Source organism: Canis aureus, chromosome 22 (assembly GCF_053574225.1).
Source record: "Canis aureus isolate CA01 chromosome 22, VMU_Caureus_v.1.0, whole genome shotgun sequence".
Classification (NCBI taxonomy): domain Eukaryota; kingdom Metazoa; phylum Chordata; class Mammalia; order Carnivora; family Canidae; genus Canis; species Canis aureus.
The window spans coordinates 45,939,344-46,067,763 of record NC_135632.1 but is presented as its reverse complement, the minus strand read 5'-3'; the positions used below and the strand labels follow the sequence as shown (position 1 = coordinate 46,067,763).

General features: G+C 44.2%; 1 protein-coding gene and 1 pseudogene across 1 annotated transcript; both read right to left on the bottom strand.

Moving 5' to 3' along the window:
- Positions 1-6,835: 6,835 nt before the first annotated feature.
- LOC144294262 (heterogeneous nuclear ribonucleoprotein A1-like) lies at positions 6,836-22,647 on the bottom strand (annotated as a pseudogene).
- Positions 22,648-23,024: 377 nt separating this feature from the next.
- On the bottom strand, positions 23,025-79,646 carry DCLK3 (doublecortin like kinase 3). The gene is made up of 5 exons (XM_077865872.1): positions 79,607-79,646; positions 54,139-55,973; positions 28,720-28,852; positions 25,857-26,024; positions 23,025-23,630 (listed from the first exon to the last, which is right to left on the bottom strand). The coding sequence occupies exons 2-5, from the start codon at positions 55,546-55,548 to the stop codon at positions 23,437-23,439; spliced, it is 1,905 nt and encodes a 634-aa protein (XP_077721998.1). The 5' UTR covers positions 55,549-55,973; positions 79,607-79,646; the 3' UTR covers positions 23,025-23,436.
- Positions 79,647-128,420: the final 48,774 nt, after the last annotated feature.

The window sequence follows — 128,420 nt, the reverse complement described above, 5'->3', positions numbered from 1 at the left end:
TGATTTAACATATAAAGGCATCCCTGGAGAGGGAGTCACAAGAACAGTCCTCCTCAGATAAGACCTAGAGGGTGGGATCCAGGCTATGAGAAGATGGTTTCACAACTCATAAGCGCTTATTTTATTACCCAGCTGATACGAGCAGATTGTGCTATCGCCTAATCAATCCTGAGTGAACGAATAGAGGAAAATCAATGAGAATCAGGTGTTGAAGACGAAGCCTGAGCGATCTGAGGGTGTTCTGGGACTGATCCAGTTATTTATTCTGTCTCAGCTGTATTCTAACTCCAGCCTGAGAGTGAAGGAGTAGAGAGAGCCCTGACAGCTGAATGAGGCAGAAGCTCTGGCTTCTCCCAGCTTTTCTTTCTCCTTCCTTTTCCACTCCCAGCTCCTAGTCAAAAAGAAAACTTACTGAACATACCTGCTGCATGCTGGGCAGCGTGCAGGTGGGATGTTGGGAATTTAGAGGTGCAGTAGATCTGTGCATCCCTCCAGGGGCTACAAGCCCAGAGCAGCAGCCACAAAGGGCGGTGATAATATAAGTTCTGAAGGGGAGGTCTGTCTTTGGGGGGAGCTGCTTAGAGGAAGCAGAACCTGCATTCCACACAAAACAAGGGTAGAGCTTGGGGAAACAAACATGAGAGACTGGCTACCTAGGCAAATGTGGACACATTTAAGATGTAATTGAGGACTGAGCAGAGGAGGGCTGTAAAAAGTTACAGAGGAAGGTAAAGAAAAGAATCCCTTTAAAATTGAGGCTATGCTTAGGGTGACGCGGGACCAGTGATGCTTTCTATGCAATACTGAGAAGCGCCTCATACACAATATAGTAGATTACATTTTGGGGGCCAATTTTTTACACCTTGCTATATCCACACCCTTTCCCAGTTTTCCCATGTATGCGTGAGTGAGTGCATTTCTCCATCCCTTAACTTTGAGATGAGCTATAAAACTTGCTTTCACCAATGGGATCTTAGGAGATGAGACACAAAGCTAGCTTTTTTTTGGGGGGGGGGGGCCTCCCTCTGGAACTTCTGCCTTTGCATGACAAAGACATGGGTGGGCTGTTGGTCTAGAGAGGATGAGACACACTGCCTGAGACCCACAAACTTGAGTGAGAACTGGAGCTTCCCCAGTCCTCACAGGCAAAGCCAAATGGCTCAGCCATGCCCCACTTTGATCAGACAACCTCCAGCCAACTCGTGATGCATAAACAAGTCAGCCTGAGATCAACAAAGGCATATAACTGACCCACAGATGCATGAGCCTAATAAATGCTTTTTTTTTTCTATGCCACTGAGATTTGTTTGTGGTTGCTTGTTACACGTGATAGCTGACTGATGCACTCACCATGCTTCTCTCCCCCCAAAATTCAGTCAATGTTGTCAAGACTAGTCAATTCATAGACAACCATGGGCACCCATGAAGCTAAAGTTAAGGATCATGTCTCTCTTCTTCTTGTGAAAGGGAAGGCAGGATGGTGCTGGCAACAGCTGTAAAAAAGGCATGGCTCTAGGTAGGATAATATGCACACATTCCTCCTATGAATTTGACCTGGCCTAACTCTCCCTAACCTAGAAGAAGCTATGCCTTTTCCTATAGATTAGAAGCATTCTAGAAGATTCTGAGAAACTTTCAACCAATCCTGGGAGCTGGCCCCCCCAAACAAAAACTGCTCTAGAAAAGTAAACATTCTAAGACCCAAAACTTTAGACTCCTTTAGACACACACACAGACATGTGTACCCCAGCAACACCTTTCAAATCTAAATGTTTCTAAGGTTTTGTAGTATGCAGGGATAAAAACACATTATCATCATATAAACAGAATTCCTTTTATAACAAATCTATATTCTTCAATGTATAAAAACTCATATTTCTGAACCCATAACCAGTAGTGTGTCTTGGGCACATTTAACACTATGATTTTAAAATGTTGGCTGACCCTTAGCTATTTTAGGAGGTTAAAATAGTATAAACCTCATAACTGTCAACAACTCTGTTATTAGGGAAAAAAATTGTACAATTTGAACATTTCAGCCTGAGATCTTATCTCCTTTTCATGACAGTTAGTTCCAGGCAAGTTTGGACAAAGTAGCCATAAGCATATATTGCTTCCCTAAGCCAGGAATCGGGGCTGTTAGCTGTTGAGAGAGAGAAAGAGGTAGTTATCTCCAGAACAGACATTCAAACCCTAACAAACTTTTTCTTTCTCACCAATGGAGATTTGGGCAGAAATGAACCCAGATTGCTTCGTCCTTCAAGTGTGGCCACAGCCCCCAGCTGGCTCCATGTGCCTAGCCCACCAGCATCAGGACATCCCAGCAGATGCCACTCAGCAGGTGTCCTGGTTAATCTAGAAAGAGATTTCCCTGAGCCTCCCATAGAATGAATCAGGACGTTTCAAAGTAGCAATTTGACAAGGTTCTTCTAACATTTATGATGTTTTTATTTAGTCTTTTAAGGCATATATAAAAATATATAAAAATATGGACCCTGTCAAAGTATATATAAAATATAAAAATATAAAATATGGGCCCTGTCAAAGTATATATAAAATATAAAAATATAAAATATGGGCCCTGTCAAAGTATAAAAGTGTTCTTTCACATGTTTGCAGAGTATGTGCATGAGCCCCTCCCACAGCTGCACCCCAGCCTTTGGTTACTGGAATCTGAACCTTTTCCCATTTAACTGCCCTGTCCTCTGACCCCCCACAGGCTCAGCTCATCCTTCCCTGGCCCCTTGCCCAAGCTCCAGCCCATATCTGGGTCTATCCATCCACATCCCCTCACCTTGACCGTCAGAGTCTAGTTAAGGATTGGGGCAGGACTACACACCTCAGAGCTTATCCATGAAGCTTTTCATTGCCAGGAGCAAGAACATCTTGTTACAGTAACACAATCCTTATCTTGTCTGACAGAAATATCCTATTTTGAGAGACCAAACCTCGCAGGGCAGAAAATGAGAAAGATACCAAACCCAGATTGTCAAGGAAAGCATTTTTCAGAAGCCAATTCAACACAGATCCCTCAGGTACAGGGTCAGGAAGCAGGAATCAGACCTATGCATGGTTGTGCTTTGTTACACTGAGGTCATTCCCTGATTAGAGCCAAGCTGGCTCCTCAGGACCAACCAACACAGTGCCCTGGCGACAAGGACAGGTTCCAGGAGCACCTGCCTCACCTGGGAGTGGCCCTAGGTGATACTGCTCACATGCCATCTGGTGGCTCCTTGATGATGTGCCAGCCTGCAAAGCCCAAAGCCCACAGCAAAATCTCAACCTGAAGGGTTCAGAAAAGTCAAAACTTCACTCCACTTTTAGTTCTTCCTCCCACCTGCTCACTCTTGTTTAATTGTCAAGATTTTCCTGGTCCTCGTAAGGAACATGATGAGAAAAAACTCCACCAAACCTCAGTTCCATTTGAAATAAGCAATTTACCCATCTTCTTTGCTTTTAGACATCCAATCAGCCAGACCAGTACTGGAATGTGCCAGCCCATATGGAGTGCAGCGCTATGTGCAGCGTTTTCCCACTCGTCCTCCCCTCCAATGACTGCAAAGGCAGGAGGTGACGACAGGGAGGGCCTTTCCCCGCCTGCCCCCTCAGGCTGCAGTGTCCTCTTACTCTTCGAATATGATCTCCAAGGGCTATGCTCAACCTAGAATGAAAATCTAAAGCTGCCAAATTATTCAGTGGCCAGTGGCGCTTTTTACCTTTTCCAGTCTGCTTTCAAATACATCAGAGCAAACCTCTCCTTATGATTAACACCCATCCCAGTGTTAAAACGCCATCAGGAGACAATACCCAGCTCTCCTCAAAAATCTTACTGCAAACACGGGAAGACGAGTGGAGTCACTGAGCAGTAATACCACTGGGGACAGAAGCCGCCGTTGGGATTATAGTGCCATGAGGTTGTGTTCTTTCAGCTGAACTGGGCACAGGAAGTGACTATTTCCAGGTAAAAATAATCACTAAGCCCCTGCCATGATAATCCTGATCACACCAGTGAAGTCACACAAAGAAAGGAGTACAGAACATTCTGGACAGTGAGGAAGAGAGAAAATCATAGAGTATCATAAGCAAAACAGGCCATCAGGAAAATGTAAACATTGGCAGAATACTTTTTTTGAGCTATTAATCTGTTTTTCTTGGGCTGTTTTTATCTCCTTGGGTTTCATGCAAGTAGCCTTTGTAATTCTTCCTCTCAGGGTATTTTTTACCGAGCAGGATACAGATAGGACTTGAAGTCAGCAGCTTGTCCTTCTCCTGTCCTCTGTAATGGCTCCCTGATAAACACTAGGTGTCCCAGATGCAGAGTGGAGAGAGAGAAGCCTGTGCCGGATGGGGCTGGGAATACCCATGAGTCCCACATCTATGATGGCGGAAATGTCTGAGCCATGGGGACAGCACTCTGAGGCAGGGTGGGGGTGAAGGGGTCACTAGACCTCAAGGGGAGGCTAGAGCCAAGGACCCAACCAGAAAGCCTCACTGAAGACTCTGGTATTCCAAGCTGAACTTGAACAGACCCAACAGGCTGGGACAATGAGTGTGTCTCAGCTTAATCAGTGCAGACCCATGACTCATGACTGGAGAAGCCCCCCTTTTGCTTTATCCCTATAAGTAACCCCAAGACCCTGGCACAACCCCCAGGATAGAGAGATGCCCACAGTAATACCTGAGGTGAAATTTCCACTCAACCTAGCAGAATGGGGCTCAGATTAGGATGTAAGAGAGGTGATCCTCCTTGCATGCCCTAGTTAAAGACTCAGATTCACACCGCTTCAACCGTATTGTCAGGAATAGACTCTGCAGGACCGGCCACTAGAATCACAGAGACCCAGGAGAAACATGAAACGGAGACTGAAGCTTTAAAAACACAGCAGTATGGAATTAAAATCCAAGCACTTGAAGCCCAGAGCCACACACAGGGCCCTACACAAGCCTCGTGTCTCACCACGTTGGTGAGGGTGACTCCCAGATTGTTAGTGAGGAAGCACAAATGAGAGCCTGTGTGGTTGGCAGGAATAGCATTTTGTGTGGCCCCCGCAGCTTCTGAGACCTCAGTAACGCTGGCCTGAGCATCCTCGCCCACAAGCTGTAGGGAGCAAGCGTGGTGGATTTCTGGGCGCGGCACAGCCAGGGGCCGCCCCTCTTAAGAAACTCAGAACAATGGACAGGGTCATAGAGATGTCAGGCTTCCTCCCTCTCCAGACAAGCCTTGAGAAAACTATTTGCCTTCCCTCGGATACAAATTGTGTTACTCCATCCTCCTTAAGACTTAGATCTATAGTCAGCTTTGTCCTCAAAAAGCAATTACATGGTTGTCAAAACCCATCAAGCTGAATACTTAACATTGGTACATTTTACTGTATGTTAAATAGCCCTCACCTTAAAACACACGCACACGTGCGCGCACACACACACACACACACACACACTTGCTCTGCGCATCCCTAAAATCTGGAAACAGACAAATATATATGTCATCAAAGACACCTTCAATAAAAAATATACAAAAAGGTGATACTTTTACACTTTAGGATACTCGAGATTTGAATTAGGTTAATGAAAATGAATAAATATAATATTCTCATTGTAGGGTGTGGGTTCAGTCCTTCGCAATACTAGGAATTACTTGGGTAGCACAGAGCAGGTGAGCAGCCCATGACACTGTACAGGCATGGTGGTATGCAGAGAGTTAGGGCTATGGTGGAGGAAAATATTATGTTGTTTTTTTTTTTTTTTAACTGGATTGGGAGAGGAGAGATCTAAGCTTATTATATAGCACCCATTGTGCTCCCATGAGCAAGTATATTTCTCCTCCCTGGGCATTAGATATTCAACTGTAAGGAGTGTGATGGGTAAGGTGATCTCTACATCTTAAATTTTATGATCAACCCTGTATTTTATCTATCTTGAAGCACTCAGGTGACTTGCATTATAAATCATGTAAGTGAGGCTTGGTATCAATGACAATCCCTTAAGGCTAAGCTGCTATTCCAAGTTTCTGAAGGGAAAACCAAGGCCACACAGCAACTTGAAAATGAAGTGCCTTCTGACCTCCACACTGAAGACCATGCATGCTAGATTTCCATGTTGCTAAGGGTAAAATCACCACAACTGCATGTTTACAGACTCCTTAGACTGGTCAAGGACTAGAGCAGACCCACCCCCTTTCCTTAGCACTAGAATCAACCTGCCAGCTTACAGGTGTGGGGCTCTAAAGTAGACCAGGGCCCAGAAGCTAACTGCCTGCCTAGAGAGGGTCTGAAAGTCCCAGCAAACCGTCAGCTGCTAGCCTGCGGCCAGGGCTGCTTTCACGGCCTAGAAAAAAAATAGAATGTATCCCAAGGACCAAACCACAGCCCGGTCGGTCGCCAGCCTGCGCTGCATTAGGGCTAAACTTGGCCCAGATAAGATCATTGCAGCGAGAATGTTTTTAAAAGATGAATAAACAGCAAACCTACTGCAATGCATCACCAGCAAATTATATCCAAGGCTGACCCGAGAACCCAGCACGGCCCACCCCCGTGTGATTCCAAATGTCAAGAGCGCCACCTACTGCCCAGACTGGAAACATCAAATGGAACGTGCTTTCATCTCCAGCTGGAGGAGCCTGCTCAGGATCCGAAGTTCTCTCCAAGATCTGTGAGCTGTGTGTATGTTTTTGTGTTTATGATGGTCTAAACGCTGTCACACAAACTCCAGGCTGATAAAGGAAAGGAAAGTCATCAAGACATTCCAGGCTTCTATTTTGCATTTGTTAGGATTAGGAAGTTGTTTCTGGAGTTCCTATTTAAAAAAAAAAAAAAGACACATCTATTCAGCGTCATGATCAGACTATTACATTTAGCAATCAACAGCATGGGCGCAAAAAAAAAGAAATCTACATTAAAACCCTTTGTTGGAATGCTTTACACTTTCCACAGAACATAAACTAAAATAACCTGTCATACAATTAGTCACAAATACAGTCCTCGAGTTTTTTGCCCATACACATGAGTATTGTCTAAAACAGGTCTTCTTTGTAGCAGCTAGGCCCTGCCACCACTGTGCTTGGCTGAGGTCACAAATCTGTTGTAGCCTGTAGCTTCCCTGTCACTCCTCTGGCTCTCCTCTCCTGCTAAGCTCTGTTTCCTGGCAGTAATTAAAACCTTCTGCCACTGCCATAGCTGCTGCTGCTGCTGGAACCGCCACAGCCACCTTGGTTTCGTGGTTTGGCAAAGTATTGGCCTCCACCACCATAGGGGCCAGAGCTTCTGCCTCCAAAATTTCCTCCTTTCATGGGTCCGAAATTTGAGGATTGATTGTTGTAATTGCCAAAATCGTTATAGCTTCTGCCACCTCCGAAGTGGCTTCCCTCATTACCAAATCCGTGACGGCCATCCCCACTGCCACCGTATCCACCACCACCTCGACTGCCACCGAAGCCACCTCGACCACTGAGGTTCCCTCCACGACCAAAGCTGTCATTCCCACCAACACCAGCTCCACGACCACCCCCAAAGTTTCCAGAACCGCTTCGGCCTCTTTGGCTGGACGAGCTCTAGCCATCTCTTGCTTCCGTAGGGCTTTCCTTACTTCACAGCTGTGGCCCTTCCCAGGACGGCATTTCTGAATGACAATCTTGTCTACAGAGTCGTGGTCGTCAAAGGTCACGAAGGCAAAGCCTCTCTCTTCGCCACGGCCTCGGTCGGTCCCGGTCTCCATCACCTCCACGTTCCCGTACTGTTCCAAACAATCTCTTGGATGATGTTCTTCAGGGTCTCCTTTAATGCCACCGACAAAAATCTAGTTCACAGGTCAGTGGGCACCGGGTCTTCGAGAATCTCCTGGGGAGACAGCCCTCTGGTTCCAGGCTCTCCCGCCACCTCGGGCGGCCCAGGTTCCTGCGCGGCCGCCTCCTCCAGGGGGCCCGGGCCGACCCCAAAGCCTCTGGAGCGCTTGGCCTTGGGGTCTCTCGCGGCCACACAGTCCGCAAGCCTCCCCCATTGCTCAGAATGGCTCCTCAGACTCTCATCGGTCGTTTCCAAGCTCAAACCTCCGATGAAGAGCTTCCGCAGCTGCTCGGCTCTTTGGGAGACTCTGACTTAGACGTGCGGGCGGGGGGAGGGGAGACTCTACCGATGCTTGCTCGGGGCGTCCAGGGGCAGAAAGAAAGTGGAGTTACTATTTTTTACTGGTGCGGGGGGTTTTTTGTTTTTGTTTTTAATATTTTATTTATTCATGAGACACACACACGCAGAGAGGCAGAGACACAGGCAGAGGGAGGAGCAGGCTCCACGCTGGGAGCCCGACGTGGGACTCGATCCCGGGGCTCCAGGATCACGCCCTGAGCCAAGCAGAGGCCCAACCGCTGCGCCCCCCGGACCTCCCCACAAGAAGCAGATCTTAAAGCAACATGGAGAATAACAGAGCTAGAGGAAGAGCAGCCTTTGTAAACCGGTGCTTCACTTATAGTAGGAAAATTTTCTTGTTTTACACCGTGAGTCTTTTTAATGCTCTCTGTAGACTCCCAACCTACTGAGGCTGATAAAGCTTCATGGTTTCTTCTGGAAGCCCACTCCCCTATTCTCCCATTCATGAGACCATTAAGGTACCATAGCCTTGAGGCTTTCGAAGGAAGAGAGGCCCCGGGGCAGTCCCCTATCACTGGGGAGGAGACGATGTCCTATTGTCCTTTACGTACTTTTTTTTTTTAATAATAGATTTATTTTTTATTGGTGTTCAATTTCCCAACATACAGAATAACACCCAGTGCTCATCCCGTCAAGTGCCCCCCTCAGTGCCCATCACCCAGTCACCGCCACCCCCCACCCTCCTCCCCTTCCACCACCCCCAGTTCGTTTCCCAGAGTTAGGAGTCTTCATGTTCTGTCTCCCTTTCTGATATTTCCCACACATTTCTTCTCCCTTCCCTTATATTCCCTTTCACTATTATTTATATTCCCCAAATGAATGAGAACATACACTGTTTGTCCTTCTCCGATTGACTTACTTCACTCAGCATAATACCCTCCAGTTCCATCCTTGTCGAAGCAAATGGTGGGTATTTGTCGTTTCTAATAGCTGAGTAATATTCAATTGTATACACAGACCACATCTTCTTTATCCATTCACCTTTCGATGGACACCAAGGCTCCTTCCACAGTTTGGCTCTTGTGGCCATTGCTGCTAGAAACATCGGGGTGCAGGTGTCCCGGCGTTTCATTGCATCTGAATCTTTGGGGTAAATCCCCAGCAGTGCAATTGCTGGGTCGTAGGGCAGGTCTATTTTTAACCCTTTGAGGAACCTCCACACAGTTTTCCAGAGTGGCTGCACCAGTTCACATTCCCACCAACAGTGCAAGAGGGTTCCCTTTTCTCCGCATCCTCTCCAACATTTGTGGTTTCCTGCCTTGTTAATTTTCCCCATTCTCACTGGGTGTGTTTGTGGTACAGAACAGGGGCAGACAGACTCCTTGAGGACGTAGTTACACAAAGTAAAAGCCAAAGGACCCAGATTCAAGTTCTATACTGATTGCAGAAAAATAGGGTAAAAACTGAGTCATCACGGTAAGAGCACACCTAACTCGAAAGAATGTAGACAGAACAATAAGGACATTTGCAGTGCAAAAGGTAATTTAATAGAAACAAAACATCATCCATCCCATCAAATTGATGTAGATTATGATGTAGCTTTCTTTGAAGTTAATTTGTCATTTTGTCTTGCTTGTCTGATGGAGTATGAATTATAAGGATAAGAAATGTATACCTAGTATTGTTTGAAATATTTGTTAAATTATGTAAAATGATTTACTCCTCACTCTTTCTAACTGCTTTCGTTATTTCTATCCCTTCCCCTCCAACACACACACACACACACACACACACACACACACACACGTTCAGCGCAATTTGTTGCATGAGTGGATAAATTATGCCAACACAAAGGGTTCGCTAGAATTTTCTTCCTCTAAGAGGGGCACATATATGACCCAGTATTAGTCAGGCTTGGGCTGCAATGGTGGCATGCTACATAACAAACAACCCCAATCTCAATGACTTACAATGACAACTGTCTGTCTTTCTCGCCTCCATGTGTGGCAGGTCAGTTAGAGTCTCTCTGGGTCTGAAGGCCAAGCTCAGGTCTGCTCCACGTGTCTCTCATTTTTGAACCAGGGCATGCTCTTTTTGTGGCAGATGGCAGGGGCACAAGAGGCCACATCAACAAGCAAACACATCTAAAGCCTCTGTGCCCATCACATCTCCCATTCTTTTGGCCAAAACAACAGGGTAAGGAAGTATATTCCTTCCATGGAGGAGGAAAGAAGCCAGGACAAGGGGAGGAGGGAAGGTAGAGTTGTGGACAGACCATACAATCTATTACAGACCCACATTTTAGAAATACTGCCTTTAAGGGATCACTTCCACTCCTGTTACTCCCTTAAAAATGTGTAGAAGCTCCAAGTGGCAATTAAGTCTCTGCATTTTATTCTCTTTTCTCATTTCTGAAATCTCCATCAGAATAACTAAATAAACATAGGACTAAATCACAACAAGAGGCCAGACCTAACACTTAAAAGCTGAAAGGCCCTAGGAGGAGCTCTGGCCTCCTCACAGCCTGCTGCATAGACTTCCAGTAAGGCCCACCTGAAAAGTGAGAGACAGATTCCAGAATCCTAACTCTCACCCCAGCTCTAAACCCAAACCCAAGTGGCTGGGGATGCCTGGGTGGCTCAGTGGTTGAGCGTCTGCCTTCGGCTCAGGGCGTGATCCTGGGGTCTCAGGGTCGAGTCCCACATCCAGCTCTGCTTCTCCCTCTGCTTCTGTCTCTGCCTCTCTGTGTGTCTCTCATTAATAAATAGTCTTTAAAATAATAATAATAATTTAAAATAAATAAATAAACCCAAGTGGCTGGAAATGGGAGTGAGTGGTGTCACAGTCAGCCAAATCTAACAGGGTGGCCATCAGCCTGCTGCCAAGTCATGAGGGAATGGGGCCACAGGGCGACCTCACTTCTCCTCAGAGCTCACCAGTACGCTAAGAGTGTGGGTAGTGAGCTGCCGGGTACATGGTTCCTGCTGGGAATACCTCTTGCCATGGCACTGGGCAGGCTAATGAGTGCACCTCGATCCTGGCAGCTTCCATCTGCTGACCTGGACATGAAGAGGAAGTGCCCCCACAGAAAAGCCCCCCCGTGGTGAGATGGCTCCCTTCATGGAGAGGAAGAGCTGCTCTGGCTCTTCCTCAGCATCCAATGTCATACAAACCAGACCAGTCTATATATGAGGATGAGTAGTCAGAAGAATGACCGAAGGGGAAAGGGTGGGGAGGGGCTAAAGGGTGAAGGAAGGAGAAGGGAAGATACAGGTTTCCAGTTATGGAATAAGTAAGTCACGGGGATGAACGGCACAAAATAGGGAATATAGTCAATGATACTGTAATCGCAGTGACAGATGGGAGCTACACTTGTGGCAAGCACAGCATAATGTATAGACTTGTCAAATCACTAAGCTATACACCTGAAACTAATGTAACATGTGTGTCAACTGTACTTTAATTTAAAAGAAGAAGAATCACCAGCTGTACAAAATGACTCCACAGTTTAGAAGCAGCAGCCCACATTAATTAAAATATGGTGCTTCAGGGCAGCCCTGGTGGCGCAGTGGTTTAGAGCCATCTGCAGCCTAGGGTGTGATCATGGAGTCCTGGGATCGAGTCCCACGTTAGGCTCCCTCTGCCTGTGTCTCTGCCTCTCTCTCCCTCTCTCTCTCTCTCACTGTGTGTCTCTCATGAATAAATAAATAAAATCTTAAAAAAAAATAAAATATGGTGCTTCTGACACATGGTTTAACAAGTTAATGAAACTGAATACAGCCTAGATATATTGATGTATATATTGATTGATTGAATGCATAAGAAAATGTAATATATGATAAATAAGATGTTCATTCAATTTTTTTAAATGGATAATCAAAAAATTGTGTCAGGATAACTGGCTAGCCACTAGGGAGAGGAAATAAAACTGAACTCCCTACCTAACCCCTTGCATCCAAAATAAATTCTGGATGGATTTAGAGTTTAGCTGTTTAATAAAAATACACACAGTTTTAATATTTAATCTTGGTGTTGGGGGTCTGGGCGCTGCTCTCTAGGCAATATATCAACAACAGAACTCAAAACAGAAAAGACCAGGAGTCAGGCCACCAGAAGAGCAACATGTTTCCTTGAAAGGGAAGCTTACCAGGGGTGTGCCCCAGAGCACTGGACCAAACAGGAAATGACCCTTAGGCACTAGAAATGCTGGGATTCTCTCCTGCCCATTCCGCACTGTCCACATCTTAGAAAAACTACTCTCAATCCATGCTCCTCCCTGAGGGGCAGCCCATGTCCCATGTCACCTGCCACCACCATCACACACAGCTGACAGGACTAGGGGTGGACATGGGATCCCAAGCCAACCAATTGAAATTCCTTTCCCAGGAATTTAGAAACTGGTGAGCCAGTTAACTCCAAGAAGAGACCCTGTAAGGTCACAGAGACTCCAGAGCCAGAATAGGCACAGGACACCTATAACTGTGAGTGAGCAAGAACAGAAGCTGGTGTGAAGCAGGCTGGTGTGCAGGGGAGAAGGAGAGAACACCCAGGCCAAGGCTGAGCTGAAAGCCCTTGGGCCACAGAGAAGTAGCAAGGCTGCCCACCCAGTCAGTGCAGGTGACCTCTGGTTCTCGTGAAACCTTTGCAGTGGAGTCCCCCATGACCTTGCAGTAAGCCCCCTCTCTACCGAGTCACTTGGGCTGCTCCTTGCCCTTGCAACACCATGATTCCTGAAGAAGATGCAGCTTACCTGGATGCACACGCTAAGACAAGAACCCTGAGAATGAAGGAACAAATCAGAGCTAAGGGAAGTGGGGGGAGACGAGGTCACAGCTTGCTCTGTCCTGTTTGAGCGCCATCAGAAGGAACAATGAAGGCAAACCTAAGAAAGCCAGGCAGAGGAGTGGAAACTGCGTACACTCAGCTCTCCGAAGGTGGCCTGCATCCCAAAGCTTGGCAACAGAAAATACTCAGAAGCTGCAAATGTGGGACAAAACGTCCCATGGTGCTTCTGCTATTTTCAAGGGAGTAGGCAAAGCAGAAAAAAAAACTGCAATGTTCAGCTTTTGAATGATTTCTAGGAGGGCTGAAAAGCCGCACCAGGCAGCTTGAAAGCAGCCACCTTCGGGTTACAAAGGCTGGGCTCTCTGATTCCACGCAGGTGAACAGCCCCGCTGACTTTTCACAATCTTCCATTCTCAACCTGGTTTCCACCCTGGAGGGCAAGTTGAAAGAAAGAAGGAAGTGCAATAAAAGGAATTACCATCTGGTTGGAAGGCTCAGTTTCCCTCCTCAATCCAAGTGCTGTGTGGGTGCCTTCAGGTCCAAGTTGGGCCTTTTATAAAAATAGAATCAAACTTTGCTGATTCCATTTTGGAGACTGGAGACTGTTCTTGAAAAAGTGTTTTGTTTTGTTTTTTAATGAGTGCAAAGGTGCAGAGCAGCCACAGCCAGAAAGAAAGCAGTTGAGCCTCAAAGAAATGAGAGAACTGCCAGCAGGTGAGGGGTTGTTCCTGTTGTGATTTTTTCTAGCCAGGCAGGCTTTGTCAAATGGCCTGGCCACATCTCCATGGCTAAGAATCTGAGCTGAAAACAATTTGAATTGCGACCGATGCCTGAGGTACGTGAGAGAGCAGGTGTCTTCCTCTGTGCACATCTGTCCAAGAGCCTCTCCGTGTGATGTGAAGCTCAGACAGGAGAGCTGGAATATTTTTGAGACAGAACCCCTCCCTCCACCTCTGTGAGGCTCAAGGTGTCTTGAGACCTTAATTGATGGTTTGTCCTCCCTGCATTTCCCTCCCTCTTTCCTTCAATTCAAGCTGGTTCTCAAGGCATGGCAAGACAGGACAGGAAACCACAGGATCTTCTGATTTTGTTTTCAAAACCCATGGCCAGCATTAAGGTGAGGCAGAGGAGGCACTGTCGTCAGCTGCAAGGTTTAAAGAGCCAGCAGAAAACTCAGAAATAAGGATAAATATTTTAATGCAATAATTTTAAAAATAAAAATTAATACCAAAAAATCCACAATTTTTAAGATGTACCCTGAAATTGAGCGACTGAAAAGTATCCTCATTCGCCTCACCTTAATCCCAGGCCTGCCCAGGGGAGAATCTGGAAGACCTACAGAAGGTGTAAGGAAGGAGAAAGGAGCTTACAGAGAGAAAAGGAGAAAGCCCCAACACCACCCACCCAAACCATATAAACTGATCCTTCCTGGCTTGAGCAAATAGAATCGTACAGGCTCCAGAAGCCCCAGGGATCCAAGTGGAAATCCCAAAGAAGAATAATCAGTGGGACCAGATCATGGACTATCGTACAAAGGATGCCCAAGCTCTAGATGGGCAAGGGAGCTGTGGAGACATGGGCTGGGACAGAGGATGTGACAGCAGGAACCTGTGAGGACTGATCACTGAAGACGGCCACCCTCGATGTGACACTTCACAAGACCCCGGAAATGTGATCACATGCGGAACGAATGGCTGAAGTCATTGCCCAGCATCCAGCAGAACGGGGGCACAGTCAAAACATCATTCAACTGAGAGAAAATAAATTATGTAGTAATTGTTGTACACCCATTGTTTGAGACTAATATTAATACCTGCCATATCCAGACAGGAAAACCGAAGCCAAAAGGTTAATTAAGCAACTTGCATTAAACTTGGATTAAAAAAAAAAAAAGACTGTATGAATCTACATTTGATGGAGAAACATATCAATGTCAACATATCAATTTAAAATGACATCCTTAGTTTTAGAAAGAACGCTTATTAAAATATTTCCTGTTTCCAGAGTTACCTTCATGACACTCCTGCATAAATCTCTCTGTCAAAGGTCTGGGAGCCCTGTGAAGGCTGACGAGACAGTCTAAGAAGCACCTGTCTTGCCCCGCCCCCACTCTCTCCCTCTGCAGTTCTTTGGGAAAGTTGGAGCCGAGAATTTATGCACATGCTTCCTTCTATCAGATCAGGGGAGGGCCCAGGTGAAATATACTTTCAGATCATGATGAAGCTATTGGCTTTCTGTTGACATAAGTTACACAAGTACCACAATAGATGAAGCATCATTTTCTCTGGGCTGCACGGTTTTTATAATAGCAGCTGGATTTCTCAATGTAATTTTTCTTAAGGTCAAATATTCTTCTCCAAGTCTATTCGGTGATATGAAACTTGTCAGAACAAATCTAGATATATCTTTATGTTCTTGTATTATTCACTTCCCAGATCCTATCAGGGAGATAGACAAGGACGAAAAAAATATATATACCATTAACAACAAAAGAAATATCTGATGCTATTCTGTCTGGTATCTGTGTAAAACAGAAAAGCTGCAACCCATGGGAAAGAGAGAAATCTCCACTATTTATTCCAGTACCACTGCTTTCTTAAAAACAATTACAGAGTTTTCACAGCTATTCGTTTCCAGATTCTAGGACGCCATCACTAGGTTTCAGAAGCGCTTTCAAGGGGAAAAGGAAACTATATTAAGTATGCATCAATTGGGAAATGCACTCCAATTGAAGAGATGCTGTGATATGGAAAAGTGTCCGTCTCAGAATGAAAGAAAACAGCTACGGGGATTCGATCTCACAGCAACTCAGCTGTTAGTATTTGCCCTTAGAGGGATGGCCACGGTGACCCCACACTGACACCAAAGGCAAGGTCATAAAACGTGGGCTTGAGACCCAGAAAAAGGGGAGAGGTATGCTTTTCTGCGTTCTCTAGGCAAGATGGAGTGGAAGGAAGGACCATGGCCTACCACAATCATGAGTTAGGATCCCAGCTCTGCCACCTACCACCTGTGTCACATGGTCCTCAGTTTTCTCATCAGTAAATCAGGGATTTCTTCATTCATGCAACAAATATTTATGATGAGCCTAAAATTTTCCAGGCACTGTTCTAGACACTGATGATATCAAAGGGAACAAAACAGTAAAGGTCCTTGCCCTCCTGAAGTGTAGGTTCCAGCGGTGTAGAGGGTGGGGAGGGACAGACATCAGGCAATAAGTGAGCATTTCACACACTGCGTCCACTGTCCACTGGAGGTAATTAAACAGGGAGTTGGGATAGCATCTCAAGGAGGCAGCTTCTTGAGAGATCACCCTTGAGCTGAGACCTCACAGGGCTGCAGGAAAATCATTCCAGAGAAAGGAAAGAGCCAGTACAAAGGCCCCAGAGGGCGCTGGCTGGGCTCCAGAAGGCACCGCAGTGTGAGAACAGCCTCACTAGGAATGGGGGGGGCGGGGGGGGGATGCAATCAGTGAGGGAGGGATCTTTTCAGCTTCTCGAGGCCACAGTGAGGAGTTGGGTTGCCTTCCCAATGTAACAGGAAGTCATTTTAAGTGGCAGTGACATGATTTTATTTCTGTTTTAAAAATTCCACTCTGGCTATGATCATTCCTGCAAGAGGTGTGGGGTAGGATGCTAAAGCCTCTATCACGGGGGCCTATCTCCCCAACAAGACAGAGCTTCTTGACAGCAGATACCATGCTATACCCATCAGTGTATCCTTGGGGCCTAGTACAGAGCCTGACTCATGACAAACGTCCTATCATATTTGCTGACTAAAGAGCTGAACGCACGAATGATTTTTTTTTTCCTGATGGAAGGAACCCAAATAGTTTTTATTCTTCCACTGTGAGTGTAGAGATGGAAATTCTCTAGACCTAGAGTAGAAATCCAATGCAGCCAATGCAAGTCAGCAGGGGAAGAAAGACCAGTTTAAAAAGAGGAGAATATACAACAGGCAGTGAACTGCAAAGCATGAACCAAAAGCAAGACTCCTCTTTTACTCCTAAATGCAGATGGCACATTAACCTGCACCATTTTAGCACGAAAAAGGTCCTCATACCCTGTGGCCTTGCTGACATTGCTGAATCCTCTGTCAGCGCCACTGACTGGTTCAGTCTGCCAAGAACCTGTCTCTCTATGGGAAAGTGCCCTGCCAGCCCCTCCTATCTAAAAGCCTGCCCTCTGAGGAGGGCACTTGACGGCACGAGCACTGGGTGTTATGCTATATGTTGGCAAATCGATCTCCAATAAAAAAAATGCAAAAAATTTAAAAATTTTAAATAATTAAAAAATAAAAAGGCTGCCCTTCTCTAAAAGCCTGAGGTTTATCCATTGTGAGATGCTGCTGGTGGCACCAGATGCTGCTGGTGGCACAGATGCTGCTGGTGGCACTTTTATTGCCCATCCCAATAATGGGAGCTCCTTGCCTCACTAGGTGGGAAGGTATGGAAGCCATCTGTTTCCCCAAGTCTCCAAATCAGCCTCTGGAAAGTATGTAGGCAGAAGCCTAAGGGCCCAGGCTCTCTGGGCCATTTTTTTCTAATTTTATTTATTCATGAAAGACACAGAGAGGGAAAGAGAGAAGCAGAGACATAGGCAGAGGGAGAAGCGGGCTCCATGTGGGGAGCCTGATGTGGGACTCAATCCCAAGACTCTGGGATCATGTCCTGAGCCAAAGGCAAGCGCTCAATCACTGAGCCACCCAGGCATCCCATCTCTGGGCCATTTAAAAACTGTCACCCAAATGCCCCACCTCCAGGGATCCCTTGTGCCTCTGACTCCCCAAATCTGGGAAAATACGCTGTCAACCTCAGTGAGTGACAACCCTAGCCAGAGGATAATGCAACAGCACCCAAGAGCAAGGCCCAAATGCCAGGAGACTGTCATGCCATGGATTCACAAGGGCCTGAAAACCTCTCCGGAATCACTTTGATTCCATTTGTCATCTTTGTCATCCTTACAACGTCCCTGCCTCCCCTGCCCCCATGGCTCTGGGATACTGAAGGGCAATGGCAGCACCACAGCAAGTGTGTCAGTGTAGCAGCTCACATTCCCCAACCTCACACCAACACTGCACATACCTTCCCCAAATCCTGGAGCTCCTGCCTCTTAGCTTCCCATGTGTAGCAGCACCCCCACTATCCCATCAGCTCCCCAGAGGTTACCTGTTATAGGTACCCCCAGCTTCCTGTGACTCTCTGCATGAAGACATCCCCCAGATGGGGAAGCTTTATCCCAAAATAGGCCAGAAGTGGCAGGGAGTTAACCCATCAGGAAAATCACTCCACCAACGAAGAACAGAGGTGGTGGTTAAAACCCCAGCTCTCTTGCCCAGCAGTGGGAGGATCCTGATGTGTATTCTACACGTGTCTCCGAGGCGTTCCCCCCACACACATACACAGTGGGAGCAAGCCTCAATTGCCCACCACAGTCCTCAGGCATGAACCCATGCTTTCTCGGCTTTCTTCCCTTTCCAGACTCCCTTCCTTACTCTCTCCACATTTCTTGAGATTGTCTCCCCTAAACTGTCCAGGTCACTGTCTCAGCCTCTGCTTTGAAGAACCCCATGTCCCTAGAACATTCCCAGGTCCCAGCAGGTTTAGCTTCCTCATCTCCTGACCAGAGACCTCCAGCACCACCTGCTGGAGCTTCTCTCCTCTGCCCAGCCCAGCTACAAGGGCTGGAGCCCAGTGACTCCCACAGGCCCTGAAAGTCTTGCTGACACACTGGAACTCCTTCTAATCTCCCTCTTGGAAGAAAGGAAGCCACAGGTGAGTCTGTAACCCCTCTCTGAGCTTGCTGGTCCCCGGATTTTATCCTCTCACCAAAGTCACCAGGGTCTACCCATTCAGGGAGCCCTGGACCCAGAGCCATTCTGTGCTGTGGTTCCACAGGATTAGCCTCAATCTGGGCAGCCAAGCATGAGGGTAGGGGGTCCATTCCAGACATGGAGGGGCCCAGTCCACAAGGACTGGAAGTACCTCCTCTGGAAGGCCTGAGGAAGGTCCCTGGAAGCAGCTGCCTCCTGCTCACTAACTAGATACAAGAGACTCACAGGCTATTTCCCAAGAAAGCAGACTCAGAGGGAGATGTGGGGAGTGGAGTTTACTGAGGACTGTCCTCGGTATCAGCACCTGCTGGGGAAGGGGGTGTCAATCACACAGGACTGGGTAAAAGGAGTGTGACACAGTTGAAGCAAAGGTATTGTCTGGCCCCACAAGGAGCTCCGGGATGGCCCTGCAGAGCTCCGGGGTTGAAGCAAGGGGTTGGACCTTTGTAATCCACAATGACCAGTCGTTGGATGTGAGCTGCCCTGGAGAGGCCCATGAATGTGAGTCAGGACACTCAGTTCATCTGAGAGCAAGTTCGGAAGAGCAAGTACTTCAGTCCAGGAGTGTTCTAACATCACAGCAGTGTTCTAACATTCAGAGGCAGGCATGCTCAGAAACTGCTCTGCCACCTGGAACAGATGAGCACTATAGAGTGACGATCCCACGATAACGTGAAAGGAGGTGGAGTGAAGCCCTAAGAAAAGAATACAGATCACTCGACAGCCATCACTGGGCTTCTGCACTGGAAGTGCCTCCCCTAGGCCACCCCTAGACCGCAGGTGGGTGGGTTGCGTGAGATGCCCAGGTCTGGCGGGCATGGGCAGAAATTTCAAACACAGCCTTTCTGGCTCACAAAGCAGGAATGGGAGGGGTTAATGAAGCCTCTGAATGAGTACCTATGTTGCAGAAAGGAGTCTGCCTGAATCACTCATCCATAGGCACTGAGGACTCAGTCTTGCAGGATCAGAGAAGAGCAGAGGTTGGGAACAAAAACAATGGTACCACTTTGCCCTAGGGTTCCTATCTGGGAGATAGCATTTTTGGTAAACCAAGTGACAATGAGCAAGTAAGATCACTTCTCTGAGCCTCGGTCTCCCCATCTATTTAAGTGGGGCTGAGAAATACACCTCTGGATGCCATTGTTTTAAGGTGGAAATGAGGTACTTGCAGGAATTCCCTTTGAAAGCTATAAAGTGCTACAAGAGTGCCAGAGTAGAAAGCAGCTTCTATGTTGCTACTTCTCAGGTATATCCATATGGTAACATTTTAGCAATAAAAAACAAAATCATGAGGGAATCCCTGAGAGAAAAGGAAAGAGGAAACTTTCATGGCTTTTTGTGAGAAGGTAGATTAATTCAAAATCAAGTTGGCAATGCCCTATAAGTGAAGTTCTTCTAGTCTAAAAGAAACTCTTCCATATGCGCACAAGGAGATGGGAGATGTATTTATAATGGTGAACACAGCATGTTTGTAACAATACAGAATTAGCAAGAAACAACCTTAGTGTCCATCAGCCGGGAAACTAAGGAAATAAATCTAATGGAGTTGGTCTGGATTTGAGGTGGGAGACAGAGGTATCAAGGATGATGCCTTGAGCAAGTTTTGAACTTGCTCCATAGACCTGTTCCATGCAATAGGGAGCAGTGGAGGAGAACCAGGTGTGGGGTGATGATTACACATTCTGGTCTGGAGGAATTTATGCCCACATGGCTAGTTGGACAGACATTCTGAGCCAAGAGGAAAGGCCTGGGTTGCAAATATACTGGGAGCAGGGAGGTAGAGGATCATCTGCAAATTGATGGCAGATGCAGGTAAAACTGCCAAGGGAGAGTATGGGGGGTGGGGGAGGAAGGGGGTCTGGGATTAGTCTTGAAGGAACTGCAACTATATTTTTTGACAGCTTTATTGATGTGTAAGTGACACACAATAAACAGCACATATTGAAAGTGTACAGTTTGATAAGTGTGGACATGTATATACCCACAGATCCATTATTACATTCAAGAGAATGAGCATATCCCTCACCTCCAAAGTTGCCTGGTGTTCCTTTGTAGCTCCTCCCTCCCATCCTCAGGCAACCCCTGATCTGCTCTGTAGCTAGGATTAGTTCTCATCTTCTAGAATTGTATATAAATGGGATCACACAGAATGTAATCTGCTTTCGTCTGGCTTCTTTCCTTCACTCTAATTACTTTTAATTTTTTTCATTTTGTCCAGGTTGCCACTTGTATCAAGAGTTCATTCCTTATTATTGCTGAATTGTATTCAATGTACGGGTGCACCACAATTTGTTTATACATCACCAATGTGTGGACTTTCAGACTGCTTCCACTTCTGAGCTACTACAAGCATAGCACCCATGAATATCTGTGTAAAAGTCTTTGTATGGACATATACTGTGATCTCTCTCATAACTATCTAGGGGTGGAATGGCTGGATCATACAGTTGGCATGTGGTTCGCTTTTAAAGGAACTGCCAAATTGCTCTCCAGGGGGAGAGGACCACTGAACATCCTCAGCTGCAATACACAAGATTCCAGTTCCTCCAACTCCTCACCAACACTTGATATGGTCAGTCTTTTCCTTGTAGCCATTCTAGTAGGTGTATAGTATTATTTCCTTGAGGTTTTAACTTGTATTTCCCTAGCGACTAATGATGAAACAACCTTTAGCAACTGAAAGATAGTTTATCAACTATCTATAATGGGAGACTCAAAGGAGAAGACAGAGATGCAGGAAGAAGAGCAGAAAAACATGGCATTCCAGAGGTCACCAGGGGAAATGGCTCAGAGAGAGTGGTCAAGAGAATCAAATGATGCTAATGTGGACTGAAAACTCTCATTTGGATTTAGTGCCTTTGGTGACGTTCCAGTAGCAACTGGTCCTAGCTTCCAGCCTCTTTCCATGTTTGCGGGACAAGAGTCCATGGTACTGCCTGCTGGGTGGCACCCTCTCCTCAGGTATTTGTACCCCCAGCACCCTCCTCAGAGCCCCTGAGGTGAAAGCATCAGCTGGCACCACTTTGCAGCAGTCCCAAGTTTCCGAGGCGGGGGGGGAGGGGGGTGTCACAGGCTCTGTCTCCTGCGAGGCCCACTGTGACATGCAGATTAGCATGCAGAAGTTTTATTAGGGAGTGGTCTCAAGCTGGTCACCTCTGAGAACAGAAAGAAGCAAGACCAGGCAAGGCAGATGCTGCGATGCTAACTAAGGCTGGGATGGCCCTTCAGCGTTAGCCCCATTGAGGGTAAGGACGCTAAGCTTTCCTTCCCTGTGTGGACCAGTCACTGAGCGCAGCTTGCCCCAGGAGGGAGGTGTGATCCTGGGTGAGGCAACTCTTTCAGCCGACAGTGATGCCCATAGATAGTTACTGCTGAGAGCTGCCAGCCCTGCAACCTATTCCCTTAGTCTTCAAGGGGAATCAGGGTAGTACCTTCAGCATCCACTACAAAGGGTTTCTCCTCCAAATTTCCAGCCTCTTCCTTTGGCTCCCCACCTAGGATTGGAAGCCATTTCCTGCAGTTACTGTTGCTAGATTACTTCAGAAACTCCGGTGCACTTTTGCACATTCCAACACCCATTTAAGGGATTCCCTACCCTAAACATTCTCACTGTTCCCAGTGTCCTGATGTGCTCTCCACCCAGATGACTCGAACAGCATTAGGGAGGAGGAGGCAGGGTGAGAAGCCCACACTTGAGGACTGGCTGTGTCCCACTGGCTGGATTGCATATATATGCCCAGAAAGGTCACTTTGGGAAATATCAGGATTCTGTTTTGCTTTCAGCTCATGCATACCCCCGAATATCTGAAAAGACCAACATTTCCATACAGAAATCTGGAATGAATCAGAGAACATGCATCCTGAGCCCTCTGTGTGTCTGCCCTGCAGGTAGGAACGTGCCTGAATTCTCTAAGCAACTTAGAGCCTGAGTGTAATCCACTTACCGCATTGCTGACATATCAATGCACTAAATGGCTCCCTGGAAATCTGAAAATGTGAACACAGCCACAGCCTGAGTGCCTAACTTCATGTGGAGATGACTCCGGCTCAGAGATAATCGGCTGATAAACAGTAGAGAGGGGTACTGTAGGGGCAAGAATACATCACTAGCTTCTTCTTTCCATTTTCCCAACTGCACCAGATGGATTTTCAGTAAATGCTGGACAGCAAGACCAGCACATCCCAAATAAACGGGTGCTGCCAGTTCATCAAGTGTTCAGCATGACACTTATACGTAGTCATATTCGTTCTAGGAAGAAGTGTGTCTAAACTATACCTCCCTGGCTCCCAACACCAGCATTAAGAAGTCATCAGAATACAGCCCACTTCTGTTCATCAGAGCATGTTTTATTAGTACAGAAAGACCACAATTCACTTTGTTAATCTCACAGGGGGAGTTTAGATCCTGGTAAGCACCACTCGTGTAGTACACCACGAACTTGACTATGAGAAGGAAGCAAAACCCAGCATTATTACCAAAAAGTCCTCACTGACTGCCCTGCCCCCCAAAAAAGGTATTAAAGTCTTCAAATATACAAATCTAAAAATATGTTACAACATTTAACATTAAGACTCAAGTTTATTTTTTAAAATATGCTTTAAAATATCCTAAGCATCTCTCGCCTTCCCGATTCTCCAATTATGTGCCGAAGCCCTCCTCATTGTCTGTCTCCTGGATTTCTGTCTTGTTCACCATCTGCGGGGAAGAAGGGGGCTGCATAGGTACCCGAGGTGGTGGCTACAAGGCTTGCTCTGCAGGCCGCTTGTGCTGGCTCCGGACGTGGCCCTCATTGCTGGAGGGCACCTCCTTTTGTAGGTTCACCATGCTTGTCTTTCCTGCAGTTTCAATCCAGGGGTGCTGGAGGACCTGGTGAGCGGTGTAGCGCTTCTTGGGGTCCACCACCAGCAACCGGCTCACCAGATCTTTGGCAGCTGTTAGAGTGCAAGAAAGAAGAGGAAACGAAATGGATGCAGGTGGCTCTGAGTTTGCCCCGCCCCAATCCCCATGCATGAAATGACAACACAAACCTCCGTGTGAGCACCACGTGCTACACCGGAGCCACGCTGTCCCACAGACCTATCTGCGATGCTGGGGACCCTCCACATCTGTATCTGTACTGCCCATTGAGCCTCTGAAATACGGCCACTGAGACTGAGGAACGGGATTTGTATTGCATTTACTTTCAACTAGTTTACGTTTAAATTGCAAGACCCAGGAGCGGCCACGGGTTACTGCATTGGGACAGCTCAGGTCTAGAGGATGTCCGTTCATTTCTAGAGTCACAGGCCCAGGCCCGCCCCTGACACCCACAGCCTCATGCAGGAGAACAAATGGAGGCCACATGCCGTCTGCCTACAGATCTTAAATTTTGAAATCGATCATCAGGCTGTTAAATAAAATCTGTTCAATCCCCTCCCTAAGTTGGTAAATATGCCTTCACACTGACAAAATTGAGAAACATGTGAAAGAAACCTAAGTAAAAAATAGCACAAATTCAAAATGAATTTCATTTCCTGCCCAAGATCGTGAGTGATTCTAGAGAGATAGGGTGGCAACTGGTGGGCCAGGTGGCAGGCGAGGAAGAGAAAAGATTTCTCTGGGGCTTGCTGGCTCTCCCTGGCCAGCTCCCTGAGCCTCCTTTTCAATCACGTGAGAACAAAAGCACTCACTTTTCTCCACCTTGATTGGGGGATGACTCTTGCTCAAGATCAGCTGCTCACCCACCAATCAGCCCCACCTCTACACCACTGCCCAGCCACCTCTTGAGCATGGAAGCCACAGGATTTCTCCTACCCCTGCCCACTTCAAGTTGGGTGAGTTCTGCCCACAAAAGGTGCTGGCGCCCACCCTGACCAGCCTCACTCCATCAAGATCCTCAAAAGACTCAGTGGGGAGCATGTCAGGTTTACACTGGGAATTTTCAGACTCACATGTACATGTGTGGACAACTGGACACCCCACAAACATGTCCAAGCTCTCTCTACCCCTCTGAAGAGAGGCTCCTTGGCTACCTTAGGGCCCAACAGGAAGTGTCTAGGAAAGGAGGTCTCCCCAGTCTTAGAAATGGGCCTGCACCTTTGGGGTTTTGCTGAAGTGATCTAGAAGTGGGGAGCTGGGTTCTGGAGGGCACCTCTCCTTGGCCCTAGAGTCTCCTCACTCTGTGGGGTAGGTATGACCAAACAGGGCCCTGTAATGCATGGGGCTCAGGGCAGGGGCCACCATACCCAAATCTAAGGACAATGCTGCACAGAGCTTTCTAAAATGATTTTCAAACTTTCAATTCCCAAGTCACCATTGGCTTGATCAGCTCAAGATTCTCACTCTATCTGTATCATACCACTCCTCTCTCTACCTTATTTAAGGGGGGGAAAATGAAGCTTTCTCTCTCCTTCCCTCACCCCCCAACCCCAAGTAAGGAGACTGAGGCTGGGGATGAAGGTAGTTTGACAACTAATCTTAGATGATATGGTTAGGGGAAAATGGAAGAAAATAAAGTTATCACTCCTACTCTACTTTTCAAGCTGAAGACTCAAAGTCTCAAAACCCCAGAATATCTAGTTCCCAATTTTACAAGGGCAGTGGGTGGTAGCAACAAATCAGTAGCAAAGGGAGGAAAGATTGCATTTGAAAGGTACAAAAAGGAGGAAGACCCACATACCTCTGCTCCACTGAAAATAACTAGTATCTTCACCCCCTACCTTCCAGAGCCTCTGGGCTCCAAATATACCTCTACACAACCCCTGGCTGTTCATGAGTAAGGTATGCATTCCCCGTCTTTTCAATTCACAGTACTTCTATATACGTGATGACTGTGATCTTTCCAAATGAAGGTTTATATTTCTGATATTCTTCAGGTCTGAACTCCCTTAATTGCCTTAAGGAAAAGTATCTAATGACTGCAACCAGTGGTCAGACTTTTTCGTTGAATCTAAAGCAAGTCATGTTTCCCAGTGTGCTATGCAAATAAACCTACATGAGGCTCACAGTTAACAAAGGATGAAGCCCAAGTGGACAGCCCACCTCCATGCCCAGTTCTGAGGTGGGCCCCCTGCACGTCTTATCACACAGCTGACCTAAAACCCACTTTGCCATCAGAACCCAGGATGGGCTCCAGCTCTATCATCCCCTCGTCTCCAGCGTGGGGAAGCCCATCTCACCGTCAGAAATATTGTCCCAGTAAGGGGCCAGGAATTCGAAGTGGCCCAGCTGGATGATGTTAAAGAGCTCATCCTGGTCCCTCTCTGGGCTGCGGAAGGGGGGGAAGCCACACAGTAGGATATACAGGATCACGCCTGCAGCCCACATATCCACTTCCAGCCCGTAACCTGTATGACATGCAGAGACACAAATGAAACTGAGACCAGGCTGGATCAGATGGAAGGAGACAAATGTAGGGGGTTGTAGTTCTAGGTCACAGAGGACCACAGTTTTCAGTAAGCATGAGCCACTTCCAAACACATGGGTGGGCTTTGCTCCCAACACCTACAAACATGGGGCCCACAGCAGTGTTACTTGAAGTCTGGTCCTCCGACAACTGCCAGTTTGTAATCCTTTATCACTGGTCTGGGATAAAATGAGCATAGAATCTGAAAGTAAATATTTGGAAATTCATAGCAATTTGGCATGGCCATGACCTCCAGCTGCATGATCAAGGACACATCTCGCTGAACACAGAATACATCAGAGTTCAGGGGTCGTCGAACATATATGGTAAGTCACACGTGGCATGAACGGTGAGTGACCCAGTCATGTGTGATAGAGCTTTGTGTGTGTCTGCACTATATTAGAAATTTTAAAAACTTCACCAGAGAGTTCAAGCAACCCTGATCTACATCAGCAGCCTCTCCATCCTATTCATTCATTGTCTTCTCACGTTTAAAAAATATTTTTACTGGCTCTCTCCTATGATTATAAAAAGACTGACATTACTAGCTATATCCCCCATGAGCACATAAACACACACACACACACACACACACACACTTTTATACTTCCTGTAACAAAATTAGGATAACATTGGACATTTTACTCACTTAATATAGTATACCATTTCCTATTCCTATAAAGAGTATAAAAATTCTTCAAAAAATATGATTTCTAATAGCTGTCAGTATTCCCTTTATAGATGAATCCTCTGTGTTATAATGTGTTTCCTAACTCTTCATACTGTAATTCTATGATGAACATCCTTATCTGTTAAATATTTGTGATGTCTCTGACTATATTCTTGAAACGATTTTTCAGAAATTAAATGCAGTAAAGGCTTTTGATACATACTGCCCAGTCATCCTCACAAAACCCTACAGCAGCAGTATAGACATCTTCAAACACATTGTAACTTTTTACCTTCGGAAAAGGAAACCACTCAGCAGCTGCAATATGGAAGTTAGATATTCATCATTAAGCCCCAGAGCAATGCTGTCAAGGCAAATTAGCAGAAAAATATTACAAACAAATCATTGCTGACCTCTTTCCAGTGCTATACCACCTTTCACGCTCGAGAGGGTCTGGCTTAGCTGGGCTTTCCATCTTGATATTTGCCCCTTGACTTTTATGACACCGTATTTTCCTCGTCTTCTTTCTGCCCCTGCTGACTTGTCCCCTGCTAACCCATCCTTCCTTCTCTCATCCCCCAACTGTGGACCTCCCTCCAGAGTCTGTCCCTGGCTGCCCTGCTGCATCACTAGGAGCTCATTATCTCACCCACCTGGGCTGCCATTTCTGAGTCGAGGCATCTCACAAGCACATGCTCAGCACAGGGCTTCACCTCCCTGCCATCTGGACAACTCTGTGGGTCCATCCTCATATCTCTACCAAATCAGGGTGTTTAAAATTTTAAGCCACTCACCCCATCTACCAAAAGAGCTTTCTGACACCTTAGCATAATTGGTATTAGCACCAGTGCTGTGGTTTCCCTCAGCATTCAGATGGACTATTTGCTTTCCTTCTTCCCTTACCCAGTCCACACTGAATCCAAATTCCTCTGCTCAGCCTCCTCAGTTGTGGGGAATCCAGACTCAACCGAGTCAGCCAACTAACTTTCCCTCTGCAACACTGAGACCAGTCTTCTCAATGGCTCCACCCCCAACCTCCATGCAAATTCCCATCTCCCCATCTTACCTTCCCTGATGCTCCTACTGCTGGGAAACTCTCTCCCTTCTCCCCACCAACCCCACAACCCATCCAGAACTATCCCATTTTACATATGGTGCCTAAACTGATTTCTCCCAAAGTGGCACTGTGACTAAGCAATCATTCATATATTTGGAGCTATGTAATAATAATAATAGTTTCCGTTTTATGTACTTTACAAAATGTATCACTAAAACAGTCCATTAGGGGGGCACCTGGGTGGCTCAGTCATTGAGCATCTGCCTTTGGCTCAGGTCATGATCCTGGGGTCCTGGGATCGAGTCCCATATCAGGCTCCGTATAGGAAGTCTGCTTCTCCCTCTGCCTGTGTCTCTGCCTCTCTCTGTGTGTCTTTTTATGAATAAATAAATAAATAAAATCGTTTTAAAAATAAACAAAAACAATCCACTGGATCCTTATACAATATGCAAACTGGTAATAAATATTACTCATGGGGTTTAAATGAGACACCTTCTTCCTCAAAATGCAAAGTTGGTGGAGGTATTTTTAAGTAAATTACCATAAGAACTGCTTCAAATTTCTCCCATTAGAGGTAGCCTTGGCTCAGTGGCACAAATGGCCTTGCTTGTTTGAGTTCCCCGGCTAATTCTCCATCATCTTTTATCTCACTGTCCTGCACACACACACACACACACACACACACACACTCCCATCCTTCCTCTATAAGCAGCCCAGATGAGGAAAAAGTCCACATGCTTTGGTCAAGATCTGCTTCAAATATTTCCATTAAAATCCAACTGCAAGCCTAGTGCCAAATCTGAGACTTTTTATTGCTCCACATTGAAAAATACAAAACATTAAATATTAAAAATAAGATATTTGTTAGTAAATGAGCCAGAGTCCCATGGAGCAATGTATAATACGTACCTTTCTCAGAAAGAATTTCAGGAGCTACATAAGTTGGAGTCCCACACACAGTAAATATAGGTCTCACCACATGCTTTGCAAGGCCAAAATCAGCCAGTTTCAAGGTGGTAGATTTGTCCTCATTTCGCTGAACCTGGAAGAAAACAAAATCTCCAAGTCACCCAAATTGTGCTGAGAACAAAGAAGAAAAATTAATGAGACAATAAACATGTAAGGTGGATAAACAAATGATAAACCTACTCAAGCTTATAGCTGATAAACCCAACTTGATTTCAGTGATGGGTACTCACATTTTCAAGTAAAAAAACCAATGAGCTAGATTTACTGTGTTATTTACTGTGGTAGCACCTTATTGCCACAGATGGCTATCAAAATTTAAATCAAATTAAAATTTAGCTTCTCAGATGCACTAGTGACATTTCAAGTGCTCAAGAGCCATTGATAAAAAATGGCTACCATATTGAATAGTGCAAATACAGAACATTTCCATCATCATAGAAACTTCTATTGGGCACCACTGAGAACAAGGATCAATGATATTTTGAGCACTGACTAGCATTAGCAAGGACTAGAAAATGCCTCTGAGTAATGTGAAATCTGGGCAGAAGAAAAAAAGGGAAAGAACTAGGAATTAAAAGGAGAAAGTAAACAAGTAGTGGAGAAATACTAACTTTGAAGGCAGGGGGTAGGCATCAAGACCCCACAAACCAGAAGTGTTTAATTCCAAATCCAAGACTTGCCTCTGGTGTGGGACTTCCTTGCCTGAAAGGTGCTCAGGTTGCAAAGTGGAGGCGGAATCCTAGGTGGGACAGTGTGGTCTCAGGATTCTTGGGGTCACACAAAGACCAGGGGTACCTGAGTCAGCAGAGCTCCCAAACATCAGAGCAGGGAAGCTGGCTGCAATCAGTGAGCCCAGGAGTGGGCTCTCAGCTGGCAGTGCCATAAACCAGGAACCACAGCATGATAGGGCCACCAGTCTCCTAGCAGGGGCTCAGCAAGCGGCAGGCCATGGTGTGACCCCCCTCCCTCCCCTGGGAGGATCGGTACAGGTGTGCACTGCAGGAGTTTGTAGACTGCTTTTCCCTGAGGGTTTACTGAAGAGTAGGGGCAGTGATCATTCAGCTCCAGAGCTGGAGATTTGGACATTTTTACTTTTCTTTCATCCTCTAAAGCAACAGGAAAAGCCTTGAGGAAAGAAAAGCCATAGAGAGCATTCTGAAGCAGCTTCCACTGAGCCCGGCCCCCTGGCAAGGGGTGGTGCTACATCACCAGGGCAAAGAGACCTGAGAATCAGTGCAGCAGGGCCCTCCCCAAGAAGACCAGCAGGAACATCAGGTGATTACCAAGTTTATGGAGCACACAGGACTGCAAATCTCCAGAGCTAGGGGAAAATAGTATATAGAACTCAAGGGGTTTCTTTATAAGTCTTTATAGCCTTTCAGTTTAAAATTTTCTTTTTCTTTCTTCTTTTTTCCTTTTCATCTAGTTTCTTATTTTGTCAATTCTGTTTTTAAGTCTTTTTTTAATTTTCAGTTTTACCCTTAAATTTTAGAGATATATTTTCACAGTGGCTTCCTTTCACAGTATTCAATTTTATTTTTTTTTTTTTGTATATAAGTTTTTTCTTTACAACTTTGGGATTTAGTGTCTTCTAACAAACAGACCAAAATATACCCAGGGCTAAGTGGATCACCCTGTTCTGTCCACCTGTGAGATTACATTCTCTCTTTTTTCCTTTTTTTATCTTTTCTTTTTTGGTTTCTGACTTCTTTGGATTTGTCTGGTGTATATTTCACTTGGGTTGTGGTTGATATTTTTTATTTTATTCTCATTCATCTATTCTTCTCCAGACAAAATGACTAGAAGGAGAAATTCAAAACAAAAGAAAGAACCAGAAGTAATACTCTCCACCATAGATCTAATTGATAAAGATACAAGTAAAATGTCAGAAATTGAATTCAGAGTAGCAACTATAAAGTTACTAGCTGGGCTTGAAAAAAGGACAAAAGACACTAGAGAATCTCTTAGTGCAAACATAAAATCTAATCAGGCTTAAGTTAAAAATACTTTAACTGAGATGTAGTCTAAAATGGATACTCTAACAGCTAGGGTAAATGAAGCAGAAGAGTCAGTAACATAGAAGACAAAATGATAGAAAGAAAGGAAGCTGATGAAAAGAGAGAAAAACAACTAATGGACCATGAGGGGACACTTCGAAAAAACAGTGACACCATAAAGTGAAACAGTATTAGAAGTATTGGGGTCCCAGAGGAAGTAGGAAGAAAGGGAGACAGACAGATAAACAGACAGAAGATATATTTGAGCAGATCATAGCTAAGAACTTCCCTAATCTGGGGAAGGAAATAGGCATTCAAGTCCTGGAGACACAGAAAACCCCCCTCAAAATCAATAAAAATAGATCAACACCCTGACATATAATAGTGAAGCTTGCAAATTTCAGAGATAAAGAGAAAGTCCTAAAAGCAGCCCAAGACAAGAGATCCTTACTGGAATATTAGACTGGCAGCACACCTATCCACAGAGACCTGGCAGGCCAGAAAGGGCTGCATGATATATTCAAGGTACTAAATTAGAAAAACATGTAGCCAAGAATACTTTATCCAGCAAGACTTTCATTCAGAATGGAAGGTTAGATAAAGAGTTCCCAGGAAAAAGAGAAACTAAAAGAATTTGTGATCACTGAACCACCCTACAAGAAATATTAAAGGGGATCCTGTAAACAAAGAGGGAGCCCAAAAGTAACATAGACCAGAAAGAAACAGAGATAATATACAGAAACATTGATTTTACAGGTAATACAATGGTACCAAATTCCTATCTTTCAATAGTTATTCTGATGTAAACAGGCTAAATGCCCAATCAAAAGACACAGGGTATCAGCTTGGCTAAAAAAGCAAGACCCACTGTTATGCTGTCTATAAGAGACTCATTTTAGACCCAAAGACACCTCCAGATTGAAAGTGAGGGGATGGAGAACCATTCATTATACTAATGGACAACAAAAGAAAGCTGGAGTAGCAATCCTCATATCAGACAAATTAGATTTTAAACCAAAGACTTTAATAAGAGATGAAGAAGGACACTATGTCATACTTAAAGGATCTATCCAACAAGAAGATCTAACAATTATAAATAGTTAAGCTCCTAACTTGGGAGCAGCCAATTATATAAACCAATTAATAACAAAATTAAAGAAACACATTGATAATAATACAATAATAGTAGAGGGCTTTAACATCCCATTCACAGCAATGGACAGATCATCTAAGCAGAAGATCAATAAGGAAACAAGGTCTTTGAAAGATACAATAGATCAGATGAACTTCACAGATATATACAGAGCATTCCAACCTAAAGCAAAAAAATACACATTCTTCTAAAGTGCACATGGAACATTCTCCAGAATATATCACATACTGGGTCACAAATAAGGTCTCAATCAGTAAATCTCAATCCCAAAAGATTGGGATTATGCCCTGCATATTTTCAGATCATGATGCTTTGAAACTTGAACTAATCACAAGAGGAAATTTGAAAGGATTGCAAACACTTGGAGGTTAAAGAGGATCCTATGAAGAATGAATGGGTCAACTAAGAAATTAAAGAAGAATTTGTAAAAATTCATAGAAATGAATGAAAATGAAAACACACAGCTGTTCAAAACCTTTGGGATGCAGCAAAGGTGGTCCTAAGAGGGAAATACATAGCAATACAAGCCTTTCTCAAATAATTAGAAAAGTCTCAAATACACAAGCTAACCTTACACCTAAAGGAGCTGGAGAAAGACAGAAAATAAAACCTAAACCCAGGAGGAGAACAGAAATAATAAAGATTAGAGCAGAAATCAATGAAATAGAAACCAAAAGACCAGTAGAAAAGATTAATGAAACTAGAAGCTGGTTCTTTGAAAGAATTAATAAGTTCAATAAACCCCTAGCCAGACTTATAAAAAGAAAAGAGAAAGAACACAAATTAATAAAATTATGAATGAAAGAAGAGAGATCATGACCAACACCAAGGAAATACAACCAATTTTAAGAGCATATTATGAGCAACTATAGGCCAACAAATTAGGTAACCTGGAAGAAATGGATGCATTCCTGGAAACTTATAGACTACCAAAACTGAAACAGAAAGAAACAGAAAATCTGAACAGACCCATAACCAGTAAGGGAATTGAAGCAGTCATCAAAAATCTTCTAATAAACAAGAATCCAGACCTGGATTGCTTACAAGGGAATTCAACCAAATATTTAAAGAAGAATTGATACCTATTCTTCTGAAGCAGTTTCAAAAATAGAAATGGAAGGAAAACTTCCAAACTCTTTCTACTAGGCCAGCATTACCTTGATCCCAAAACCAGACAAAGACCCCACCAAAAAGGAGAATTACAGACCAATATCCCTGATGAACATGGATGCCAAAATTCTCACCAAGATACTAGCCAATAGGATCCAACAGTAATTAAAAGGATTATTCACCACTACCAAGTGGGATTTACCCCTGGGATGCAAGTATTGTTCAACATTTGTAAATCAATCAATGTGATACATTACATTAATAAAATAAAGGAAAAGAACTATATGATCCTTTCAATTGATACAGAAAAAGCCTTTGACAAAATACATCATCCTTTCTTGATTAAAACTCTCCACAGTGTAGGGATAGAGGGAACATACTTCAATATCATAAGAGCCATCTATGAAAAGCCCACAGCAAATATCATCTTCAGTGGGGAAAAACTGAGAGCTTTTCCCCTGTCAGGAGCATGACAGGGACAGTGAACAACCATCACCACTGTTGTTCAACAGCACAGAAGTCCGAGCCCCAGCAATCAGACAATAAAAAGAAAAAAAAGGCATTCAAATTGGCAAAGAAGTCAAACTCTCACTCTTCAAAGATGACACGATATTCTATGTGGAAAACCCAAAGACTCCACCCCAAAATTGCTAAAATTCATATAGGAATTCAGTAATCTGGTGGGATATAAAATCCCAAAATTGTAGTTGCAATTCTATGCACTAACAATGAGACAAAAGAAAGAGAAATCAAGGAATTAATCTCATTTACAATTTCACCAAAAACTATAAGATACCTAGGAATAAGCCTAACCAAAGAGGTAAGGGATCTGTACTATAAAAACTACAGAACACTTATGAAAGAAATTGAGGAAGACACAAAGACATGGAAAAACATCAATGCTCATGGATTGGAAGAATAAATATCGTGAAAATGTCTATGCTACCCAGAGCAATTTATACATTCAATGTAATCCCTATCAAAATACCATTAACATTATTCACAGAGCTGGAATAAATAATCCCAAAATGTGTATGAAACCAGAAAAGACCCTGGATAGCCAAAGGAATGTTGAAAAAGAAAACCAAAGCTGGTGGTATCACAATGCTGGAATTCAAGCTATATTACAAAACTGAGATCATCAAGACAGTATGGTAGTGGCACAAAAACAGACACATAAATCAATGGAACAGAATAGAGAACCCAAAAGTGGATCCTCAACTCTATGGGCAAAGCAGGAAAGAATATCCAATGGAAAAAGGACAGTCTCTTCAATAAGTGGTGTTGGGAAAATTGGACAGTCACATGCAGAAAAAACGAACTAGACCACTTTCTTACACCATACAAACAGAAATAAACTCAAAATGGATGAAAGACCTAAATGTGAGACAAGAATCCATCAAAATCCTAGAGGAGAACATGGGCAGCAACCTCTTCAACCTCAGCTGCAGCAACTTCTTGCTAGACACATCTCCAAAGGCAAGGGAAACAAAAGCAAATAAAATCTGCACAGCAAAGGAAATAGTCAACAAAGCCAAAAGGCAGCCTATAGGATGAGAGAAGATATTTAACAAATGATATATCAGATAAAGGGCTAGTATCTAAGATCTATAAAGAACTTATCAAACTCAACACACACACACACACAAAAAAAAAAAAAAACAAAACAAAACAAAAACAAAAACAAAAACAAATAATCCAGTTAAGAAATGGGAAGAAGCAAAAAATAAAAATAAAAAAATAATAATAATAAAAAGAAATGGAAAGAAGCCATGAACAGACACTTCTCCAGAAGACATACAAATGGCCTACAAACACATGAAAAAATGCTCCACATCACTTGGTATCAGGGAAATACAAATCAAAACCATGAGATACCACCTCACACCAGTGAGAATGGCTAAAAGTAACAAGACAGGAAACAACAAATGTTGGCAAGAATGCAGAGAAGGGGAACCCTCTTGCACTGTTGGTGGGAATGCAAACTGGTACAGCCATTCTGGAAAACAGTGTGGAGGTTCCTCAAGAAGTTAAAAATAGAGCTACCCTACAACCCAGCAATTGCACTACTAAGTATTTACCCCAATGATATAAATGTATTGATCCAAAGGGGCACTCCAATGTTCATAGCAGCAATGTCCACAACAGCCAAACTGTGGAAAGAGCCCAGATGTCCATCAACAGATGAATGGATAAAGAAGGTGTGGTATACATATACAATGAAGTATTGCTTCAGAAAGGATGAATACTTACCATTTACATTGACATGGATAAACCCGGAGAGTATTATGCTGAGCAAAATAAGTCAATCACAGAAAGGCAATTATCATATAGTCCCAGAGGATCATAGGGGAAGGAAGGGAAAACTGAATGGGATATCATCAGAGAGGGATAAAAACCATAAGACTCTTAATTACAGGAAACAAACTGAGGGTTGCTGGAGGGGAGGTGGGGGGGATGGGGTAACAGGGTGATGGGCATTGAGGAGGGTACATGATGGCGAGCACTAGGTGTTATACACAACTGATGAATTATTGAACTCTACCTCTGAAACTAATGATGTACTACATGTTGGCTAACTGAATTTAAGTTAAAAAAAATAAAACTAGGACAATCTCTGGGACACCTGGGCGGCTCAATCAGGCAAGCATGCAACTCTTGACTTCAGCTCAGGTCACGATTGAAGGGTCATGAGATCGAGCCCTATATCAGGATCTGTGTTCATCAGGAAGTCTGCTTGCTATTCTCTCTCTCACTCTGTTTCCCTCTGTGCCTCCCCCTCTCTCAAATAAATAAATAAATCTTAAAAAATAAAAATAAAAAACTAGGACAGTCTTAAGCAAACCAGGATGAGGTGGTTGTCCTTGTTTGCACATAATACAGAATTAATGCTACTTAACTGGGATTTATTCCTATATATGAGAACTGACAGATTGGGTTCTATTAATACTTTTGCATGAAGGTGAAAGAAGTTAGCTCTGATTCTTTAGACCTCACTTCCACCAGGTTTTAGAAAAGGGGAAAAATCAGTCATTTTTAGAGCACAGAAAAGACAGCTACCCTCCCTCTGAAATGAATACAGAGAAGCACTGTTCTCCTTTGTCCTCATCAAAATAGATCCCACCTGATTATCATTCTTTCAAATAAATCCTAGCGACTGGCTTTCTGATCACTGGTTAGCTAATTCCCACTGCCTGGTTAATGTGTCCTGTCCTCCTTCACCCTCAAGTTATCTGCATGCTAGATGATGTGTTACGAAGAGGTGGGTCTTCACCTAAAAGAAATGAATCTCAAGAAGTGAGCCAAGCAGGAATTTAGACCACCGTGCAAGATATGATAAAAGTAAAGATATATTTCACATAAAAACAAACAGTGAGGGGGAAAATCTAGCATTTTTTGCAGTAAGTGAAAGGTGAATTGGTTTTCTCTGGGGAAAGGCTAAATAATTGGGCACATCAAAACTCCTATTGTCTTCAAGTAAGGTAGAAGGGTGGCCCATGAGAGGTCCAGCCTCCAAACGTCAGAGAGTGTTAAGACTCAGAACAGCTGCCTTCCCCAAAACAGTCTCACCTTGACCGTCAAGAAATAAAGGCACAAGTCAAAGGATTTGCACAGTCCCTCGTTTCCAGGAGGCAGGAAGTGAAGCACAGCACATCCTGCCTGGGGACTGTCAAGGTCTCAGGCCAGAGGGGAATTTATCCACAGAGGGTAGAGAAAATAGTAGAATCTTAAAAAACAAACAGAAAAAGTCCAACCCCCAGAAACAAAGAGTAGAATGGTGGTTGCCAGGGATCAGAGGAAGGGGCCCTGGGAAAGCTGGTGGTGTGGTCTAAGGGCACCAACATTCAGTTGTAAGACAAATATGTTCTGGGAATCCAACGTACAGCATGGTGATTGTAGTTAATGATTCTTCATTGTATACTTGAGATTTGCTAAGAGAGTAGATCTTAAACATCGAAAGAAAGAAAGAAAGAAAGAAAGAAAGAAAGAAAGAAAGAAAGAAAGAAAGAAGGAAGGAAGGAAGGAAGGAAGGAAGGAAGGAAGGAAGGAAAGAAAGAAAGAAAGAAAGAAAGAAAGAAAGAAAGAAAGAAAGAAAGAAAAAGGGAAGGAAGGAAGGAAGGAAGGAAGGAAGGAAGGAAGGAAGGAAAGAAAGAAAGAAAGAAAGAAAGAAAGAAAGAAAGAAAGAAAGAAAGAAAGAAAGAAAGAAAAAGGGAAAGGGAAAGGGAAAGGGAAAGGGAAAGGGAAGGAAAGGAAAGGAAAGGAAAGGAAAGGAAAGGAAAGGAAAGGAAAGGAAAGGGAAGAAGGAAAGGAAAGAAGGAAAGGAAAGGAAAGGAAAGGAAAGGAAAGGAAAGGAAAGGAAAGGAAAGGAAAGGAAAGGAAAGGAAAGGAAAGGAAAGGAAAGGAATAGAAAGGAAAAAGAAGCCACAAAATACAAGGCAACTCTATGAGTTGATGGATGTGGAAATTAACTTGATTGTGGAAATCCTTCCATAATGTATACATGTATTGGAGCATCATGGTGTACACTTTAAATATATTACAATTTTGTCAATTATACCTCAATAAAACTGGGAGGAAGAAATTAATGCAGAGTTTGAATTAAAACATAAATTTTGTTATATATAAGACTAAGTAAATTTATACATGGGAGTTTTTCCAAGGCAAGTTCTCAACAAAACTTTTTTTTTTTTTTTCACTTAAAAAAAATTACAGCCCCTATTGCTATCTTGAAATCCAGCCAGCCAGCTAGTGCTCTGGGAATCCTGGCCACACAGCAGAAGTGCCCTCAGGAACACAGCCACCACCACCACCACCCCCCCCCCCACCACCACCACCACCCCACCCCCGGAGAGATTCTTCCTGGACCCAGCACCACCTGAGGAATTCATGGCAAATGGCCTGTTTGTAACAAATTGGTGAAATCAAGGTCAAGATGACTGGCTCTGCCTCCTCCTGGCAGAGGTCTGCCTCAGGTCCCCCTGCCTCTGGTTCTGCCAGGAAGGGGGATTGGTGGGGGCCTCTGGGCGGCTTCCTCACGTCCTGCACTGAAATAACCCTTTGCAGGAAGATTCAGCCTCATCCTCAGTTACATGCACAGACTCTAAAGCCCAACTGCCAGGTGCAGACTCCAGCTCACTTCTGCCTCCACTTCCTCACCTGTAAAGGGAGATGTGAACGATATGCGTGATGAGAACTTAATGAACTAACATTTGTAAGGTGTGATAAACAGTACCTGGCACCTAAGAAGCACGACGTGTTTGTTAAGTAAACCCTAAGTGTTTTAGCCTCTGTAACCTCTGAAGAGCAGGACTGACTTCAGGCAAAATGAGGAGTATGGGAAGTTGTCCTTGCTACCTTCCTCGTCCAGACCGAAGGCCCTCTAGCCAGACGGGGCCCTGGTCCATCCTCTGCTGTCCAACTCCACCGCCTCACAACTCTGACCTGCCCTACACCTCATCAGAGAAGCTGGATGCTCAGGGCCAAGGTGAGCTGAGCAGTCAATTCCTGAGCTATGGCGAAACAGAGACAAGCCTGGCGGAGATCATCCCAGGGGAGAGGCTCCTCGGGCCCACCAGAGCGATGGGAGAAATGATCAGCTTTCTGCAGGCACATGCTCTCACATCTCTACTGGAATGGGGACAAAGGTTCCCAATGCCTCCACCATGCCGGGGCGGGGGGGGGGGGGGTGGAGGCAACAGAAAGACTGGCTCTCCCTGTGCCCCAACAGAGCCATGGGCACAGCAACACCCAAAAATACGGGACAGGCAGCCAACTACCCGGTTTCCCCAGACAAAAGTAAGTTCTCTGAACTTGCTTTGCATCTTACCAGTGAGCTTAACATCTCAGGAAGCAGACTGTGTCTTACCGCAGGGCAACCTCATGGATGCCTCCCTAATTAACCTAACTGAAGGGAGAGTCACTGAGGCAAACGAAAGTGCAGTTCAGCTTTGGTCTGCAGAGCGAGACAGATACAGCCCAGAAGGAGACAGGGAGGTAAGATTAGAATAACTCAGACTAGAAAATCAAGTTTGGAAGGGAAGGGCAAAAAATAGTGTGGTGCCCACAGTTTACGGCTGGATCGTCTACATTAATCACATTTGCTGGGTAATTGTTGAAAAAATATGCCCCCCGCAAATACTGGTAAATATTCCCAACCAAGTGATCAGCAATCAAAGCATCTGACTGCTTTGATGCACCAAAATAAAATATGTACCCCCATGAGAACAAACTACTCCTTTCCTCAGAGAAATCCCCCAGCTCCAAAGCCCGGCTCCGCCGAAGAACCAGCATATTCAACACGGTGGAAACTCAGTCATTTGTTTTGCACAATTATTAGGTTAAATGTCCAGATGCTGATGCACACATTTTCAAATACCAAATCCGTGTTTTACATCGTTCTGTGGCCTTTCTGTGACATCCTGCACTGCTCCTTGTCTCTTCACGGTTTCATGTTTGCTCCTTGTGTTTTGGAATCATCCCCACAGCATCTCCACAGCACCTCCACAGCATCCGCACAGCACCCCCACCCCCAGCACCCCATCCCCTCAGCATCCCCCACAGCAGCCCCACAACACCCCCATCCCCACAGCACCCTCACAGCACCCCATCCCCTCAGCACCCCCACAGCATCCCCACAGCACCTCCACATCATCCCCACTCCCTCAGCATCCCCCACAGCATCCCTCAGCAACCCCCACAGCACCCCTCAGCAGCCCCCACAACACCCCCACAGCATCCCCACAGCACCCCACATCACCCCCACAGCACCGCATCCCTTCAGCACCCCCACAGCATCCCCTCAGCATCACCCACAGCATTCCCACAGCACCCCACAGTACCACATCCCCTCAGCATTCCCCACAGCACCCCACAGCACCCCCACATCATCTCCATCCCCTCAGCATCCCCCACAGCATCCCTCAGCATCCCCCACAACACCCCCACAGCATCCCCATAGCACCCCATCCCCTCAGCATCCCCCACAGCACCCCACAGCACCCCATCCCCACAGCATCCCCCACAGCACCCCCACAGCATTCCCACCCCCTCAGCATCCCCCACAGCATCCCTCAGCAACCCCCACAGCACCCCTCAGCAGCCCCCACAACACCCCCACAGCATCCCCACAGCACCCCACATCACCCCCACAGCACCCCATCCCCTCAGCACCCCCACAGCATCCCCTCAGCATCACCCACAGCATTCCCACAGCACCCCACAGCACCCCATACCCTCAGCATTCCCCACAGCACCCCACATCATCCCCATCCCCTCAGCATCCCCCACAGCATCCCTCAGCATCCCCCACAACACCCCCACAGCATCCCATCCCCTCAGCATCCCCCACAGCACCTCCATCCCCTCGGCATCCCCCACAGCACCCCCGCAGCATCCTCACAGCATCCCTCAGCACCCCCATCCTCTCAGCATCCCCATCATCCCCATCAGAGCATCCCCCACAGCATCCCCACAGCACCCTCACAGCGCCCCATCCCCACAGCATCCCTCAGCATCCTCCACAGCATCCCCACGGACACCCCTTGTGTCTCGGGATCATCCTCACAGCACAGAGCAGACACGGAGCCCCAGGGGTGGTTAAGATCTGGGAGTCATTTGTCCCTTCCAGAAAGGGGCTCGAGACCACTGGTGTTTTTTATTTCTCCTTCTCCAGCTTTTGCTCTCAGTAGGGATGTCCCAACCTTCAGAGCTGTCAGGGTGACTTGAGGCCTCTCATCTATTTCACCCACGTGAGCAGCTTAATTACATTTAAGGTCCTGCCCCACCTGTGTGAGTTTCATTGTTTTGTTTTGTATCAACAGGCACTTCCTATTCTCGGCTTCCAGCAATTCCTATCTTAATCTTGCAATCAAGTGAGTGACATCCTCCCGGGGATAACTCTTCCCCTAGCATCTGTGGGACTTCCAGAACCATCGGCTCTTCCACCCAGACAGGAACTTGCGTAAAACATCCTCCCACAAGGACTGTTTACCCCTGATCGAATTCTCAACATGGAAGAGATTCCACAACTTTATCTGGCGGTTCATCCCATTTATGGCCAGTTTCACTTGGGAGGAGGTTCACCACTATGTTGAATCCAAATTCCACCTCCTACCCTGCCCTGTTGTCTAAGTCTGCCCTCTGGGATGGTAGTGAAGAAAGACACATGCGTTCCAAAGGGAAACAAGTATCATGATCCCCATGTCACCTCCAGTTTCCCTAACTTCACATCTGAGGATCCTCCAACTCATCTTTATAAGACCTACTCTCCTGATCATCAGCCCTTTCTCGATCCTTCCTACACTAAGTTCACTGTCTGAACCAACAGCATTGTCATCCCTTGTGAGCTCGTTAGAGATCTAGACTGCTCAGATCCACTGAACCAAAACCTACATGTCGACAAGACCCCTGGGTGCTTTGCGTGCACGATCAAGTTCTGGGTGATCCCCATTTCATCGATGCCTCTTTGAACAAAGAATGCTCAGAAATGAACGCTATACGCCACGTGTGATTCAATCAGGACAGTGGACCTTAGGTCTCTCAGCGGACGGGGCACTGGGTTGCCATAAAGAGAGCCAAAGACTCCATTCAGAGTCCCACTGTGATGCCCCTTCCTCAGAAAGCCTCGTAGGGGATCAGAACATGCCACCCCAAATTATGCCACTTTGACATATTGAGTCTTTTAAGCTGACACTTGAGAAATAGCAGATGCAGGAAGTACTATCTGCCCTTCTTTCTACTTAAAAGCAGGACATAACGTTTCTAGTGAGGAAAGTGCCCTCCCCGTACCAGGGAGCACAGACCACTGGAAATCACCAGACACTCTGGCCAGGCAGAGAGGCACTGAGAGAAGAATCTGCATAGCAAAACTTATTCAACAACTCTTATCTTCCACTCATTCTCCCATGACTTTACTTTCCACAATTTGCTGCCCCTAAAAGCCTAAAGACACTTTTCCTTTATCTTGTCTCTTCTCTAAAAATGTATTGTTCTTCAAGATGCTCTATAAGCCCCAAATTCTAACTACCCGTTTGGGTCACTCATCATAGAGTTCCTCCCATGTGTGTGTGCTGCCCACTGCACTTTCTCTTGTTGGTCTGTCTTTTGTAGATGTACTTTCCAGGGCCTACCAAAGAACCCAAGGCGATGGAGACAAAAGGGTTTTTGTCCTCCCCTACACCTTCGTGGGCCAGGTTTGGCTGAGGGCACACCCTCAGCCCCAATGTACACATCTGAATTTGCTTCACCCACATTTCCATTTCTCTATCTTCTGGTCCATCGAAACTCACTGTTCCAGGTCATCTTCCTTCTGGGGCTCTGTTTTCAGCTGCCCCCCAACTGCAAGGGTGTTAGAGATGGATTCCCACGGCACTGTTAGGACTGCTGATCCATCTGCATCCAACACCCCCTTTTCCAGTCACACCAAAGTTCCCTGATTTGAATCCAGGTTGTCTATATTATTTACATAAGCACCCAAAGGGTCTCGAAGCTTCAAAAGGAATCTATTTTTCTGAACAATTAAACTCCTCTCCCTCAACGGTACCTCAATTTAAACATGATCTTGCGGGGCAGCCTGGGTGGCTCGGTGGTTTAGCGCCACCTTCAGCCCAGGACGTGGTCATGGAGACCTAGGATGGAGTCCACGTTGGGTTCCCAGCATGGAGCCTGCTTCTCCCTCTGCCTATGTCTCTGCCTCTCTCTCTGAGGCTCTCATGAATAAATAAATAAATAAAATATTTAATAAAAATAAACATGATCTTGCAATGTTCACCTCTGAGCAGCAGATGGCAGCAGAGTATAGACCAAACAGCAAGCAGCTAAGGTAAGGAAAATTCAGACGTGATTAGGCCCACTTTTCTTCTTTTTTTCTACTTATTCCTTACTTCACGGTCCTTCTGGCCTTTTCCTTCCAACCAGCTATGAGGACTTTATGACCTTAGAAACCAGCTCACACTACAATACCAATGCCCCAAATCAATTTATATTTTAATAGCAAAAGATACCATAACACAAAATGTTTGAAAACATCGTTGGAAACAAAGTCTTCCCTGGGACCTATGACAGGCCTTCTTCCCAATACTATTCTACTTAATTAATATCTGATATTCATCCAACAAATATTTAGATGCCTACCATGTGCCAGGTATTGTTCCTGGTACTAGGAACAGTGAATGGAACAGATAAAGTCCTTGCTCTTATAAAGCCTTCTTTCTATTAATAAATAATATTCAAATGAATATGTAATGTCCCGCAGTGATAAGTGTGTGAAAAGAAAAAGTGAAATAAAGGCTGTGTTGTCTGGTATAGTTTACAATAACCACATGCGGCTATTTATTTTAAATAAAATTTAAAATTCAGTTCCTCAGACACCCAAGGTATATTTTAAGTGTTGATCTTGTAGTGGCTATTGTACTGGGCAGTTCAGGGATAGGACATTTCCATCATCACAGAAAGTTCTACTGGACAGTGCTAGAAATGACAGTGGCAGGAGTTGCTATTTTAAATGGGGTAGTTAAGGCAGGATTCACTGAGAAAGTAATATTTGAAAAAAGTCAAGGGTGACCCATATTCAAATCTGAGGAGAAAGCTTTTCAGGTGGAGGAAATAGCAAGTGCCAAGGTCCAGGGACACGCTTGGTCCGATGTAGGAACAGCAAGTAGATGCAGGAGTGGAGTGAATGAGGTGGTAAGTGGTTGGAGTGGAGCTCTGAGAAGAGGCCAGAGGCCACATCATGCAGCACCTTGGAGGCCAGGGAAATGAATTTGGCTTTTATTCTCAGTATGACAGAAAGCCAGTGATTGCTCTGAGGTCCCATTTACATTTGGAGGATCACTCAGGCTCCTGTGAGGAAGACGGCATTTAGAGGAGGAGGGAGGACCAGTGAGGAGGCCACTGCCGCAGTCCGAGCAGGAGATGATGGTGGCTTGGTCTTGGGTAGTGGAGTGGAAGTGGAGAGAAGTCATCCTAAGGGCAAAGGGAAGTCTCGAATGGGTGAGGACAGGGGCTCCAGGGTGACTCAGGCCCCTGCCACAAGGAGCTGGACCAGTGGCAGCCCCATCTTTGTGACAGCACAGTATAGGGATGAGAGCCCTGCTGAAGTTCGAGATGGGATGGAAGTTGGGAAACTGCAAACAATGCATACAGATACCTCTTTCAGAGTGTGCATATATGTGTAGTTCATAAATGTGGGGTACTAGCTGAAGGGGGGCGTGGAGAAAACGAGGTTTGTTTTCTTAGTTGGGCGATAGCACATCAGTGTAGGTGATGATGGAGCAGTGAGCTGGGTTGGAGAAGTCTGGGAGAGGCACAGGTTCCGTGTGAAACTCAGCTGCGACATCCTGAGTTTGAGGTGTGACCAACTATTCTATGTGCTAAGTGCTAAAGTTACGTGATGAAGTTTGTGTGTGCTCTAATGGGTGGTGGGCTCTAATCAGGGGAGAGCACAGAGCAAATCGTCACTGTGGCAGTGCAACAAACATAGGTAGTGATTCTCCAGCAGGGACAGTCTACCACCACCCCAGAGATACCGGACAGTATCGGAGACATTTTTGGTTATCACAACTCGGGTACTAGTGGCATCTCGTGGGTAGATGTTCAGGACAGGCCCCACAGCAGAGTCATCCTGCCCAAATGCCAATAGTGCCACAGTTGAGAATCCTGCTATAGAACAATAGAAATAGAGCCACAATCATGAGGTCCAGACTAAAGTGATTACCCCCTGGTAAAAGAGACAATTGAGGTAACTAGCAGAATGCTTCCAAGCCAACGCTTGGACTAATGTGTGGTTTCCATATTTTCCTATCTCTCTGTGTAGAAACCCAAAGAGTGTGCTCCTCCTCACCAGCTTCTCAGTCTCCCTGATACTGGAACTCATCCAGTTCCCCCACTCCCAAAGGACCAGAGTCCACATTCCACATCAGACCTTCTGAGGAAATCATTTAATCCAAAATCAAGCAACTGAACTGTCAACATGTATCTTGCAAAAGAGCTCAGAAGTCAGACTGAAATTACTTGGACCTTTGTTCTAGCTCTGCTTATACTAGAAGAGCCAGATGACCTCCATCTTGACTTTTTCTGAGAATACTTTATCACCCACAATATGGGAGAGGTCTCTAGACTTCCCACGCAGACCTAACTTTCTGTTATGCTACAACCTACCAGGATTTGAAACCATGCAGCGATAAAGGATCTCTTTCATCTCAGCTTTAGCAGTTAGGGACAGAAAAAAAAAGTTAAGATCAACCAGGCAGCCGTCTAGTAGAGTGCCCAGGAGCTTGGATGGGCCTGGATTCAAATCCCACTTCTCCTCGTTTGCTGTGTGACTCTGAGCAAGTTACTCAACCTCTCTGGGCCTTAGTTTCCTCCCCCGTAAAGGGAGGTGAGCGCACTTACTGCAGCAGGTATATACAGCAGGCAGCAGGAGTAAAGGGTCTAGAGCAGCGCTGCGTCTATGGTGAGCACCGTGTTCCCTAGCAAGGTTATAATCCGGTCCCTTTTAATTACTTAAGTAAAGGGAAGTGAAGATTCTTTCAGTCTCCCCCATTCTATTCTTCACCACCTTGAGTCCTTGACATTTCTGAAAACCAAACTTTGACGTCAAATTCTACAAGAAGCATTACCATTTTGCAGCCACACCTAAGTACCTAAAGCTAAACAGCTTTCACTCGCTCCCCACCCCCCAGGCCAGTGAATGTGAGTGAGGATTGATCCACAGGTAACAGACAAACAGACACATAAAGTCTAAATTTGAAAACAAAAAAATAAAAAAATAAAAATAAAAAAAATAAATTTGAAAACAGATAAACCAGGGGAAGAGGGTGTCTGAAACCAGAAGGTCATTCTCAGCCCAGCCCTAGAATAAGCCTCCCTACAGCAAGGTACAGGGAGGGGACCCTTCTCTTTCCCTATCAGAGACTCCAGCCCCACGCACATGGAAGCCAAGCTCGGAGGGCTTGGCTATCCCAGAGGCAGCCACAGCAGGACAAGGAGACAGCAGGCATCAGAGCAAGAGGACTGGGGGTCTGTGTGCAGAATAACGGGGTTGATATCTCCCCACCAGGGCAGGGTAAACAAAAGCAGGCCAAGAGGAAGAGAAAGCATTTGAGAGATGTTTTGTCCCATAGGATAAGGAGGTCCAACTTTTTCTATGAATCTGGGGGCCCCCAAGAGATCCAGAAAAATTACAGACACCTGGCGGGCACTTGTTATCTACGGCTTCCTGAAAGCTGTAGTCTCCCAGATTTGCCCTACATCAAGCAGTCCCCCAGATTCCCTGCAAGAGGATTCAGAAGTATCCCTGTGACCCCACAATGGAGATGGGGAGAAGAATGAGGACGTGGCAAGGGCCACCCCAGAAATGGCCCTGACCAGGCCCTATGCTGAGGGGTGGGCCCCTCTGAACACCCTCTCCAGGAATACAGTCTTCAGTGACCTCAAGAAACAGCTAGCAGCTTCTATTTCCTCACCCAAAACTTCCTTACAAGGAAGGGTACCAAAAGGCCTGATAACCAGGCCAAGTCCCCAAGAGAAAGCACAAGTGAACATCGTAAAAGTGTCCTATGCTAGGAAATTGTGTATTTTGAAAGCTACCCATGCCCCATCCACTGTGCCTGGTTAAGAGGCCACGGTGAGGCCAACATACAGGCCAAAGTAGAAGCAACAGAGTGGAAAAGTATACTGGCCAAAAACCTTACTAACCACAAGGCCATCTGGCACATAAACACATAAAGCACCTTTCCTGATGGGCTGGCACATGAAAATAAACAGGCCTGCAGGGCCCAACCATCAGGCCCGCACATGGCTCGGGCATCACCTCCCTACCTGTCCTGCCGGCCCTATAAGACACATAAGTCTGTAGAGCCAGAGGCAGAGAAGCACAGCGTGGGTGCACCATCCAGCACAGCAGGTTCTCAGACCCACTTTGAGTTGTATGGCAGCCACTGCCCATACCTTCCCATGAGTTCCCTGCTTGCCAGCAGAACCCAGACACCATCCGGCCACAGGGCAACTTGCATCACGAAAGGCAGGCCCAGCTGAGATGCCAGTCAAGTCTGGGCAAAGTCAATCCCTGTGACCATTCAGTCCCCTTTTCCAAGGGAGGCCGCCTGACCCATCCTGGCCAATGAGAGAGAACAGGAGGTGTGCTGAGGAGCTCCTGAGCCAGATTTTCCTACATTTGGAAAATGGAGAACACTAGGAAGAGTCAACCTCCTCTTTTTCCTGCCATTGATGTAATCCTTAGAGAGTGGTAAATATTTGGGGGCCCTGGCAAAACTGGGAATTGGCAAACACTGCCTTGAGATCTTTGACCTGCTCCATTAACCATCCCTGTGACCACCGGTCTCCAGGCTTCTTGTCACGTGACACAACTAGATGCTCCAGGCTTCCTGTCATGTGACACAACTGGATGTCTGGATTGTTTGAGCACTTGCTCCACGTGTACTCTGCAGATCATCAGCACCACCTGGGAGCTTATTACAAATGCAGCCTCTCAGGCCCCTCCCACACCCACTAAATCAGCATCTGCATCTTCTAAGATCCCGTGACTCCTGTGCATATGGTGGTTTGAGAAGTGCTGATTTACCCCACTGTTAGTCACCTCGTCCCACAGCAGCTGGAAGGTAGCTCAGCTATAACAAGGGTCCTTAAGGGGGTCCCCTCCCAGTTAGGGTGTCCTCTCCCTCTCCTAATCCTCTCCTCACCCCTTACAATACATCCCACTCCCCTAGATGCAAACATACAGGCAGCATCTCCAAAGGCACACATTTTTATATTTCTGTTTCCAACTCCTTCCCAGAAAGACAATGAGCTGACATAAAACACCAAGCCCACCACAATATGGCCATGCACGTAATTTATCAAAATTCCCAAGGTCAAGGTCCTACCCAGGAAAGCCAAAGTTATTACCAACAGAATTATTATTGTTATGGTCACCATTACTTATTCATGGGCCTCCAGTGGTGCCCTGCGATCTATCTGACGAGGTCAAAACATCAGAGACGGTTCCTATAGGGGAAATTTACCATCTTGGAAAGGCACCTGGGATCAAATGCCTGGGTGTGCTGCCCACAAGAGATTCTTAAACAAATAACCCTTTAACCCAATTCCATATATTCTGACTAACTGAAAGGGATTTTAAGAGTTTTGTTTCAATGCAGAACAATGAAGTCTCCTTTCCCAAAATGCTAGTTAGAAACTAAAGGTTGGGGAGGGATCAACAATGTATCCGCATCCACAGAGAATGCCCAGTTCTCCTGTCCTTAGGCAGAAGGCCCATCAAAACAGGACAGTCATGTTGGCAAAGTTGAATACATGAGAGAGTGGGAGAAATGAGACCCACGGCTGAGTGTTCCCCCTTCTACCTATCTTTCTTCCTTCTTTCCATCTTTCCTTTCTTCCTTCTATCCTTCTTCTCCATATCCTCACATAAACCTTAACATGTAGGACATCTGGAAGAAGCTGAAACAGAGGGAGAGGCTTCATATTAATGCAATGAGACAACTAGATCTTCGACCCTGGACAGTTGTTGAAGGAATCTACCAATTTGCTTCCTCAGATTAAGGGCATTTTGAAAACACAGATTTTTAAGACAATCTTATATCCTCAAATGCCTCACTAGAAATAATTCTCTTAGAGCAGCAGCAATGCACATGAACACAAGTATTAAGAGGACAAAGGCAGATCGCAGTTATTTACCTTTATAAAGGACCTGAGCTTCAGGACTCTTTGGGGGAATGAAGTCACAATTTTAGAAGAGATTGAACAACATTCAACAACCTTCTGAATCATGCTTTAACGTTGTCTCTGTTGCTGATAATTTACTGCAGACTGTCTACAGTAAATTATCAGACATCCACCCTTGTAGGTGTCTCTTTCAAAAGGAATAAACAGAAGAAAACCTCAGTTATCAAAATGACCCAGTATCCAGAATTTTTGAAAACTTTACGAAATTCACTGAAACTTCTGGCTATGTGGTCAAGCCTTAAACAATATATGGGTTCACGGACTATATGGATGCTTTCTATTTTCCTGGAAAGTGTTGAAATGGAGACCAACAGCCACTCTCAGTGACATAAACCTGAAACCGTAACTCTGATGTCTCCTGCTAGAATTCACCCTGGGATTCTTGAGATGATCCCTTATGAACTTATCTTCTCACAAACTTGATCAATATTGACCAATGACCTAAAGGCTTTATCAATGCGCTTTTTCTTTAGTGTTATTGCTGAAATCTCCATTTCTTGATTTTATTAAGCATACCTCAACAAGATATGCTTCATAGTCATGAACTTTTTAATTGCAATTAAGAATGTAATTGCAATTAAATATATACCAAATGCAATTGGTATATAAATACATTCGTGAATACTTGGACCGTCAAGGAGAGGACCTGAACACCTCTGCCTTAGATGCTAAGGGGAAAGAAAATTGAAACTGGAGCTGGAAAAAGAGAAGTCATGCTGGTCAGGGAGAAGAGTGCACCACAGAACCGCTCACAGCATGAATCATTAAGTCCTTCCTTTTTTTTTTTTTTTTTTTTTTTTTATTTATGATAGTCACAGAGAGAGAGAGAGGCAAAGACATAGGCAGGGAGAAGCAGGCTCCATGCACCGGGAGCCCGACGTGGGATTCGATCCCGGGTCTCCAGGATCACGCCCTGGGCCAAAGGCAGGCGCTAAACCGCTGCGCCACCCAGGGATCCCCATTAAGGCCTTCCTATACATCCAAGTAGAAGTGAAGAAAATAATTTAGAGAATTAAAATGAACAAAATTATTGGATAGGTTTATTTTCAAGGAAGAATGGGCAAGGAGTGTGCCTGGCCATTTTTTAGTCTTCCAGCTTTTCCTCACCACCCTTGGGGATGCTGGTCACTGCCCTGTCATAGCTGCATTCAGCAGTTAAAAACCTAGAAAAGTCTGTCCCTTCCCAGAACCTGTGAGAGGCCAGAAAGAGTACAACCTTTATTCCTGATGAGCTGTGACCTGTCTCCACAGCTCCCCATCACCACTTCCCCTGGATTCCGACAGTCTCTTTTCCAAGCACTTCACTGCTGCCTATCCTCCTCCTAGCAGCATGTTTCCAGAGCAGGAACCTGCCTCTTCTCTTCCCCTTCTTCTGGGACAGATGGTCTCAAATGACCTTGCTCCTGTCTGACTTCTCTTCAGTGTTTTCCCCCACCCACTCGCTCAGCCTTCTTTGCTATAGGTAAAGCTGTTGCTCATACGTAGCCTGGTGATGTCCACTTCCCACCCTGTGCGGGCTGCTGCTCTCATCATCCTCACCTCTCTGGCTCCTGTCTGTCCCCTCCTCTCCTCCCAGGGCCCAGGCATTACCGCACAGCACATTCCAGCTCCACCAAGGGAGCACATACTGGCAGAAGAAGCAATTAACATTTCTGCAAGCTGGAAATTCTCATAATTAAAACTTCTTTTGCGAGATCTCAGGAGTCGAAATAACCCAAAGGGAAGAAGAGCGCTGGCATCTTATCAGGAAATGTGATCAGTAGAAATAGATAAACTCAGTAACATAGGCCTGAAATTGTGCCCCGGGGCCCAATTATTAGACAGGAATAATTCTGTTGATTTAAATAACATGATAAACTTGCCATGTTCATAAAGAGCTCTCAGCACATTCAGAAAGTCTCTAAAAGAAGCAACAGTTATAATCACTCATGTAGCCAGAAATTAGTTCTAACGGGAAATCACTTTCTTAAGCTTAGCAAAGTCAGGTCTTTTTTTTTTTTTTTTTTTTTTTTTTGCAAAGTCAGGTCTTAATACAGACAGTGGCCATCTGCTGAAGGACGTAGAAGAACATTAATTGAGGGACAGTGGTCACCAAGGTGACATTTAGGAAAAGTAAGTCTTAGAAGACCAAGCAAATTAGTGAGGTGTTTGTCAGACCAGCAAGTTGAAAGACGCCAATCTTCTAAGCACAGACAATGGAGCCCACTGCCAAACCGAATACTATCCAGAACTCTGTCTGAAAAGCCAAAAAACACTGACCTTAAAGAGCAGTTAGACTTTTGACATAACAGGTTGAACTTTACTTACCCAGAACTCCTGACGAATGTGGCTTATAAATGTTCCTTTTGATAAATGCAAGCTGACAAACTATTCATGGGACAAAAAAGATATTAACCTATTTCACAAAAGATGGCTTAAATATGTCGCATTTTGTAGCTTCTGAAAAGAGCCATTACCACCACAAAAAAAAAAAGGTTTTATTTAAAAAAAAAAAAAGTAGGCTTTCTTTGAAATCAGAAAAGAGAAAAGGATCTAAATATAAGTTATAATCGACACCAATATATAACTCATATATGTAGGGTGAAAAATTATAGCTCCTCTGCAGTTGTGCCTCTCTCTCTCTCTCTCAGAACACACGCGCAGACACGCACACACACTTCAGTGCCCTTAAGGGCACTAAAAACATGTAGTGACATTCAAATCCATGCAGAGTTGTCAAATGCCCACTCAAAGGGAGTCAGCTTGTCCATACTAAACATATTCCTTGCAGTTTTCCTAATTCTTCAAGTAAACTTCTCTATGAAATCTAAACCGGTGCTTTCTCCATTTTAAAAACTGCTGACAAGTCCCTTAACACAAGTGAGAGCCTCTATGGCCCGAGATACACAGGCTCAACCTATTGATTCTGGGACCTTGTTGAGAAAATGCAAACTTAGATGACTGTCCCCCAAAGAAAACAATCCTAGGGGATACATGATCTCATTCCACATATTTAAGAACTTGTATAACCATTATAATGCTTTATTTAGGCACATGCCCAAAATGTTCAGTTCAGGAGAACCCACCCAGGCCTCTAATCAGAACCTCTTCCGGTTAGATAATTCACTGAAATATCAGAGGTTCATTCCAATGTGTCCATAACAAACAGTGCACAGTGCATCACACATGGAGAACACGTGGGCTCGGACCCAAAAACCAGAAACAATAAAAAAAGCAGGTGAAGAAAGGATGAGGACACTCAGCTAATGCAGAAAGGAAATTTTTTCAAAGGGAGACGTCTTACGATAATTCAGACCTCTCAGGAACCGAGGCAAATGGCTTCTTCAGTTCTACAAATTTGGGCAAAAACAATGTTGCTCGACATAGTGGTCAACATAGACCTCATTTCACCAGATTAATTTTGATGTACTCGGTATTTCTGTTTGCTTGTGGGAGCAGCTTACAGACAGATGAATATTCCCCACCTGTGTCTATAGGCATGAAATTTAAGAAAACAAGCTAAAGCCCTGCCAAAAAGAAAAAGAAAATGTGGCTCCTGGAGATCATCTTCCCCATTCACTGTTGCTCTAGCTGCAGAAATCTGGCTTTGGATTCCTGCTCGTGATATCCACCTTAACATCAGAATCTTTTCTAAAGTGCAAATAATGATGGTGGCCACCGCTGATGCAGTGTTTGCCGTCTTGCAGGCAGCCTGCTATGATCTGAATTCATTCATTCATCCAACTACTATTTAAAGAAGACCCACCATATGACAGAATTGTTCTAGGTTTCAGGGTAAAGTCTGAATAAAACAAAGTGCCTGCTATTGCAGAACTGTCTTTCCAGTAAGAGGACAAATAAAACAGAAGAATAAATGGAGAATGAATCTGGTGGTGATCAGGGCTATGAAGAAAGTGGGATAAAGGTGCCAGAGGGTGACCGTGTGAAGCATGCGGTCCTCACACAGACCACCAGGAACACACCTGCAGTTCAGAAACACTGGGTTTACTGACTCACTGCAACATGAGAGAATGCACACCCCTGGGATCAGGGCATCCAAATAAGAAGTGTTCAAAGGACTGTAGGATTTGAGGGGCACTGGGGTGGTGGCTCAGTCAGTTAAGCAGCTTCCTTCGGCTCAGGTCATGATCCTGGAGTCCTGGGATTGAGCCCCAGTATCTGGCTTCCCTGCTCAGTGGAGAGTCTGCTTCTCCCTCTCCCTCTGACTGTCCCCCCTGCTTGTGCTCTCATTCACTTGCTTTCTCGTGAATAAATAAAAAAATCTTTTAAAAAATTTAAGATTTGGGTTGTCAGGTGATTTGGGGGGAGGGTTCAAGAAAACAGGGTTTTGCTCCGAATACTGTCAGAAAGTGAGGGTAACTCTAAGAGTAGGCGTCTTAGTAATTCTTACCAAGAAGGCAAGAGGAATGAAGTGAGGCAGTCACTCATAGTAGCCAAAAGGGGATGTGTGCCCGTATTTGTGGTTTGGACAATCTTAGTTTGTTTTTGTTTTTGTTTTATATTTTTATGTATTTATTCATGAGAGAGACAGAGAGAGGCAGAGGGAGAAACAGGCTCCCCCGCCAGGGAGCCTGATGTGGGACTCTATCCCAGAACCTTGGGATCACGACCCAAGCCAAAGGCAGATGCTGAACCACTGAGCCACCCAAGTGCCCTGAACAATCTTGGTTTTATCTGCATTTGGACATGATTATAAAGGGATCTGGCTTTTGTCTTGATCCCTCATGGTCACAGAGTGTCCTTATCTGATGTTGGTGTTCTGTGAGACTGTTTAGTCTACCAGGAAAAGGCCACAGCTGAGCTGTGAATGCCAGGCCAGCTCCCAGACATCCTCCTTCAACGCTGCCGGACAAGTACTATTGCTATTTCTCTTTTGTAGATGAGGAAACAAAGGCCCAGAGAGGTGACACCCTTATCCTAGGGCAAGCAACTAAGAAGGCCAGGTTATCTGACTCCAGAGCCAGCCTCCTGCACACCTCACACAGGGGCCCCCGCAAGGCTGAGCCTTTTGAATACCCTTGACAAGAGGGTCTCTTCAAAAGGCCGTGGGGGGAGAGGGGGGTTCCGGGGGAGGGTGAGATCGAGCCCACAGGGGAGGCTGCCTGGCACCTAGGCCAGAGGATGGGCCAATGCACAAGGGGTTACGTCCACTGGTCACCGTCCGGGCCGACATATGCTTCTCCCAGGAACCAAGCAGCACCTTCTGTTTCGCTGACACTGGAAGGTCTCCTTTTCAATGCCTGGCTCGACCGCAGCCTATCTCAGGAACTCAGGCCCTGTACCCCCGGCTTGGGACGCCGGTGCCGGCAGGGCAGGTCGGAGTGGCGCGAAGGCCGGGTCGGGGAGGGCGGGGCTTACCAGCAGGTTCTCGGGCTTGAGGTCCCGGTGGACGATGCTCTTGTCGTGCAGGTGCACGAGCGCGCGGCACAGGTCCAGGAGCAGCAGCGCCGCGTCGCGCTCGGCGAACCTCACGCTCTCGGTGATGGCGTCGAAGAGGTCCCCGCCCTGCACGTACTCCATGATCAGGTAGACCTCGCCCTCGGTCTCGTACACCTCGTGCAGCTGGACGATGTTGGGGTGGGACAGGCTCTGGGCGATCAGGATCTCGCTGTGCACCATGTCCTCCTTGCCCCGGAGCCTGGCCTTGTCGATGATCTTCATGGCGTAGGCCTGCCGCGTCCTGCGGTGCCGGCACTCCTTGACCACCGCGAAGTTGCCGTCGCCCAGCACGCGGCCCGCCTCGTAGTGCCGGTGCACGTCTGCCGCCACCAGGCCCGCGGGCCGCCGCCTCCGAGCGCCGCGAGGCCCCGGCTCCGCGTCCCGCCCGCCCTGCTCGCCCCCGCGGGGCTGCTCCCGGGGCCGCCACGCCCCCCGCCGGCTCCGGCAGGAGCTCGGGGCCTCCCTCCCGGCGCCTCGCAGCCCCTCCTCCCGGAGCGGCTGGGCTTCCCCCTGCTCCCTCTTGGCCGGGGCCGCCGCGGGAACGCGACCCTCCTGACCCCGGGGGTCTCTGTCCTGCTCCTCCTGCTCCTCCTGCTCCTCCTGCTCCTCCTGCTCCTCCTGCTCCTCCTGGTCCGGGTTTCTCGCGGGCCTCCGCAGCTCCTCAGTGCGGTTCCTGGGGCTGCTCCTGGGGCCCTCCTCGCCCTGCCACGCCCCCTCCCCGGCGGCAGGGTTGGCCTCGGGGGACCGCCTGCAGCTCCGGGTCCTCCCCAGCTTCTCGCCGGCGGGGGCGGGGGCGGCTGCTGCCGCTGCTGCGTCGTACCTGTGGCACCTCCCCAGGTCCAGCTCGCTGGTCCCCAGGGACAGCCGCTCCCTCTGCGGGCCCTGCTGAAGCTCCCTTTCTCTCTTGCACTTCTCACATCGGATGATTTCGCCCGACGTCCTTTCAATCTCCACGCCCAGGTGTTTCTCTCCACTGGCAGGTCTCTCCAGGGTGGCTTCCCTGGGCGGCCTGCCACCCAGCTCAGACTCCCACTTGCCCCCACCCCACTTCTTCTGGGGCCTCGCCCTGTCCTCCAGAGCTGGCTCCACCGGGGCCTTTCCCTGATGTCCCATGGCAGCCTTGGACCGGGCAGCCTCACCGCAACTCTTGGCAGCCTCGGTCTCCCCGCAGGGGTGACCCCCTCTCAGAGCCTTGCTATAAAGCCTGCTTCTCAGCCTTGGGGAAGGGGCGCGGCTGTGCTGGGTCAGTGTCAGGGCCCGGGCTTTGCTGGGGTACAGTTCTTCTATAGCTACCTGAATGTTCTTCAGGGTCAGCGGTTCTTTGCCCATGGCTATGAAGGCATCCCCTTCCCTGAAGAAGTCAGAGACACTCCTGATCTCCCTGCCCTTGAGGTTAAAGAGTTTTCTCACGCGATCGTTCTTCCATCTGGGAAAGCCCAAGGATTCGGAGATGTCCGCCAAGAGCTGCTCAAAGTTCTGCACGGACCGTCTGTTGAGGAGCAGGGTGATCTTCCGGAGCGGGTGCCCACCCAGCTTCACCACGGTCACCACCCTGGGCTTCAGCGTGCTACTCTCAACATGGACCGAGTGCAGGCCATTCTGGGGGCTGAACACAGGCACAACAGAGCCACGTGGCCCCAGGAGGGGTTTCTCCAGATTCCCTCGGCCAGCAGGCAGCCACGTGCCCTGCAGCTTCCGCTCGGTGATTCTCGAGCTTAAAGATTTTAGAGGATGGTCACATAGGCCTCGATGTCCTGCAAGAAGAAAATGACAACATGGTGTCAGTTGTCATGGGTTCAAAGAGTCTTCACCAAAACTTTACTAAAGGTCACTGATTCTATTGTGGTTTGTAAGTGTGATGTTTGAGGATCTGCCTGAAACCATGGAGCCTGTGCACCATGGGTCTAATCCTCAGTCTCCCCTATAAGAGATCGGGAATGCAGGACTGAGTCAGCATTATGCCTGAGTGGCTCCCCCATGCCTTGCAGGAGCCCCCAGTATGGGCTACACCTTGGGAGCTTGGGAGTCCTCACTAGGTGAGGCCTAGTCATGGGAATGCAGCTTCTGCTACCCCAAAGTGAGCTATCTTTCAAGGACACACAACTGAGATAAAAGGTCCAAGCTTGGGGCACCTCAGTGGCTCAGTGGTTGAGCATCTGCCTTTGGCTCAGGGTGTGATCCTGGGGTTCTGGGATCGAGTCCTGCATTGGGCTCCCTGCAAGGAGCCTGCTTCTCCCTCTGCCTTTGTCTCTGCCTCTCTCTGTATCTCTCATGAATAAATAAATAAAATCTTTAAAAAAAAAAAAAAAAGTTCCAAGCTTTACCGCTCAGGAAATACCAACAGGAGGTCAGAACATTCTGGAATTTTTTAAAAACCCAAATCTCACCCACCTCTTTGCCAAGAGTTTTCTAAGCTTGACTTTCAATTCAAGGTGAGGTGATGATGTGAAAAGGTGAAGACCACAGACTCTGAGACAGATCTGGATTTGAATCCTGACGTGGTCACTGACTACTTGCGTGAATGTGGGCAAATTACTCATGTTTCTGTTTTTTCATTTAGGAAGTAGGAATGAAAACACCTTCCTTCCAGGGCTTTTGTGAAGAGCAAATGGGAAAATAATTACAGTTCACTTCAAGGAATGTATGGGATCCAGTAAGGGCACAGTAATTGCAGTTATCAACACTGTCCTTACAGTCTCAATATCTCTTTTGTATGATAATTATCATTTTGGTAGCAATATATTGGTAAGGCAAAATTCACTTGGCGTCAGAAGAACTCATGGACCAGCATAACATGGCAGGTATTTCTGAGTGGGTTGCAAAAAAAAAAAAAAAAAAGAAAGAAAGAAAACAAAAGGAAGGGATCCCTGGGTGGTGCAGCGGTTTAGCACCTGCCTTTGGCCCAGGGCGCAATCCTGGAGACCCGGGATCGAGTCCCACATCGGGCTCCCGGTGCATGGAGCCTGCTTCTCCCTCTGCCTGTGTCTCTGCCTCTCTCTCTCTCTCTCTCTCTCTCTCTCTCTCTCTCTGTGACTATCATAAATAAATAAAATTTTAAAAAAAAGAAAACAAAAGGAAGTTGAATGAAGTTTTAACTGTTGGTACAGAAACTTTCTTCTCCAAATGGTTTGTCTTCCCAATATTTAAAAAAAAGGGAAGAAAGAAACCAAGGTCATATTAATGTTCAGAGCTTTTATAATGAAAATTCACTCATTCTCAATGTATTTCCTAATAAACTGCATAAATGAATAAAACAAGATGTATTTCCTGATCAACTGTGCCCAGCCAGAATAAAGCAGTTCAGGCAAAAGTGGTTCAATTTCCATTTCGGCCCAGGTCAAGAAACAGGAAATGACAGAATGTGTCACTAAGTTAAACCATGAGGGTCGCCTGCAGATTACTTACGTTACCCCCGCAACCCCCACAGGATCCATCTGTCCTACCCTCCCTGTAGGAATCTGCATTTAGGCTTCCTTTAAAAAGAGGTTAAAGATAATTATTTTTATGTGCATTTGAATCGTAGCAAGAGCCCCAGTTGTGCCAGGATGCGCAATTTGGCCCAACATATTTACACAGAATGTTTTTTGTTTTTTAATTATAACGTGCAATCTGTTCTGAGATGATTTCCATCTAGAGACAGGTGTCAGATTAGATGACAAGTAGTGGCTGCTACTGATCTCACATGCCATAAATTTATGAGCTTAGCACTCTCATTTACAGTTCAACTATTTACAGACATCTGTTATTCCTTCCCTTCTCATAATCTCTAATCTGCCTCCATTTTTGTCTGAGAGAGTTGAAAGAAAGAAAGATCTACAGCAGTAATACTGGTGTGTTTTCTCACAGGGACAGTTAAGGAAGGATAACAAGGAGGATGACCTACCAATGTGTGTGTACAAGGGGACTGGTATTGTCATTTGTTTCCCTTGTGGCACTTCTCACAGAGTAGGACCTGCTATACTGGTCAAGCTAAGTCAGTGGAAAAGAATTCGCTGTTCCAGGGAAGGGAAAGGAGAGGAATTTTTCAGGGGAAAATGAGAAGGACCAGAGAGGATTTGATGAATACATTAGGGCTGCAGGAAGAATTTAGCATGGAAGGGGGTTCAGGACAGTCCCAGAGAGGGGTCCAACATGGGATGCCAAGAATCGTATAAGCATACTCATAAAACAGGACAGACGCTAGTAGTGCTCACACATTGAATGGTGACCAAGGATGAGTGAGGTGAGTTGTGATGGGACCTGTGGCCTCAAGGTCACAGTGAAACTATGGATTTGGGTATGATGATCGAGGACTTGGCCTTGTGGTACCCAGAGTTAGGTGCGGGAGGGTCACACTCTCTGGGGATTACAGTGCCCAGCCAGATTCAGCAGACCTGACCGCAGATCCAGCCCTGATTCCTGGTGGTTAGGAGAGTAAACTGGGAACACCCTACCCCTAAACCCACGAGAGACTCCACCAGAGTGGCCCTATTCCAGGGCACAGGCACAAAGGATGTGAAGACAGAGTAACTCTGTTCCACCACCATCAGGCACGCTCAGTCCACTGCACAGACAATCACAAACTCATTCAAATGTCTGCCTCAGACTACTGGGGAGTACTAGGAAAATACAACTGCAAGGTGCAAGCCCTCCTCCTCCCCACCTTAAAAATCCTTAGTCCAGAGGAAAGTTTTCATCTTTAAAAGTGAGAGAATAAAATCAGGAGACTCTGAAAGCCTGGTCTTTAAGCAGAGAGAGCAATCACTAGGGAGAGGAAGAATACAGCACAACCTTTGGGTCTCAGTCTCCAGCAAGAGTCCTCACCTCCTGAGGACAACAGCACAGTGTGCATTTAGGCTAACTCTAAGCAGCAGTGTCCTGGTGCCTAGCCCCATCAAGCCAACCAGAAAGCCAAAGACCAGCCTGTGTCTACTTATCTCCAACAATTTACAAAATTGATTAAATGGAATCATGTGAAATTGTTGGTATGTCCATTTTGACCTGCAAAAATAAATGGAAATTTCACGTGGCTCAACCTAAAATGATATAGGATAATAATCCCCACTCTGTCCCTACATCAACCACAAATAGTTAAAGAAGGTACAGATAGTGGGGGAAAAAATTAAGATTTTATTTATTTATTTGACGGAGGGAGGGGGAAGAGAGAGAGAGAATGAGAGAGCACACACAAGTAGGCAGAGCAGCAGGCAGAGGAGGAGGGAGAAGCAGGCTCCCTGCCCAGCAGGGAACTTGATGCGGGATTCAATCCCAGGACCCAGGGATCATGACCTGAGCCGAAGGCAGATGCTTAACCAGCTGAGCCACCCAGGTGCCAAGATAGTGAAAAGTAAATACACTACTTCCCAGTCCTCAGTCACCAAGTCTGCATTTTCCCAGAAAGTGACACAGAAAAAGATGCTCTTGTAGCACTTAGGTTTTTTAAGTTCCTACAGCAACATATAAATTGGCCTTAACTTGGCAATACCGCTGCTTTTGCCTCATGCACCCTAAATACAAAAGTTTATAGGGCTTCACCCCAGAGCAAATCTAACCCCCTAACATACACACACACAGCAGAATAAACACTGCTTTCGTTGAGCCACTCCTCTGCTCAAGAACCTACTGTGGCTCCTTATTATCTTCCTGGGGAGCCAAACCGAAACTCCTCAGCTCAATATGTAAGAACCTCCATAATCCAGTAGCCCCCACCCAACCCAACCCACATACCCCTCACTCCTTACACCCACCCAAGCCTCACCATCTTGTAAGACCTGGGACCCACATCCACTGCCAAACCTTCCCTGACATCATTTTCACAGTCAGCTCTTCTTCTGAAGCTCTGTTCCTTAAACCAACACTTCACACGAATGCTTGAGACCCAATACTGGCACTTGGACCTCTGGTCTCCCCTTTGGTACATCTCAGTTCATTGTTAATTCATCTTCACAGGTGTAAATATTCTCCCTCTCAACTGTACATAAGCTCCCCCTAAGACAGACATCATGGATTGTGTAAATCCCCCCTATTGCACCCTAATAACAATAGCAGGCACTGCAGACTTGGGGAACCAGACTCCAACCCTAACATCCAACACAAGTACCAAGTCTCGGTCTGCCAGCTCTCCTTGTAGACAACTGAGTGTTACTCCTCTCAACTTTCGTAAACATCACACCCCAGACCTCCCAAGGAGATTAAATAAGAGAGGTGGAAGAAAGCATCATCACAGATATCCATTTACTACAAGGAAATCTGCCAAAGCAGCGTTTATAAAGAGGGGCTGATGCAAGTAGGGGAGAGCAGTACATTTTTTCAGAGTTTGTGATAGCATCATTTTAGAGGCGTGCAAAGAACACCAAACACAAGGTCAGAGACCTCAGTTAAGCCCTGGTTCTAGCCATGTGATCCTAGGAGAATTATAGAATCTCTCAGTCTCCACACCTGCTACCCACGATACCTCACTTGTGCTGAAGGTGGCTGGCATGTGTTTGTTTTCTTCCCTCTCCGAAAGAAAACAGGTCTTGTAACCTTGTATTTCCCCCAAATCCATTGTACATCTCGAGAGCAAAGAGGAAACTATGCTAAATGTGACTCAGCAGGTGAATTTGTCATCCATGCAGTGATTGAAATAGAAAACCTGTAAGGACAGGATCATAAGAGGAACACTCCAGCAAATCGAAGCATACAGCAATTCTGGAAGGATAAATGAACTTCCTGCTCACCAATCCTAGGATTCTCTAACTGGTGCGAGCCAGGACAGGCAGGAACTACACAGGCGTTTTGCTCTGATTGCCTCTAACGGCTCTGGCCCCTGGCAATCCTGTCTCATATCTGCTGCCATGATTCAGATGAGCTAACATAACCTGATTCTACAAGGGTCAGATCTACACCTTATCATGCTGACCAGGCTACCTACCACAATGCTGGGAAGTCACATCCATCCAGTTTCCTGTGTGATCATTTAAGAATACTTTGTTTAGGCTGCTAATCATGGAGTGTAGGATCAAGAATTGAAAAACAGAAAGTACCCTGCTAAAATTAATCTTCTACTTGCCTTTTTAAATCAGAACAAAAAGAGTATACCTCTTCCTAGTCATTTTTAAATCCTAACTCATATGTCTAACAAAGAAAAACTATGTCTGAGACGCCTGGGTGGCTCAGCAGTTGAGCGTCTGCCTTTGGCTCTGGGCGTGATCCCTGGGTCCCGAATTGAGTCCCACATCCAGATCCTTTCAGGGAGTCTGCTTCTCCCTCTGTTTGTGTCTCTGCCCGCCCCCCTCATGAATAAATAAATCCTAAAAAAAGAAAAAGAAAAGAAAAACTATGTCTGAGGTCAGCACTTTGGAATTCTCACCTTGGTTCCTAGAGAGCTATAAGGACACATGAGAAAAAGAAATGGGATTTCACAGGTGTGATTAAGTAATACGTCATGCATAAGTAATACATAATCACTTGTTAAGCATTTCCAAATTATGAGTACTAAAAGACACAGAAATTGGTATTTCAGGGACACCTGGGTGGCTCAGGTGATTCCAGCCTGCCTTCGCCCGGGTCATGATCCTGGAGTCCCAGGATCGAGTCCCACATCGGGCTCCCTGCATGGAGCCTGCTTCTCTCTCTACCTATGTCTCTGTGCCTCTCTTTCTCTCTCTCTCTCTCTGTCTCTCATGAATAAATAAATAAATAAAATCTTTTTAAAAATTGGCATTTCAAAACATCTGGTAATATGCAATACAACAACAAAAAAATTCCTATAACCCCCTCCTGGCAGGGACACTCCTCCTAAAATACTTTCCCTTTTATCAACCTCATATTTCTGAGTGGTTTCACCAGACTGATCACGTGCAGCCCCAGGACACAGTGCTGAAAGACTGTTCACTTCCATTCTTTTGTAGAAGATGGAGAAGGACAGGCTGGAATCATTTTCCCTTTCACTGAGTAATCGTTTGTCCTGGGCTTTTTCCAGGGGCTGTTTGGGAACAAACTCATTTTGTTCATATGCAGATGATGAGGCAGGAGAAACATTTGTGAACTTACATTTGATTATGCAAACATCCCAAGGAGGGTTTTCTAAATGAATAAAAAATTGGAATGCAGCCTCTAGTCACTAAGCCTCAAAAATGCTACTGTTTTGTAACTTGCAAGCCTGGTCAACGTACATATTGATCAAAGCTAGAGAACTTAATAAAGGTAAGGTAATAAGATGAACCTGTCCTGCTATTTATTGGCCATCATTGCTGATGACACTTCAGTCTCTAATTAATGCTGTCACTACTTAATCTTTATTACCAACAGCACATCAACTGAGACATCAGAAACAGAGTAATTAACAGAGTAATTCCAGCTCTCATCTCAAAGGTGCCCCTGGTCAGGGTTGTCTTTTAATCTGCTAACCTACTCATGCCAATTTTCCTATATACCTCCCAGCGTATTGGCACAAGAACCTTGTATGATCTCTGAGTGAAGGATATTTGCCAGTCCTTGTTATAGCCCTCCTAACAGATGCCTGATACTTTCTGCCTAAGCTACTCACTGATTTAAAGATGGAATTTGCCAAGTAAACACAAAGCAGAATCAGACCCATTAATTCAGATAACAGGTAGTTGCCAGAAGAGAGGGGTTAAGGGTGATGGGCAAAATGGGGCAGTGTGAGGGGGAGGTACATGCTTCCCGTTGTGGAATGAATAAGTCATAGATATGAAAGGCACAGCACAGGGAATATAGTCAATGATATTGTCATAGTGATATATAGTGACAGATGGGAGCTACACTTGTAGTGAGCACAGCAAAACATATAGATTACTTGAATCATTATGTTGTATACCCAAAACTAATGTAACATTGTGTGTCAACTGTATTTAGTTAACAAACAAACAAAAAAATCAATGAAGAAAAAGAAGAAAGCTCAATGGATACTGACCAGGCAAAACTAACAGTTGCCTATACAACCTTGTTATGGGTGGAATTGTGTTCCCCCGACCCTTAAATTAACCTGAAGTCCTAATCCCCAGTCTCTCAGAATGTGATAGGATTTTGACAGGGTTTTCACAGAGGCAGTCAAGTTCAAATGAGGTCCACATCGGGCTCCCAGTGCATGGAGCCTGCTTCTCCCTCTGCCTGTGTCTCTGCCTCTCTCTCTCTCTCTCTCTGTGATAACTATCATAAATAAATAAAAATTAAAAAAAAAAAACTAAAAACAAATGAGGTCCATGGAATAGGCTATACTCCAACATGACTGGTATCCTTATAAGGAGGTTAACTTTAGACACAGACAATTGTACAGGGAGAATGCTGTGTGAACATGAAGATGGTCATCTACAAGCCAGGAAGAGAGGCCTACAGCAGCTCCTTTTCTCATGCCATCAGAAGGAACCAACATTGCCAGTTTCAGATTTCAGACCTCTAGCCTCCGTAACCATGAGACAATGTATTTCTGTTGTTTAAACAAAACAACAACAAAAAGAACTTTATTGTCCTAGCTACTTTGGAATTGTGATTAATGATTTTTTTAAAGATTTTATTTATTTATTCATAAGAGACATAGGGAGAGAGGTAGAGACATAGGCAGAGGGAGAAGCAGGCTCCCTGCAGGGAGCCCAATGTGGAACTCAGTCCCAGGACCCCAAGATCACGACCTGGGCCAAAGGCAGAGACTCAACCACTGAGCCACCCAGGTGCCCCAGGAGGGTTTTTAAGTGAACAAGCTTACATATCTCCTCAATTTCAAAGCTCACCCCAACCCCTTTGGTAATGCTCCTCCCTTTGCCCTTGCGTTTCCCTGCACTCCGATCCCATCCTGCACACGATACCCACCTCATCACCATATCACACTTCTCACTTCCTCTTCTGCTGGTTTTATTTTGTCTGAAGAACCTTCATGGTCCATGCAAGCAGAAAGCACTTTCCTCTCTCCCCAAACATCCCAAGACACCCCACAACAAAGAGGACCAGTGACCAAGGGATAACAAAGAGGACCAGTGACCAAGGGATGAACTTTTCCCCACTGTCGCTAATGTGCCTCCTTTGGTGTCCAATTAAACTGGCTAAGCCAGCAGCTCCCATCCCTGATGTACTGTGTCCCACAGGGCAGGACTTCTCACATGTTAGCATACATACACACACCATCTGGGGACTGTGTTCATGTGCAAGAACTAATTCAGCCAGTCAAGGTCTAGGGTAGGTCCTAAGATTCTGCATCTCTGACAAGGTTCCAAGTGGCACCTATGTTGATGGCTCATGGACCACACCTTGTGACATACAGATACAGAGACAAGCTCCAGAGTATCCTTCCGGGAATGCTGGTCACCTATGAGCAAATTCAAAGCGGCCCATAAACCAATTCTTTAAAGTAGTACATAACCAACAGAACCTTTATTTTCATAATGTGAGTAATGAACGTATGGTATGTAATTAAGACATGACGTCACCAGTACACTGAAGCAAAGTCCAGTCAGGATTTCCTTGCCAGAGTTTTCATTTAAGTACAGTACACATGGGGATCCCTGGGTGGCGCAGCGGTTTAGCGCCTGCCTTTGGCCCAGGGTGCGATCCTGGAGACCCGGGATCGAGTCCCACGTCGGGCTCCCGGTGCATGGAGCCTGCTTCTCCCTCTGCCTATGTCTCTGCCTCTCTCTCTGTGTGTGTGTGACTATCATAAATTTAAAAAATTAATTAATTAAAAAAAATAAGTACAGCACACAGAAATGAAGGGAGGAGTGACCACTTTGACCACTCAAAGTGGGTCAGCAGCACTGGACTCACCTGGGAGCTTCGTGGAAATGCAGAATTTCAGGCCCCACCCCAGATCTCCAGGATCAGATTCTGCATTTTAACAAAATCCTAAGGTGGTCTGATGCATATCAAGTTTAAGAAGCACTGCTACAGGGGTGCCTGGGTGGCTCAGTCAGTTAAGCAGGTGCCTTCAGCTCAGGTCATGACCCCACGGTCCTGAGATTGAGCCCCACATGGGGTTCCTTCCTCACTGGGGAGGAATGGAGCATGCTTCTCCCTCTCCTTCTGCCTGCCGCTCCCCCTGCTTGTTCTCTCTCTCTCTCTCTCTCTCTCTGTCAAATAAATAAATAAAATCTTAACCAAAAAAAAAGAAGAAGAATCACTGCTACAGACTACCTCTTGCATCATCAAAATGGCTAGCAGGACCAAAATATGCAGACCACGATGGGAGAGATTACAAAGTCCTTGGACTAGTGTATATCCATTTGATTAACCCTGAAAGTATGGCAGCATGACCCAACCAGATCCAAAGTGGGATCCAGGAGCAGCTCTGGCCCAGGGGTGGGTTTATTTCTCTGGAGTCTACATGCGCCAGCTGCCAAATGAGCATGAAACGGAGTGAGAAAAGGGGAAAGAAGGAGGTGTTTCATGCACAGGCATCAGACTCCTGGGAGGAGGTAAGAGGATAAGAGATAGTGACAAAAGAGGCAGTGAGTGGAATGACATCTGCACCCATCCTCCTGATCCTCAGAGCACAGGGTCAATGAGGGACACTAAAGAAGCTGTGTTTCAAAAGCCTGTGTAAGGCTCTAGGATCCAGGTGATGAGGCCCTAGAGGAAGCAAAGGCAGCAGCCCTGCCTTATGCAACACAGCAGAAGAGGGCAAAGTGCAGCCTTGGGGACGCACAGACAGCAGGGGTGGGGGAGTGAGGAGTGACTTAACCACTAGAGAAAGAAAAAGAGCCACAGTGTACCCAAGCACAGGGGACATCCTGTCCTGGGGACTCAGAGGACACTGAGGTCCTGTGTAAGCAGGTGGGGCCACTGGAACTCCACACTAAGCATTAATATTAACGTGGTCTCATTTGCTCCCATGGCTGGTGAGGCCTCAGACATTCCAGGGACCACAAGAATAACCATTTCTCCCAACAGCTTCATCCTCTAGATGAACCCTTTTCCTGCTTTCAAATTATTTCATCACAGGAAGCTTTTATGCTCCTCTTTTCCCCTTTGACTCCATGTTTGCTGAACCTCATCAGATGCCACCCTGTCACTCCTGTTGTCCTTCTTTGCAACATCCAAAGCTTCCCCTGGGGACAGCTTATCTTCCCGTCTCACCCTTGGGTTTAATGTTTCCTCCCAACATGCTCCAACTCACCCACGATCTCATCCCTGGGGTGTCACCTCTCACTCAGTAAAATTCCAATGGAGCATGGCTCCCAGACTGTTGTTGTCTATGACCTGGATTTTTAATCCCAATTGTCTGTTGCAGCTCAAGAAACTTGATTTGGGCTGAATTTTGCTTTTCTCGGTGCTGTTCAGGGAGGCTCTCTGGGTATTTTCGTTTGGAAGGGGAAAGTATAGTCTCTAGCTGACTTAATACCTCCAAGACCTCATATCTCCTTTCTCTGGCTGGTTATGGCACCCAGGGGCCTTCTTCAGACCACCAGTCCCCACTGGCCTGTGTCCTAACAACATTTAAACACACTGGGCTAGGTAGAGCTACACCACAGTCCATTTCTATAGGTGAGGCTGCAGAAATAATTCTTTTTTTATATATTTTATTTATTTATTCATGAAAGACAGAGAGAGAGGCAGAGGGAGAAGCAGGCTCCCCACCGGGAGCCTGATGGGGGACTTAATCCCAGGATCCCAGGATCATGATCTGAGCCAAAGGCAGATAGATACTCAACTATTGAGCCACCCAGGCATCCCTGCATAAATAATTCTAAGGGCAAACTCCATGTTCTTTTTCCTAAAGAGACTAAGCACATCTGTCCCATTTCTACATCTTCATGCTTTGGTTTGGATGGATCTCCGATTGATGGGAGACACTGAAAATATCTGAACCATCTGAAAGTGCAAATCCCTGTGGACTCTGATGCCTCGTTTGTCAGCTGCTCATCTGTGAGGCTGGTGAACACCTCCACTAAGCAGTATCGTACAGGACAAAGGAGGCACAGACCCTGCAGATTCCTTAAAAAGCACTATTTAAATCATTTTGACCTCTTGTACAACATACAATTAAATAGCAAACAGGTAAGGCGACTTAAGAGGAAATGTTTCCCCCAAAATACACAGTTTTCCCTCATATTCAGGAGTGATGACATATTTGAAAAATACAGGGGCCTTTTACATAAAATAATGATAAGGGAATACTATGAATTATTTTATGCCAATGACTAAGACAACTTAATAAAATGGATGGATTCCATGAAAGATGCATATTACCAAAGATCTCTCTGGAAGAAATAAATAGCCTGAGTGGCTCCACTGTGCTCTTTACCTGAGGTTTGGGTGCATCAGATGGAGGAATAACTTTCCATAAATATGGAAGACATAATCATTACTTGATTGATTAGGTTTACTGGTAAAAAATTCTCAGAAATTGCTTACGTGGAAATATGCATCCTTTGTAAACAAAAGTAATGCCTTGGATCCATTCTAAGAAGGAGGCAAAGGGAATCCTAAGGAGGCTGTGAGAGCAGAGATTGTGTGGGTGAAACTCTTTGTATGTTAGAGCTGATAGGCCAGTAGCCCAACACCCTGTTTTCAGATACAAACGTAGACAAGAGAGGGTAGGCAAAGGGGCCCAATGCCACACAGCCAATTAGTAAGAACTAATACAATCAGTGGCTTTAGACAAATTTAGGGGTGTCATTTGTAACCATGGAATAAAGCAAAGCTCATGGGATCAACGAGAGGAAACAGAGCAGGACGCCAACTCAACAGGACCTAAGCAAAACAGCCTCAGTTTAGCTCTGCCCTAATTGTTAAGGCAGCCAGCATCCCAACTGGGCAAAATGAAGTCACACAGTGTTCCTGCAGCTGGCAATAAACAAGTGAGCTTTTCCCTGATATCCCCGTAGACAGGATGATCTAAAAACACAACTCCCCAAAGTGTATTAAGATTCCAAACAAAGAGTGATGTTAGTATAAAGCAGATTAAGAAATAAACTTTTCTTCCTGTAGGGAATTCAAACTGCTCAAACTGAGTTTGGTTTTCCTCTAATCGAAAAGTAGGGAAGTCACCAGGCCAAGACCCTGGCTGCAACAGGCACCATAAAGCTCTGGCAGTGGCCCCAGTACCACCCTGAGTGCCAGAGTCAAGAGGGACCTTGCCTTCACCTCTGCTGGCAGAGTACCAGTGGTCCTCGCTGCCATGGGAGCCTGCATGGCCACCACCAGCCTGGCCTCACAGGATGGCTGTGAAGGCTGCAACAAGATGACAGGCATAAGGTCACCTGCATATGTAAGTACTTGGTACATCATCATTAAATCACACTTACAACAGTAGCACCAAAGCAACTCTGCTTTGGTGGATACTAAGAAGCTGGATGGCTTCAGCCGGTTGGGCATCTCACTCTTGGGGTCATGGGATAGAGCCTCCACTGGGCTCTATGCTCAGCAGGTGGGTCAGCTTGAGATTCTCTTCCTCTGCTGCCCTCCCACTCACGTGAGCATGCAAACAACTTCACTCTCTGTCAATAAAATAAAGAACTCTTTTTTAAAAAGAAGAAGCCAGCCTCAGTGGGCAGAAATGTATACAGTTCCCTCAAAGAGCCCAACTGCTGCGTGTAGGTCTTTTGAGAGCATCATTTATAAATGTTTTAGCAAAGCTCGGTGCCTTCAGAGCCTTGATAGGAGTAAACCTTGCAGTTTCTATGGTTAAGCCTCTTTGGGAACCCTTGCAATGCGCTCTCCTGGCATTTGCCAAAAATATATCATTGGCAGGGATGGCATCTACTAAATAAAGGGACCTTGCATGGAGCCTGCTTCTCCCTCTGTCTGCCTCTCTCTGTGTGTCTCTCATTAATAAATAAATAAAATCTCAATAAAAATAAATAAATAAATAGACCTTGTTTGGCAAGACTCCAAGCATACAGACCTAATGCCAGGCAGGTGGCAGGTTGGCAGTAAACAGGTATTGTGTGAAAGAATCCAACAGATCCATAATAATGTTAATGAAAGCAACCTATCGCTTGAGTCCACAAACATCAGGAAGTTCCAGGATGACTAAAGCAATCCTGCACTTTCCATGTTTCTGCCCCCAAGTCTATCTAAAGCTACTCAGCCATCCATATCCCATAGGGCCAGAACAGTCATGGATGCCGGTGTCCAACTCAATCCCCTTACCAGGCAATGGCCCCCAGCTTTCATAAATGTTGGCTGTGAAAGGGCCACCGCTACTCTAGTCTCCAGAATTACCCTCTGTTGACTGGAGTCCCCCACCCAGGAGCTTACATACCCACCTCCACCTTCACAAGCACAGCCCACAATCAGTAACTGATAGGGAAAGGGAAGGGTACCAAGGACCAGTCAGTCCCTCGCTTAGGGGGGCCCACCTCTGCGTGCAGTAAATGCTCCAAACCTGTGGGCTCAGGCTGAGGTCATCTCCAGCGGAGACCACATCCTTGCTTAGCTGTGTCCCCTGCTCCCGACAGCTCTCCCCTCAAAATCACATACACAAGAATCCCCTGCTCAGGTGCTATTTCTAGGGAACATGGACCCACATCATTGCCTAAAAGGATGAAAGGCCTTTGAATCTCAAAATAAGAATGAGCACTGAGCATTTGGTGGCATGTTTTTTTCAAAGTCTTTCATAGAAGACATCCCATTCTTCATGTTTCATTAAAAACAAAACGTAATTAATTACCCAGAAATGCCTAGAGTGCCTTCAAACTATTTCTCTCACATACACACCATCCTTCCTACTTTTGGTCTAGTCTGCAATTGATCACCTGATAATCATTTCTCCAAGCAGATTTCCATGAAGGCCCTCAACCACTCCATCTCCCTCACTCACCAACCCTGTAGCTGTTTCCCTCCTAGTTTACCATTACTGGTGTTACAATATTTACCCGATGCTCTAACCACCGTCATCCAGCCCACCAGCTCTGTACTAGCTAATACAGTAGCCACCAGGGGCTATTTGCAATTTCAATTTAAACTAACTAAGAGGGATCCCTGGGTGGCGCAGCGGTTTGGCGCCTGCCTTTGGCCCAGGGCACGATCCTGGAGACCCGGGATCGAGTCCCACGTCAGGCTCCCGGTGCATGGAGCCTGCTTCTCCCTCTGCCTATGTCTCTGCCTCTCTCTCTCTCTCTCTGTGTGACTATCATAAATAAATTTTAAAAAAAATTAACTAAGATTACCCTGCCTCAGACGAGTGGCATAGGAGACCCTCACTAAATAAATGAAAGAATGAAAGAGTAATTTATAGTGATCATCAGTGATTTCCCAGTCTCGAATTTTGTAACCTTTACACTAAAAATTGATACTTTCCGGGACACCTGGGTGGCTCAGTGGTTGAGCATCCGAGTTCAGCTCAGGGTGTGATCCTGGAGTCCCGGGATCCAGTCCTACGTCGGGCTCCCCACAGGGAGCCTGCTTCTCCCTCTGCTTGTGCCTCTCATGCGTAAATAAATTTTAAAAAAAAACCTGATACTTTCAAGGGTATTAAAAGAACTGTAAGAAACTTCTAGAAAAAGTTCCTTAAAAAGCCACGTAAGGATATGAGTGTTACTGGTTGAATTTTGAGCGGATGGTAGTTAATTGTAGGTTAAGAAAACACAATGCCAGCCTCCAGATGGAGGCAGCCTGCTAGCCAGGAACTGCTGAGAATTTTTGACAGTTATTCAAGGCAGAATGGAGAATATAAAACTTTCCTTTTTTTCCTCCTAGGATGGGCAGGTATTTAAAACTCCACTTTTTCCTCCCAATAGAATAAAAACCCATCACGTATGTTTTTCCTTTGTTAACATCCTCACTTAAGACTACTTAAAAGCCCACATACCACACAGTGTTTATGGTCATGCAAATATTTGGGGCAGGGGGGACGGGGAAGGAGCGGGGTAAGATAAAGATAAATATCAGTCTGTCTCCCTACCCATCCCCTCTCCACCTCTCCACCAACACTCCACTTTCCTAAGAAAACAGCTTAACAAAGACACCTACTTCGTACTCCGGATGAAGAAAGCAAGCTAAAAAAGAGAACCCGGCAGCCTCTGCGGTCTTCGCTTTGTAATGTAGACAAAGCAACTGGGGTGGGGGTTGGGGAGCAGATAACTAACAAATGTTCCTGGGAACATGGGAACCACGGGGTTCTCTCAACTGGTTCTCAGATTTTTTTTCATTTACTCTTTATTTCTCTTTTAATATGACTGTGGACCCATTTCCCTTTCACACGATGGGACATCCCTGGAAAATACCATCTTCAAAACCAGTAAGACATCTTCAGCTGTGCCATTCTTCTAGAAAATGATCAAGTCCTTTGAATTCCAAATTGATACTAATGGCATTAAGGAGAAAGCACTCCAAAGTTCAAATAGCCAGCGCACTGCAGACTTAAAACCTTAACTCAGGAGCTTCCTCAAAATTACATTACTGGGGAAGTCTGCAAACCCTTGCGCACAGGTTCACTCCAAGTTCCAAAAAGAAAAAGGAGCTTCAATAGAATGCACTTAATTGCTTTCTGTCTCTTTGTCCTATTCAAATGAGTATGTCCAATGATTTGGTTTTCTTAACTCAAACACAAGGTGAAACCCTGACCAGGACTGTTGTGCCCTTTTATTTTGTTCTACATTAATGACTGACATACTAGGCCTATCTTTAGCATCACTGAAGAGCTGGTGCCCTCTGACATTATCTTTTTATCCAGATTCACAATATAAGCATGCTATTACTAACAAGTGTCAATTATCTAAGGGAAGACTATGATGTTGGGGCTAGTGATGTCTAGTGCCAGTTAGAGACACTGACAAGCAAATTTAAATGACTTTCCATTCCAGAATGTAAAGTATTAGTCAATTAAACATATCAGTTCTTCCAGGATGCCTGAGTGACTCAGCTGGTTAAGGGTCTGACTCTTGATTTCAGCTCAGGTCATGATCTGAGGGTCACAAGATCGAGCTCCACAACGGGCTCCATGCTGGGCATCAAGTCTGCTTGGGATTCTCCCTCTCACTACCCTCCCCACCCCAGTTGCACATACTCTTTCTCAATAAAAAAAAAAAAATCCATTCTTCCCAATTATAATTTGTAGGTCTGATGCCATTTAAGTACCAATGCAATTTTTGAAGGAGGACAGGAGACAAGAATGAGTAATGAAGATAGTAAAATATATTATGGAGCTACAATTTTAAGATCTTGGTACTTACACAAGAATAGCTGGATTTTAGGAAAAGAGAAAATAGTAGCCTCAAAAGAGATACCACTTCGCATGAGAATTTAATGTGTGATACAAAATCATTACAAACGAATCAGCAAGATAAGAATCATTTTTATTCAATATTGAAATAATTGGTTAATAAATTGGAAGGAAAATGAACCTAGATTCCAGATTATTCAAAAGCTACAGAAACACATAAATAAACTGTACTTGAATATTAATCAAACCACCGGAGCAAGAATGAGTTTGGACATTGGAAGCATTAAAGGAGGTCACAAGTATTAAGATCCCGAGGTCTCACGCATCAGTTCAGGATGGGGAAATGGAGGGTAGATTGACTTCAGTGTTGGCACCCCCAAGGGACAGTGCTGGTGCCACATGGCCGTAGGTAGGGGCCTCAACCGATACATGTCAAGCTTGGCAGCTACCACAAGAAGAGTTCTTGCCCATATGAATTCCATGTGGATTAAGCAGCCCTCCTCCATCTCAGAGACTCCAAGTGGGACGGACACAAGAGCAGTGCCCTGGCTCTTACCTGTTCTGTAAGAGAAGGGACACACAGCACTTCCAACCATAGTCCAGTGGCCCCAGTAAACCCAAAAAGGTCTTGGGTTGGACTCTCCCAAGAGAGAGCCTGGGGTAAGGATTTGAGTTGAGTTAGGAGGTGATCCTGGGAAGTGCTGGAGGAGGGTGAAGAAATGAGGCAGTAAAGCAGCATAAGCGAAGAGCTGGTTGCTGCTATGGGCTCTGCTCAGAGAGGAACCTCTGGGGAAATGAACAGAATATGCCCTATGGCTGTCTCGCAGGGGCAAGGTAACTGTGACATTTATCCACCTGTTGCACTCCATTAGGGGGTGAGGGTGGCTCCCAGGGGCATTAACTCCCTAGAACTTCTGAATTCTCCAAGAATGGGTAGACCATTCCCCTACAGTCAGAGAAAGCCCTCACACAGGGTTGCAGTGGATTGCAGGGGAACCATAAGAACAAGAACTAAGGACAGGTCTGATCGCATCTGCTAAAGGAGGGGAGCACATGGGTATCTGGGGAGCACAAATTGTCTGCCACAGATGTAGAGACCCAAGGATTCTGGCTATAACCAATCTAAAATCAACACAGCATCTGAACTAGATTGAACAACCAGCTTCACCCAATTCATTCCTAGAAGAGACGTTCCAAAAACCAGGCCGTTGTTGCTGGGACATCTGCTCCTCCAACCAGCCCCGAGGCCTAACAATAGTTCTTAAAGGTACCCTGGACTAGCTCTTGGGTATGTGGACAACTCTTAGGAAAAATGCTCTATTAGTCTGGGGGGATTCCAAGATGAAAAGATACAGCGCCTGTCCACCGGGAGCATGTGGTCTCTAGGGGATGACAGGTCAGCACTTGCTTCCAGACCATTTATCACAGATTCCAGAGAGATGCCGTGGGGTGCGAGTCCCCTGGAGGACCTCAGAAACTCTGCCATGAAGGTAATGGCTGTGCCGAGGCCAAGAGACAAGTAGCAGTTTGTCATGAATGAGAACAAACAGAATGGAAGCCACTTCCAGCAGTTTGCTCCTGTGGCTTCCAGCAGGGAATTTTAGGTTAATAATTCATACAAAAAGAAAACATCAAGTTATGTTTTAAATTATTTCATGCCAGTAACTTGAATTAATACAAGATCTCACTCTGGCCACCACAGAAATTTGCCCTCAGTTTGTGACATTTTTGTGTGTCTGTTTGGGTGCCCTCGGCTTCCCCCAAGTGCAGAGTTTCCATTTTCCTTGTTATGTAACTACCTTGGGATCATTTAACCTGCACCACGCCTGTTCTCTCCTCAGAGAATTTTGAGTATCTCCGTCCAAAAACAGAGTTGGTGCTCTTAAAAACTGAAGGCAGATAACTAATCTCACCTTATATGGTATGACAGCTTCTGTCTCAGAACCATCCACGATTTTCTCAAATATTTTTCACTCTCTTGAAACACGTAGAAGACAAAAAGTATGTACCTAATTAGGCCACACAGAACCTACTCCAGCGGGTCAGAAGCAGGAGGCACAACAGAAAGGCTAACAACGCCAATCACATCATCCAAATGAGCACTAATTAAAAGTCCTGGAGAGGAAAAAGAGACCCCACAAGAGGCTGCAGTTCCTCAGAAATCGGTTCAGGAAAGCTGAAGTGAGTCAAGAAAGATGGGATGATGAATATGGGCGGCACAGCTCTGGCCTGGAGCTCTTCTGTGCTCCTCCTGGACACATGTGGTCCTCACCCTGGTCAGTGGCCAGCCACCCTGACCCCATGGCGAGGAGCCATCTCTGACTCTTCTTCCCTATTTTCACCTCCCACACAGCCAGTCCACCTCCAAGTCTCGTGGATTCCCCCTCCCAAATAGCTCTCAAATCAGACACCTCCTCTCCATTCCCTTCACTACTTACTTCCTTGGCACATGGGACCTGAACCACCTGTCTCAGGCCTTCCTCCCTACCACCCACCTACCCACACCTGGGCAAGCGATGTCTCTGAGACATGAAGCTGGTCATTTGCCTCCTTCATTAAACACTCCAGCGGTTTTTCCACCTGCTTCTTTAAAAAAAAAAAAAATTATTTATTTATTCATGAGGGACACAGAGAAAGAGAGGCAGAGACACGGGTGGAGGGAAAAGCAGGCTCCATGCAGGGAGCCTAACGTGGGACTCGATCCTGGGACTCTAAGATCACTCCCTGAGCCAAAGGCAGATACTCAACAACTGAGCCATCCAGGCGTCCCCCGACCTGCTTCTTAAATTCTGGAGGATCCTCAGACACATTCCAGGGGATTTGCATGTTCTCTCAAATTATGTTTGTTTAACTTGGTGCTTGCATTTCCATGATAAGTTTTTTTTAAAGATTATCCACAGAAAATCAACAGAAACATATTCTGGATCATGCTATGACCAATTGCTGCCACATCATTTCACCACGTGTATTCCTACATTTATGATACAGTTGGCAACAAGAAACATTTTAACTGTCACAGCTAATAAGAAAATAACGAATCAGACTTACCACAGAGAGCACTAATGAGAACTGAGCCATCACACAACCCATGTGGCACAGCACATAGCATACCAAATTCGCAAGACCTGAACAGTTGTTTTTAGAATCAGAAACAGTGATTTCATGGTAGCTAAAATAACTTCATCCATCACACAAAAATTCATCAAGTTAATCTGAATTTCCCGATTTGTAGCTGTGTTGCTATTTTATGTATATATCTGTTTGGGTTTTATAGTCAGATGAAAGCTCTGAGCATAAAGTATAAACCTATTTCACGCTACTCCGTGTTTGAACTGCATTATAATAAAAATAATGTAAGCCACCACTAGGAATCTACAACATTTTGTTTCCTTTAAAGGAATTCACATATTACTCCCATTTGAAAAACTCTGGCCTTCAGACTGAGGCTTAAGGTCCATACCAAGGCATATGTAGGAGAGACAGGGATGTTCTCCGAACTTTCCATCCACACACGCCACCCCGGCTCCTTCCCCAGCCCCCTCACAGTGAGTTCTGACCAATGGACTGCGGGCATGAGCAGCAATGCATCAGTTCCAGAGTGAAGCCAGCACAGAGGAGCCAGAGAGCAGCTCTCCCATGATCTCCTCCTGCACTGGTGACTACATAGGCCACATTTTCCCAGTGGTGTGTCTACAGGATGGGACTGCCCGCATGCCTGCCAGCATGGCCCTCTGCTGAACTGTGAGGGACACAGAGTGTGAGTGACACATAAACTTGGTTGGGTTAAGCTATGAGGCCGGTGCAGTTAATTTGTTACTGCAACAGAGCTTAGCTCCTCCTGACAAATACATCTTTGGAAACAGAGCTCAGCTTCCCTGCCCAAGCCCTTCTCATCATACTCCTGCTCCAGACAACTCTTAGTTCAATGACCTGAATGCACCAAGCTGTTTCATGACACCCTACCTTTGCACACGCTGTTCCTTAATCCTAGAATGCCAGTGTTCTTACTCTTCTGCTCTCCTCCCTCACCCCACCACCATGATTCATCCTTCCAAACTCAGATCAGATATCAGTACCAGCAAGAAGCCTTCCTCCCTCTTCCTTCCCTTTGACCCCCATCACCATTACCCATGAACTGTACAGAATGCCTGTCTTAACCATGTAAAAATCATACATTTACATGTCTGTCCCCATCCTACCCACAACCACATTGTGACAGGGTCAGTGGCTTACTCATCTCTACACCTTCAAGACCAGCATGCAGGTGGTGTAGGCACCATTTGGTTGTTTGACCAGGAAGATCTTCCTCCAGGGGGCTGGCCTAAGGCACTTGAAGGAAGTTATATCCATTACTCCTGCAAGGAATAAGTCCCAGCTGTCTCTGCCCCAGAACCAGACCAGATCTGCCCAGAAGGCCCCAACCCTCCCCAGCATCTCCCCAAGCACAGTGCTCCTTAGCCCTAAGAGGGGCCTAGGTCCTAGTACTCTCAAGTGTGGTCTCCAAACAAGCAACACTTACAGAACTTAGAAGCTAGTGAGAAAAGCAGAATCTCAGACCCACCCCAGACCTCCTGGATCAGAATCTGCACATTAGCAAGATCCCCAGATGAGTCATGTGCCTGAGAATATCTAAGAAGCACTGGCTCAAGGCACCCAAATAGAATCTCTTCAGCCTAAAAGGTAACTTTAATAATAATACTTTCCATTTGTAATCATATCTGCTGAGTGCCTTACATCACTAAATCCCCAGAATAATCTGATCATGCCCATTTTCCCAATGATGAAGCTGAGGCTCAGAGTAGTGGGTACTCTGCTGAGGATCACACAGGTTGGAAGTATTTGGAGGCAGTTCTGATGGAGTCAAGAGCTCTACCCACCCCCCATAACTACACACAATAAGGCACCCTGCCATTTGCAAAGTTCTGTAAAAGTCAGCTTTCCAGACCAGCCCAAGACCCCCCAGAGACCCCCCTGTCTCCTCATAAGCCACTGAACTGTGCTTCTCTCTATCCCATCACTAACTGCCTATACCATGAAGCCTCCACATACACCACCGTCCCCGAGAGACTGCCCCTTCTCCCTGGGTTGGGATTTTATGGACTTGCTCAATCAATAATTGATGAGTCAAAGAAAATATTTCCCCTTTGATCATCAACCCTCTGAGATCAGCTTGACAATTACTCTTAAAGAGAGAAAGTTGAAGATGCTGACATTCCCAGGGAAGTTCAGTGACTTGTCCCCAGGTCACCAGGAAGCCGCAGACTTGCGGATAGAACTCCACTCCCTGACTCCCAGTACGAATGTCTTCTTCCGCACCATTCCTCTTCCCCTGCGTTTCCCTCTCCTGACCTATATTAGTAGGCAGTTAACAAAACATCCTTTCCAAAGAACACCTCCACATATGCATCTTCAAAAGGGGCTCTGCTACACCACCCGAAGGCCCAAATTTAGACATTTAACAGGAGGCCACCAAAGGAAAAGGTGGGGAAACTGTGTGTCCCACATACAATGAGCCTAGCACTGAAGCTCAACAGTCCAGCATCGCTCTCTCCAAGCTTTGCCCACAGCCTGGCCACAATAAACTAAGACTTCACCTCAGTTATTCTGAGGGCTTCATGGGGTTCTCATGCTGAGACTCTCCCTTCTCACACTTTTTTAGCTCACCATCAAAGAATATGGCTCAGAAAGATCTTTTCAAGCCAAATGAAGTGAGTTACAGAGCATCTTTCAGCAATTATTTTCTGCCTCTCTGTTCCTTCTCCAGTGGAGCATTTTATGGCACCGCCCAAAGCAATCTGAATATTAAGTTGAAATGCTTTTCCAGGGACATCTGGGTGGCTCAGCAGTTGAGTATCTGCCTTTGGCTCAGGGCGTGATCCTGAGATCCAGGATCGAGTCCCACATCGGGCTGCTTGCAGGGACCCTGCTTCTCCCTCTGGCTGTGTCTCTGCCTCTCTGTGTGTGTGTGTCTCTCATGAATAAATATATATATATATATATATATATATATATATATATATATATATATATTTTTTTTTTTTTTTTTTTAAATGAAGTGCTTTTCCAAAGTTGGGCTGCCGGGCAAACTGAACATGTCTTCCCTTTCTGACTTCTCAAGGCCCTGGTTTCTTACTACTTTGCCCCTTAAGGAAAGCACAGTGGTTGGCTACAGCTCCACATGCCTTACTGGTTGTGATGGTGGTTGTCAGCTCAACACCAGCCCACCAGACCACCCCTCCTAGCAGTCACCCAGACTGACCTCATAGCTCCTAACACAGTCACCGAAGCACAGGACCACCGTATGCCAAGATGCTTCGTGAAATACAGCGATGGCAATAGAGCCAGCTTATTTTGATCACTGTCATCCTGGACAATGCACAGAGTAAAGGAAGGGAACAGAATCAGCGGGGAGGGGTGAGGTGGAGAGATGACTAATGTTGGGGATGAATAACAAGTGAGTTCCCTCCACAACTTCTCTCACCCCCCCCACCCCCCCACCCCCCCCACCCCCGCTCCCAGCAGGCAGATCCTCTGAGAAGGTGCCCCCAGTCTCCTCTGCCCAGCCCTGGTACTGTCTTCTCTCCACCTCCCAACACTTGGCCCCAGAGCCAGATGTGGAAGGCAGTGTAAATGTGGTCCTAGATTTGAAATTAAGTGATGGGAGATTTCACAGAACTCATTTTTTTTCCTGTTAATTCCCAAATGCCCCGCCTGTAGCCTTTATCCTGCCGGTCTTTAGTTCTCCCGTGTGTTTCTTTATCTAGTTCTAAGGAGTTTCCTTTCTTTCTGCTCGGTGGGAGAGCTCCGGAGACTTGGGTTCAAATCCCAGCTCTACCGCTACCAAGCCATTTGACCTGGGGCAAGTCAAGAGTTGCGGGCATGGCTGTTGCTAATCTGAGAAATGGGGATAATGCTACCTTCCTTCCAGGTTATGAAAAGGACGGAAGGTGGCCAACTCCAGGCAAAGCACCTGGCACCCTGAGATGCTCAGTACGCGTCAGCTGCCTGCCGGTGGCCTGCACGCTTCCGCAGCCCCCCGCACCTCCACCTCGAAGACCGCCCACGCGTTCCCCAGCAAGGTCCCCCTGGCTGGCAAGGGCGAGGAAGCAGCTGCGGACAGCGTGATCCCGGGTCCCCAAGCAAGCGAGTTCCAGCGGGTCTAGACGCGCGCGCGCGCACACACACACACACACACACACACACACACACCCAGAGCTCGGGCACCCCCGCGGGGCTGGCTCGGCGGCGCCACCCGCACGGAGCAGGGTCTCGGCGTCCCCGGCCCGCGGGGGCCCGGCGCGCGGCACTTACCCGGGGCGGGCGGCGCGGGCCGGGCGGGGGGCGGCGGCGGGCGCGGGGTGGGCGCGGCGGCGGGCATGGCTGGGCGGCGGGCTCCGGAGCCCGGGGCGCGGCGGTGGCTCGACGGCCGGGCTGGCGCGGGGAGGCGGGGCCGGCCGAGCATCCACCCGCCCGCGCCCGCGCCCGCGCCCGCGCCCGCCCCCTCTCCTCTCACTCCCGCCTCCCGCCCCGCGCCGCGCCCGGCGACAGCCACCGGCAACGTCTCCGGGGGCGCCGGGCTTAGCAACCGCGCGGCGCCGCAGCCTCGCTCTCCGCGCCCGCCCCGTGCGCGCCGCGCTGGGCCCTGGAGGCGGGGAACCGGCGCCCCCTCCCTGCTCCCGGCGCCCGCCCCGTTGGGGTCCCCGGGCGGCCCCCGCGCCCAGCCTCGGCGCGCTCGTCCCCCGCCCTGCGCGCCCTGGAGCCCGGCGGGGTCCGGCCTGGAACGTGCGCCTCGCCCACGCTCTCTGTAGGTGGCCAACCCCAGGCAGCCTCGGCCCGCGTCCGCGTCCGCACGCCGCACCATTCCCTCCGTCCCAGCATTCCCGCCGCCCTGGCGCGCTGACCCCGGTCCTGCAGCCACCTACATCCCGGATCCCGGGACCCCCGGAGTCAGAGACCTGCTCCCGCTCTGACCACAGCCGCGGCTTGTAAGGCACAGGCTGCGCAACAGCCCTCAGCTCCACCCCGGTCTTCAGGCTTCATCCAAGGGCTGCTCGATGCCCCGATGCCCCGATGCCCCGATGCCCCGTATTGTTACACTCCTCACGAGTACCCCCGCTCAGTCCTCGTACGTGCAGACATCCCGGGCCTGCCGTCAGGGAACCAGGCCCAGCGGACCCACATCCTCAAGCACCTGTTCCCAGGCCTCTTCTGGGAGAGATGGTGAAGGCAGGGGACCACCCATACACACACCTCTCCAAGTGACCACTGACAAAATTACAGAAGTGCTCTTGATTTTGCCCTGATCCATCAGATCACCGAGCCGTCTTGTCCAATGTGGGTGTTCTGTGAAGTTGTTCAGGTTCAACAGAACACTGGGGCTCAGCTAAGAGCACCAGGCCGGGACCCACATGGCAGCAGCTGTCTTTCTTTCTCACACAGAGCAAGTCTAGAAGAAGCTGTTTCCACCTCTCGTGGATGAGCTTAGGACCAGGTATCTCTCCAGGCTTCTAAATGCCCACCTTCAACAGGCTGCCTTTTCCTCCTCAGACTCAGCCTCTTAAGCCATTGCGTGAAAAAGCACCTTCTGCTTCTAGCTGGTATGATGATCAGACAACCCAAAGCGATCTTGGAGGGCCATAGTCAGCAATCCCATTCACCAACAGTGACCAAGATGACAAATGACCTGCCTCCAAGTCACTCACCTTCTAGTGGCAGGGAGGCAGATAATGAAATAATCAAGTATGGTTACAAATGATATGGAGAAGAAGGAAGTAAAGAAAGAAGAAAGTGGTTATCTTCAAGCTGGGTAGTCAGGAAACTGACCAGGTGACTTTCAAAACAAAAGCCTGAATCAGGAAGAGCCTATTTGGAAATTTATCTTAAGTGCCCTTCGGCTACTTAAATATTTTCTTTTTAGAAGCCTTCAACAGCCACTCTTCCTGACCCTATCACTTATATTCTAGGAGTAAATAAAACTGAAATTGAGTTTGAGAAAAACATTTCACTTGTGGAAGAGAATGCTGATGACTTGTATTTTCCTTCTTCCAAAAGCTACAATCCAGCAGTGTTTAATTACTGCTTAGAGTGGGACGCCTGAGTGGCTCAGTGGGTGTGCATCTGTCTTTGGCTCAGGTCATGATCCCTGGGTCCTGGGATCAAGTCCCACATTGGGCTCCCTGTGGGGAGCCTGCTTTTCTCTCTGCCTGTGTCTCTGCCTCTCCCTGTGTATCTCTCATGAATAAATAAATAAAATCTTTAAGAAAATTACTGCTTAGACAATCATTTATATGTTAATTAGATACACGTTAAACTAGTGTAATGAATATCTTAACTGAAGTTATCAGATGACCTTGCAACAGTGAGGGGGAAAATATGATGCATCTTGTTGACGTTACTAGTTGCCTAAATATGTCTTCCCTTTTTCTGACCTAGAAACAGACCCCAGTGTTTAGCTGAGCACCCTGCAGCCTGGAATAAAGAAAACATTTCCTGGGCTCCCTTGCAATTAGGAATGGTCATATGGAAAGTTTCTGGCCAATGAAATAGAAGAGGATGTATTGTGTGGGAGTTTCTAATAAGCTCTTTACAGACTCTGACGTGGTTAATAGGTACACTCCTTTGTCCTTCTCCTCCTTTTGTCCAGGATTTTACACATAATGTCTATGGTTGATTGGATTACTATTTTCAACTTTTCACCTTATCCCTTAATAAAATTAGACAATTCATCCTTTATGGTACGTGGACTGTACTTCCCAAGCCTTGATTTTAGACTTGACCATTTTCCTGACTTTGGCCCATGAGATGTCACCAGACATAATGTGAATAGAGGCTTGGAATGTACTCCTGTGATTTGCTTTAACGCTTGTATGCTCCTGCCAACACTCTGGGTAGCTACTGGTCCAAGCAAAATGTCAAACAACATGCAGCATACCTAAACGTGGACCTACTGCTGAGTTCAGCCAACTTGCAGACTAAAGCAGAGCTACTCTACCAGACTTGCAGAACTAGGAGTGAGACAAAGACCTGCCCATTGTTGTAAGCTACTGAGTTTGGGGCTGGTTTGTTTCTCAGTATTATGGCAAAAGCTAGCTAACATGATGGTTGATGAGGGCTGGAGCTTCAGCAGCCATCTTGGGTCTTGTGGTCCGTCACCTTGAAGATGGAAGCCAAGCCCTAAAAATTGCAGAGCTCAAAAAATAGAAGCCTGAGTCTCTTACAACATCATAGAGTTACCATACCACCCCTTGACTATCAACTTTGGACTTTCCTTTAAAGGGAGTAATCCTTGCATGCCTAAGTCACCATAGTCAGGAGTTTGCTATTATTAGCTGCTAAGTGATTATTTGTATCAATTCTCTCAAAAAGGAAATCACTTTATTTTCATATTAATAGAAGTATTGATCATAAGTCAAGGCATCAGAGCTAATCTGATGAGAGTGAACAAAATCCACTCAAGTAGCTCAGGGGAGCGCAGGATAGTTGAAGGATATCTGAAGAAATCTCACAAACATCCAAAAGCAGATTGGCTACTACTTCATGACATGACTCTTAAATGTTCCATGCATTTGATGCATCTGAGACTCTGATTTCTCCAGTAAAGAATATACTCAGCCTGACTAATTTATTCTAGCCAGGCCACTTTCATCATTGGCCAATCACTGGATCAGCTGCTTTGGGGTAGGTGTCCAACCCTGGTCCAAATAGCCATGGCTCCATGGGAAAGCAGGTAGAAGAAGTAGAATGGAAGTAGAGGCCTGATGGGTGGGATGAGGGCCTCTCAGAGGCTGTGCCTAGGATATTCTAAGCCTAGAGGAGAAACTGATAATTGCAGGGAAAATGACTGTCGTATCCAGGACACCGGGTAGGCTTTGTTGAGGTAACAGCTAGAAAATCTCCAGAAGGTCAAGCCCAGGTGGAATACCACTGCCAGAGATGCTTTCTGGAAAGACCTACATAAAGGCATCACGAAGCTTTTAAGAGAAATTGCTCTACTTCCCAGCATTGCCCAGGATGACTCCAGATTGAGATCGAGGAAAAGAAGAAAAATTCAGAATCTTAACACCTACCACTATTCTAACAAATCTGCAATGTACTTTCTCCAGTGATGCTTTACATTTCTCCCTACTATATGGATAGGACATTTCTAGGTGCCTCCCCACCCATGTCTCTCCATCCCTCCCTAAGTCAGCCTTTTGACAGATTACCGTGAATTCCCCATCTCCAGTCCCTCCCTTCTTCCCAGCTTCTCAGACCTGCTGTGATGGCACTTGTTTCCTATCTTTCGGCATCACTGCTTTAATTGCGCTGCTAACAACCTTATCTGCCAGACTCAGTGAGCATGATACAGTCCTTGTTTTATTTCATCACACCATGGCATGTGACCAGTCTTGAAATTCTCTCCTCTCCTGGCTTCTGTGGTACCAGTTGCTTTTCATTCTACCCCACCTTCTCATTTTTACTCCTTTGTGCATCTCTCTTCCTCCATTCAGGCCTTAAATTGCTACATCTTAGGGCTTTGCTTCTGACTTTGGTAGACTCATTCTGGCTCATCTCATCCTCCAATGCCTTAGTTCTAATTTCAGACCAATTTCATCTCACCTCTCCCAAGATCAGCTCAGTGGCCTATTACACAGCTCCTGTGAGGCCTCTCTTAGGCACCTCTCATAGTATATCCAAAACAAAACTCATCATCCATCCCCCCCGATCTGTTCCTCCTACTGGATTTGTGGTCTCATTTAATTCAGTTGCCCACGCCATAAACCCAGGAATGAATGTCAACTCCACATCCAGTCACCCAACCCTCTCCTCTCCCCCACTCCTCCTCCCTGTCAACCTGCCATTGCCTTGTTCACACTCTGATTACAGCCCATCCAGACCACCACAAGTCCTCCCTTGCGCTGCTATATCCTTTCCATACTTATTCCCGGATCATCAGCCTTACTGGACTCAAGGAACTCTTTCTCAACATTTCTCTATGTTATATAATTTCTCCACTAAAAACCCCCCAATGACTCCATGTATCCTGAGAGTTAAATTCTAAACCCCTTAGAATGATTTTCAAGGCTCTTCAACCTCTCATCCTATCTACCTGTCATCCCTTATCTCCTGCCATTCCCTCCTGGACACTCTGGGCTCCAGCTCACACACATTCCTTGCTTTGTCTTGGCTGCCATGTTTTTCCATACACTGCTCCATCTGCCCCCGAACAGCCCTTCCAGCATCACCTCCCCACAGTAAATAAATTGCCAAGCCATGATTCAAGCCCTAACTCATTCATACTCACTAACAGCAGAAAGAAAAGAAAGTAGGGTATTTGAAGTGACTGCAGCATGGCCAATCTGATCTCTCCCCAGTGCTGACAACTGACCCAGTCACTGGCACATTCCATCCAGCCTGTGATTCTTATCTACTTAAAGTCAGCCCAAATGCCTCAGTCTGGCTTGAAAGACTCATCAGGTTTGGCTTGAGTCAACACTAATGAAAGGTGCCAAAAGTGAAGAAGTCAAAACTACTGCCTAAGATAAATTACAGGGTTTCCTGTGGATATCCTTCATGCATGTAATCTCTCTTCTCATGCTAGCTCAGATAACTTTGTGTCAGCTATGTGTAGACATGATTGAAGGAATATATCTAAAATGTTACCACTTTTTTTGGATGCAAACACCTGCTAAAATTGCCATTTGGGCCCTCCTGATGCCCAAGAATATGGCACTCAGTGCTATAAATGTAAGACGCAGGTCATTGTTTCTGTACTCTCACAATAAACCCATTTGCAAAACTACTAATCAATTTTCAAATGTAGAATAGTAATAAATGGAAAGTTGAAAACATTCTCAAGTCCTTATGGTAGAGCAGTAGACTCAGGACAAGATTTCAAGGATCATAGGATACAGGGTTACTTTTGAAGCAAACAGCATTTCTCAAAACACTATGCCTATAACTGGATACAATAGCTAGAAAACTGAACTGAGAAAAGTCTGAGAGAGCTAGACCATAGTACAAAAATATGTGTAATCTACTGAATTACCACACTTGCCCTTAAAAAAAGAAGAAATAGTAAATGATATCCGGTCCTAAGTTTCCAGAATAAGACATGTAGGCACACAAGTTAAAAACGTACATAGGTCCGTGCACATTTGCAAAATGTACACACACACACACACACACACACACACATACACACACATATATATATGATTCATGCCTATCTATGGGATATACTGAAACTGAGAAAGCTGTAAAGGAATTCCTAAATCAGGAACTAAGATCCTCTTATATAAAATTTTAAAATAAATGTATCAATGACTAGGATGGCCTTAGATGAATTTTTCCTGTTCATCTAGATGTCAAATATATAGGATAGATTACCTGGGATATGGGTGCTATCCTCAAAGATAAACAGAAAGTGGACAGACCTTTCCAGGTTCTTATATTTATCTGAAAAGTTGCTGCTCTAGGGCAGAGATCTGCATATACTGTATGGAACTCACTGCCAAATCTGGCCCCTTGCCAGTATGTGTGTGAGTAAAGTTTTATCAGAATACAGTCACATCTGTTCCTTTACATATTGCCTATGCAGCTTTTACATAGTTGTGACAAAGACTGTGTATTCCACAAAACCAAAAATATTTGTTACCTCGTTCTTTACAGAAAAAGTTTGCAGACCCCTGCTGTATTGTCAAAACATTTCTGTGGTCTGTCCTTGGATGAAACAGAGAAAAGCAAACCACTAAGTGTACCTATTTGTTGTATGTTTAATAATGATGAAAACTTCTAGAAAAAAACTAAAGCTCCTCATTCTCAGGTTCAAGTGAGTCATTCTGGTTTAATCTAACCCTCTCAGTGTCTAACCACTCAGTAGATTTACCCCCTCTCTAAACATTCTCAAAATCCCTACCAAGGAGAGGCCTCTGGGTGGCTCAGTGGTTGAGCATCTATCTGCCTTTGGCTCAGGTCCTGATCCCAGGGTCCTGGGATCGAGTCCCACATCGGGTTCCCCTGCTTCTCCCTCTGTGTCTCTCATGAATAAATGAATAAAATCTTTAAAAAAAATCCCTACCAAGGAGATAAGTCCAACGCAAGAGGAGAAACAAACATTTCTGAACTATCAGGAGCTTCCACAGAGGGATGCCACTTGTAAACCTCATAACTCTGTGAGATGGGTCATCTTACCATTTTTCTGAGCCTGTCCCCTATTTTTAAACACTTAGAAAAGCTGAGAATTGGAAAGCTTAAGAAACTCACCCAAAGTCACACAGCAACCTTGTCAGTTGCAGAGGTCAAATCGGAATCCAGGTCTGTCTGACTCCAATGCCCATGTTCCTTCCACCATGTCTTGCTGCCTGATGAACTTATCTACTTATTCATCCAGTAAATAATTATGAGGCAATATATTCAATCATCATGTCACCATGCCAGGCAATGAGGACACAGAGATCGTCAAAAACAATGAAAAGTGACTGATGCCACAATAAGATACATTTCAAATAAGATTGCTGTGACCTCCCACCTCAGAATCCCCCTCAATCCACAATCTAACCAAAAAATAATTATAATAAGAGTAAGTATATCCTTATGATAGTTCCACGATTTTGTTTTTCTAAAAGATGTGGTGTTGAGTAATTAGGTCGTACCTTTGGGTATCCATTGGGTATAGACTATTGGCATGATGTCAGAGAAGTGGCTCACAAAATCTGATGCAATTTCTCAAGATGATACAGTTTTTCTTTTATCTAGATTATCTTTGAATCTCTATTCACTACTACAGCAGACATAATTCTATTGTCCTATCGACATGGAATCTATCAGACTGTGGTAAGTCAGACACATTCACTACACTGTGCTCTCTAACTTGGGTGTTATTATTCTTTCAGTATGGTCATAGGCAATGTCTCTTGTCTAGAGCTTAAAATATTGGAAGTTTATTTTATAATCTTGACAGAGCATCTTAAATTTCTAGTGGCAGCTCTGGGTTCTTAAGATAATTATTTCTATTTCTTTCCACTGACTCTTCATAGTTGTATGAAGCCTTTCATAGAAGCCTAAAAGTGTGGTAAAGAAAAAAGTATTTTAAACATCACCAATCTAAATAATGTTTTTTTTTTTAATAATGCTTTCAATGTAAGTAGTGAAGACTCCAGTAGAAGCATCAAATGTGATGGCTGTACTGTGACAAGTGAATGATTCTAGGGCCTGGCTTGCAGTTTCACACACACAGGTGGGGTTTTTTGCTATTTATTTTTAAAAGCAAGTAGGAGGCTCAACCATGAAGATGTAAAATCTGAACATCACCAGGTCATCAATCTACTGAACCCCAATGCTCAAAAGCAGTCTGTCTTGAACCCCCATTGAAAAAAATAGCAGGAAGTCATCTACACTTTTCATCATTTTCAAACTAAACACAGCGACAGAGCCATAGTTATAGGTTAGCCAGTTTCTCCCGGCTCTCACCAGAATGTTCTGTGCCCCACTGTGAAACTGACAAATTGTTAATTAATTGCTGAAAAAAAAGAGCAAGGTGTGTCACCCCATGCTGTACTCCTCACAGCAAAAACAAGAGTGAATATCTTGTAAAACCAGCCACAACAAGGAAGACAGAATTATGCCTAAAGGGCTATTGGCAAAAGTCTCTTATCGAACGACGGGACAGGGGGTCACATAAAATGAATGGGATACAAGGCGAAAGGGCCATCTGCATTATGTGTGCGTGTGTGATAGAAGTTACTTCAGCCTAGATTTGGACAAAAACACTGCAAAATGTAATCCAGCTCTTGACACAAACATGAGGGAAAAATTCTCAAAGACTCTCACGCTCCGGGAGAAGAGATTATTTTGGCAGCTGTGCTATAGACTGGAAAACAAGTGTTGGGATCAGGACTGATGGGGCTTCAACCACATGGGAAACAAAAAAGGAACATTCAGAGCCAATCCACACAAAGAGGAGAGTCAGTGGTCAACAGCATGCCTGTTGGCCCTGGTATCACATTGAAGGAGACAGCTAAAATCATGAACATGATCAAAGTACAGCAACTCAGGGTCTGCTCTCTCAGCATGCTGTGAGAAGCAGTGAGCACTAAGAACAATTCTGCTTTTCCCACTCGCAAAGATGACCACTCAAGAAGTGTTACAGAGAATTACAGAGATAAAGATGAGATTATAAAAGTAGTTTCTTTATGTCATTGATCACATAAAAAACATCTCTTCTATGATTCCAAGTGGTGTCAGTGACATACATAGAATCTTAGAGAGGCTGAACGTCTCACCTCAAAACTAATAAATATATCACAATTGGAAATATCAAAGATGACATAGCATAATTCCAGAGGGAGGTTCATCTGTGGTACAAATGAATCCATCACTGAGTAAGATTTTTATTCAACACTTTCTTCTTTCTTTACTCATCAGGGCAAAGTCATAATCATATTATTGAGCAGGTTTAAAGGCCACATTCAAACACTGCACCAGATCATGAAGAAAAAAATCTTTCCTGGGCCAAGTCAAGCAAGAGCAGAACTGGAACTCAGGAAGGAATCTCTTCCAAGTTCAAACATCCACCCTCTGGGGCTCCGAGTGCAATACCACCATCAACCAGACTTTGAGGTTTAGTCTTCACCATGCAATTTCTGCATGATAGTCCAATTTCAATATCCAAATAAACTAACAGAGCTATCAAATACCCACCGGTATCCCAAGTGCCTACAATGTGATTTAGTAGAGATAAGGAGTTAGGTAAGAAAACAGCTAGAAAGAGCAGGAGCCTGACCTTTTGTTTATGCTGACAGATAGAGATAGCCTTGTGAGAAAAACAACAACTCTCTTCTTCTAGGTGATCTGAAACTATTGCTGTTCATCTTCACTTTTTAATGTCATGCTTTGTCATATTTGAAAATTGTGATGATTTTTTTTAACCTAAAGTTGGTAAGTGAGTGGTATGATCCAAATCCCCATGAGTGGTCTAAAGTAAAAAGCAGAATAAATTCCCAATAAGCATGTTAAAAATACATGCTGCAGCAAATATTTGCAATATGAAAGCCAGGCAGTCATGGCTGGGTCTGGATATCTATTGTCTTTTGTATGCAGCCCTTGAGTTTATCAGCTGCATAGAATCTTCCTGGTTTGAAATTTCAAGAATGCTGCAAGTCTTCCATGAATCTTTAGACCATCCCACTTGCAGTGAGAGTGGGTGGAGAACATGAGACCCAGAGAAATGAAACAGCCTTTTCTGTGTCACTGAAAAAAAATTAAGGTTGGGGGGAAAAATGTCCTAACTTTGTTCTGGTTCACTTTTATTAACATCATTTCTTGCGGCATTTAGCACCAAGAAAATTGGACAAAACCCCCTCACATTATCCCTAAGTTTCAGAGAAGGTAGAATAATGTAGATTTTTTTTCAAGCTATTTTCTGGAAAGCATTTAAAAAGGACAATTATCTAACAAAGCAAAACTGATAATTATATAATTTCACAGCACTTGGCAGCATGATAACTTTCATTTAAAGGAATGGGTGGGATTTTGTTCCTTCGTGTCTACAGAACTCTGTGCCTCAGATCTCCAGAGATCTCTGGTGCAGAACAAGGTTATCACCAAGGAAATATCTTTAGGAAAACAGAAGTTGAAAAGTGCAAATGGAAATAAATGGTAATGAAAACAGTCAAGGTATGGTTTAAAGGATGTTTTCTTTGAAAAACGAAAGCAAATGACACACATCAGTGACAGAAGACTCAGTTCCCAGAAAGGTGGCACCTCCTACACCTTGAACTTTAAGAAGATATCACCTTGATTCTTAGACAGAACCTTAGTTATAGAGCATTTATTATGTATTCAGTTTTGTGTTGCTAGCTTTGTATGAATTGTCCTATTTACTCCTCCCAACAACCTATTTGTGGAAATTGTTCTTCCCACTTCCAAAATGAATCAGATGAAGTGACTCTCCAAGACCACACAGCTAATAAGCAACAAAAACAGGATTTGAACCAAGGTCTGTCTGACACCAAAGTCTATGTTTGCTTACTATACCACACTGTTATAGGCTAGGAAATGAGTGTATTAGTTAGTTTTGTTGTGTAACAAATAACCCCAAAACTTAGTGACTTAAAATTACAATCACTTATTCAACCCATGATTTTGTGACTTAATGGTTTATGCTGGGTTCAGAAGGGCAGTTCCTCTTATCTTTTTTAGGCTCACTGATACACCTACAGTCAGCTGATACATTGGCTGAAGGCCATCTGGCCCAGGGTGGCCTTGGCTGGCGGTGCTTACTTATCTCTGCTCCATGTGGTCTCTAGTCACACAACAGGTTAGCTCAGGTCTGTACATATAGTAGCTGCTCAGTGTCTCAAGAAACATGCGGAAGTGTGTGAGACTTTTTGAGACCTAGACATCACATCATTTCCATCACATTCTATTGTCCACAGCAAGTCACAACACCAGCTCAGATTCCTGAGAGGAAACATAGACTTCACTTCTTGAAGAGAGGAGCTACAAAACTGCGTTGTGCACCACCCCTGTGATTTTGTTCCCAGAAATCCATAACCTTTCTCTAACCATGAGAAAGCATCATAGAAAACCAAATTGATGAATATTCTTTAAGATAATTGGCCGGTGGTCTTCAAAAATCTCTAGATCATGAAAGATAAGGAAAAAGTGAGGAACCATTAGAGATTGGCAGAGCAAACCAAGGAGACATGACAACTAAAAGTGACATAGGTTTGTGAGTTGGATCCTGAAACAGAAGAAGGACATTGGTGGAAAAATTGGTGAAATCCAAATAAACTTATGGTTTTATTAAAAAGTAAAGTGTACTGTTTGGATGAGAAGTTATACAGTTGCCCCACTCATTTCTAACCTTAAAGGGAAAACTTTCTCTATTACATCATTAAGTATGATATTTGCTATAGTTTTAATTGATGGCATTTATTAGATTAAAGAAATTCCTGTCTACTCCTAGTTTACTAAGGGCTTTTCATAATTTGAATTTTTAAAAATATTTTTTTTATTTTTAAAAATAAAAATAATTTTTATTTTGAATGTTGAATTTTTTAAAAATTTTTTTTATTTATTTGACACAGAGAAAGCGAGAGAGAGGGTGAGCACAAGCAGAGTGAAGAGGAGGCAGAGTGAGAGGGAGAAGCAGGCTTCCATGGGGAGCCTGATGCAGGGCTCAATCCCAAGACCCTGGGATCATGACCTGATCTGAAGGCAGATGCTTACTCAACTGACTGAACCACCCTGGTGCCTCAGTATGTTGAATTTTTGTAAATTGTTTTCTGTGTCTACTAGAACAATCATATGGTTTTTATTCCTTCATATGTTAATTTATATGATTTCCTAGAATTAAGGCAATCTTTTTTAAAGACAATTTTGTATTCTTAGAGTAACCCAAATAAATAATAATGAATTAATTTTTTTCATACATTGCAGAATTTGGTTTGATAATATTTTCTCTAGGATGTTTTCATTGGTATTTATGAATAAGATTAATCTATGATTTATTTTACCTCATTCTTTCCTGGTAAGAGTTTGATAGCAAGGTTGTGCTAGATTGCCTTTTAAAATGAACAAAAGTATTCCATTTTCTTATATTGTCTATAACAGTAAATATAAAATTAGAGCTAGCTATTATTTCTATGTTGCATAAAAGTTTGCCTGCAAAGTCAGACAAGTCTAGTATTTTCTTTGTAGAAAGATTTTGAATGCTTGATTCAATTCATCATATGGCTTTGAGATTCCCTGCAGCTTTGGGAATTCATTTTCATAATTTGTGTGTATCTAAAATTCACTTATTAATCTAATTTTTAAATTTATTGATATAAATTGATTCATAACACCTTTCAATTTCTTTTTTTAAGATTTATTTACTTATTTTAGAGAGAGAGAGAGACAGCACGAGTGGGGGGAAGGGACAAGAGGAGAGGGAGAGAGAATCTCAAGTGGACTCCACACTCACCATGGAGCCCAACACAGGGCTCCATCCCACAACTCTGAGATTTGCAACCTGAGCCAAAACCAAGAGTTGGGTGCTCAACTGACTGTGCCTCCCAGACATCCCACACCCTCTCAATTTCTGTGTAATCTCTGCAGTACTGTCACTATGTTATTCTTCTGAATACTATTTATTTGAGACTTCCCTCTTTCTGCATATTTTGTTCATTAAAAAGATGACTTTGAGCTTGATCAACATCTATTACATGCTTGTTTCACATTTCATTAATTCTTGAGCTTACCTTTTTCTCCACTCCCTTCTACTTTATGGGTTTATCCTGTCTTTCTTTTCCTGTCTTTTAGAGTTATATGATTTGAAGGCTTTCTTCCTCTCTAAGATAAGCATTTGAAGGCTCCTCATTTTCTTCTAAGTACTTCTACTTATAGGTTTTGTTCCATTCTAAGTATTTTCTAATTTCCATTATGATTTCTTTTGTAACCTAGGAGTTGTTTTAAAAATGGGAGTCTTGGGATCCCTGGGTGGCGCAGCGGTTTAGCGCCTGCCTTTGGCTCAGGGCGCGATCCTGGAGACCTGGGATCGAATCCCACGTCGGGCTCCCGGTGCATGGAGCCTGCTTCTCCCTCTGCCTGTGTCTCTGCCTCTCTCTCTCTCTCTGTGACTATCATAAATAAATAAAAATTAAAAAAAAATAAAAATAAAAAATAAAAATAAAAATAAAAATGGGAGTCTTTGGAGTGCCTGGCTGGCTCTTTCGGTAGAGCATGTAACTTCAGGATCATGAGTTTGAGTTCCATATTAGGGATGGAATCTACTTAATATTTACCAAAAAGGGGGGAGGGATCTTTATTTTTAATTTCCAAGCATATCAGTTTTCTAGTTATATCTTTATTATTATTTTCTAACTTAATTGTATATTAAATTAATATACAATTTTTTAAAAATTGCTGAGGATGGATTTATGACCTCACATGTGCTCAACTTTTTATGTATTCAACATGTCCTTAAAAAGAATGGGGATTCATCAACTCCTGAATGCAGTGCTCTATACATGTCTTCTAGATTATCCTTATTGGAATACCTGGTGGCTCAGCCATTGAACATCTACCTTCAGATCAGAGCATGATCCTGGGGTCCGGGACAGAGTCACATATTGGGATCCTTGCGGGGATCCTTGTGGGGAGCCTGTTTCTCCCTCTGCCTATGTCTCTGCCTTTTTCTCTCTGTGTCTCTCATGAATAAATAAATAAATATTTTTTTAAAAATATAATACTTATTAACTGTGTTTTCAAATTTTACATTATCTTTAGTGACTTTTTTTACTGGTTAATCCATCAATTATTGAGAGTTGTATTTTTTTAAGATTTTATTTTGAGACTCTAAAAAATGCTTGCATTCTTTTCCTCAGAAATTTCCTTTCTAAGACTCTGTGCTGGAGAAATAATCTTAGATACAGAAAGATCAAAGAAACTAATATTCACTCCACACATATTCTGTTAGACATTTTACTAGGAGTTTTTGACCCTGGAAAACCATGAGTTAGATAGTAAATAGATACTAATTGATTCCATTTTATACAAAATCTAAGTAACTTATCTAACATCACACAGATATTCCAGTCCAACTTGATCTAACTCTGAAGACTACAATTCTGTCTTTGAAATGTCTTATCAGCAACTTGTACTCAGAAGAACCATCATTCCTCATACTTCTTGGTATCCCATCTCATCTTCCTTCCTTCTTACCTAGAGTCACAATGGCTGTTACAAGCTGAGTGGGAATTTGAGGTTTCAAGAGACATAACTGAAGCCCTCAGCTGGAGGATAATGATTAGATTCCAAATAAATGTCAGATGAAATTTTGCTCTTTTCACATTTGGGAAATCGTTAGAGGAAAACATCTGTATTGAAAGGAAGTTCTGGAAGAAACCCAAGAGTGCAAGTGTGGGAGCTCATCACAAAATTCTTAATTCTCAATGAAAAGTCTATCTTTAACAACACAGAGAAGATGTTACTGTGTCATGGGAATTGCCCACAAGAAATCCACTTAATGGAAAAAATGTCCTTTGGAGACTTAAAAATAATGCTGCTGTTAATAGTCATCGAGAACTCCCCTGAGACCTAAATCGTGGAACATCCAACGTAACTCAGAGACATTCTAGGGAATAGCTAATAAGATTCCCAAAGCCCTTTCTTTCTACTCAGCCTATGTGAGTGATGAGGTCCATTAGGCTAGAGTGCTCTGGGTGGTCAGGTCAGGGGAAGAAGATGCTCCCCCAAAGACTTAAGGAAAGAATTCATAGATGGAGCTCCTGTGCCACAACCTTCATTCCAATATGGACTTTGTGGACAAGAGCATCATGGGCAATGCTTGATGTCTGTCATTCTGGTCTTGGGATGGAGTCCAAGGTCACTTAGGTGCACATTTGCCTTGTTGAAAGCCAGGGATAAGGTTTGTTGTCCTGGTTAAGATCAGGCTTTATACCTTAGAAGTAAACAGTAATTTTTGGCTTTTCTAAAAGAATAAAAAATAGGAAAGAAAGTGATGGGCACTCACGACAATAGCCTGCTTGCACTTTTGCCAGAAATGAGGATACTGCCCTCCCCTCCCTAATTTGCCACACTTCTCTTACTGTCTCAGGCTTTTGGAAGCCCTCTCAGCCCTGCCAGCTTTGGAGGAGGGCTTTCTCAGCATGGGTACACTTAAGATCCTGAGTGATTCCCACAGGATTTGCATCCTTCCCAAAATCTACATGAAGAGAAGCCACAGAAAGAGCAGGTCATAAAAAAAGTCTCCCAAAACACTTCACCCACCAGCCAGACCCACAGTTTTGAAAGGTCTTTGTGCTTCTGAGAATTCTCTCACTAACAACATAATGTTTATCCAGGTCCTTGCATTGTTTCATTTCTGAGTCATCTGAAACTTTAAATTTTAGAAACCCTAGAGAATAGGAAAGAAACATCACACAAAAAATGAATAACAAAAAGGTCATATTCAATTACTGTATTGTTTCTTTTTTCTAATTAAAACTTTCTTCTTCAGTCTTTGGAAAGTAACCAAAAAAGAAGTCTTAAAGAAAATATATGTAATGAAAGCAACCTAAATATAGAGTAGGAAGGGCTGGTGGGTGCACCAGAAATTTTCTAGCCACAATTTTTATACCTCCCTCTCTTTCAGCCCCTACATCTAGTGCATCACAAGTCCTGTCAACTTACCTCCAAAATGGCTCTAAAATGACCCATTTCCATCTCAACTACCACCACCCTTGTCCAAGCTGTCATCACAACCTGCCTTGACTACTGCCATGATCTCCTAATTCATATCCCTGCTTAGATTCTCGTTCTTTACCCAGCTATTCCACACCAGGAGCTGGAGAGGATTTCTTAGAATGCAAATATGATTGGGTCATGCTTCTGCATGGAAGTCTCTAATGGCCAATAAACATTTGAAAAGATGTTCCCCTGCTTACCCATTAGGAAAATGCAAATTAAAACACAGTGAGATACCACTACAAAACAACCAGAAGAGCTAAAATGAAAAAGATGCAAAATAGAAGTATATAGAATACAGTGAGAGACTGGAACTCTCATACTTGCTGATGAGAATGTAAAATGATGCCACTTTGGAAAACAATTTTATGGTACTTACTAAAGCTGAACATATATCCATGCTATAACCCTGCAATTATGTATATGTATCTAACACAAATATGTATTTATTCACACAAATTCCACACAGCACAATTTGTAACAGCCAAAAATTAGAAACTTTCCAAATGTTCATCCACATTAGAAGAGATTAAACAAGTATGGTATATTCATGCAATGACAATGACCAATCTACAACTATGAAAATAACAGATGAATCTCATAGATATTATTTTGAGTGAAGAAAGCCAGATACCAGAGAACATATTGTGTAATTCCATTTATATAATGTACAAAAACAGGCAAACAAATACAGTATATGCTGTTGAAAGTTCAGATAGTGTTTACTCTTGGAAGGAGGGGTGAAGACTGGAGGCAGGTGCAAAGGAAGTTCTTGGTTTCTGGCAACATTCTATTTTCTGATCTGGGTGCTGAATATATGGATATTTCATTTATGGCTAAATGAAAATTCTTTAGATTACTCAATCACTTCCCATTAAGAAGAAATTCCAAATCCTTAGCGTGGCCTATAAGACCATAAATCAGCTAGTATCTGCCCACACCTTCACCCTTCTTGTGAACCACTCACCGCTGGCATTCTAACTCCAGTCACACTTACCCTGGAATCAGTTCCTTGATTGTACGTCATTTCTTTCAGCCTCAGTGGCTTTGCACCTACTGTTCTCTTGGTCTAGTATAGTGTGGTTGACAAACTATGGCTGGTCCATGGCAAATCCTGCGTCCTACTTGTTTTTGCAAATAAAATTTTATTGGAAGGCAGCTAACCATGCCCATTCATTGATATATCGTCTATAGTTGCTTGGTAGTACAATAGCAACAGAGATTGTATGACCCTCAAAGTTGAAAATATTTATTACCTGGACCTTTATAGAAAACCTTGGCAATCCCTGGCCCCAAAGAGTCTCACATGCCTGCTCTACTTTCATCTGTCTAATTCCTGATCACCTTTCAGAATGAAGTTCCTCACAGCCTATAAACCTACATGATTTGGCCCACATATATCTCTCTGGCTTTTTCCCTTACATTTCCTCATTTTGATCTGATCTTACTTTGGTCTCACTCCAAGACTCAGTCAAGTCCTTCTGTACCTCAGGGTCCTTGCCCATCCTGTACCCTCTACCTCAAATGCTCTTTCCCAGCTTCTCATGCAGACAATATTTGCTCCTTCCTCACATGTCAGCTTAAGATCAGTTATAAGAGAGGCTGCCTGCTTAATGGGTTTAGTGCCACAAAATGCTGGGAGTACCTCATCCAGTCTGGGTCTCTGAGCTCCCACCACCTTCCAACTTTGAGCCTCTTCTTGACCTTGCCCACGTTCACCTTTGAGTCTTACTTTCATTTTCCCCTTAGCAGAGGCTCCTCTTAGCAGAGGCTCCCCTCAGACACCACAGTTCCTCACACAGAGCCCACCTCCTGGGCTCCTCAGAATGGGCCTTTCCTAGATGCCTCTCCCAGCAGATGACCTTCACAGAAGTAGCTCCCATGATATCTTGCCTGATGTCCTACCGTAGAACCAGTTATGCCTCTCACTAGGAAGAGGACTGGGTCTCTTTGTGCTTAAGGAGGGGCCCTGGGTCTTCTTTGTGCTTCAGATGTACAGATGAACCACCCAGGGAACCCACCAGGAGAAGACATGTTGCCTATATCATCATTTCCTGCAGGATCAGCTGCAGAAAGTTGCCTCAGCTGAGGTCAGTCCCTTCCTGAGACAGTCCACATTGGTGACTGACTGAGCTAAGGACTTTGGGGTCCAGACATTTCAGGCCACCTCAGGTTACTCACTCTGGGATACCCTGCCAGGAGGGCCAACACTTTGCAAGGCCAGCATTCTCTCTCTGCCCAATCTTGTTGGACCCCCTTTCCTTCCCAGATTTTGATTCCTATAAACATTTTGAACCCTGTACTCTATCTCAGGATCTCCTTCCAGAGAACCCAGCCTACAACATTTATTTATGTGATATTACTGAGTGAATGCAGAATGCGGAATCAGACAAACCTAGGCCTGAATTCTACCACTGGTACACACCGGCTAGGTAGACTTGGGACAGTAATTTAAATTTCTAGCCTCCTCACCAAACAGAACTGATAATATCTTCATTGCAAGTTTGCTTCTAGGATTAATAGAAATTACATTATATGACACAATGTTACTATGGCAGTTGGGAATGAGATCCCAAAGCTAAAATATCAGGTATCAAATTGAATTGAAAGACAGAGCACCTGGCAGGACTTTCAAAGTAGCTATCCCAAAATGGACTGCAGGACCCTTAGAATCCCTCACACATCAGCTTATAAAAAATATGATTGCTGAGTACATCTTGAAAGAGAGTAGTTTCGACACTCATGCTTCATCTTTACAGATAAAGGTGAGTGGTACTGTTCACTTTGTTTTGAAATGGGAAAGAGGGGTTCATAAAGCTGACTGCCCTACAGTTATTGAGTTATAGCTTCTTACATGATTCCCATGAGGGAAATCAAGAGGGCAAGGAATTTGCTGGATGAAGTGGACAGAGGAGAGATTACACTGTGATGGAATTACTCCTTAAATGTGTCTAGGTAGAGAACATGAGAGTATTCCCCACAGACTGAATTTGAGGAACACACAAGAAAAAAACAGTCTGTGAGTTGCCTTAGATATTGTCTAGGAGGAAAACCAAAAAGAAAAATGGAAATTAGCTCTGAGGATACTGCCTAAGGGTCTAAATATGTGACCTGCATTATCTTAGCTGACCTTGAGAAACCAAGAGCTAGCAGCTACAATAAAGATTTGACCTGGGGTGCTCAGTTGGTTGAGTGTCCTACCCTTGATTCCAGTTCAGGTCATTATCTCAGGGTCAGGGAATTAGGCTCCACACTCAGTGCGTATTCTGCTTATATCTCTATCCCCAACCCCTTTCACACTCTCTGTATCTCTCTCAAATAAACAAATAACATATTTTTTTTTAAAGAAGAACACTTGACCTGTTTAGAAACAGCTCTATGTTCACCTACGAATGGGCCTTTATCCAGAAAGTACCCTGCAGGAAAAAGAATCAGTGTCTTATGCCTGCCACATCCAGAGCTACAAAGACATCTTATGATGGTCCATGGTCCTCTCTGTCTTTTCTTTCCCTATTATACTCTGGAAGGACCAGAAACTCAATGTTACTAGGCAGGGAGAGTAGTAGAAATATGAGCATGAATTTAAAAAACAAAACAAAAATCAAAAACAAACTCGATAATATCAAATGCTGGTAAGGATGGGGAACAACTAGAACTTTCATACTGTGCTAGTGAGTGCAAAATGGTTTGGAAAAGAGTTTGACAATTTCTTTTTTTTTTCATTTTATTTTATTTTTTTACAATTTCTTATGAAGTTAAACATACACATCTTCTCCAACTCTTAGGTATTTACCCAAGAGAAATAAAAACTACAAAGACCAGTACTTGAATGTTTACTACATTTTTACTCTTCATCACCCCAACCTGGAAACACATAATCCATCAACTAGTGGATGGAGAAATTAACTACAGTCCATCCATCTAATGGACTGCTACTGCAGTAAAATGAACTACTATATGTGGTGCTACATGGATGATTCTCAAACTCATTTGCTAAATGAAAGAAGTCAGACACAAAACCTTCAAGTGTATGATTGCATTTCCATGACATTCTGGAAAAGGCAAAACTGTACGAACAGAAATCATATAAAGGATGGAAATGGAGGGCAGGATTGGCTCCAAAAGGGGAGGTTTTCAGGCTGATGGAAACATTCTGTATCCTGACACAAATAGTGGTGGTGGTGATGGTGGTGGTTATACATTTGAAAACATTTGTCAAAACTCATAGAACTATACCTAGAAGACAGAATTTTTACCACACCTAAATGATATTTCAATAAACCTGTATTAAAAAAGGACTGAGTCCTGTGACTTTGGATCCCCCTCCTAAAAGTAAATCAATCATCTGTTGGAAGGATGGCAACATATTCTTGCTGGGGGTTTTCTGAGAGCTACTAGAGAATGTACATGGACAATGCTGGTTGGGGATAACCTGATGGAAGTAACCTCTGCTTCTCAAATGCTTGGATCAAGTCATTTTTACGTGTTGTAGAAGGATCTGGAAGGTCTGCGATGCTACTGATCAGTGTGTTGGCAGCATGACTGATGATTTCTCCAGTTTCAAACCCTGTGGCTTGGAATCAGAAGAGGGACAAGGTCCAAGAGAGCCCCAGCTGCAAATCTAATCTAGAAAGGTAGAAGGAACCAACAGTGGTCTGGAGAAGGCCTCCCAGAGAGGATGACATTTGAGCAAACTCCAGAGTGAGGTGATGGAAACAGTGTGTAGAAAACCGGGGGGGGGGGGGGGGGGGGGGAAGCTCCAGGCAGAGCGAACAATAAAGAAGAACAGGGCCTCACAGGATAAACAGCTCCCACTGAACCGTGCACCTGGGAGGGGGCAGGGCAGGTCCCCCAGGTGCACACACATGAGAATCAGTGCAGAAGCTCCCTCCCCCAGAAGACCAGCTGGAAGGACAGGGGAAGAGCAAGTTCTTGACCAAGTAGTGTTGGAAATCTCCAGGGGAAATTGAGAGATTTACAGTATATAGAACCAAAGGATTCCCCTCCGTGTTTTTTAGTTTTTGTTTTTTGGTTTTGGGTTTTTTTGTTTTTTTCCCTTTTTTTCTTTTTTTTTTCTTCCTTTTTCCAGTACAACTTGTTTTTAGCCACTCTGCACTGAGCAAAATGACTAGAAAGAACTCACTACAAAAGAAAGAATCAGAAACAGTCCACTCTCCCACAGAGTTATAGAATTTGGATTACAATTCGATGTCAGAAAGCCAATTCAGAAACACAATTATAAAGCTACTGGTGACTCTGGAAAAATGCATAAGGTATTCAAGAGACTTCATGACTGCAGAATTTAGATCTAATCAGGCTGAAATTAAAAATCAATTAAATGAGATGCAATCCAAACTAGAGGTCCGAACGACGAGGTTAACAAGGTAGAAGAAAGAGTGAGTGACATAGAAGACAAGTTGATGGCAAGGCAGGAAGCTGAGGAAAAAAGAGAAAAACAATTAAAAGACCATGAGGAAGGGTTAAAGGAAATAAATGACATCCTTAGAAGGAAAAATCTATGGGATTCCAGAGGACAGCGAAAGGGACAGAGGACCAGAAAGCATATTTGGACAAATCATAGCTGAGAACTTCCCTAACTTGGGGAGGGAAACAGGCATTCAGATCCAGGAGATAGAGAGATCCCCGTCTAAAATCAATAAAAACTGTTCAACAGGGGATCCCTGGGTGGCTCAGCGGTTTGGCACCTGCCTTTGGCCCAGGGAGTGATTCTGGAGTCGCAGGATCGAGTCCCACGTCAGGCTCCCGGCATGGAGCCTGCTTCTCCCTCCTCCTGTGTCTCTGCCTCTCTCTCTCTCTCTCTCTCTCTCTCTCTCTCTCTGTTTGTCTATCATAAATAATAAATAAATAAATCTTTTTTAAAAAACGTTTAACACCTCGACATATAATAGTGAAACTTGCAAATTCCAAAGATAAAAAGAAAATCCTTAAAGCAGCAAGAGACAAGAGATCCCTAACTTATATGGGGAGAAATATTAGATTAACAGCAGACCTCTCCACAGAGACCTGGCAGGCCAGAAAGGGCTGGCAGGATATATTCAAGGTCCTTAATGAGAAGAACATGCAGCCAAGAATACTCTATCCAGCAAGGCTCTCATTCAGAATGGAAGAAGAGATAAAGAGCTTCCAAGATAGGCAGAAGCTGAAAGAAAATATGACCACCAAACCAGCTCTGCAAGAAATATTAAGGGGGACTCTGTAAAAGAATGATGAAATCCAAAGAAATGATCCACAAAAGCAGGGACTGAATAGGTATTATGATAAGACTAAATTCATACCTTTCAATAGTAACTCTGAACATGAATGGGCTTAATGATCCCATCAAAAGATGCAGGGTTTCAGACTGGATGAAAATACAAGACCCATCTATTTGCTATCTACAAGAGACTCAATTTAGACCTAAGAACACCTACAGCCTGAAAATGAAAGGTCGGAGAACCATTTACCATTCAAATGGTCCTCAAAAAAAACAGGGGTAGCCATCCTCATATCAGATAAATTAAAGTTTATCCCAAAGACTGTACTAAGAAGAGGGACAGTATATCATACTTAAAGGATCTAGCCAACAAGAGGACTTAACAATCATACAATCATGAATATTTATGCCCCTAATGTGGGAGCTGCCAAGTATCTCAATTAATAACCAAAGTTAAGGCATACTTAGATAATAATACACTAATACTGGGAGACTTCAACACGGCACTTTCTGTAAATGACAGATCTTCTAAGCACAACATCTCCAAAGAAACAAGAGCATTAAATGATACACTGGACCAGATGGACCAGATGGATTTCACAGATATATACAGAACTTTACATCCAAACGCAACTGAATACACATTCTTCTCAAGTGCACATGCAACTTTCTCCAGAATAGACCACATACCGGGTCACAAATCAGGTCTCCACTGATACCCAAAAATTGGGATTGTCCCCTGCATATTTTCAGACCATAATGCTTTGAAACTAGAACTCAATCACAAGAAGAAATTTGGATGAAACTCAAACACGTGGAGGTTAAAGAGCATCCTGCTAAAAGATGAAAGGGTCAACCAGGAAATTAGAGAAAAATTAAAAAGATTCATGGAAAGTAATGAAAATGAAGATACAACTGCTCAAAATCATTGGGATACAGCAAAAGCAGTCCTAAGAGGGAAATACATGGCAATGCAAACGTCCCTCAAAAAACTGGAAAAAACTCAAATACACAAGCTAACCTTGCACCTAAAAGAACTGAAGAAAGAACAGCAAATAAAACGTACACCCAGCAGAAGAAGACAGTTAATAAAGATTCGAGCAGAACCCAGTGAAATAGAGACCAGAAGAACTGTGGAACGGATCAACAAAACCAGGAGTTGGTTCTTTGAAAGAATTAACAAGATAGATAAACCATTAGCCAGCTTTATTAAAAACCAAAGAGAAAAGACTCAAATTAATAAAATCATGAATGAAAAAAGGAGAGATCACCACCAATACCAAGGAAATACAAATGATTTTGAAAACATATTATGAGCAGATATATGCCAATAAATTAGGCAATCTAGAAGAAATAGATGCATTTCTGGAAAACCACAAATTACCAAAACTGGAACAGGAAGAAATAGAAAACCTGAACAGGCCAATAACCAGGGAGGAAATTGAAGCAGTCATCAAAAACCTCCCAAGACACAGAACTCCAGGGCCAGATGGCTTCCCAGGGGAATTCTATCAAATGTTTAAAGAAGAAACAATACCTATTCTACTAAAGCTGTTCCAAAAGATAGGGATGGAATACTTCCAAACTCGTTCTATGAGGCCAGCATCACCTTAATTCCAAAACCAGAAAAAGACTCCACTCAAAAGGAGAATTACAGACCAATATCCCTAATGAACACAGATGCAAAAATTCTCAACAAGATCCTAGCCAATAGGATCCAATGATACAAGAAGATTATTCACCATGACCAAGTGGGATTTATCCCCAGGATGCAAGGCTGGTTCAACATTCACAAAGCAATCAATGTGATAGATCATATCAATAAGAGAAAAAAAAACAAACAACCATATGATCCTCTCAATAGATGCAGAGAAAGCATTTGACAAAATACAGCACCCATTCCTGATCAAAACTCTTCAGAGTGTAGCGATAGAGGGAACATTCCTCAGTATCTTAAAAGCCATCTACGAAAAGCCCACAGCAAATATCATTCTCAATGTGGAAACACTGGGAGCCTTTCCCCTAAGATCAGGAACAAGACAGGGATGTCCACTCTCACCACTGCTATTCAACATAGTACTGGAAGTCCTAGCCTCAGTAATCAGACAACAACAACAACAACAAAAACAAAAATGAAAGACATTCAAATTGGCAAAGAAGAAGTCAAACTCTCTCTTTGCAGATGACATGATACTGTATATAGAAAACCCAAAAGACTCCACTCCAGATTGCTAGAACTCATACAGCAATTCGGCAGTGTGGCAGGATATAAAATCAATGCCCAGACATCAGTGGCATTTCTATACACTAACAATGAGACTGAAGAAAGAGAAATTAAGGAGTCAATTCCATTTGCAATTACGCCCAAGAAGCATTATGTACCTAGGAATAAACCTATCCAAAGAGGTAAAGCATCTATACCCTAAAAACTACAGAACACTTCTGAAAGAAATTGAGGAGGACACAAGATACGGAAAAATATTCCATGCTCATGGATTGGAAGAATTAATATTGTGAAAATGTAAATGCTACCCAGGGCAATTTATACATTTAATGTAATCCCTATCAAAATACCATGGACTTTCCTCAGAGAGTTGGAACAAATCATCTTAAGACTTGTGAGGAATCAGAAAAGACCCCGAATAGCCAGGGGAATATTGAAAAAGAAAACCAGAGCCAAGGGCATCACGATGCCAGATTTCAGGTTGTACTACAAAGCTGTGTGGTACTGGCACAAAAACAGAGACATATATCAATGGAACAGAATAGAGAATCCAGAAATGGACCCTCAACTCTATGATCAACTAATATCCGACAAAGCCAGAAAGACTATCCACTGGGAAAAGGACAGTCTCTTCAGTAAATGGTGCTGGAAAAATTGGACATCCACGTGCAGAAGAATTCAACTAGACCATTCTCTTACACCATACACAAAGATAAACTCAAAATGGATGAAAGAACTAAATGTGAGACAAGAATCCATCAAAATCCTAGAGGAGAACACAGGCAACACCATTTTTGAACTTGGCCACAGCAACTTCTTGCAAGATACATCTATGAAGGCAAGGGAACAAAAGCAAAAATGAACTATTGGGACTTAATCAAGATAAAAAGCTTCTGCACAGCAAAAGAAACAGTCAACAAAACTAAAAGACAACTTACAGAATGGGAGAAGGTATTTGCACATAACATAACAGATAAAGGGCTAGTATCCAAGATCTATAAAGAACTTATTGAACTCGGGATCCCTGGGTGGCGTAGGGGTTTGGCGCCTGCCTTTGGCCCAGGGCGCGATCCTGGAGACCCGGGATCGAATCCCACGTCGGGCTCCCGGTGCATGGAGCCTGCCTCTCTCTCTGCCTGTGTCTCTGCCTCTCTCTCTCTCTCTCTCTGTGAGACTATCATAAATAAATAAAAATTAAAAAAAAAGAACTTATTGAACTCAACAGCAAAGAAACAAACAATCTAATCATGAAATGAGCAAAAGACATGAACAGAAATCTCACAGAGGAAGACATAGACATGGCCAACATGCACATGAGAAAATGCTCTGCATCACTTGCCATCAGGGAAATACAAATCAAAACCACAATGAGATACCACCTCACAGCAGTGCGAATGGGGAAAATTAACAAGACAGAAAACAACTGCACTGCCAGGGATTTACCCCAAAGATACAGAGGCAGTGAAACGCCAGGACACCTGCACCCCGATGTTTCTAGCAGCAATGTCCACAATAGCCAAACTGTGGAAGGAGCCTCGGTGTCCATCGAAAGATGAATGGATAAAGAAGATGTGGTCTATGTATACAATGGAATATTACTCAGGCATCAGAAAGGACGAATACCCACCAATTGCTTCAACGTGGATGGGACTGGAGGGTATTATGCTGATTGAAGTAAGTCAATCGGAGAAGGACAAACATTATATGGTCTCATTCATTTGGAGAATATAAAAAATAGTGAAAGGGAATAAAGGGGAAACAAGAGAAATGAGTGGGAAATATCAGTGAGGGTGACAGGACATGAGAGACTCCTATTCTGGGAAACAAACTCTGGGAAACGAACAAGGGACGGTAGAAAGGGAAGTGGGCGGGGGTTGGGGTGAGTGGGTGACAGGTACTGAGGGGGGCACTTGATGGAGTGAGCACTGGGTGATATGCTATATGTGAAAATTGAAGTCCAATAAAAAAATAATTTAAAAAGGACTGAATAGCCGCTTTCTTGCAAGGAGAGTTTCGTTTATTATTATGAAACTGGTAACACTGAACTTCAGATTTTCCTTGACCTACAAAGGACCAATATAGGGAAAAACAAGCTCTGCTGCATAACTTTACATTAGCAGTAAAAAATATGAGCTATGCTGATTTAGCATACCAGATACACTGGCCATATACCTCGTATAGTGCATCATATTTAGTTGGCATTTAATAAATGCCAGGTTCCCCCCCACCCCACCCGCCATGAGCCTCTTGTATCAACTACATAGTGAATAACAGCGCTATGGAAATCAGAAAACAAAACAAGAAAATTGGAAAATTGTAGAGAACCTTAAGGAAATACAACATTTGAGTCAGTTAAGGCAAAGATATCTTTAGCATGGTTTATTTTCTCACAAATCTAAAGTATAATTCATTTAGAGATCATTAAAAGACTGATGGACAACTCTAAAAGGCGAGGTAATTCTCATCCAAATCATATAAGGAGTCACCCCATCCCCCCGCCCATCTCCCTTCCCCCCCTTGTTCGTTTCCCAGAGTTAGGAGTCTCTCATGTTCCGTCACCCTGTCTGATATTTCCCACTCATTTTCTATCCTCTATATGTTGGCAAATCGAACTCCAATAAAAAAAATATACAAAAAAAAAAGAAAAAGAAAACAGCCTGTTGACATACACACCTTGTACTGTATTAAATAGTGTCCCACAAAAATTCATGTCTTTCTGGAACTCTAAAATGTGAATTTATATGGAAACAGTCTTCACAGATATAATCAGCTAAGTAAAATTGAGGTCACAGTAGATTAAGGGGGGCCCTCATTCCAATGATTGATACACAAAGGTCATATGAAGACATACAGGGAAAAGGCCATGGCCTTTGATGATGGAGATGTATGACATTAGCTACTAGTCAATGAATGACAAGGCCTACTGGCAACCACCAGAAATTAGGAGAGAAGCATGGAACAGATTATCCCTCAGAGGTGCCAGAAGAAACCAACTTTGCCAATACTTTACTTTGAACTTCTGGCCCCCTAAACTGTGAGAGAGAAAAAATCCTGTTGTTTTAAGCCACTCATTTTGTGATAACTTGTTATGGTAGTTGTAAGAAGCTAATTATACACCTGTTTAACAATGGTTTGCTCTAAGGAAGAGATTCTATGTATTTCTATGTGCTTGAACATTTTACATTGAGAGTTTATTATTGCATTGCTTTTTGCCAATAAAAATAAATTATCCACATTAAAAAAAATCATGTAACAAACACACCAAATCATATAGGAACACAAAAATGTTCCTGCTCTCTAATCTAAAAACTTTTCAATGAAGGGGAAGTTTCCATGCACAAACTATAACAGAAACAACTATTAAAATAAGTAACAGAGCTCATCATGCTTTCAGAAGCAGCTAATACATAAAAATCAGTAATGGGGGAGACAGAACAGGGAGAAATTATTTAATGGATATAGAGTTTCAGTTTTACAAGATGAAGATTTCTGGAGATGGAGGGTGGTGATAGTTGAACAGTATGAATATATTTAGTACCACTGATCTGTACGCTTAAAATGGTTAGGATGATCAATTTTATGCTATGTGTATTTTACCATATTTTTTAAAATTGAAAAAAATCAATAGCAATCCAATCATTTTGGTTGAGTATCTGCTGAAAATGAACATATGCAAACCCTATGATGGAGCACCTCAGCAACTAGGTGTATACAAAATATGTACATATGTTTACCAAAAGATATGCGCAGAACTGTCTATAAGCAACGTTATTCACAATAGCCCACAAACTATCCAGATGCCCATCAATAATTGAATAGACTAAATAGATGGTGACCTATTCACATCCTGAAATACCCTACAATCAATGAAAATGAATGATTTACAACCACAAGCTACAATATATATGAATCTCATGAACACAAAACTGAAAAAAAGAAGCCAGATACACATTGTCTGACTCCATTTGTACAAGGTATAAAAATAGGCAAAACTAACATAGGAAGTTAAGAGTCAAGGCAATAGTGTTATCACAGAGGGAGTTGTGACTCCAAGAAGGCACAGTCAGGTGCTGGTCATGTTCAGATTCTCCATCTGGGCTCTGGTTATATGGATGTGCTCAGTTAGTAGAAATTCATTGAGTTGTCCTCTTATGATATGTTCATTTCTCTGTATGGTATATTTAAAATATATAATCTCATTTCTTTACACAAGCAAAAACAGTTAGATAATATTATAGGAAATAAAATAGTATTAGAAGGGGATCAGAATATGCCACCCTAAAATATGCTACTTTGGCATAAGGATTATTTTGAGCTGAAAACATTTGAGAGACCAAAGACACAAAGGAAGCTCTCTACCCTCCCTCTATCTGCCTAAAGGCAGGGTATCAATTTCCCTTTGTTAAGGTAACAAAAATCTCTCTCTGTACAGGTGTCTCCTCCCCTACTAAGAAGAAAAGGACAGCCTTAGATTCTTTTTTTAAAAAAAGATTTTATTTATCTATTTATTTTGTGAGACACAGAAAGAGAGAGGCAGAGACATAGGCAGAGAGAGAAGCAGGCTCCATGCAGGGAACCTGATGTGGGACTCGATCTTGGGACTCCAGGATCATGCCCGGGGTCGAAGGCAGAGGCTCAACTGCTGAGCCACCCAGGCATCTCCAGCCTTAGATTTCTTAATCACCAACTCTTATCAGTAGAAAAAGTGAGGACTTGAATCTGCATAACACATCTTACTAATAAATAATCCTTATCTTCCAGTAGTTTCCCTCATATATTTGCCTTTCCACATTTACCACTCCTAAAAGAGCAGAGTTAAAGAAAGAAAAGTAAGAGCAAAGGCCACCACCTCACCTCTCCCCAGGGGCTGAGGTGGCTCCCACACAGACCCAGACAATAGTTTCCCAATCAAAGCCTGTAAAGTTTATAGAAGAGCATGCCTACAGACTCAGTTCTTTCATCACCTGCATTGTTTTATCCCCTGGATCACAAGGGGATTCTGCTTCTCCCTTGGGAAAAATGCAGTGCCTTGCTGTCCACAAGTCATTCCCTCAAGCTGTGGGTGCTTTTTGGTGGGCCCCACCAGTAGGAGACTAATAAGCAGATTCAGCCTGAGCAGCAAAGGGGCAGGCAAAACAGGTGTCAAGAGACTAATACAGAGCCTGGAGATGAGGACCAGGAGATGAGGAAATGAGGATGCACTTGTATCCTAGAGTGGATCAGGAGACTTCAACCTGAAAAGATGGCTCCGGGAAGGTGGAGAGATTGAGGCTGAGGAAACTAAGATCCATTCTAGGTATCATCCTGACTTGTTTTAATGATTTTAATTCATTGTATTTAGGCCTACATATCATTCCCTGACCTTATTAACTGTCCTTAGCTATGACACAGTAGTATGGGGACCACCTCTCCCTCACTGCCTGGCCTTGCCCAGCACCCCTTGCTAACAAGATGAATAGGAAGGATAGGAGAGAGCCACAACTCAGCCAGGCCAGATTCTGCCAATGGCTTGGTCTCAGTTCTTCTCTGATTTATCATCATCACCATAACATCACTATCATGATCACCATCATCACCATCAACACCATAATCATCACCAATACCACCATCATTATCATCACATCACAGAGCCCTTATCTGTACCAGACATTATTCTAAGAACTTATATTTTGTAGAGACCAACAACAGGCTGCTCCAAGATGAGCCACTTTGGCATAAAGATTATTTCGAGGTAAAAGCAATCAAGACCCAGCAGATTTGGGGAAAGCTCTTTACCCCCAGGACTGCCTAAAAGAATTTAGATAGAAGACCTGCTCCAGGAAGAGAGCTATTGCCATAGATAACTACATTATGATATGAACTAGGTATGGTAGACAGGGAGGAGCCTAGAAAGGCCTGTTTGATCAAAATGCCTTTGCCCCAGTGTTTCTGAATGGCCCAGCAAACATTTGTTTACCAAACATGTATTCTTTTTCATTCTTACTGAGGATTTCATTCCTTCCCTTTAAAGATCCAGACCCATACCCAATTCTCTTTAGTTCAGAATGTCATATATACCTCATTTTGCCTGTCTTCAGAATTTCCATGTCTGTGTGGATTTCCCATATGTACACTAAAAAATTTGATTTTCTCCTGTTAATCTGTCATATGACAATTTGATTCTTAATCTAGCCAGAAGGACCCTGAGGAGGACAGAAATTCTTGCACCCTGACAATAGTAACTCAATTCTCACAACAACACTAGGAAGTAGGTACTACTACTGTCCTCATTTTATAAATGTGAAATCAGAAACACAGAGAAGCTAAGTAACTTGCCTAAACACACATAGCTAGTTAGTGGTAAAGTCTGAATTGGAACTCAAGCAGTCTGACCTGAAATCATATCTAGACTCTGGAGGAAAAGTGCCATAATTGATTAGCAATGTCTGCAATGATAGTGTCTGTGCTGTCTTTCTTACTGTTATATTATAAAATGATAAAGAATTTGCCCTTAACCAAACGTTAGTCAGGCTCCTCTGAGCCCTCTTTTTAACTAGGCCTCAACATTGACCTTCATCCTGTCTTTGGCCTGCCTATCCTGATCTTAACAAGAATCCTTTCAAAGTCAATTTAGAAAGTTAGGGTAAATTTTCAGTAAGTGCAAGTGGTGAAAGCCTTTAAGATGGAAAGACCAGGGCACCTGGCTAGCTCAGTCAGGGGAGCATGCCACTCTTGATCTTGGGGATGTGAGTTTGAGCTCCACACTGAGTGTAGAGATTGCTTAAAAATAAAACCTTAAAAAGATCAACTAATATTCGATAAAGGAGGAAAGACTATCCATTGGAAGAAAGACAGTCTCTTCAATAAATGGTGCTGGGAAAATTGGACATCCACATGCAGAAGAATGAAACTAGACCACTCTCTTTCACCATACACAAAGATAAACTCAAAATGGATGAAAGATCTAAATGTGAGACAAGATTCCATCAAAATCCTAGAGAAGAACACAGGCAACACCCTTTTTGAACTCGGCCATAGTAACTTCTTGCAAGATACATCCACGAAGGCAAAAGAAACAAAAGCAAAAATGAACTATTGGGACTTCATCAAGATAAGAAGCTTTTGCACAGCAAAGGATACAGTCAACAAAACTCAAAGACAACCTACAGAATGGGAGAAGATATTTGCAAATGACATATCAGATAAAGGGCTAGTTTCCAAGATCTATAAAGAACTTATTAAACTCAACAGCAAAGAAACAAACAATCCAATCATGAAATGGGCAAAAGACATGAACAGAAATCTCACAGAGGAAGACATAGACATGGCCAACAAGCACATGAGAAAATGCTCCGCATCACTTGCCATCAGGGAAATACAAATCAAAACCACAATGAGATCCCACCTCACACCAGCGAGAATGGGGAAAATTAACAAGGCAGGAAACCACAAATGTTGGAGAGGATGCGGAGAAAAGGGAACCCTCGTACACTGTTGGTGGGAATGTGAACTGGTGCAGCCACTCTGGAAAACTGTGTGGAGGTTCCTCAAACAGTTAAAAATAGACCTGCCCTACGACCCAGCAATTGCACTGTTGGGGATTTACCCCAAAGATACAGATGCAATGAAATGCCAGGACACCTGCACCCCGATGTTTCTAGCAGCAATGGCCACGATAGCCAAACTGTGGAAGGAGCCTCGGTGTCCAACGAAAGATGAATGGATAAAGAAGATGTGGTTTATGTATACAATGGAATATTACTCAGCTATTAGAAATGACAAATACCCACCATTTGCTTCAACGTGGATGGAACTGGAGGGTATTATGCTGAGTGAAGTAAGCCAGTCGGAGAAGGACAAACATTATATGTTCTCATTCATTTGGGGAATATAAATAATAGTGAAAGGGAATATAAGGGAAGGGAGAAGAAATGTGTGGGAAATATCAGAAAGGGAGACAGAACGTAAAGACTGCTAACTCTGGGAAACGAACTAGGGGTGGTAGAAGGGGAGAAGGGCAGGGGGTGGGAGTGAATGGGTGACGGGCACTGGGGGTTATTCTGTATGTTAGTAAATTGAACACCAATAAAAAATAAATTAAAAAAAAAAAAAACCTTAAAAAGAAAAAAAAAAAAACAGACCCAAGTGCTTGGGATTAGGAGGAGACACTGGACTCGCTTTGAAGGTAGACTTCAAAAGGACTTAATGACAGACTATAGAATGCAATGCCAACATCCTACAAAGCCCTTCAGGATAACCTGATAAGCAAGAAAACCACTGCGGCACTGCAGGAAGGGAGACTGCCACCTGAACATATTCTTACTAGTGTGTCAGCAGGAGATCAGGGGCAGATATTTAGAGGGTTTGGGTCTGGGGTCAATGGCTTAGGAGGGGTCCACAGGGCTGGCCAGGAGCTAATTAGAATTGAGCAAAGCTTGTGACTTTGTAAAGGCAAATACAAATTTTTTTAAAGAGGCTTAATTCTCCTTTTCGAAAATAACGAGACTTCTCCTTCTTCTTGTTTTTCTTTCAGAATTTCTTTCTCTGTCCTTTTCAAATGTGTACATACTTTATAATGGCTAAATAAGCCTCTTGCCAGTCTCACAGCACAGGGGTGTTTCCTCAAAGGCCTGAGAGCCATTTTTTTTTAATGCAAAAACATCAAGGGAGAAAGCAACCTCTGCCTCCCAATTCCTGAGGTGACTAAGTTCATAAGCTCTGTGGCATCTTGCTCCAATTTGCAAAACAATCTCCTGTCATAAAGATTTAAGAAGTTTGTTTCTCCTTTAATAAAGCCAACCCTGGAAGTCTCCACAATGACCATGCTAGTTAGGATGACTGTGTGTAGCGCAAGATGCTGTCAGGTCTCCTGACCAGAGGACTAATTAGCATTTATCTTGAAAACATGTATGTCATGGGTTGCATCTAAGTGGCTTTAAGAAGGGTTGTGATTTTTTTCTGTCTTTGTAATCCCGTGGCAAATTGCCTGTTATGTGTATCACATTCTGGTTATTCCATCATCTTCTGCTTAAAGAATAACAATGTTTTCTTTCTCTACTATCCTTGTGGAGAGGATTTTTGGGCCAGAAGATGTTGGTTTTGATCTATTTTCCCAACACATTACAGTTTAGAGTTGGAAAAAGGAGGGGGGAAATCCTTCTCTTCCACCAGACATGGCTTCTCCCCTGGGGCCCTATAAAGTGGACTCATAGAAGACAAATCCACCAGAGAAAAATAAACAGAAGTTTATTAACCTATGTATCTCTCATACAGATGAGCATACACAGTGATGAGCAGCTCAAAGGAACAGTTAGAACTTGGGCTTAAAAAAGGAATAATACATTTTTAGAGACGTGGCAAGACAGGAAAAAGATTTTGAATTCTAAAGGCAGCAAATTGTGGGAAGGCGAATATATTGGGAAACTAATGGTAGACTAGAGCTAGTTAGCAAAGTTTGTTATGCAGGTTACTCCAGTGTCCTCTCTGGGCTGTAAAGGATCTAGAGTTGACCCCAGTGATTAACTTCTGTCCTTCCTGGTCCAGAGGGGAGAGGAGACACAGTCACAAACTTATGTCCTGCATTTAGGCATATGGAAGGAAGTCAAAGAGTTTTTCTCAAATCTGCTTCTACTCAGTTGCCTCCGGCTCAAAATAGTCCTTATCCCAATGTGGCATAATTGGGGTGTCATATTCTGCTACCTGCAGTGAGCACAGCAAGATGAAGGTCTTCAAATAATCTTGATAAATAAATAGTAGCTAGACAAGTGAATGTTTGCCTGGGTGAAGTATACATGGTCAGGAGAAGGGAGCTCTTTGCAAAGTGAACAAGTTGGGTCATAGGAATTCCCTGAAGCAAATGAGGAAGCTACTTACTGGTTCAAAGCCTGAATTCCCAGGCAAGAATTTTCTGGAGTGGATAGTGATCTAGTTCTCTGCCCTGATTGCTAAGCTGTATGGATGAAAGTGATCTCGGTTCTCACAAGAAGCAGCACAGTAGGAGCTGAGCTTTCAGCCTTAGCAGATGGTGATCCCAGCCACCAAATCTGGGTCTGAGGATGAGGGAAGGCCACCTGGGGCCAGGAATTACACTTGAATTTGGAGGTGTTAAGTCTGAAGTGGCCATAAGCCACCAAGATAGGGAGTCCAGTGGGCAGCAGGTGTTTATTCCTGAGAGCCGAGCTGTTGTTAGAGTGATGGGGTGCTGTGAGGTGTTGATAGTCAAGCCATGGGAGCATTTATATATATAAAGGGTGTATATATATATATATATATATATATATATATATATATATATATGGAGATATACTCTAAAAAACAAAAACAAAACAAATAAGAGTCTCGGATCTCATTCGCAGATTGTAAAAATTGCCCCTCCTTGCATGTTCAGCCTTGCAAAGGGATATTGCAGATCCACAGATGCTCCCATTAAAGGAGAAGTTTATCTATTCACCCATTGAATCTGGGTTTGGCCATGGAACTTGCTTTGGCCAATGGGACATTAGCAAACATGACACAGGCAAAGGCTTCAAGAGAACTTGACCACTGGGGTTTGACCTGTTACTGCACTTGAATTAGAACCTTGAGACCATCATGTGAATGAGCCTGTGCTTGTCTACTGGATGGTGAGAGGTAAATAACTCAGGTATCCCTGCCTTAGCTAGCAACCAACCAAACACCAGACATGTGAGTGAGGCTATCCTTGACCATTTAGCCCTCAATTAACCTGCCAGCTGAATGCAGATACTCTCCTGAGCACAGCCCAAACTGTGGAGCCAAACAACCATGAATTAAATTAAGGATTGTTGGGGTGCTTCAGGGGCTCACTTGGTTAAGTGACCAACTCTTGATCTCAGCTCAGGTCTGGATCTCAGGGTCATGAGTTCAAGCCCCACATTAGGCTCCACGCTGGGAATGAAGCCTACTTTAAATCAATGAATCAATCAATGAATCAATCAGTAAAGGATTGTTGTTTTCAGCCATAAAATTTTGGGGTAGTTTGTTATACAGCAAAAGCTAATTGAGGATAGTCTCTACATCAGATTCCTAGGTGATTCCTATTGATCTGATCATCCCCTAAATATACAACATATCATGCCTGTACCAGTCAACTCTGGTTAACTTAGCCATGGAAAGCCATGGAAAACTCCAACACCACCTGAAGATTTCCATAGTTTACAGCAGCAAAGGGTTATTATTTGTTCATATTACTTGTGGACTGTGTCAGCTACAGAGCTGCTCCACATAACTCCTCCATTCTGGGATCCAGGCTGAAAGGGCAGCCCCTCCCTGTGACATACCACTCTCATGGAAGAAGAAAAGGCAATGATGGAACTCTGATGCCTTTAAAGCTTATGATTACATGTGGTATATGGCACAGTACATTGGCCAAAACAAGTCAAAATGGCCAACTTCGATGTCGTTGGTGGAAATGTACTCCATCCACAGTGTAGGAGCATCCACCAGGGAGGAGCACCCAAATGATAAACCTGATCACCCAAATGATAAACCTCCCTCATCCCCCTGCCCTCTGCTTGTTTCAGGTTTCACCCAGTGAAGAGCAGAAACTAACAATTGGGAATAATAAAATATATCACAACTGGTGTTTAGTTCTCTAGTTCTGCCTCAGCTCTTCCTTTTCTGACCTCACTTCCTCTGCCATAAAGTGTGTGTGTGTATGTGTGTGTTTCTGTGTATGTGTCTGTGTGTATATGTATGTAGATGAGGGGTGAGGAAGAGCAGTGGGAGGACTGAGCCTCTAAAGTTCTTTTCCAGTTTTTTTTTTTAATTTATTTATGATAGTCACAGAGAGAGAGAGAGAGAGAGAGAGAGAGAGGCAGAGACACAGGCAGAGGGAGAAGCAGGCTCCATGCACCGGGAGCCTGATGTGGGATTCGATCCCGGGTCTCCAGGATCGCGCCCTGGGCCAAAGGCAGACGCCAAACCGCTGCGCCACCCAGGGATCCCTCTTTTCCAGTTTTGATACTTATTTTGGCAGTCGCACCCCAATCTCTATATTACCCTCTTATTGGTCCATCTGGGTTTTAGAGCCAGAAACTTCAATCCCTCTTAGCCTACTAAACTGGATACATAACATAAACCAACAATTTTCAGTATCTCCGCCCCCTTACCCTAAGATTGACAATTTCCATGCACAATATACCATTCTCGGTTTCCCATAGATAGGCTATTGATTGTACATATGACTCAAAGTGGCAGAGCACCCCCACCAGTGTCCCTCGCCTTTATGGAGGCAGTCAAGAAGTACAGGCTTACTGTCTCTCACTCATATGTGTCTGCCTTGCTAACACAACCCACTCCTGGTTCCACCCACTGTCCCTGATAGTTACTGGTGACTCCCCTTGAAATCCTCGCAGCTGTGTGTTAGTTTGTATGTGGATGGGGAAGGAAGCAGGGTAGTCTTGTTCTTCCAGTCCCATTGCTTCCAGAACCCCACAATATAATTAGGGTGAATTCTATCCATCTATCCTTGAGTCATCCTGAATTGCTAGCCCCTACCCAAACCAAACCACAGCATCACAACATACACATATAAGTTTCTGTGCCAAATGGTTGGGACAATCTCAAAGTAGTGGAAACTTGAAGGAGAAACAGAGCAGGGTGTTGGGAAAGGTCATCGAAAAGATGTAGCCACAGGTTGGCCCATGAGCTGAACTCAAGGTCTCAAAGAGACTCCTTACTCCCTCTTCATCCTTAGAATGTGGGTTCAATTTGCCTTTCCTGCTCCTAGAGGCTGTTCTAAGGACACAGCCTTGAGATAGTGATGTGGTGTTGAGAACACCTGCACAGTATACATGACTATGCCCAGTGGGGGCCTCTTTATGAACTTCTAAGAAAGATTCATTCTGGCAGCAGGTGCAGGGATACATTTGTCTTGAGCTACCCAAGACAAGCCTTGTATATAAAATTCCCTTCCTTATTAACCTGCCACCTGCCAACCTAGAGTGGCTGGCCTCTTTCTTCTGACTCCCCTGCCCTCTTCTTGTTTCAGACTTCACCTGAAGCTTCCAGGGCGTTGTGAAAGGGTTTTTGGCCTTTTCCAGAGGGATGGTCCCCATGAATGCTTCTAGCTTCTTCACTCAGCCTTTTTCTTATTGGATCTTCACTTTTCCATATTCATTATTCTCAACAAGTGTCTCAAATTCAGCGACCCCAACTGACACCTTATTTAATCCATCCCATAAAAGGATGGGTTTCCTGGGTTTTTGCAAACTTCCACAGTGCCTCAGGCCTTTTTATGACTGAACTATGGACATGAGAGGTAAACCAAGAGAGGGTGCAAAAGACACAGCTCTTAAAAGATGCAGAAAGTTTACTCCCAGAGTTAACCTAGAAAAGCAAAACCCTCTGTTGTCACAGGTGGGAAGAACTGTATAGGAAAAACGGACTCTAGCCTCTCACGGGAGCTCAAGACGTCTTTAGTCACAGAACCACTAATCTGTGACACCAGGCAGTTGCTACTGGAATGTGAATTTCCAGCACTAACAAGACCACGAAGGTTGAGATGACAAGGTCTCTTATGGGCTGAGACCTCTTATGACAAGCTCCTCTGTAAGCTGGCACAGCCACACAAAGAGAATGCTGCTTGTAACTGAGAGTCTCTGAGTCCCTATCTATGTGACAGGCTACCAGTGCACACCAATAGTTGAGCCTTTCTAATGGCAGAGGCCAGGGAAAATATTCCCAGTGGTCACAAAGCCGAGCTCTCAAGACACAGAACAAGACAAAAGGAACAAACCCCAACCAGTTTTTACATGAGGGACCCCCCCAGGAAGTTTGTCTAAACAGACGTCCGTCTGATGAGAATGGTGAACTCACTAGTCTGGTAGACTGGTTTGAACAGCAAGGCTGATAGGTCCTATGTCTATACCCTACCCTTTGAGGGTTTTTTTCCTTATGACAAATGACACAACAGATAGAGATAAAGAAAAACAGAAACTATCTCTGGGAGTAAAAGGATCAATAAAAACCAAGAGTACTCACACCAAAACTTTAGCAGAGTCACCATATCCAAGGAATTAGTTGCACAAATATTTTCTCCTGCTGATCTAAATTCAGAAAAAAAGAAAAAGCAAGCACTCTGGCATTTTTGGTGCCATCAGCCCCTTCAGACAGAGATTCAGGAGGCTGATATAGTCAGAATTTTTACCTTCTGCCAGCTTTGTGTCAGAGGCCCCAGGATCTCTTTGTCTGCAGCAGTCTCAGGAGCAAACAATATCTAATCAGTGCAGGTCCTGCAACTGTGCCCAAACTGTCAGGGAAGGGAAATTTCTCTCTACCCTTCCTGATTCTTTTGGCTGGTCTAATAATTAAATTGATGAAGATAGATTAACAGTAGAAAAAAAATTTAAATGCATTCTTTTTTTTAAAAAAGATTTTATTTATTTCTTTGAGAGAGAGAGAACAAGCATGAGTGAAGGAGGAAAGGGGGAGGAGAGGCAGAGGGAGAAACAGATTCTCCACTGAGTGGGGAGCCCAACTTGGGGCTCAATTCTAGGACCCCAAGATCATGACCTGAGCAGAAGGCAGACACTTAACCAACTGAGCCAAACAGGCACACCTCTTAAATGTATTCATATAGAGGTCTCATAGGTGTGCAACTAAAGAAGTGACCAAAGTAGGTGAGTAGCTTTTACTCTTTTTTAGACAAAGACACAATAAATTTGTGAAGACTTGCCAAGAAAAGAAGTTTGGGCTTGGAAGTAGTAAATTAGTAAAGAAGTAGCAAGTTGTGTTTTATGCCTTCTTGGCCTATAATTCCCCATCTCTGCCAATAAGAGTGTCTCCTTTGCTCCTAGTGCAGGGAGGGTACCATCCACATGGGAGATTTATCTCCTGCTTTCCGGGAGACAAAATAAAGTCTAAGTGTCCTTTTTCACCTTAGCTGTTTCTTAAGTAGCTTTAATTAAAAGTAATCAATATGCCACTTTGGCTCTTTTAGGGGGAGACTGACCTGATCCTCACTTTTCTATAAGTTTGAAATTGTTCAAAATAAAAAATGTGAAAAATAAAGCCAGAGTGAGGAAGGCTAGGGGGAAAAAAATCACAGCATGTTGATTTACAAAAGGGATAAAGGAGAACCACACCTGCTCTTAGAGGCCACCTCTGTGTTCAGTGGTTTGGCTAAAATGGAAGGAAGTCTGCTTAGATTACACTAATTCATTCATACAATAAATATTCACTATGTCTGAATATATTCTGTGTCAATGTTATGCCCTGAGGATACCAGAGTGAGCAAAATAGGCACAATCTTCCATCTACAGAAGTCAGTGAGGTAGCTGGGGTTATAGACAAGTGAAAAGGCAAAAGCAACATATTTAATGGATGCATTCAACAAGTGCTCAAACCCAGATTTTGGAGATGATGTATGCAGTCTTCCCAAAGGGAAAAAGATCCAAAGAGAAACTGAGCAAAAAGCCAGAAAGGAAGGCGATTTGAAGTGTTTGCAGGAATATGTTAAAATGTTTCATGTGTTATCTGACCCAAGGGATAGTTAATGCTAAAATGTCAGCCCCTCCTGGAATCAACACTCTGATGTGGCAAGCATTTGAGCAGAGCAACGATATTCCTTTGGAGATGTCTCTCCAGGTACTGTTCAACCCTCAATAAAGCAGACTCACTCTTTCTCCCATCCCATGGAGGTGGACATGGGTGTTAAATCAAAAACCATCTTCCAAAAGTGACAAAGCAAGGCATCCTAGGAACTCTGGGAGAGGATTTAACTGCAATGCCTTATAAATAGTTGCTATGACAACAACCAAACAAGGCAGTTATCTAACATTTGCCTCTCAATTGGCTTTTACTGACCTGCTTACTGGTGTTCATGCTCCCCTAAATATTGCTCCCATGGAGGCTGTGCTTTACTGGACGTTTAGGAGGTTCTGTGCTGAGACGATGTTACAGAGACTCAAATGTGAAAGAACTCAAAAAGGAAGAGCCAGGGCTATTTGGGAAAGAGACTAGTAATATAAAGTGATACTTTTTTGTAGTGAAATAAGTTAAAGCTTAATGAATCTAGGGAGTTAATTGTGCATGAATCAGCATAAACTCAAGATTTTGAGATGTCCTACCTACTTTTAAAATTGCCTTTCTCTGCTTGGAGCATGCCTAGGGCAATCTTGCAACCCAGGTTATAAGATCTTGGCCTCATTTTGCATTAAGGCACAGAGTCCTAACCCTTGATCAGTGGGAGAAGATAAGACTGAATGACTTTTTCTACAGCAGCAAGGCCATCTGAGTTTTCTTGTTAGGTGTGACATTGGGCTGGACCCATTGGGGCCGCCTAGAAGCAATTTATACTCGTGAGACTATATACTGTATACTGGTGGGACTGATCAAGCAGTATCTACCCCAACATCTCAGAGGAGCAGAGCTTGTAAAAGAACCCTGAGTCCCTGTAGGTTGGAGGAAAGATGTTCCTCCTTTCTCTCCCAAATGTAAGGGATTGAGTGGGCTCCCGCCCACAAAGCTATGTTAAAGAAGAGCTTTGCATACACTGGAAGTGTGATACAGCTAGAATGCTAGGTGGTGCCTAGTTAAGATCATGAGAAATCAGTCTAAAATGTAGGGCCATACCCAAGTTAGCTGTGATAAACCTACCACCCTAAATGCCTTTATACTTATCTGAAGGGTCCCAGTCCACTTGGAGGGCCAGCATACCAAGTATAGGCACTAAAATCTCTATGAGAACTTACTCAGGAAAAATGTAGAGATGTGTGTGTTCCTGAGGTCCAGGCTTAATCTATTCCCATGGAAAGCGATCAGAAGTAGCAGGAGGGGACCAAGTATAAATGGGGACTTTAGAAAAGTAAGCTCTCTGAGGAGCTAATACAGAATTATTTGCATGAATGTCAACTGCCATGGTTGTGACCCTTGTGCCTAGTGGTCCTCACATCCTGGCCAATCCAGACCCCTTGGCTGGTCTAGGATGCACTCCTCAGCCCTACCTCCTCCTCCTTCTCTCTCATTTTGAAGCCTTGACAATCCAGTCTCTCTCCACCTTGGGAAAGGAGGAAGGGAAGCCTAGACAGGCTCCAGGAGGCCCATCACCCCACCTCTGCACCTTTAATCATTTAATTTGTTCAAGAAATATGTATTAGAGCCCTATGGTACAGAAGAGGCAAAAGTGAATAAAGCAAATAATTCCAACTCTCAAGGAAGATAACAAGATAAATCCTAATTGTGGGAAATTTTATAAGGAGAGTAAAGCAGGGAGCCATGATGGAAAGTGATTAAGGGGCTAGGGAAGGTGGGCCTCTCAGTGGCTTCTGGGTTAGTATGCTGGTGGCAACTGAAGACTGCAGTCCTCATCCACCATGGAAAGAAGAGAAGCACCTTGGGGAAGTGGGGGTGGTGTGGGGGTGAATCCCTCTGTCACTTCAGCAGATTATTGGCATCTGAACCCTGTTGCCAGACAACCCATCCATGCCACAAGCAAACTTGGCCATGAGTTTAGAACACAGGTAAGCAAAGTCAACTGCTGCTAAGCAAGAAAGCTCTCACCCAAAGCATCTTAGTATCTAGGTGGCTTTTCCCTATAGGTCCTAGAAAGAGAGAGAGGAAGAGAAGATATTTTGAGGGGGCAGAGTTAGAGGTCCTAACTCTTAGTCCATGGAAGAGGCAAGCTTGAAACATCTTTTCAAAAAGAACAATGCCAACAACAACAATGCTTAGCAGTAAACTAAGTAAATCTTGGCCAAAAAGATTACTCCCTATCTCTTTTGATTACACTGTCTCCCCTTTTCAGTTGATTGGCCTATGTCTTCCCTACTCTCCCTGGCTCCACCATACATCTGGCAAACTGACACTCAGTAGGATAGGCACTTACCAACAGGAGCTGTCCCTGAAAAGCCAAAGGGCTCTGAGATGTGGACATCTGTATAGGGCAGGAGAGATGTCTCTCCTGCCCCATTCTGATACTCCCCAACCATAAGCATTAGCTACATTTATTTAGCTCCAGTGGAGGAAGGTACAAGCATACAGCTCAGAGGATCTCTTCCTACTGACAATCAATCAACCCCTTGTGATGAGAAATCAGGTCTTAAATCTTACTGAGGATGGCTTGTATGTGACCAGTTCTCTGTTGCTGCTTTCAAGATTCTCTCTTCAGCTTTTGGCTTTTGACAGTTTGAATATGACATGTCTAAGTGTGATTTTTCATTTTCAGTTGTGCTTTGCAACCCCAAAATTCCTATTTGTTTCCTTTTTATAAAGTTCTATCTCTTATCAATGTCCCCTATGTCATGAGACTTTGTTCTCCTGGTAGTCCTTAGGTTTTTGTCCATGATTTCTTTTAGCTCTTTGAGCATAGTTAAGACGGTTGGTTTAAATTCATTGCCCAGTAATTGCAATGTCAGGGTTTCTTTGGGGACAATTTCTATTAATTTCTCTTTTCCTATGAATAAGCCATACTTTCTAGCTTCTTTTCATGTCTTTTAATTTTTATAGAAAGCCATACATTTTTAATATTATAATTGATAACCCTGGAAATCTGATCCTCTCCCCTCACCAGTATTTTTGTTGCTGCTGTTTATTATAGTTCTTCATTTAATGAACTAATTTTATAGTCAGTAATATTTGTCATGTGTGGTCTGAGTTCTCCATTCCAACAATCCATTAATGATAAGACAGATTTCCTTAAATTGCTAGAACCACTAAGTCTCTAATGTTTGCTGAGAAGTTCTGTGTGTGTGTTGAGGCATACATTTAACACTCAGCCATACACTTTACAACCCTGTTCTAACATTCACTTCCTGCCTCTTCAGAGCCTCAAGGTCAGAAGATGGTGAATCCTTAGGACTCTCTTGAGGCATTCCTAAGAGCATGTGCACACACCTAAGCATGCATGTAGATTCCCATCCCTCCAGAGATATATCACAGTTTGTCATAATCCTTGTAGTTATCTCATTACCCAGTCTTTCCTCCCAAGCTTTTAGGCGAATCCATTGTTGTCTCCAACTGTTACCTATCACCTCAAGCAGCAACTAAGACACTATCCTGTTAGTTTATAAAGGTTTTCAACAAATGTGTCTCAGGAAGCAGATTTAGCACTGGGCCAGGTCCAAGTAAGGCAAAATAAAAACAAGCTTTTGAGCCAGACTTCCAGGAAACCACTATAAAATCAGAACAGATAATGAATTATAATTATTTGTGAATGAGGTCTATTCCGCTCCCTCTGGTACTAAGAATAGGTACTACTGAAATGGGGAGTAAAAAATAGGGGTGGGATAAGTTAAAACACCACAAAGTTCATTATTGTTACCAAGAATCAGCCATTTCTCTTTTTTTAAAAGATTTTATTTATTTATTGACAGAGAGAGAGCACAAGTAGGGGAGAGAGAGAAGAGGCTGTCTGCTGAGCAAGAAGCCTGATGTGGGGCTGGACACCAGGACCCTGGGATCATGACCTGAGCTGAAGGCAGACACTTAACCACCTGAGCCACCCAGGTGCCCTCAGATATTTTTCTTGAATAACTATTTTCTGAGTGGCTATAAGCCTTTGGTTAATTTCCAGAATTTCAAAAAAACTGATTCTCACAGATTTTGCCCATTTTGTGTTGCTTTTATAGAAAGAGGGAATTTAGAGTTCCTTACTCCACTGTTTTGCTGATATCCTCACCATATTCTCAACAGATATTTTTGCAACATGTAGAATTCCATCCTGATATTTTTTTCTTTCAGTACATTAGAGATGTGTCTTCTAGCTTGCAGTGTTTCCAGCAAGAAATATGCTGTCATTCTTTTTTTTTTTTTTTTTTTTTTTATTTATTTATGATAGTTACAGAGAGAGAGAGAGAGGCAGAGACACAGGCAGAGGGAGAAGCAGGCTCCATGCACCGGAAGCCCGATGTGGGATTCGATCCTGGGTCTCCAGGATCGCGCCCTGGGCCAAAGGCAGGCGCCAAACCGCTGCGCCACCCAGGGATCCCCCCTATGCTGTCATTCTTATCTTTGTTCCTCTGTTCACAATGTGTCCTTTTTTCCCTCTGGTTATTTTAAGAGTTTCTCTTTATCACTGATTTTAAGAAATTTCATTATAATGTACCTGAGTGTGGTTTTCTTTGTGTGTGTGTTTTGTTGCTACTGTAGTTGATTTTTGACTTGGTTTGATTTGATTAGAGGAGTAAGAGTGTATGTGTGTGTGTGCTTACTTGGGCTTCATTGAACATCTTGGATCTGTGGGTTTATCATTTTCATCAACTTAGAAAATCTTTCATCTGTTAGTTATATACATATGTGTGTGTATAGATATACATATACATATACATATACATATACATATACATATACATATACATACATATATGGCTTGCTCCTCCCTTCAGGGTCTCCAAATAAAGTTGCATTTGGCTACTTGAATATGTGCCACTAATGGACTCACTGGTGCTCTAGTCTTTATCTTTTGGTATTCTTTTTTCCCTCTATGCATTTGATTTTGGGTGGTTTTGATAGTTATACCTTCAAATTCACTAATCTTTCTTCTGCAATGTCTAATCTGCTGTTACTCCCATCCAGTTCATTTTTCATCTCACACAATGTAGTTTTCATCTCTAGAACTTCAACTCAGATCTTTAATATATCTTCTGTGCCTCTACTTAGTATATTCAATCATTCCTCTAGTTTCCTGAACATATAGAGTATAGTCATGACTACTGTTTAATGTCCTCATCTACTACTGCTGTCAACCAAATCATTCCTGGGTCAGGAATGATTGATTTTTCTCCTCATATGGGCTGTGTTTTCCTTCTTCTTTGCCTTCCTGATAATTTCTTATTGAATGCTACACATTATGAATTTAACTTGTTAGACATTTTGCATTCTTACAAATGCCCTCAAACACTGTTTTGGAACACAGTTAAGTAAACTGGAAACAATTTGATCCTTTCGTGTTTTGCTTTTAAGCTTTGTTAGGTGGGACTGGAGATTCATCTAGTCTAGGATTAATTTTTCTCACTGCTGAGGCAAGACCTTTCTTAGTACTTTTAGGATGTGTTTTGAATTATGATGTATTCTACTCTGGTTTTTGAGAACAGGCACTATTCCAAGCCCTGGGTGAACTTCTGCACCATCCTCTCCAATTCTTTTGAATGGTTTCCTTTTGAATGGAAATCCCTCTGGTAATTTCCTCATATACAATTCTAGGCTGAATACTTGATCAGCACCCACTGCACAAAGTTCTCTCTTTGTGCAATTCACTTCTCTCTGGCATTATACCCTGAGACTTCTAACCATCTTGGCTTCATCAGACTCCAGCTCCATCTCAACTTGGGGAAACTATGGGTCTCTGCCTAGATTCCCTCTCCATGCATCATGGCCTGGGAACATCCTCCAGGCAAGCTGTGGCCATTATAGGGCTCACCCCCTTTTGTTTCCCATCTCTCAAAAATTGCTCTCCTAATGACTAGAATTTTAAGTGCCAGTGTCATTTATTTTTGCCCATTTGTTATTGCTGTTTTAAAGCAGAAAGGTAAACCCAGTCCATTACTGCATCTTTTTTTAAATTGAAATATAGTTGACACATAATGTTATACTAGCTTCAGGTATACAACATATTGATTTAATAATTGTATACATTACAAAATGCTCACGACAATAAGGATAGTTACTATATGCCACCACACAAAGTTATCACATTATGAATAAACACTTCACTGAAAAGTAAACACAAGTGGATTTTAAATATTTGAAAAAGTTTTCATAAAGTTACTAGTAATATGAGGAATGAATATTAAAACTCAGATTATTGGATATAACTATTCCATTGACAAAGGCCATAAAGTGTAATAATACATTGATAAGGATATAGGAGAATACATTTATCAGACATTGCAAAAGGAAGAATACATTAACCATCAGTTTATGGCAATTTGACAAACTCTCAAATGCACACACACTTTAAATTTTTTTTTTAAATTTATTTATGATAGTCACACAGAGAGAGAGAGAGAGAGGCAGAGACACAGGCAGAGGGAGAAGCAGGCTCCATGCACCGGGAGCCCGACGTGGGATTCGATCCCGGGTCTCCAGAATCGCGCCCTGGGCCAAAGGCAGGCGCCAAACCGCTGCGCCACCCAGGGATCCCTGCACACACACTTTAACACACCAATTTAATTTTTAAGAATCTGTCCTACAGACATGCTCTCATATGTATGAAAATTCATGGACAACTGCATGATGGAAAGAGATTGGAAAAAATCTAAACATCAATATGAGACTTAAGTTATATATGTTGCAATTATTTAAAAAGAGGGGTGCCTGGGTGGCTCAGTCAGTTAAGCATCTGACCCTTGATCTCAGTCCAGGCCTTGACCTCAGGGTCATGAGTTCAAACCCCACATTGGGCTCCATGCTATGCATGGAGCCTATTTAAAAAAAAAAAAAAAAAAGCAGAGAGATACATATTATTATCTACTAATACATATAAAGTATGTTATTAAGTGAAAAAGAGAAAGGGCAATAGTGTTTGAAAAAAACTAAAAAGTTAGGAGGAAAGAAGACTTAACATTCATAGTATACTCTTGTGCAGTTTTAATGTTTTACCTTGTGTGTATAATTGTTGTGTTTATAGGTAAAAACCTAGTCAAAAATAACTGATTTCACCATACATTATCTAAAATAGCTATTTTCTGTTTAATGATAAATAATAAAAGGTGGTTTTATGAGGACCCATCTAACTCTCCAGATGCAGCACTGTTTAGGGAAAATGGTAGATTTTCCTAATGGCCCCAATTCTTCACTCCTCCTTGTATCCATGTTCTTTGCCTTTCTTAGGTAACTTGTTTGGAGATCTCTTACTGTGGGTGGGACATAATTTCCCACTCCTAACATCCATGCGACTTGCTTTAGCCAATACAATGAAACTGAAGGAATGGGTATAATCTCCCAGCCAGGGCTTCAAGAAACTCTCTATGTTTCAGTTTGCTCCTTGTGCTTCTGCTTTCTTCATGAAAAGGACATGCCCAGGTTCACCCAATGGTCCCAGGAGGGGAATGAAAGACATATGGAGCAGATCTATTCGAGCTAAGACTGCGTAGCCAAGCTCAGCATGGATCGGAGACCCCGAGTGACCCACAGACACATGAGCAAGCCTAGCTAAGATCAACTAAGACCAGCCTCATGACCTGTGAACTCTAATAATGAATGACTACTGTTCTAAATGTTCTAAATGTTTGTTACACAACAACTTCTAACCAATAGGGCTGGTCAAGGTCTTTTAAATATTACCCTGGGTTATATATGGTGAGACCAGAAGCAAATGGAGAGAGAGAGTTGAAAGACTTTTACAATTTTGTTACTTACAGTTTCCTGGAATAATATAGCATATCACACAGGGCCACTCAGTGAAGCACCAGGGTTAGTCAGGAGGCAGAAGGGGAAAGGGGAACTGTAGGCAAGTGCTTTTACTGTGGCTTCCAAGGGAAAGAATGGATAGGCAGGATGAGCAGGTTTAGGATTGGCCAGTATGAATAATTTCTGGGGCATAGAAGCTGTCCTTAGTTGTTTGATACCTGGCCCTGGGTGATCAGGGCATCTGTATGGTAACCCATGTGTGTGATTGTCTAGGTGTAAAAACCTGATAGGGTGGGGTGTGGACTTAGCTAATCAGGAAGGAGAACTTACCAGCCTCTAGCTAGGAAGGACTTCAAAATTGGATCAGGGAAATATTTTTTAAAACTACAGTACACAGGGCAGCCCTGGTGGCCCAGCAGTTTAGCGCCACCTTCAGCCCAGGGTGTGATCCCGCAGTCCCGGGATCAAATCCCACATCAGGCTCCCTGCATGGAGCCTGCTTCTCTCTCTACCTGTGTCTCTGCCTCTCTCTCTCTTTCTGTGTGTCTCTCATGAATAAATAAATAAAATATTAAAAAAACAAAACTACTATACACAAAGCTATAGTCCCTGTGGTCTTCTGGGCTTTAAGTATAGGATATGTGCTAAGAAGCAACCAGAAGCAAGAATTCTGAGGGGAAAAATAATCAGAAAAAAGGCTGCACAATTATTATTAATTATTGGGACTGAAAGTCCATTGGAGTTATTCCAGTTACTATGGCTGCAGAACAAACTACCCCAAAGCCCCTAGTACCTTCAAACAGCATTTATTTTGCTTACAGATCTGCAGTTTATGTAGGGTTCAGTGAGATAGCTTGTCTACTTTATTTGACATCAGGTAGGGCAGCTCAAAGGTTAGGAGCTAGAATCATCAGAAGGCCTGCTCACCCACGTGTCTAGTGATTGGGTATCTCCCGTCAGCTGAGACTTGAGCTGGGGCGTTAGCTGGAATACCTACAAATGGCCTCTCCATATGGCTGCTTAAGCTTCCTTACTGCATGGTGGCTGGGCTCTCAGAAGGAGAGCCGGGAAGAAGCCATATCACTTCTTATGACTTAGCCTCAGAAGTAAGTTTCCTTCGACTATATTCTTTTCCTTAAGGTAGTGACACAGTCCCACTGGTTCAAAGGGAGGGGAAATAAACCCCTCTC

Bases quoted from the DNA above. Each gene is read 5' to 3' on its own strand.
- DCLK3 (XM_077865872.1), bottom strand. From the start codon at position 55,548: ATGGGCAAAGAACCGCTGACCCTGAAGAACATTCAGGTAGCTATAGAA. The intron at 26,025-28,719 runs GTACGTATTATA...CATGTCATACAG, and splicing joins TGAAATTCTTTCTGAGAAAG to GTTACGGGCTGGAAGTGGAT. The intron at 23,631-25,856 runs GTGAGATGGGCT...GCACTCTAACAG, and splicing joins CTGGGACAATATTTCTGACG to CTGCCAAAGATCTGGTGAGC.